Source organism: Bufo gargarizans, chromosome 9 (assembly GCF_014858855.1).
Source record: "Bufo gargarizans isolate SCDJY-AF-19 chromosome 9, ASM1485885v1, whole genome shotgun sequence".
Taxonomy (NCBI): Eukaryota; Metazoa; Chordata; class Amphibia; order Anura; family Bufonidae; genus Bufo; species Bufo gargarizans.
Window position 1 is genome coordinate 185,417,179 of NC_058088.1, and position 125,471 is coordinate 185,542,649.

General features: G+C 47.7%; 2 protein-coding genes across 5 annotated transcripts; both read left to right on the forward strand.

The window, feature by feature from the left end:
- The first annotated feature begins 6,001 nt into the window (after positions 1-6,001).
- LOC122946083 (transcription factor E3-like) lies at positions 6,002-19,587 on the forward strand. 4 transcript variants are annotated; one of them, XM_044305415.1, is made up of 10 exons: positions 6,127-6,363; positions 10,729-10,842; positions 12,132-12,354; positions 12,820-13,074; positions 13,423-13,515; positions 13,642-13,759; positions 13,865-13,921; positions 16,343-16,418; positions 17,550-17,697; positions 17,775-19,587. In XM_044305415.1, the coding sequence occupies exons 1-10, from the start codon at positions 6,260-6,262 to the stop codon at positions 18,141-18,143; spliced, it is 1,557 nt and encodes a 518-aa protein (XP_044161350.1). In that variant the 5' UTR covers positions 6,127-6,259; the 3' UTR covers positions 18,144-19,587. The 4 variants fall into 4 exon arrangements, with proteins under 4 accessions (XP_044161351.1, XP_044161350.1, XP_044161348.1 ...); XM_044305416.1 differs by lacking the exon at positions 6,127-6,363 and adding an exon at positions 6,002-6,092 and having other exon boundaries at positions 13,642-13,921; XM_044305413.1 differs by having other exon boundaries at positions 13,642-13,921.
- Positions 19,588-32,163: 12,576 nt separating this feature from the next.
- Positions 32,164-96,610, forward strand: LOC122946868 (GRIP1-associated protein 1-like). The gene is made up of 27 exons (XM_044306733.1): positions 32,164-32,234; positions 32,556-32,617; positions 33,260-33,286; positions 34,088-34,195; positions 34,273-34,417; positions 35,587-35,726; positions 35,807-35,855; positions 36,877-36,947; positions 37,389-37,424; positions 39,254-39,285; positions 39,987-40,034; positions 40,114-40,213; positions 42,475-42,552; positions 42,684-42,776; positions 43,064-43,198; positions 44,400-44,495; positions 44,569-44,781; positions 45,188-45,301; positions 46,467-46,544; positions 46,930-47,025; positions 47,755-47,811; positions 51,072-51,171; positions 80,645-80,772; positions 81,385-81,507; positions 82,684-82,777; positions 90,777-90,931; positions 95,122-96,610. Exons 4-27 carry the CDS (start codon positions 34,118-34,120, stop codon positions 95,209-95,211), a joined length of 2,349 nt encoding a protein of 782 aa, XP_044162668.1. The 5' UTR covers positions 32,164-32,234; positions 32,556-32,617; positions 33,260-33,286; positions 34,088-34,117; the 3' UTR covers positions 95,212-96,610.
- The last annotated feature ends 28,861 nt before the right edge of the window (positions 96,611-125,471 follow it).

Below are 125,471 nucleotides of genomic sequence, written 5' to 3' on the forward strand. Positions count from 1 at the left end.
GAGCAGTATATTAATATCAGACCCCCAGACCAGACTCCTATATAACGTCAGACCTCAGACCAGTATATATTAAATATCAGACCCCTGAATTAATAGACCCCAGTCCAGACCCATATATTAATATCAGACCCCAGACCAGACTCCTAAATTAATATCAGACCCCTGACCAGACCCCTAAATTAATTTCAGATCCCAGACCAGTATATTAATATCAGACTCCAGACCAGACCCCTGAATTAATATCAGACCCCAGACCAGACTCCTAAATTAATTTCAGACCCCTGACCAGAGCCCTATATTAATGTCAGACCTAAGACCAGACCCTTAACTTCATTTTAAACTCCAGACCAGCCCTGATACCCCCTTTATTAATATTAGACCCCAGACCAGACTCCTCACCCCCGGCTCTTGGTCAGCTGTGAGCACCCTGATGCTGACGGAGTCAAGACCCAGCAGGCACAGAGCTGAGGCTGAGGAGGGTCGGTATACAGTCCTCTGTCTATTGGATTCATCCGATAAATAATCATTCATAGTGGCTGCAGTTCTCTCACTCACACACTAGAGGGCATTACACTGTAGGATTAGCAATTACATAGAAAATAATAACTAATATGTCGAATCCGACCAAGGACAACATCTGCGTGGAGTTTGTATGTTCTCCCCGTGTTCGTGCGGGTTCCCTCCGGGTTCTCCGTTTTTCTCCCACACTCCAAAGACATACTGACAAGGACCTTAGATTGTGAGCTCCTTTGGGGACAGCGTGATGCTGATGGCACTATAGCGCTGTGGAATATGTCAGCGCTATACAAGTGCATAAAATAAATAAGTAATACCACGCGCTGTAAGGAGTCGCATTCACACACGAGCGGCTTTATTCTTGTCCGACAGCAACAGGTGGCGGTTCCCATCTGCCATGAAACAAAGGCTTAACAGCGGCGCCCTCTAGTGGCACGGAGCAAAGCCTGAACCTGTGACGCTCAAAGGGTTATGCAGCTTTCTGATATGATTTACAAGACCATTTTCAAGTTCTCTGCTTTCTGTCACTGAATGGAAACATTCCTGTTGGCATCCAGATTCTGAAAACCCCATACGGACCTCACGCTTCTCACACCTGAGGGTTTGATGCTGCTGCATCCAGTGCAGACAGGTGAGCGCAGCAGCGGCTCCTGATTGCTACAATGTATCGGTGCAGTCCCCAGGTCCTCACAGAGGATGCCCGAGACTGGATACAATTGTAGCAAGTCTTATGGATTCTCTTCCCATTCACTGACAGCAAGCAGGGATCCTGTGGCCTAGGAGCAACTTTTGCTTGTGCATTTTTTTATGGTCAATCTATACTGTTGGGTTAAAGGGGTTGTCAACCCTAGACACGTCATAGAGTGGTTTGGGGGGGGGGGGGGGGGGGTTCTACTTGGAACCCCCAAAATGGAGAAATGGGGGACGGGGCTTGACATTAGGCATAGTTGACCCAGGGGTCCGGCAACCCCATAGATGCTAGGGTCTCGATGTGTGGGCGGCTGTACCATAATCATTCACAAACATGTTACAGCACCCTGGAGAAATGCAGCACTCCCATCATCCTTATCACACCGCCGCCGGGTGTATGGGGTAACCTCCAGCAGTAAATATGGTTAAATATTTACTACAGAGCCGTAAGTATGTAGCTGAGGAAGCATCTAAGGATTATTTGCTAATGTCTTCACGCCCAAGGGAGCAATATCCATTCCATTCCTCTATTATTCCTGCTAGACGTTCTAAATGAATTGCCAACAGTTTGCAATGAAGGTCCAGCTGAGCGTTACCAGTTTGGGAGGGGGGGGGGGTGTCCCTGCACAGTCTAACGCTATTTAATCAGTGATGCCAGTGTCAGACTGTGCAGAGACGCAACCCCAAATGGTAACACCCAGCTGGACCATCGCTGCAGACGACTACAGAGCCATCAATATGTAGCCAGAATTAGCAGAGAAAGCCCCTAAGGATTGTTTGCTAATGTCTTCACACCCTGGAGATCAATATCAGTCATAAGGACCAGCACGGCGTTTCTTAGAGAAGACCCGACATCTCTCCTGCCATGTCGGTTTAGTAACTGCATGCATTCCCCATGTCATAGCAGCTTCTTATAGCTCTGGTGTGACGTTCCTGTATTATTCCTGCTAGAAGTTATGAATGAATTGGCAGCAGTTTGCAATGAAGGACCAGCTGGGTGTTACCATTTGAGGTGTGTCCCTGCACAATGTGACACTGGCAGCACTGATTGAATAGTGTCAGACTGTGCAGGGACACCCCCACAACTGGTAACATCCAGCTGGACCATCACTGCAATATGTAGCAAGAATTAGTGAAGGAAGTATCTAAGAATTGTCTGCGATTGTCTTCACGCCCCGGGGATAAATATCAGTCATAAGGACCAGAACCTCTGACCCAAAATAAATGCACGGTGCCTCCCCAGGCAAAAGCAATTCTGGAGCATCTATTCTTGTGACTCTATGTTGTGTCGTTCCTCTGTGATTCCTGCTAGAAATTAGGAATGAATTGCCAACAGTTTGCAATGAAGGTCCAGCTGGGTGTTACCAGTTGGGAATGTGTCCCTGCACAGTCTGACACTATCCAATCGGTGCTGCCATTGTCAGACTGCGCAGGGATGCAACCCCAACTGGTAACACCCAGCTGGACCTCCATTGCAAACTACTAGCAATCGATTCATAACTTTTAGGAGGAATAATACAGGAATGACACAACCTAGAGAGTCATAAGAATAGATGCTCCAGACTTGTTATTACATGGGGAATACGAATAGTCACTAATACAGGCATGTCAGGAGAGGCCACATGTCCTCCTTAAAGGGGTTGTTCACAATAGGATAGGCCAGGGAACTGCTTTGGCGCCGGAACTACACAGATGTGATTACCGCAATATTCACTTTGGTGGGGGTGCAGGGTGTCGGACCGATCAGACATCGATGGCCGATAGGACAACCCCTTTAAGCCATGCACATTAGATAAATGTCAGTCCTGTGTATGGGGGTCTCCCGACAACAGATACGAACAGGCTGTGGGATTTCAGCATGCCCGATCCTCTCTATCAGCTGCTTAGTGTTGGAGGTACCTGTGTGCCGGCATGTGTCACAGATGGGGACCGCCTAATGTATATGGGGGCGCCCCGACTCTTCCCTGACGGCAGATGTAAGAAGTATCGGGGATATCAGTGTTTAACAGTATAAGAGCGGTGTCATCCAATGGCATGGCATGCTGGGAGTTGTAGTTACACAGCAGCCATAGCACTGCTGATTATAGGCCCTCCGATAAATCGTATCGTCAGTATATATGCTGATAATCTGAGCGTCTGTGATAAGAAAGCGAGGAAGTCAGTTGTAGAGATGGATCTGGACAGATTATCAATAAGATAATCGGGCTGGGAAGTGCCACTTGAAGGCCCAAAGCCTGAGGCTGCACTACTGAGACAGCTGCCTTATGTCACTTGTTGCCATGGAGACCTTGCCTCCATCAGAATCAGCATCTCTCTCCCTCCTACATGGCTGCTATAGTGACACATGAGGAGATTTGGTGACTCGCATCCACTCTCATCATGCCCAGTAGTAACCCTTGCATAATAGGGGTTGTAGTTCCTCAACAGCTATAGCGGTCAAGGTTGAAGATTTCTGCTGTAAATGTCTGTAGTCCAGGGGTCTGCAACCTGTAGCACCTCAGATGTTACACATCTATCACTCTCATCATGCTGGCAAATTTCAAGGCATGGTGGGAGTTGTAGTTCCACAAGGGATGTAGAGGTATTAAGGTGGAAGACCTCTGTGGTGAATGTGCTATGAGAAGGTGGAGACCAGTAGTCTATAACCTGTGGATCCGCCGGTGTTACAGAACTACCACGCTCATCATGCCGGGAAATTTCAAGGTATTCTGGGAGCTGTAGTTCCACCATGGATGTAGCACAAAAAGATTGAAGATGGCTGCTGTAAGTCTGGGGTCTGCAGCTTGTAGCTCCCCAAATGTTACAAATCTACTACTCTCGTTATGTTCAGCACCCTGCAACATTCAATGCACGGTGGGAGTTGTAGTTCCACAAAGGATGTAGAGGTAAAGTTTAAATACCGCTACGGTGAATGTGCTATAAGAAGCTGGAGACCAGTAGTCTACAACCCGTGGATCCGCAGATATTACAGACCTACTACTCTCATCATGCCCACAAGTTTCAAGGCACGGTGAAAGTCATAGTTCCACAACGGATGTAGAGGTTACGTTTAACAATCGCTACGTTAAATGCGTTATGAGAAGCTGGAGACCAGTAGTCTGCAACCTGTGGATCCACAGATATTACAGACCTACTACTCTCATCATGCAGATTTCAAGACATGGTGGGAGTTGTAGTTTCACAACGGATTTTAGAGGCAATTTTAAAGACCGCTGCGGTAAACGTCCAGTAGTCTACAACTTGTGGATCCACAGATGTTGCAGACCTACCACTCTCATAATTTCAAAACGGTGGGAGTTGTAGTTCCACAACAGCAATAGTGCAATAAATGTTCTATTAAAAAAAAAAATAAAAATCGGAATACTAGCGCAATAGGGCTCGTTCAGGGCTCGTTCAGGGCTTGTTCACATGAACGTGTGAAACTGTGCCCGTGCTGTGGACCGCAAATTGCAGTCCGCAATGCACAGGCACTGTCTGTGGGGCAGGTGCATGGGGATCGCAGACCCATTCACTTGAATGGGTCTGCAATCCTTCCGTTCCGCAAAAAGATAGAGCAAGTTCTATCTTTTTGCGATGCGGAAGCATCCGTGATGCGGGATAGCCACGGGATAGCCACGGAACGGTGCCGTGTATTGCGGATCCGCAAATGCAGGGTGAGTCCTCACACCAACTTTTTTTTAGTTCCGTATACGGTCCGCATACAGAACCATTCATTTCAATGGTTCTGCAAAAAAAATTAACAAAAAAATTAATGTACTCCGTACCGTATGCATTCCGTTTCCGTTTTTCTGTTCCGTTCAAAGATAGAACATGTACTATTATTGCCCGCAAATCACGTTCCGTGGCTCCATTCAAGTCAATAGGTCTGCAAAAAAAACTGAACACATACGAATGTCTTTCGTATCCGTTCCATTTTTCCGGAACCATCTATTGAAAATCTTATGTCCATCCCAACTTTTTCTATGTGTTTTCATTGTAGGACCGCGCTGCTGTTTCAGATATGTTGGATTCTTCACTCTAGCACAGACCCGTCAGCATATTCGGACACAGAGAACCAAATCGCCCTCCACACACACGCCTGTTGGATATCGAGAGACCGCACCAGTAGTGAAGCGCTGATAGTTCCAGTCCGGTAAAAAGGTTTTATTATACTCACAAAGCCAATCACCGTCTCCTACTCCTGTCTGTGTGAACATTGCCCACTTCACATTTGGGACCAGCGACGCTGACAATACAGGCAACCTACCGAAGTGTTTCTTTTATTTATATCAATTTTTTCTATGTAATTACTGTATACTGTATATGCCATACGGAAAAACGGAACCGGAAACACTACTGAAACAAAAAACGGATCCGTTAAAAACTGCCCGCAAAACACTGAAAAAGCCATACCGGTCGTGTGAACGAGCCCATAGATTGAGAATCCGAGTCGTCCTGCGAGAATCTGATGCAGAACGTCGGAAAACTAAGTACGGCGGCTATTTTCCCCGTAAGCCTACGTCAGCCGGTGTTTACATGGCCTGCTTGCGGCAGCGCAGGGTTAACGGATGACGTCCCCCTCCTGCCGGCCATTCATTGGCTGCTCCATTGTCCCTATGTCAGCCCATGCTTGCTGCGGAATTTCCCTCGCCTATGAGTCACCCATTAACCCTTTGCACGCCGAAGGCCACCACCAGGCCATGGTAAGAGCTGCTCTGCAAGGAGACACCTGATCCAGGACAGCAAGGGTGCAAGTGGTGCGCTCAGCCCAGGGAGGAAGAGTAAAGAGGGAGGGGGCGGCTGAGGCTGCAGGGGAGGAGGGGGGCTTGTTTTGCTCTCTTCCAGTTATGGGAAGTACAGTATGAACTGAGGACCTAGTAGAGAAGAAGACGAAGCGGCGTTATTAGGTAATAGCCCCCGGAGCCCAAATTGACGCCACTTCATAAGAGACGAAGCGAGCAGCGGCGTCTGATAATCTGCACGCTAGTCCGAGGAAGCGGAGGACACCCGCCTAAAGAGGGGGCCTAAACCGTCGGAGTGACAGGGACCCCCCGAAGTCTGGAACGCCCCAGCGATGTCTCATGATATAGCGTGTGAGACCCCCAAAGTGCACGACAGCCCGCAGCACACAGTCTATGTCCTGGTGGGATCCAGCGCTGACAGCATCCAGCTGCTCAGGTAACGCGCGCTTGGGTCCAACTTTTTGCACCCACCCCGCTACTTGCGTGGTCGGAGTACGTACGTATGGGCAGCGGCCAGCGGGTGATGAGGATGTTGGGGTGCACATAAAAGCAGGATTTTTGGGTGGGCACAGCTCTACCCCACAAACCTATACATTGGCATCGCAGTCCATCGAAAATGCCCAGGATGGGGGGGCGGGTGGTTGGCGCTGGATATATTTTTTGGAGGGGTTATGTAGAAATAAGGGGCGTCTTGCAAAGGTGGGAGGAAAGCGGCGGGATGGAGCAATCCTCTGCTTATGCTTAGTCATTCAGAGACAGGCAGCGGAGGAAGACACATGGATCTATTAATACACGGCGGGCTGTACAGTAAGGGTTAAAGGGGGGCCCCAATTGGAGTGTCTTTGTGTCAAGAAAGGGTTAATTCTCATACCTAACCCCCTGTGGGGGTGAGAATGGCTGACATAAGCAGGACTCTGCCCCGCCGCCTGCTCTGCCTTGAAGTTGTGCAATGAGTAGAAAGTCAGGCAAAGTCTGTGTTGTCACAGTGTGGTGGCCCCCGGCACGCTGGAGAAGGGGCCCCGCTGTCGCCCTCTAGCCTAAAAGCCATGGCGCACACTTCATCCCTATGCAGATAGCCTGTTGTCAGATTTTTGTTGGCAGATCCCATTGATTACTATGGGATTCAGGAATAATCTAATGTGTATGGGGACTATTAAACTGCCCCCCCCCCCCAGAGAGGCGGCGTCAGGCAGCCACTTATCCCTCTGCTCTATTAATATACATGCCAATTAATGAGTTGGGGTTGGCTTTCCTGGACCCCCCAGACCAGTGATGTGCAACCAGCGGTATTGGTACTACTACCACCATGTCCTGACTTTTACAGACACCTACTAGGGGTTTTAGTTCCAAAACGACTAGAAAGCCACATGTTCCACACGACTACCCCAGGCTGGTACCAGTTTTATATGCAGATAACCCCCTGTTCAGACTTGTAGACTGTGGATGAGACATCGGTCCTTCTATAACCTGAGACTGAATGGTCGTGAGGCTGCTCTCAGTTGGCAGACCGACATTATAGTCTGGGGGCTGTTAAGTTGGTGCAACTAGTAGAAACTATATTGAGTGATGGCGAGTACCCAGCTATAGAACAGTGCCCTGCCATACAATAGTACTAGGCATAGGATAGTACCAGGCATAGGACATAACCCAACCATAGGACAGCGCCCTGTCATAGAATAGTACCCAGCCATAGGGTAGTACCAGGCATAGGACAGAACCCAACCATAGGACAGCGCCCTGTCATAGAATAGTACCCAGCCATAGGGTAGTACCAGGCATAGGACAGAACCCAACCATAGAACAGCGCCCTGTCATAGAATAGTACCCAGCCATAGGGTAGTACCAGGCATAGGACAGAACCCAACCATAGGACAGCGCCCTGTCATAGAATAGTACTCAGCCATAGGGTAGTACCAGGCATAGGACAGAACCAACCTAGGACAGCGCCCTGTCGTAGAATAGTACCCAGCCATAGGACATTGCCCAGCCATAGGACACACCGCCATAGGACAGTACACCACCATAGGGCAGTGCCCAGTCACAGGATAGTATGAGGCATAGGATAGTACCCAGCCACAGGACAGTAGCCAGCCATAGGATAGTACACAGCTATAAGACAATACACAGCCATAGGACTGTGCCCAGTCATAGGATAGTACCAGGCATGGTACAGTACCAAGCTACAAGACAGTACGCAACCATAGGACAGTAAACACCCATAGGACAGTACTAAGCCATAGGACAGTGGCCAGCCATAGAATAGTACCAGATGTAGGACAGTACCCATTGATAAGACATTAGCCAGCCATAGGACAGTACAAGGCATAGGACAGTATGCAGACATAGGACAGTGCCTAGTATGGGATAGTATATAACCATAGGATGGCGTGCAGCCACAGGACAGCACCCAGATAGTGTAGGGTATTACCAGCCATAGGACAGTGCCCACACTGCCCAGCCATTCTGCAACATTCAGTGCAGCTATATGAGGTCAGTAGAGATAGATGGGAGATTAATTTGCATTACAGCGTGGAAAGTCCATGAGAGAAGATGATAAGATGGATCCTGCAATGTACAATATTATTGCCGGGCTGTAAAGTCTTATGGCGGTAAGGTTAATGCACGGGCACATTCGTTTCTTAAAGCAACAGTTCCAGGAAATCTCCATTAAATCCTCCCTCATCCAAGGATGACCACATCAAAGAGCAAAAACTTAATTGGATCTGCTCAGTGAGAAGGCCATTAGACTATGCCTTCAATAACCTTTTCTAGATAAAAGTCCACTCCATTCACATCCAGAGCTGTAATCGAAAATACTTTCTTCAAGGATATTTCAGGACGCCAAACATGCAGAACATTTGGAAGCGATTTCCGAGCGTGACGAGTGAAATGCAAATTAAAAGTACATGTTTCATCTGGTATTGGTGGAAATGCAAACTGTAGATGCAGGCAAAATCCTAAGGTTCCTGGCGCCTGCGCAGCGACACTGACCCACTGGTACAGGCCTGCCATCAAATTGTTACTGGTAGGGGCCCAACTCCTAGGACCAGTCACCATTGCCAGGAACATGGAGACCCCAGTGCCTACGACTGGTAATATAGCTCCTAGAGTTACCACACACACTTTTATAGCGTCTCTCAGTCAATAATATGTTAGTGCATTGTCCCTTTAAGCCTGGACCAAGATGGCGGCACGCATCGCTTTCTATTATGCCACTTTGTTATGTCTGTTCCTGGAAAAGCTGAGTGACATAGATATAGGCTCCATGAAAGCTGCCCTAAAATCTGGTATTGCAATAGTTGGTGCTGCCCCCTGGAGGTGGTGAGGTAGTAGTCGCGTTGATTACCACCCAGGACTCCATTAAAGCCACGTGGTAATCAAAATGGCTACACCCCTCCCCCAGGGGTAGAACCTGCCATTGCCATATCAGTTTAAGGGCAGCTTTCATGGCAGCAATATCTGCTGTCACCCAGCTTTTCCAGGAACAGACATGTGGCTGAATGGAGAGTGGTGCATGCCGCCATCTTGTCCCAGGCTTAAAGGGACAGTCCACTAATATAATATAAGCTGAAATCCCATAAAAGTGTGTATTGCCTTTCTAAGGGATAGCGTTTATTACTAGTCGTATTTGTTTGTTCTTGGTACTTGTGGGGGTCCTAGAAGTTGGGCCCCCACCTTTTCACAAAGTGATGTCCCCTCCCTTCAGTTACTATGATATGTGGGGTACAACAGAAGGGCAGGAAAGCTGGGTCATACGCCAGACGCAGGCATTTCCCAAATTATTGTTGTGTGAACCAATGAAATGTTCTAGAAAGAGCTGGATGTCATGAAATTCTGGATAATGGGTCTCATGTATACAACTAGTGCATATAGAAAGTGGTCACCCATAGCGACCAATCAGATTCCAGCTCTTATTTTTTAAGACAAGTTGAAAAATGAAAGAAGCAATTTGATTGGTTGCTATGGATAAGTGTTCCACTAAGAAAGGAAACCAAGGACCCATTGCAACCAATCAGATTCCAGCTCTGATGTTTCTAAGCCAAGCTGGAAAATGAAAGAAGCCTTTTGATTGGTTGCTATGGGCAACTGTTCTACTTGCTGGGGTACAAAGAGAAAGTGAACCATAGCCACCAATCAGCTTTCAGCTTTCATTTAAAAAAGAGTCATTGGGCAATGAGACCTGTGATCTGATTGGTTGCTATGGGTGACCTCTTTCTCAACATGCCCTTCCCTCAGGAGATAAGCGGCTCCCAGAGGGAATGGTTTACCCCCTTCTGCTCATTAAAAACACATTGCCAATAGCTCCTTAAAGTGTATCGGCAGTTATATTCCCAGAGATGTTAAAATGATTTTTTAATATATGCAAATAAGCCTCTGGGAGCAACGGGGGCGTTGCTGTTACACCTAGAGGCTCTGCTCTCTCTGCAACTTCCGCACCCTCTGCACTTTGATAGACAGATCCAGGTGTGTTTTCACTGCCTGGTCCTGTGAAAGTGCAAGGGGAGAGGCAGTTGCAGAGAGAGCAGAGCCTCTAGGTGTAATGGTAACGCCCATGTTGTTCCCAGATGCTTATTTGCATATATTAAAACTTAATTTTTCTCAGCAATGCGGACACATATGAACATGGGACCAACACAGATGTCTTCAGCTGCCAAGCGCACATGTAACAGGTCAGCCATTGTCATAGGTACAAACCTGCTGACAGATGCCCCTTTAAGAAGCCGGCCATGTCTCATTGCGAGAGGCCTGTATCTTAGGAGGACTAATGTGTTTCAGTTTTCTTTTTTTCTCATCACAACAGTCTGAGCCCCATATTGCCCGAATCCGGCATCGTCGCCGACATTGACATAGAGACCGCCATAGAGCCGAGCGAGGAACAATTTTACCAGCTGAAGAGCCAGCCGATCCCTTCGAGGTGAGACACAGGATGGGTTCATCCCAGACACACACAGAAAGAATGCATGACATAGGCATAAATGTGACATCCAGCCCCCGCAGTCAACAGGAAAAAGGAGATAAGCGTCAGACATCCAGCAGAAAAACAGCCGCACTGATAATACCGGGCGTGCTACAAGATAAGCCGCCACACGCTCAGCATTTTCCAGTATAGCAGCGAAGCCAAAATATTCCTCAATAATAGAGAAAATTACAGGGGCCTTCCATGTTTGGATGAAACCCTCCAGACTAAATCTTATACACTTTCTTATGCCGAGGGGGCGGGGCATGACACAGGGATTCAAAGAACCCCATTTAGCGTCATGCTTTGCCCCCTCTGGCCCTGTATTAGGCATCACAAAGGGTACATATTTTAGCAGGAGTATTTCTTTTAAGGGCTCATGCACACGACCGTATGTATTTTGCGGTCCGCAAAAAACGGATCCGCCAAATATACGGATGACCCCTAATAGAACAGTACTATCCTTGTCCCTAATGCGTCCGGAAATACGGACATACGGAAACCGAATGCACACGAAGTAACTTCCGTTTTGTTGACACATTGAAGTGAATGGTTCCGCATACGGTCAGCAAAAATAAACAGAACGGACATGGAAAGATATTACGTTCGTGTGCATGAGCCCTAAGTGTTATGATGTCTCCGTTGGTTGTCACTCAAACACAGGCGGAGCCTGGCACACTTTGGGCAGCACCAGGTTACGGCAGTCCCATAGAGCTGAATGGAGTGGCAGCTTGCATGCATGGCTCTATTCACTTGGGGGACCCTTGTTCTCGTGATCAGTGGGGTCCCGGAGGTCGGACCCCCACTATCTTTAAGGGCCTAATGTCTTCAATGAGTCAACGATCTACAGGATGCTGTTAAAGATGCGGAGGCGCGGACCCGGAAGCCCACAGGTTCCTATGAATGCACCCTAAAGTGTATGGGAACCTGTAGTTTTTTGCAGGCCATGGATCTCGTGTCTCTGCCTTCTGCTCTCCCTATAGGGAATGTCACGCCGTTGTGTAATGCACTTTCAGGGAAGCCAAGTTTGCATAATTAACGTGATTGTGAAATTAGAGACAGCTCAACGTACATTTACATTTCTCAGAATGCAGACTATTGCCGGGTGATGATTTGGGAGTATGAAGTAGTCTGTAATCCACTTCTTGCCATAAGTTGCTGCCATCTCCTTCCCCTGTGCTTTATACTACAGCTCTGCTTGCACTGTAGGGACTCTGTTTTAACCCTTTTTTTTTCACCCCTAACAGTCAGACCCCATCGCAGTCCCCTCAGTCCTCTTTTCAGACCCCGAGCACAATGTCTTCGCGGATCCTGCTCCGGCAGCAGCTGATGAGGGCCCAGGCCCAGGAGCAGGAGAGACGAGAGCAAGAGCAGAATGCTGCCCAGATCGCCACGCCATCCACACCGGCCATCAGCGTTAGTAATGGTGGCCGACCCACCGCTGCACAGGTGCCCTTGGAGGTCTTAAAGGTAAGGGGGATGAATTACCCAAATTGTGTAGCACTGACATGTTCTATGTATAGCGGTATATATATATGGGCGCAGGTCAAAGTTTGGGCATGACTAGTGCCAGTCATGCCGGATCTTTGACCTTCACCCATATATACCAATATATATGCCGCTCAAATATGATTTCACCGTGTCAGATGAGATTCCGTCTATGTGAGCTCCTGTGATTTCACTGGCCCGGCCTGAATGGGAGGATGAAGGTAGTAGTCTGTTGTATTGTGTATTTACTGGCTGTATACTCCACTGTATCTTTACAATGGCCTCATTCCTGTCTAGAAGATGGAAGGTACTTTCCAAATTTCAATCTGCATTTGGCTTGTGCAGGTTTGGTGATGTCATCCTCCAGGAATGAGGTCATCGCCCACATCTGAACAGTTGTGTTTTACATGTACTGATCAGTCCCCATTTTGTGCCGTGTTTTTGCAGGTTCAGACCCATTTAGAAAATCCGACAAAGTATCACATCCAGCAGTCTCAGAGACAGCAGGTCAAGCAGTACCTGTCCTCTACCACCATGGGGGCCAAGATGCCCTTACACACCTCTGCCCCAACTACCACTACAATTAACCCTGCCTCTGCCAGAGCATCACCGCAGCCCGAACAGACCTTGCTCCCTACGGCCAGCAGCGCTCCTAACAGCCCCCTGGCAATGCTGAATATTGGCTCCAATTCTGAAAAGGAGGTAGGTACTTATGGAGGCGTCCATTCAGACATACTATACAGTTAGCCAGTGCTGCTAAAGGGGGGGGCGATCCCTTTCCTTATCGTCAGTGGGAACTTTTTCAAGGACTTCAATAGACACCATTATGTTAGCAAATGGGAATAGGGAATTGTCCCAAGGGTGACATGCATCCCACAAGCATCGTCAGGATGGTAGTACTGGGGGGAGCAGGCCCAAGTAGAGGCCTCCAATTGGTAGGTGGTTGGGACACTACACTTCTCAGCATACCTTGTGCCCGCTAGTACGTGGTTGAAGATCCACTCACCATGTATTTTTTTAAATTTAACATGCATGTTTCTGTCTTTTTAGATTGATGATGTCATCGATGAGATCATAAGCCTGGAGTCCAGCCTCAATGACGAATTCATGGGATTCGTGGAAAGAGGGAATCTACCCAGCACAGTAAGCGATATGCCATATTTCTCTTGTTATGATATTTGGTAATATTTCGGGGCAGTGACCCGTAGGGATTACATAAGACAACATCAATACCATAACTTGTATGTAACGCGTGTGATATCTTTTCAGCTTCCTGTGTCCGGTAACCTCTTGGACATGTATTGTGCTCCTGGAATGACCGCTCCGGCCATCACTGTGAGTAACTCCTGCCCGGCCGACCTGCCCAACATTAAGAATGAATACTTAGGTAAGTGGAGACGCTCATCGCTTCGTCTTTTTGGACATACTTGGCCTTGGCGTTGTGGATTAGTTAAAAAAAAGCTCAACTCCATTTCATTCTCCCCCCCCACAGAGCACGACACGAAACAAATGATGAAGGAGCGGCAGAAAAAAGACAATCACAATTTAAGTAAGTACGGTAGAGGAATGGAGGGATGTGAGACAAATGTATTCAGGTATTCCATTCTAGGCTGGTAATACATGTAGTATAGATCTGTCAGATGGCAATGGCCGCTGCCAGTTCTACCAGCTGTGGTCCAAATGCCATAACAATGACACTGTATTACCTGCACTTCTATGCCTGTATAGAAAACCTCCAGCAGGAGAGACACTGTATTACCTGCACTTCTATGCCTGGATAGAAAACCTCCAGCAGGAGAGACACTGTATTACCTGCACTTCTATGCCTGGATAGAAAACCTCCAGCAGGAGAGACACTGTATTACCTGCACTTCTATGCCTGGATAGAAAACCTCCAGCAGGAGAGACACTGTATTACCTGCACTTCTATGCCTGGATAGAAAACCTCCAGCAGGAGACACACTGTATTACCTGCACTTCTATGCCTGGATAGAAAACCTCCAGCAGGAGAGACACTGTATTACCTGCACTTCTATGCCTGTATAGAAAACCTCCAGCAGGAGAGACACTGTATTACCTGCACTTCTATGCCTGGACAGAAAACCTACAGCAGGAGAGACTTTGTATTTCTTGCACTTCTATGCCTGGATAGAAAATCCCCAGCAGAAGAGACATTTTTATACAATGTGTCTTCTGCTGGGGGGCTTTCTATCCAGGCATAGAAGTGCATGAAATACAAAGTATCTCCTGCTGGAGGTTTTCTGTACAGGTATAGAAGTGCAGGTAATACAGTGTCTCTCCTGCTGGAGGTTTTCTGTACAAGTATAGAAGTCACAGGAAATACAGTGTCTTTCCTGTCAGAGGTTTTTTAATACAACCTCTGACAGGAAAGACACTGTATTTCCTGCATTGTCATCATACCTGTATAGAAAACCTCCAGCAGGAGAGAGGTTGTATTTCCTGTACTTCTGTGCCTGTATAGAAAACCCCTAGCAGGAGTGATATTGTTGAATGCATTTGCAACTTTTCAAAGCTCCTTCGGCGGTCTGCGTGCCGGAATGAAATCTACAGCGGCTCGAAGTTGCCGGAGATTTCAGTCATTATTTAGGCCAGTCCAAACTCTGCTCTTGCAACAGCCCCTTTTAATAAAATTGACGGGGGTAACGTAAAATGGCAATTGTGAGTAGAAAAGCACAATATACACTGTAATTCCTGCACTTCTGCTCCTATGGAGAAAAAAAAATAGCTGCCAGCGGGAGAGACATTGTATTTCCTGCACTTCTACTACTTTACAGAAAACCTCCAGCAGGAGAGACACTGTATTTCCTGCACTTCTACCCCTTTACAGAAAACCTCCAGCAGGAGAGACACTGTATTTCCTGCACTTCTACTCCTTTACAGAAAACCTCCAGCAGGAGAGACACTGTATTTCCTGCACTTCTACTCCTTTACAGAAAACCTCCAGCAGGAGAGACATTATATTTCCTGCACTTCTACTCCTTTACAGAAAACCTCCAGCAGGAGAGACATTGTATTTCCTGCACGTCTACTCCTTTACATAAAACCTCCAGCAGGAGAGAGACTGTATTTCCTGCACTTCTACTCCTTTACAGAAAACCTCCAGCAGGAGAGACACTGTATTTCCTGCACTTCTACTCCTTTACATAAAACCTCCAGCAGGAGAGAGACTGTATTTTCTTGCACTTCTACTCCTTTACATAAAACCTCCAGCAGGAGAGAGACTGTATTTCCTGCACTTCTACTCCTTTACAGAAAACCTCCAGCAGGAGAGACACTGTATTTCCTGCACTTCTACCCCTTTACAGAAAACCTCCAGCAGGAGAGACACTGTATTTCCTGCACTTCTACTCCTTTTTCAGAAATCCTCCAACAGGAGAGACACTGTATTTCCTGCACCTCAACTTCTAGCAAACTTATAATTAATGAGAGGGCAGAAGAACTTTTTCGGACATGTTCACTACGTACACAACACCTACCCCCTACATTTTTTCACATGATCTTTACATTTTACATCATCGTCTGTCTGCTGGCGTTTCCTCAACAGAAATGTCTGCAAACACAAAGGGCTGGTGAGGTTGAGAGGTTGGCAGCAAAATCGAAAAAAAAACAACAAAGTGCATTGTCAACCGGAACAACACCCTAACTGGCCTGACTGGTTCTGTCGGCATTCCTGTAACATTAGGGAATATCTTCCAGGCCTGGAGGTGCAGCTGATCTGCTCATACACGCTCAGCAATGGCAACCATTTCCTAGGCACAGGAGGACGGCAGCGCAGTGCTCGCTTTTACGGCCACCCCTCCTCCCTGTTATACAATTAAACATCGCCTGCCCATAGGTTGCAACCAGTTCTAATAATATGGGTTCCTATGAGCGACACCGTCGTTTCCAGTCTCACCAGTTTTTAGCTATGTCACCCAGTGCGTTCTGATTGCATTTCTTCCCTTTGCAGTTGAACGTCGTCGAAGATTTAACATCAATGATAGAATCAAAGAACTGGGGACCCTCATCCCAAAATCCAGTGACCCGTAAGTCTGTACAGCAGTGTAATATCATATATCTACCTCTCATGGCTCTACAGTCCACTTGTCTTTATAGAACTGGATATGTAGGACCTCATGATATGGATGGACTATGTAATATATGGAACCATGCCCTAAGGATACATACGTCCAGATCTGGGTTGACCACCGATAAATATTGGCAGGTCGGGCACTGCCCTTGTCTATCTGCCCATTCATCTCCACCAGTTCTGGTCTATATCCTCTTCTCTTCTCACGCATATACTAGCATGCTCCTTTCCTACCATTCAGACTATGGGTACCGTGCCTTATTTGTAGCATATCCAGCAGGGTGGTCACCATCTGTTGCAATACCCAACCCATTAGGGCTACAGGACAACTTTGGTGGCACGAGATGAAGATCACCATGTCCCATTGCAACATCGCATCTGATGATTGTCAATGACGTCTGTGATGGCTAACCTCCGGCACTCCAGCTGTGGTAAAACTACAACTCCCAAGATGTACACTTGCTTGGCTGTTCTCAGAACTCCTTAGAAATGAATGGAGCATGCTGGGAGTCGTAGTTTCACCACAGCTGGAGTGTCGGAGGTTAGCCATCACTGGCCTAGCCGTATATCACAGGAAGATTGCTTTGTTGCCAATTACACGCGGGTCTATGAATTAGCCCCAAATGCTTTTTTACCCCACCGCCTTTTTTCATTTGAGTGCAGCCAATATCTCATCTCTAGTGACATGTCTTAAAGGGGTTATCCCCCGATTAATGTAAAAAAAATGAAAATCCAATATCACATAGAACATGGCAATCTCTTTCTAACCAAGCTAGAACCAGCCCTGTATTTTGCATGGATCCAGAGATCTCCCCATTCATTGCTCTGCTACATTTAGGTCAAGCTGTCAGCTTAGGGGGCGTGTCCTTTCGCAGAGGGCGTGTGCTCTCTGCTGCAGCATGTGCTTCCGTCAGGACAGCAGGTGGCGCTATACAGATGGATTTCAATGGATAACTCAGCGACTATACTAAATGTTTAATTACGTGTAATTACAAAAGTATTCCGATCCAAGCGCTGGTTTGAAAACTGTAGAATATTTTATGTGGGACAACCCCCTTTAAGTCTCCCATCTCCTTACCCCTGACAGGGAGCTGCGCTGGAACAAAGGCACCATCTTGAAGGCCTCGGTAGAGTACATCCGGAAGCTGCAGAAAGACCAGCAGCGCGTGCGCGAGCTGGAGGGCAGGCAGCGTAAGCTGGAGCACCTGAACCAGGGCCTGCTGCTGCGTATACAGGTAACGTATATAGGAAGTAGATTCCGATGCCAGCTGTATGGCAGTGCCCCGCTGATCCATCCTGGAATATCTTGCAGGAGCTGGAAATGCAGGCTCAGATACATGGCATTAGAAGCTTTCCGCCATCCACTATGTCAGCAGATGTCGTTCCCAAGGTAGAACCAATCTCCGAAATGGTGCCCAGATTTGACGCCCAGACCACGCAGCCCCTGGACCCCTCCACCCTGGATCTGGGCACGCTCCACTTCTCAGACCAGCTGAATGACTTAGTTCACGAGGGCCTGAACTATCATCTGAGCCTGACTGGGGACTCGGCCTTTGCAGACATTCTCATGGATGACGTGATCTCTCCACTCGGGGGGGATCCTCTTCTCTCTTCTGTCTCTCCCGGAGCGTCTAAGACCAGCAGCCGCCACAGCAGCTTTAGCATGGAGGAGGACTCTTGATCCGTGCGCAGAAGCTTTGACTTTAACAAATTGGACTCTCTTAGTATTTCTCACACCAGGAAATCCCAGACCTCCTCCTCCATTCCACCAGGCGTATTCTTCCTCAAAAAAATATATAAAAATCACTCCAGGAACCGAACTGAGCACCTGATATCACCCTGACGGGGGCGATACTGGGAAGAGGACCGGACACGGGCAAGCGGAGAGACTTGGTAGAGGAGAAGGTCATTCTTAAACCTTTCGGGAGCATGGTGGGTGATGGATCTAAATCATGGAGGCTGGTCATGTGATGGGCATGGAGAGATGGTCGTATGACGTCATAGAATACGTGGCACAGTACAATAGGTGGTGCCTGGCAGTGGGCAGAAGAATGACATACAGGGTGGTCTGATGATGAACGTTCAGCGTGGGTGCACAACATGGCATGAGATGGTGCTTGAGATGATAGAATGTCAAAGGGGATTATATAGCAGATGCCATCCTCAAACATGGACATGACGGCGCCTGGTAATAATCAGTGATACGACCCGCAATGCAGTGGAAACCCCTTGTTCCTTTGGGGTGCCCCATATATACAGTGCATAGAAACTACCCCCGTATAGAGCGTCGCTGCTTGCCTGGCAGTCTGGGTCCGTACCAAGTCGTCACCTTAGACAAAAGCACTAATATAGATAAAAAGTCGAATTTGGGTATAATTTGGCAGTATGGGTGTATTGTGGTTGCCGCCTAGATGGTCATTGTGCGGCTCCAGCCTTCAGACCATTGACCCTGACAACTCTGTGATCTTAGGCCGGCCATAGACATGAGATATTTGTTGTCACCTGGGCCACAGACAGTGAACATTGGCCTGATCTCACGTCTACGGTTAGATTGGTTCACACTCCATTACGCCGTTATAAAAGGGGGCGTCACACGGAGGACGAGCACATTATAGGGCGTGTGATGAGAGCAGCACTTATGTGTGTCGAGTGTTGGTGTGTGTGTGTGTCAGTGAGAGAGCGTGTGACAGGAGTGAGCGAGCGTCAGAGAAGTGAGCATGCTTCAGAGGAGTGAGCGTGCGACAGGAATGCGTGTGTGACAGAGGAGTGAGCGTGCGACAGGAATGCGTGTGTGACAGAGGAGTGAGCGTGCAACAGGAGTGAGCATTACAGGAGTGAGCGTGCAACAGGAGTGAGCGAGCTTCAGAGAAGTGTGCGACAGGGGTGAGTGTGTGACAGAGGAGTGAGCATGCATTACAGGAGTAAGAGTGCTTCAGAGGAGTGAGTGTGTGACAGAGGAGTGAGCATGCAACAGGAGTGAGCTTGTGACAGAGGAGTGAGCGTGCATTACAGGAGTGAGCGTGCTTCAGAGGAGTGAGTGTGCGACAGGAGTGAGCATGTGACAGAGGAGTGAGCATGCATTACAGGAGTGAGCGTGCTTCAGAGGAGTGAGTGTGCGACAGGAGTGAGCATGTGACAGAGGAGTGAGCATGCATTACAGGAGTAAGAGTGCTTCAGAGGAGTGAGTGTGTGACAGAGGAGTGAGCATGCAACAGGAGTGAGCTTGTGACAGAGGAGTGAGCGTGCATTACAGGAGTGAGCGTGCTTCAGAGGAGTGAGTGTGCGACAGGAGTGAGCATGTGACAGAGGAGTGAGCATGCATTACAGGAATGAGCATGCAACAGGAGTGAGCGTGCTTCAGAGAAGTAAGCGTGCCACAGAAGAGTGAGCGTGCCACAAAAGAGTGAGCGTGCATCACAGGAGTCAGTGTGCCTCATAGGAGTGAGCGTCCATCACAGAAGGAGTGAGCGTGCTTCAGAGGAGTGACCGTGCAAAAGGAGCGAGCGTGCATCAGAGGAGTGAGCGAGCATTACAGGATTGAGGAGTGAGCATATGTCACAGGAGTGAGCGTGTGACAGAGGACTGAGTGTGTGACAGGAGTGTGCGTGTGACAGAGGACTGAGTGTGTGACAGGAGTGTGCGTGTGACAGAGGAGTGAGTGTGTGACAGGAGTGTGCGTGTGACAGAGGAGTGAGCGTGTGACAGGAGTGTGCGTGTGACAGGAGTGTGCGTGTGACAGAGGACTGAGTGTGTGGCAGGAGTGTGCGTGTGACAGAGGAGTGAGTGTGTGACAGGAGTGAGTGTGTGGACAGAGGAGTGTGTGTGTGACAGAGGAGTGAGCATGTGACAGAGGAGTGAGCGTGTGACAGGAGTGTGCGTGTGACAGAGGAGTGAGCGTGTGACAGGAGTGTGAGTGTGACAGAGGACTGAGTGTGTGACAGGAGTGTGCGTGTGACAGAGGACTGAGTGTGTGACAGGAGTGTGCGTGTGACAGAGGAGTGTGCGTGTGACAGAGGAGTGAGCGTGTGACAGGAGTGTGCGTGTGACAGAGGAGTGAGCGTGTGACAGGAGTGTGCGTGTGACAGGAGTGTGCGTGTGACAGAGGAGTGTGCGTGTGACAGGAGTGTGCGTGTGACAGGAGTTTGCGTGTGACAGAGGACTGAGCGTGTGACAGAGGAATGAGCGTGTGACAGAGGAGTGAGTGTGTGACAGGAGTGTGCGTGTGACAGAGGAGTGAGCGTGTGACAGAGGAGTGTGTGTGTGACAGAGGAGTGAGCGTGTGACAGGAGTGTGCGTGTGACAGAGGACTGAGTGTGTGACAGGAGTGTGCGTGTGACAGAGGACTGAGTGTGTGACAGAGGAGTGTGCGTGTGACAGAGGAGTGGTGTGACAGATGAGTGTGCGTGTGACAGAGGAGTGTGCGTGTGACAGAGAAGTGTGCGTGTGACAGGAGTGTGCGTGTGACAGAGGAGTGTGCGTGTGACAGGAGTGTGCGTGTGACAGGAGTTTGCGTGTGACAGGAGTGTGCGTGTGACAGGAGTTTGCGTGTGACAGAGGACTGAGTGTGTGACAGAGGAGTGTGCGTGTGACAGAGGAGTGTGTGACAGAGGAGTGTGCGTGTGACAGAGGAGTGTGCGTGTGACAGAGAAGTGTGCGTGTGACAGGAGTGTGCGTGTGACAGAGGAGTGTGCGTGTGACAGGAGTGTGCGTGTGACAGGAGTTTGCGTGTGACAGGAGTGTGCGTGTGACAGGAGTTTGCGTGTGACAGAGGACTGAGCGTGTGACAGAGGAGTGAGCGTGTGACAGAGGAGTGAGTGTGTGACAGGAGTGAGTGTGTGACAGAGGAGTGTGTGTGTGACAGGAGTGTGCGTGTGACAGAGGAGTGAGTGTGTGACAGGAGTGTGCGTGTGACAGAGGAGTGAGCGTGTGACAGGAGTGTGCGTGTGACAGAGGACTGAGTGTGTGACAGGAGTGTGCGTGTGACAGAGGACTGAGTGTGTGACAGAGGAGTGTGCGTGTGACAGAGGAGTGTGTGTGTGACAGAGGAGTGTGCGTGTGACAGAGAAGTGTGCGTGTGACAGGAGTGTGCGTGTGACAGGAGTGTGCGTGTGACAGGAGTGTGCGTGTGACAGGAGTGTGCGTGTGACAGGAGTGAGTGTGTGACAGGACTGAGTGTGTGACAGGAGTGTGCGTGTGACAGAGGACTGAGTGTGTGACAGAGGAGTGTGCGTGTGACAGAGGAGTGTGCGTGTGACAGAGAAGTGTGCGTGTGACAGGAGTGTGCGTGTGACAGGAGTGTGCGTGTGACAGGAGTGTGCGTGTGACAGGAGTGAGTGTGTGACAGGACTGAGTGTGTGACAGGAGTGAGCGTGTGACAGGACTGAGTGTGTGACAGGACTGAGTGTGTGACAGGAGTGTGCGTGTGACAGGACTGAGCGTGTTGGCGGGTGTCTTTGGGGTGCAGACAGTGGACAGTGGGGATTGTGCGGGTGCAGGTTTCACCCGTTTCCTCGCTGAGAATGTGTTTCTAGAGAATTCTGTTCTGTCTTTTATATACTACAAGCTGATAAATGTTACTGTATTACTTTAAATAAAACCTTTTACACACTACGGCCGGCTCCGGACCGCCAGCTCTTACCCCATGCCGGGGCCCTCACGCCAAATGCTGTGCAGATTTAAAGGGTTAATGAGCAAAATGCGCTCAGATAAGGCTGCACATTCAGAGGGGCGGTGATAGGAGATCAGACGTAGCAGTCGCCTGAGGGGGGCCGATTAGTTGCTGTGGGGGACGTCGTCACTTTTTGGTCACATTGGTTTTTATGCAGAGGTCTTTATGGACATTGTCAGCTCAATGTGAATGACAGGACTCTGCATCGCCATCTAATGATCAAAACCGGTACTGCATGTGTTTTTTATTTTACTCATTATTTATTTATTTACTTTACATAATTTGACATATTCCGCAGCATTTTACAGACATTATCGTCACTCACTGTCCCAAAATGGGGGTCACAATATACGTTCCCTATCACTACGTCCATGGAGAGTGGGAGGAAACTGCATAATACAGATTATCAATCCCTGACACTGCGGACGTTATAGTCTATTTTTCCCCACCTATATACAGACCCCCCCAGACCAGACCCACCTATCTACAGACCCCAGACCAGACCCACCTACATACAGACCCCAGACCAGACCCACCTATATACAGACCCCAGACCAGACCCACCTATATACAGACCCCAGACCAGACCCACCTATATACAGACCCAGACCAGACCCACCTATATACAGACCCCAGACCAGACCCACCTATATACAGACCCCAGACCAGACTCACCTACATACAGACCCCAGACCAGACCCACCTATATACAGACCCCAGACCAGACCCACCTACATACAGACCCCAGACCAGACCCACCTATATACAGACCCCAGACCAGACCCACCTATATACAGACCCCAGACCAGACCCACCTACATACAGACCCCAGACCAGACCCACCTACATACAGACCCCAGACCAGACCCACCTATATACAGACCCCAGACCAGACCCACCTATATACAGACCCCAGACCAGACCCACCTATATACAGACCCAGACCAGACCCACCTATACAGACCAGCAGACCCACCTAATACAGACCCCAGACCAGACCCACCTACATACAGACCCCAGACCAGACCCACCTACATACAGACCCCAGACCAGACCCACCTATATACAGACCCCAGACCAGACCCACCTATATACAGACCCCAGACCAGACCCACCTATATACAGACCCCAGACCAGACCCACCTATATACAGACCCCAGACCAGACCCACCTATATACAGACCCCAGACCAGACCCACCTATATACAGACCCCAGACCAGACCCACCTATATACATACCCCAGACCAGACCCACCTATATACAGACCCCAGACCAGACCCACCTATATACAGACCCCAGACCAGACCCACCTATATACAGACCCCAGACCCACCTATATACAGACCCCAGACCAGACCCACCTACATACAGACCCCAGACCAAACCCACCTATATACAGACCCACCTACATACAGACCCCAGACCAGACCCACCTACATACAGACCCCAGACCAGACCCACCTACATACAGACCGCAGACCAAACCCACCTATATACAGACCCCCCCAGACCACACCCACCTATATACAGCCCCCCCAGACCACACCCACCTATATACAGACCCCAGACCAGACCCACCTAAATACAGACTCCAGACCAGACCCACCTACATACAGACCCCAGACCAGACCCACCTACATACAGACCCCAGACCAGACCCACCTACATACAGACCCCAGACTAGACCCACCTATATACAGACCCCAGACCAAACCCACCAATATACAGACCCCCCCAGACCACACCCACCTATATACAGACCCCCCCAGACCACACCCACCTATATACAGACCCCAGACCAGACCCACCTAAATGCAGACTCCAGACCAGACCCACCTATATACAGCCCGCAGCCCAGACCCACCCATAAACAGACACCCAGACCACACCCACCTATATACAGACCCCCCCAGACCACACACACACCTATATACAGACCCCCCAGACCACACCCACTTATATACAGGCCCCCCAGACCACACCCACTTATATACAGACCCCCCAGACCACACCCACCTATATACAGACCCCCCCAGACCACAAGCACCTATATACAGACCCCCCCCAGACCACACACACCTATATACAGACCCCCCCAGACCACACCCACCTATATACAGACCCCCCAGACCACACCCACCTATATACAGACCCCCCCAGACCACACCCACCTACATACAGACCCCAGACCAGACCCACCTACATACAGACCCCAGACCAGACCCACCTATATACAGACCCCAGACCAGACCCACCTACATACAGACCCCAGACCAAACCCACCTATATACAGACCCCCCAGACCACACCCACCTATATACAGACCCCCCCCCAGACCACACCCACCTATATACAGACCCCCCCAGACCACACCCACCTATATACAGACCCCCTCAGACCACACCCACCTATATACAGACCCCCCAGACCACACCCACCTATATACAGACCCCCCCAGACCACACCCACCTAAATGCAGACTCCAGACCAGACCCACCTATATACAGCCCGCAGCCCAGACCCACCCATATACAGACACCCAAACCACACCCACCTATATACAGACCCCCCCAGACCACACACACCTATATACAGACCCCCCAGACCACATCCACTTATATACAGGCCCCCCCAGACCACACACACTTATATACAGACCCCCAGACCACACCCACCTATAAACAGACCCTCCCAGACCACACCCACTTATATACAGACAGATAGACCAAACCAACCTATAGACAGACCCACCTATATACAGACCCCGACCAGACCAATCTATATACAGACCCCAGACCAGACCCACCGACATACAGACCCAAGACCAAACCCACCTATATACAGACCCCCCAGACCACAAGCACCTATATACAGACCCCCCCAGACCACAAGCACCTATATACAGACCCCCCCCCAGACCACACACACCTATATACAGACCCCCCAGACCACACACACCTATATACAGACCCCCCAGACCACACCCACCTATATACAGACCCCCCAGACCACACCCACCTATATACAGACCCCCCCAGACCAGACCCACCTACATACAGACCCCAGACCAGACCCACCTACATACAGACCCCAGACCAAACCCACCTACATACAGACCCCAGACCAGACCCACCTATATACAGACCCCAGACCAGACCCACCTACATACAGACCCCAGACCAAACCCACCTATATACAGACCCCCCAGACCACACCCACCTATATACAGACCCCCCCAGACCACACCCACCTATATACAGACCCCAGACCAGACCCACCTACATACAGACTCCAGACCAGACCCACCTATATACAGACCCCCAGATCACACCCACCTATATACAGCCCGCATTCCAGACCCACCTATATACAGACCCCCAGACCACACCCACCTATATACAGACCCCCAGACCACACGCACCTATATACAGACCCCCCAGACCACACCCACCTATATACAGACCCCCAGACCACACCCACTTATATACAGACCCCAGACCACACCCACCTATATACAGACCCTCCCAGACCACACCCACTTATATACAGACAGATAGACCAAACCAACCTATATACAGACCCACCAGTATACAGACCCCAGACCAGACCAATCTATATACAGACCCCAGACCAGACCTACCTATATACGGACCCACTGTGACACTTCGGTGTGGGAGGGAAACACCACACTGAGCATAGGAGGGAAGGGGGAACAGGGAATCAGGCCTGACAACTAGGGAAGGAAGATGGACACCTCCTAGGGAAACCCTAACCAAAATCCTGACTGACTACCAGTATGAACAGACCCCAGAGGTAAGTGAGTTCATACGCAGGAATACCTAGAGTCCTATCTAGCCCTATAGGACCCTGGTACTAATGGCAGGGACAAGACTACCTGTTCCTCCAAAAGGAAGGACGAACAGGAGTCTCCTTCAGGCCTAATACAAACAATAGGGAAATGCAACACACAGAACCCAAACAAAATACAAAAGGGAAAGGAAAGACTTAACTTCAACAAGGCTATGGAAGCACCAGGAACTCAGCCGAGATCCAGCCACAAACAATCCACAGGCACAGAAGCTGTAAACCGCACAGCATTGTGGGAGAAGCAACTATAAAAAAGGAAGGTGAAATGACAACATAAGCAACACCTGAGGCAAGCGGTGCGGCCATTACCAGAAACAACACAGACGCCTATTGATCCACAAGGAAAACCTGTCAGATCAAACCACGTGTTGCCAGTCTCACAGATCTCCTGCCACTTACTGTCGCCGGGACGTCCGTATGTCTCGGTACCTCTGTGACACCCACCTATATACAGACCCCCGACCACACCCACCTATATACAGACCCCAGACCAGACACGTCTATATACAGACCCCAGGCCACACTCAACTATACATAGACCCCCGACCACACCCACCTATATACAGACCCCAGACCAGAACCACCTATATACAGACACCAGACCAGACCCACCTATATACAGCCCCCAGACCAGACCCACCTATATACAGCCCCCAGACCAGACCCACCTATATACAGACACGAGACCAGACCCACCTATATACAGACCCCAGACCAGACCCACCTACATACAGACCCCAGACCAGACCCACCTATATGCAGACACCAGACCAGACCCACCTATATACAGACACGAGACCAGACCCACCTATATACAGACACCAGACCAGACCCACCTATATACAGCCCCCAGACCAAACCCCCTATATACAGACCCCAGACCAGAACCACCTATATACAGACCCCAGACCAGACACGTCTATATACAGACCCCAGGCCACACTCAACTATACATAGACCCCCGACCACACCCACCTATATACAGACCCCAGACCAGAACCACCTATATACAGACCCCAGACCAGACCCACCTATATACAGACCCCAGACCAGACCCACCTATATACAGACGCCAGCTATGGAAATCCCTATGCTTAGAGCTCCCTCTAGTGGCAGTGGCAGGCAGAATAAATTCTATGGGCAGTGCCAGCAGTGACAGCATCCAATAGGTGACATAAAACAGCCTCTATTCTACCCACATGTACAGTGTGGCGTTTTGACCCACACAGGGGTCTTCTCCAAGTGCCTCAATGGGTATTTACATGTTGCAGATTTGCTGCAGAAATTTAAACGGGGCCTGCAGAAATCCATGCACATCCTGCAGAAACAGCCCAATTCAGCTGTATAGTAATTAAAGGGTATTCTGGGGGGAATCACTTAAATTAAAAATGGGGTTGGATACATGGTATATATTATATATATTAATATAACAAACCATCCTTACTCATCGCACCGATCCCCCACCAGTGCCGTTCTGCCGCAGCTCCGGTCCCTGCTACCCTCCGCTTCCTAGTCTCTGACGTCGGAAATGGCTTGCAATTACTGGCCACAACGGGGACCCCTCAGCCACACTGCAACCCCCGGACCACCAGGTCTAATGTCTATCAATATTAACCTCTTCATCACCTTAGAATACCAGTCTGACTACCTACCGTCAGCTATTAAAGTGAGACTTCAGTAGTCAGAAATTATCCCCTGGATGGGGATGGCTGTTTGACTGATGGGGATCTGTCCACTGGGACCTCCACCAATCGCAAGAGCAGGGGTCCTCTCCTCCCCCTCCCCCGTATGAGCAGAGTGGTGATCGCACCCTCCATTCATCTCTACAGGATCGCCAAAAAAGCGCTTTGCTGTATGTATGGAAGAGATACAACCGCTAAACTACTCTAGACCACCAGGAGTATGGCAGAGATACAACCGCTAAACTACTCTAGACCACCAGGAGTATGGCAGAGATACAACCGCTAAACTACTCTAGACCACCAGGAGTATGGAAGAGATACAACCGCTAAACTACTCTAGACCACCAGGAGTATGGCAGAGATACAACCGCTAAACTACTCTAGACCACCAGGAGTATGGAAGAGATACAACCGCTAAACTACTCTAGACCACCAGGAGTATGGCAGAGATACAACCGCTAAACTACTCTAGACCACCAGGAGTATGGAAGAGATACAACCGCTAAACTACTCTAGAGCACCAGGAGTATGGAAGAGACACAACCGCTAAACTACTCTAGACCACCAGGAGTATGGCAGAGATACAACCGCTAAACTACTCTAGACCACCAGGAGTATGGCAGAGATACAACCGCTAAACTACTCTAGACCACCAGGAGTATGGCAGAGATACAACCGCTAAACTACTCTAGACCACCAGGAGTATGGTAGGGATATTACCGCTAAACTACTCTAGACCACCAGGAGTATGGAAGAGATACAACCGCTAAACTACTCTAGACCACCAGGAGTATGGAAGAGATACAACCGAGCTGCCACCGCTAAACTACTCTAGACCACCAGGAGTATGGAAGAGATACAACCGCTAAACTACTCTAGAGCACCAGGAGTATGGAAGAGACACAACCGCTAAACTACTCTAGACCACCAGGAGTATGGAAGAGATACAACCGCTAAACTACTCTAGACCACCAGGAGTATGGAAGAGACACAACCGCTAAACTACTCTAGACCACCAGGAGTATGGAAGAGACACAACCGCTAAACTACTCTAGAGCACCAGGAGTATGGAAGAGACACAACCGCTAAACTACTCTAGACCACCAGGAGTATGGAAGAGATACAACCGCTAAACTACTCTAGACCACCAGGAGTATGGCAGAGATACAACCGCTAAACTACTCTAGACCACCAGGAGTATGGAAGAGATACAACCGCTAAACTACGCTAGACCACCAGGAGTATGGAAGAGATACAACCGCTAAATTACTCTAGACCACCAGGAGTATGGAAGAGATACAACCGCTAAATTACTCTAGACCACCAGGAGTATGGAAGAGATACAACCGCTAAACTACTCTAGACCACCAGGAGTATGGAAGAGATACAACCGCTAAATTACTCTAGACCACCAGGAGTATGGCAGAGATACAACCGCTAAACTACTCTAGACCACCAGGAGTATGGAAGAGATACAACCGCTAAATTACTCTAGACCACCAGGAGTATGGCAGAGATACAACCGCTAAACTACTCTAGACCACCAGGAGTATGGCAGGGATATTACCACTAAACTACTCTAGACCACCAGGAGTATGGCAGGGATATTACCGCTAAACTACTCTATGTAAAGCATGTGATGTCATTGATATGGACAGTCAGCAAACACCACATAATCAGGGGAATTTTGCCCCCTCACTACTGCATTTGGAAGCTCTATGGGAACCACCACGGATTTTGCAGCGGATTACACGTGTGACACGCGGATTTCACTTCGGATTTCGCTCTTTGCCTGTCTGAGGGCGGCACAGACGTCAGAAATCCAGAGAACTGGAACTCACATTGTCCATCAATTTTCGGACAGTTTTCATACAGATTTTTTTCACGCAGCATGTGGATGAGATTGGGGGAACTCTCCGCATATATGTCCACATACCCGCCAAATACGCTGCCACAGAAATGAGATGTAAAGGGGTTCTCTGGGAGTACGATATTTTAGGTAACCAATATCTGATCGCTGGGGGTCCGGCTCCCAGCACCCCTGCTCATCAGCAGCGCCAGTGACGTCACGCTTATTGGCCTAGTCGCATTCAAGTGAATGAGGCTGAGCTGTAATACCAACCACATCCACTATCCAATGGAGGGCGCTGTGCTGGGTAAGCTTTGAGGAGAACAAAGCCCTCACTAGCGAGCTGCCGCCTCATCAGACAGCGGCGCGGAGGGGCTGCCGGGAGTCGGACCCCCACAGAGATAGATTTTGCGTAGGATTTGTGTGGATTTTCAGCACCAAAATATGTCGTGTGTGGGCAAACCTTTAGAAACCCCTAGGCACAGCAATGGGGGCTGCCAGGTGCTGGACAGCGAAGGGCCCATACCCAGGAGCCCCACTACTGCCTTTGGCTATATCGCTATCATATACATTGTGATCAGATATGGACCCTCTTGTCATGGAGACCACAGCTGTAATAGTCATGTATAAAATATGTGCATTCTGTGGAGCACTAGGTATAGGAATGGGAGACATTTCCAGCTACAATAATGTCGCACAAATGCAGCATAAGAAATAACGCATCATGCAATGTCATATATGGCCAGCAGGTGGCGAGCGTTCGCTTCTCTGTCTGTTTATCCCAGCCGCTGCAGCCTCCTTGGTAGAGCCCAGTTCCTGTCTGTTCTTGGGTTCTCTCTATGGTGCTGGGTGGACGATACCATTGAACAGGGAAGCGGGGGTGCACTGCCGGTGTCCACGGAGGGTGACAGGAAGATGGCGCAGGCTCTGTCTGAGGACGAGTTTTCAGCGGATGCAGGTAACGTTTTCGCTGAGGCCTGGGCAGGTGACGGCTGACGTGTGACGTCATGAGAAACAACACGGTGACGTCATGTTGGGGAGGTTGTAGTGCAGTGTTTCAGCCCATAATACTGTCGGTTTTCCTCTCGCAATGAAATGAATGGAGGATGAGCAGCCAGCTGTCCTGCTGCCAGTCATTGTCATCCAGTGGTGTGCAGTGCCCATCACCAGGCTGTGCAAGCTTCCAGTGATGTCATACCTGGCTGCCAGGTGTGCCAGTGATGTCATACATGGCTGCCAGGTGTGCCAGTGATGTCATACATGGCTGCCAGGTGTGCCAGTGATGTCATACATGGCTGCCAGGTGTGCCAGTGATGCCATAAGTGGCTGCCAGGTGTGCCAGCGATGCCATACGTGGCTGCCAGGTGTGCCAGCGATGCCATACGTGGCTGCCAGGTGTGCCAGCGATGTCATACATGGCTGCCAGGTGTGCCAGTGATGCCATAAGTGGCTGCCAGGTGTGCCAGCAGCAATGCCATACGTGGCTGCCAGGTGTGCCAGCGATGCCATACGTGAAATGAATGGAGGATGAGCAGCCAGCTGTCCTGCTACCAGTCATTGTCATCCAGTGGTGTGCAGTGTCCATCACCAGGCTGTGTAAGGTTTCTGTGATGTCATGTGTCAGCACCCTGCCAGTGATGTCAGACATGTCGTACAGATGTGTCAGTGATGTCAGGTCAGTGTAAAGCACCCGTCTGGACATAATGAGTAGAGCGATGGCTTTTGGAGGGGAGATGCCATGTCATTATGTGTAATGCTGTTTGCCAGTCACTGATGCCCTGTCGTCCTGGTGATGTGCCCCTAACACCCAGATGGCATTGTATGGTCCTGTCAGCAATATCATTTGTCGCCGTTAACTTATCCCCCAGTATTATAGGTGGTTACCTTGGATGATAGGGGGCCACCCGGGATGATAGGGGGCCATCCGGGATGATAGGGGGCCACCCGGGATGATAGGGGGCCACCCGGGATGATAGGGGGCCACTGAGGATCGTAGGGGGCCACTGAGGATCGTAGGGGGCCACTGAGGATCGTAGGGGGCCACTGAGGATCGTAGGGGGCCACTGAGGATCACCCAGGATTGTAGGGGGTCACCCAGGATTGTAGGGGATCACCCAGGATCGTAGGGGATCACCCAGGATCGTAGGGGATCACCCAGGATCGTAGGGGATCACCCAGGATCGTAGGGGATCACCCAGGATCGTAGGGGATCACCCAGGATTGTAGGGGGTCGCCCAGGATTGTAGGGGATCACCCAGGATTGTAGGGGATCACCCAGGATCGTAGGGGATCACCCAGGATTGTAGGGGATCACCCAGGATTGTAGGGGATCGCCCAGCTCTCCCTCGTACATTCTCTACATTCCTCCCGGCATCCCGCGGTGCAGGCCTGGTCACACGGTCATGCGATTAGTTCTGCCTCCATTGCTCGGCAGGGTCACTAGGTTTGCGTTTGACTGGAGCAGACGCCGTGCTCTGTATATGACGTCAGCGCCTTCTTAAAGGGACCACAAACCTAAAACCTGCATCTTGTGCTTTATTGCGCAGTTGAGTGCGGTCTGTTGTTCCCTGTTATCAGCCATTTCCACATGAGGAGAGGCTGAGTGTAACCCCCCAATCACATATATCATCTATCACAGGCTCAGCTCCTGGAGCTCCGGACCCAGAACTACCAGCTGTCTGACAACCTGCGCAAAAACAACCAGGGTGAGTGTATAACCCCCACCATCCCCGAATATCACCTCAGCTTCCATTTCCTTCTCCACTGCACTTTTCATCTCTCTTAAAGGGGTTTTCCACCTTCCTTTTTTATAAAAATCTGATTACTAACACGGGCCGGGTCCTGTCTGACAGATTGGTTGCTAAGGTGCACTTCCTGTAGTTGTCCCTAGCAACCATTGTCTTATTCCTTCCAGAGTTTCCACTGATATGATGTCAGAGAAGAAGTTAAATGTTCGTTTGGGTGGGGGGCCCCTTTACTGTCCCGGGTGGCTCTGTATAACGTGTATTATTATTTTTTTCTTACAGAGCTTGCATCTCTCCGTCAGAAACACGTGTCCCTGGAGAAAGATTTTCAGAAGGCGCAGAAGGTCAGTGCGGTAAATGTGGGTGCTGCACCCCGGGGGCGACAACGCGTGCAGTGGAATAAAACAATGGGGCAGCCGTCCATTGCAGCCTATCAGATTGTGGCTCTTAGAGAATGAAAGAACCAATCTGATTGGTCGATAAGCACTTGTTTTAGTATTGTGTTATACCCAGTGCAGGGGCGGAGCATGACACAGGGATTCTCTGTTGGTTGTCACGCTCCGCCCCCTCAGTCCCTTCATAACACAGTGTATCAGTGTCACCTGTCCTCCCAATATATAATCCTATCCACAGGTTAAGGTGTTAGTATCTCATGTTTGGGGGTCCAATTACTGGACATGTTCTATTTTTTTGCGGAGCCGCGGCCCGGAAGTTCGGGGCCGCACTACAGAAATGCGGATGCGGAGAGCACATAGTGTGCTCTCCGCATCCCGTTCTGCCCCATTAAGAATGAATGGGTCCGCACCCGTTCCCGATATTGCGTAACGGATGCGGACCCATTTGCGGACGTCTGAATGGAGCCTAAAGGAACAGCCCCTTGATCCATAGCACAGTGCAGGCTGGGTGTGACTGTCTTGTGTACGTCGCCAGTCTTGCTGTTTTGTCTCAGTTCACATTTGCTGCTGTTTTTTTCTTTTCTTTCACAGGCCCTCAGTAAAAGCAAGAAAGCCCAGGTACGGTGGGAGCTCCGAGAACCATGAATATGGCATTTCCTTCCTCTTGTTTGGGTGCTTGCAGCAATCTATGTGACAACTGTGGATCTCCATCATCCTGTGTCACGTAGACCTCCTCCAGGCCACCCTCTGTCCCCTGTGCATGATGTAAGACTAGTCGTTGATTAGCGCCTGCTCTAAGGGTGGCCATACATGATAGGTGAATGTCGACCGAACCCGCCGACCGTCTAGTGCGGGGCTAGGCAACCTCTGACACTCCAGCTGTTGTGAAACTACAACTCCCAGCATGCATACTTGCTCTGCTCTTCTAAGAACTGTCATAGAAATGAATGGAGCATGCTGGGAACTGTAGCTTCACAACAGCTGGAGCGCCGAAGGTTGCTGAACTCCGATCTAGTGTGTTTGGGGTGTCCTGACTCTTCCCCGATGGCAGTCGAAAGGAAGGTCGAGCAGTTGAATTTCAGCATGCCCAATCCTTTGTTCTTTCAGGAGCTGCTGCCAATGGAGTCTGTGAGCAGCTTATTCTCCTCCCCTTACTGAGAGCACGTGCATGCTTGGCTAAGCTGAGTGTGCATGTGTATGGAGGGAAGGGGACAGGAAGAAATAGCTGCTGACTGATCAGCGCCCATAGATATAAAATATGGGATGAGGTAAAAGGACTTGCGTGTGATGAAACACGTGAGAAGCTCGGGGGCCACAGGGCCCAGGCACAAGAATGGCACAAGGTGCCGAGGGTTTGCAGTTGGCAGCATGGCAGTCAGTGGTGGCCAAGTGTGACTTCTTTGCTTGCTGTTTCTGCAGGAGGTGGAAGCATTGCTGGGCGAGAATGAGATGCTCCAAGGAAAGCTCCACAGTCAGGAGGACGACTTCAGGCTGCAGAACAGCACGTTGATGCAGGAGCTATCCAAGGTACGCCGGAAGAGCAGAGGGTCCGGGGGGGGGGCTCCTCCTCTGTTCCCTCTGCTCACTCATGTCATTGTTCACAGCTGTGTTCCCAAATTGAGCAACTGGAAACCGAAAACGGGCAGCTGAAGGAAGGCGTTCCGTCTCAGGAGGGCGTCCCCGTGGCCGAGGAAGGCGAGCTGAGAAGACTTCAGGCTGAGAACACTGCACTTCAGAGGACTATTGGCTGTAAGTCCCTACACCTTCAGTAGATGTCCTCCCCATACACATGCACGCTCAGTTCGGCTGAGCGTGCATGTCTTCTCAATTGGGAGACAGAAGTAAACCACTGAAGGACATTGGATCGGTCATATTGAAATGCAGCATGCCCGATTCTATCTATCATAGGGGGAGAGCATATACTTTCCATATATTAGGCTGGGTTCACACCTGAGCGTTGCGCAAACGCGCGTTTTACGCGCGTTTTTGTCGCGCATTTTTATGCGCATTTTTTGTAATAGTAAACGCGCGTTTGACGCGCGTTTGTGTGATTGACTACAGTGTCCTATGGCCACAAACACGCGTCAAAACGCCCCAAAGTCGCTCATGTACTTTTTTGAGCGTCGGGCGTTTTACAGCGCGTTCGTACGCGCTGTAAAACGCCCAGGTGTGAACCATTCCCATAGGGAATCATTGGTTTCTCCTTGTTGAGCGTTTTACAGCGCGTGGGAACGCGCTGTAAAACGCTCAGGTGTGAACCCAGCCTTAGATGGATGGCCAGGTTCAGCCGGCATGTGTACGGTCCCGTTTAGTTATATCGTACATTGTTGTATATTTGGGGTCCAGTCTGTTACCCTCTTAGGCCTCATGCACGCAAAAACGGATCCGCAAAAAAAATACAGATGACATCCATGTGCATTCCGTATTTTGCGGAACGGAACAGCTGGCCCCTAGTAGAACAGTCCTATCCTTGTCCGTAATGCAGACAATAATAGGACATGCTCTATTTGTTTGCGGAACGGAAATACGGAAACGGAATGCACACGGAGTACCTCCCGTTTTTTTTTTTTTTTCTTTGCGGACCCATTGAAATGAATGGTTCCGTATACGGTCCGCAAAAAACCCGGAACGGACACGGAATGAAAATATGTTTGTGTGCATGAGGCCTTAGGTACTTGAGAGCTTCTATGGAGATTATCACCCAGCTTTCCCTGACTACTGAATAGTGACCCTACCTACTTATACTTTGCTACAGCCCCTTCCCCCATAGCAATGCTGAATAAGGTCACATTCACGTGTCTAGGGAAGGTGAATGGCCAAGCAGCCACATGGGATGACAGCCAGCTTTCCCACAAACATACAGAACCTGCCATGTCCTCTCCACTCGGTGGGTTCATGTGTCGATCTGTGCCTTTCAGCTCTTCAAGAACGACACGAGAAGGAAATAGCGTCGCTGAGGAGCCAAGAAACACAGGCCAGTAGTGTCCGCCCCTCACGTACAGGCCCAGAGAGCGAGGCCCAGGATGCACAGACAGATGGACAGGCCCTCGTACAGCAGGTGATCTACAGATAGCTGGTGTCAGTAATAGCGGCTTTTATATCTAGTCATTGCTCTAAGGCACCTGTCATCTCTTACAGGATGGCGAGCAGGCTGGGAGCTGGGAGCTGAGAGACGACAATCTGCAGGGTGAGTGGGCAGCATGAGTCAGCCCCGCAGTATACATGACACTGCAGCGGAGATCAGCAGCCTCCCGCGCTCCAGCTGTCGTCAAACTGCAACTCCCAGTATGCCAACTTGCTAAGCTGTCCTTAGAACTCACGTAGAAGTGAATAGAGCATGCTGGGAGTTGTACTTTTGCAAAAGCTGGAGTGCCCGAGGTGACCCCTGCGCTACAGGGTTATGTTTCTAGTATACAGAGGATAGCTTCCGGAATCTAATGTAATCCCCGTTATATTATTGGATAATGAAAGACAGCATCCCGTAGGTTTGGGTAAAATGATTGGTCACCACCCCACCCCAATGCACATGTATCTCATCTTGTCCAAGCGTGTGTGTTGTCGGGAGAGGGGAGACTCCTGGTGGCTGCTTATTTCCAGTGAGAATGAAGGATTGGGCATGTTGAAATCCAATTGCCCAATCCTTCATCACCACATACGTTAGATCAGGGATCAGCAACCTCCGGCACCCCAGCTGTTCTGAAACTACAACTCCCAGAATCCTCCTTTCACTTCTGTGGGAGTTACAAATACAAGTGTGCGTGCTGAGAGTTGTAGTTTCACAGGAGCTGGAGTGCCGAAGGTTGCTGATCCCTGCGTTAGATGGTTGGACGACATTCATCAAATGTGTATGTCCACCTTTATAGGGTTGTTTACCCCTGGGGACCTTTTCTACAGACCCGCTATAGTAATCATACTTACCTGATCCCTGCTGCTGGGTTCCAGCTCGATCGCAGCCCTGCTGCAGCCTATGCCTGGCTGCAGCGGTGACGTGTTACCTATGCGTCACGTGACCCGGACCCTGGCTGCAGCAGTCACGTTACCTGATGTCAAACTGGATGTTATTATTATTATTATTTATTATTAAAGCGCCATTCATTCCATAGTGCTGTACATATGATGGATGTTCATGGGAGACCCGGGACCTGCAGCGATGGAGCTGTTTATATCCAGCTCTTTTACTATTCTGTTTTTAACCTCTATTTCTTCAGGTGTAACGCTGAAACTGGCGACCCAGACGGAAGAGAACAAACTGCTGAGAGACAAGATAAACACCCTCCAGGTCAGTGCCAAGGCGCGGCGGTGCCATAGTAATTCTGGCTGCTTCTCAGAGAGGCTTTGATCATTCTTATTTGGGTGTCTCCCCTGCATATTATACCTGGTGACAATCCCTGCTGCATGCATGTAGCCCGTGCCCTAGAGTCAGAGACTGGCATCTGTCTTCTCCGGCAGTGGGTCTGCAGGGTGCACCACCAGCACTTTGGTACTCCATATGGTGAGTGCACTGGTCCTCCATAGAGTGTGGAGATCCATTGTGGTACTAGGCAGATGCATGAGGGCCTCTTAATTAAAATATAGGCCCTCGTGTATAAAAAGTTTCTGCAGTCAGTAAGTTAACCGATCTAGTTGGTAGCTACGGGCAGTGCCAACTCCTATGCACAGGACTTATGTTTTCTGTTGCTTGAATTTCATTTTCACTTTGGCATCTGATATTCCTATACAGGGGGAGATCTCCAGGCATCAAGAAGAAAACACCAAGGTATGAAGGTGGTTATGCAATCGCCGCAGATTAAAAGGTCTGCAGCTTTCTAATTTTAGGTTTCAGATTTCCACCATTTGCAGGATTTCTGCTTGCTGTCAGTGAATGGGAACAGTCTCATGACCCTTACAGACCTAGTACTTGCCACAGCGGAGGGGTTACTACTACTGTTGAATGCCAGACCTAGTCTAGACCCTCCAGTCTGGACTGCAGACTGACACATTTATACCTGCACTGATACATTGTAGCAAATTATCAGAAAATTGATATTTTTGTGCATCTGATTAGAGATGAGCGAATCGACTTCGGATGAAACATCGCTCCGTACAGTATTAGAATGTATTGGCTCAGATGAGCCGAAGTTATTACTTCGCGAGACTTCGCGTAATAACTTTTTTAATTGATTTCTACTGTAACAAAACATTTCCCGAACTCTGGTTCGGTTCCAAGTGGTACCTTCGGCTCATCGGAGCCAATACATTCTAATACTATACGGAGCTCCGTACAGTATTGAAACCAAATTTTTTTGCGAATCGACTTCGGATGTTTTATCCGAAGTGGATTCGCTCATCCCTACTTCTGCTGTATTTAGCTTGCAAAAGATAGATGTGCCGGGTGCAGTTGTAGCAAAGTCCCAGCTGTGAAAAGTGTCACTGGCTTGTCTTAAAGGGGTTTTCTGAGTGTTTAACACTGATCACCTGCGCTCACGATAGGTCATTAGTATCTGATTGGCGAGGGTCCGACACCCAGGACCCCCACTGGTCAGCTGTTTGAGAAGGCTGTGGTGCCCGCAGCGCCATACATTGTATAGTGGCTGTGCTTGGTATTGCAGCTCATCCACTTGAATGTAACTGAGCTGCGCCTAGGCCACGTGACTGATTAACATGACGTCACTGGCGTAGGACGAGGCCGCAGCACTCGCCGAAATCGGACCCCTTCTGATCAGATACTGATTACCTGTCCTGAGGATAAGCGATCAGTATCAAAATCTTGGAAAACCCCTTTGAAAGTTCCAGATTTTTGTTCATTATGCAATGACTAAGCTTTATTTACATAACTGGAAAATCCCTTTAATTCTGGGTGGTTACTACCTACCAAAAGTGATCGAAGAGCAATAAGTGATAGGGTCACAGTTGCCCAAAGTTCATTGAGGGCTCAGCCCGTCTGGTCCAGTCCGCCAATTACCGAGCAAGCTCCTGCTAGCGACGATAGGTGGCAGATCACATAGGACATGGCGGCTTGCTGTGTATGGGGCTGCAGACTGCACCCAACGCACCCATGCTGCCCCCTTGTGCAATGTGCTGGAAAAACAAGTCCGTTCCTTAGAGGCCACAGCTCACAACTTAATGCATCTGCTGCTTACGTCTTAGCATCAGATGCCTCAGGACACTTCTGAGATCTTGTGGAATTCATACCTTGACCGGTCAGAGCTGGTTTAGTGGCTGGAGGGGATCTACATCGTATTAGAAAGGTGGTTTTAAAGGGGTATTCCGACATAAAAACACTCATCTGTTCACCATGTCCCGTTTCCATTGCCCATATAAATACTGATGCGTTGTATGACTGCTGCGGCGTCACTGGTGACATGCGCATGAACAGCACATGGCCGCCGAGCGGTGCCATACCTCATAGTCTAGTATTCTCATCTGCACTGGTTTCCTCATTAGATTATGTGGTGCCATCTTCCTATTGTTTTGGGGGTCAGTGTGATAAACACATGCACAGCCAGTGGTTCAGCATTTCTGGCAGTCCGGTGCAGTAGTCCCAAATTATTGGAATTTTTTCTATTATCCTGTCCGCTAATCTTGATTTTAATTTTTCTGTGACAGATATCTGAAAAGTTAAAGAAGAAACATGACAGGTAAGTGACTGATGGGTGCAGGAGAAACTGTATAGCCATAGAGTGGGATATGTCGGGCAGAGGCCCTCTGTAAGCTATGAGGAAAAAAGACACCCTTGGCCTCCGCTGGGGTAATGGGGGCCAATGGCATATACAGGGCTCTTTCACCGAACGCCATCTTGCCCACCCTCCTCACCGAGAGTCAGGGCTGCAGGACGCTGCGATGTATGTAGACCGCGCAGTGCTGTTTACGGGGTATTCCCATCTCAGGACATAATGGCATATTACTAGACTTGTGTCATCAGTGCCTGATAGGTGAGGGTCCCACCTCTGGGATCTGTTCCTATCTCCAGAACGGGTCCCCAAAAGGAGAGAGCACTGCACATGCGCAGCATGCCCTTCATTCATAGCGGTGAATGGAGAGCGCACTGTGCATGCACGGCCACCTCTCCATTCTCCGCTATGGGACTGCTGGAAATAGCCGAGTCAGCGCTCATCAATTTTCATAACTCCCATAGTGGTAAATAGAGGGTGTCCGTGCTTCTGCTCACTTAGCTATTTTCGCCAGTCCCGTAGAATCGGATGAAGGGAGGCCATGTATACATGACTGCCGTAGTAAGGAGCAGGACCCAGAGGTGGGGCCCGCACCTATCTGACATTGATGGCATATCCTAAAGCTTAAAGGGGTATACATAAAACCTTTCCCCCCTCTTCCCGAACAGCTATCTACGTCTCCAAACAGACAAGGAAGCCCTGTACAACGACAGCAGGTAAGCCGATTATCCGCAGGTCGGGGCAGGGGAGGTTCTGATCATGTTCTGTGATGTAACGTTACTGTCTCCAACCCAGAACGAAAATAGAGGAAATCCAGCAGAGGAAAGAGGAAGAACTGAAAGCTTCCGCCTTACGGAACCAGAAGTTGCAGCAGGACCTGAATGCCGCTCAGCAGGTAAGCGAGGGCTGATCCTTCTCTAAGGGTCATTTTTGAAATTCTTGCATATTTCAGGAACATGAATATGTTCTGCCTCCGAGCATTTAACCAGTTCCAGTCCGGTCCATTTACCAGGTAAAGAGCAGGCGTAGTTCTGACGTATTAGCCTCAGTGACAGGGAATTGCAGCCTCTGTAGAGCTGATCTGCAGGGCCGGTGCAAGGATTTTTGCCAACACAAGCGAAGCTACATTTTGGTGCCCCCCCACCCCCCGTCGCAGCTCACCGGGCCATGATCCCGTCTGCAGCAGCTGGCTTCTCCTCTGTGTGGTCCTGGTATCTTCTCTCTGCTTCAGACAATCGCTGGTTTGAGGACCGTATTTTCCGCCCTATAAGACGCACCGGCCCATAAGACGCACCTAGGTTTTAGAGGAGGATAATAGGAAAAAACTATATTTTCCATTACACCTCAGGTCAGACCAGCAATCAGACCCCCAATGTTAATCAGACCTCAGATCAGACCCCCATGTCAGCCATCATGCCCCCATGTCAGCCATCATGCCCCCCATTTCACATTTCGCTCCCTCCATGTCAAATCACCCCCCTATGTCACATCAGCTCCCATGTCACATTTCTTCTCTCCCCCCCCCCCCCCATTTCACATTTCTCCCCCTCCATGGCACACATCACCCCCTCCTTTTTACATCACCCCCATGACCCCTATTGTGTCACATTTCTCCCTCTCCATGGCACTGCCACTGGCGGTCACCTACCACTCCAGTCGGCAGTCTGGCTGTGTGTGACTCACAGCATGAGTCACCACCAGCTCCCTCCAGTCCCTGCTGCTGCCCGCCGCCGCGAGCCACTCCAGTCACACCCCCTGACCCCGTGAACGGCCGTGCTCACTCGCGTGCTGCTCTGTGAGTGAGCTGCCGCTGGGGCCGCACACACGCACGGCCAGCGTTGCTGCAGTGAAGTGTTTTGATTTATTTAAAAAAAGGTTCAATATTTTCCGCCCACCCCTTCTCTGCGCTGGGTGCGCCCTAAGGCAGCCGCTTGGTCTGCCTTATGGTAGCGCCAGGCTTGCTGATCTGGGTCTACTGACAACTGCAGTCCCTTGGATTGCAGTATTGAGTGGCATTGCCACATGACCCATATACAAAGCGCTCGATGAGGAAGGCGAGGACAGTAAGAAACCATCTCTGCCTTCTCTGTGTATAATAGAGGTACTGAGTTGATAAAGCATGTTGTGACCACGTGTATGTAAGGAACATACATACCATAGAGAGAGTCCTTGAGGCTTCTATGGGGTTCATAGGAATAGAGGGTACCCCATGATGATGAGGTCCTGTGCCGGGCTCCTCTATGCCAGTAATGGCAAAGAAAGACGGAGGTGATCATAGGGTCAGTATGTCAAGTGATCGGGTTCCAAGGTGGGAAAGAATAATGCTCATCAGTTATTGTGCGAAATTACGCACGACTCTAGTAAAGGCAAACGGGAGTGCTGGAGTTGGTCCCCTCCACAAACACTAGGCAACCGGTAGGAGCAATAGAGAGTCACCAGGAGAGAACAGGAATTTGACCGGACTGGTCCGACCTGGCTCAGACGTCTGGTAGGCGCAGTGATATGACCAACGGAGTGATGATAACATTCCTGCGGCTGATAAAACTATTTGTCAACGCATTTTGGAGCTATGGGGCTCCTTTTTCAAGTCTGAAGGGGTTAAACTGGCCGTCTGGTTCCAGCATTATCCGGATTCACTGGTGACTTGTTCCATGCAGATCATAGCTGGAACCAGACAGCCTGTTTAACCCCTTCAGACTTGGTAAAACAGTTTGACAACGTGTTTCGGGGGTCAGGGGCACCTTTTTTCAAGTCTGAAGGGGTTAAACTGGCCGTCTGGTTCCAGCATTATCCGGATTCACTGGTGACTTGTTCCATGCAGATCATAGCTGGAACCAGACAGCCTGTTTAACCCCTTCAGACTTGAAAAAAGGTGCCCCTGACCCCCGAAACACGTTGTCAAACTGTTTTACCATCACTCCATTGGTCGTGTCACCGCATCCACCAGATGTCTGAGCCAGGTCGGACCAGTCTGGTTAAAGTCCTGTTCTTCCCTCGTCTCTGCGTTTTATACCATCCATATCTCCTGGAAGGAGGGGATCTACAACCTGTGGCTCTCCAGCTGCTAGGAAAGTACAACTCTCAATATTCCCAGTGGCTGCTGTGGGTTGCTTCCTAACATCTCGAAGAGTCTTCTATGGATGTGTGTCTCTACAGGTCTGTGCTGATCTGAAGGAGCAGATCCAGAGCTTGAAACAAGACCATGGGAAGTCCCTTCAAGGACTACAGGAGCAGGTACGTGGGGCACTGACTGGGTGATGCTGAGTGCCGACTTATGTTTCTGTCACTGAACTCTCCTCTTTCCTGCTCTTCTCCTGTCTTCTGCTTGCCTCTGCCTCCGTCTGCTGCTGCCTTCCTGGGTATAGGTAGCGTGGCAAAGTGCGGAGAGCCAGGAGCAGGTTGACAACATTTTGTCAGAGAACGATGCCCTGCGTACCAACCTAGCGGCCTTGGAGCAGGTATAACATCCTTCACTTTGTACCAGATCATCAGTCCGGTGGAGACCGACCCAAATCCTCTCAATCATGTCATGTCTGATGATCCCTCAGTTCAATCCCATGATTCTAATTAAATTGTTCACCTCCCCCCCACGTATCCTGCACCTAATCACCACCAGACCGTTTGCATGGGTGACCCTTGCACACCTTGCATGTGCCACGCACTCCTATGTTGCTTCTGCTTAAACGATCTCCCGAATATTAATGCTGTTGGAATCCATTGCAGACCTTTTCTTTTTACAATTTAGATTCAGACATCCAGAACCCAGGAGCTAAGTTTATTACGGGACCAAAGTGCGGCTCTGACGGCAGAACTTCAGCAGCTGCAGAATGAGAAGGAGGCTCTGCTGGCCCAGAGAGAAGACCTTAAAACTCAGCTGCAGGTGGGTATAGAAGATGGTGGTGGTAGTAGTTAAAGGATCTATATGTTGAGGCCAGGTCCTCACATGGGTAGCTGCATTATGCATCCATATTTCAGATGTGTAAACCAGCCTGACCGTGGGTTTAACTGAGCCAAATCACAGCGTCATAGATGCCTATGATATTATAAATTTTGATCCGTAAACTCACAGTCTACTCGTCCAAAATGCGCCCATAATACACCCGTGTGAACTTGGCTTAAGGGTGAGAACACACGGTCTGACTGCCGCACAAGGCCGCAATTCTGCCCACATGCAGTGGGCACCTGGTATAAATGGCTTATTACATTCAGCCATTGCCCACCACCTGTGGACAGAGTTTTGGCCGCATGGGGCAGGTGGACCATCTGTTCGTATCCTCAGAGCCCTTTATTTTCTATAGTGCCTGATCACAGAGGTCTGCCAATCAATCAAAAATGTATTAAGTTTTATAAGAGAATAAGCCTGGACCTGAGGCTGCACCACTGAGATAATACGACCACGCATTCAATATTTAATAATTACTGACTTTGTATCCCCCACAAGGATGCTGCACCTGACAGAGATCAGAAGAGGCCATGTCATCGAATCTCTCAGTAGTGCAGCCCCAGGCCTGCCACTGTAAAAGGGTAGTCTCACCTCAAACATTAGTAACATTAGTGTCATGTGCCACCAATGTCTGATTCCTAAAGAGAAGGAGGCCGCCCTCCATTCATTTCTAAGGAACTGACGGAACTAGCCGAGACATTTTCGGCAGAAATGAATGGAGGGCGGCCGCACATGCGCGGTTCACAGTTGTTCACTAGAGATAGGTGGGACCCCGACCTATCTGACATTAGTGGCATATCCTAGCGACATGCTACCAGTGTTTGAGGTGAGACAACCCCTTTAAGTGTTACAGTTACAGTTTCGACCCTTCCCTGAAGCCGGGGGGGGGGGGGGGGTCAAGAGACCCCTTCACTACATTAATGATCATACAGAGTGCTCTTGAATCGCTCTGCCTGATCATAGTAGGAGCCGTGCAACTGAGGGAGGAAACATGAAGTTACTGCTGGAGCCTGGACAGGTGAGTAACCACTGGACGCCAGGTATGTAACCTCAACCCCTCCACCAGCATCCCTATGTAAACACCTTTAGGTACATGTTATAAGTTTCCACCATTTCACCCTCTCTCTCTTTTCGGCAGGAGTCCAGCCGTGCGAATGGCCGCCTGCTGGAGCAGCTGCAGGAACAGAAACAGGAGATTCAGCAGCTGCAGCAGGATCTGGAAGAAGCCCGAAAGGTACCTGATGTTCTTGCGCCTTCCTTTACTGTTTTCTTCACACCTGGCAGGTGACACTTGCCGCTTCTTGCAGAGCGCTGATAAGCGAAAAGGCATGTTGGATGAGATGGCCATCGAAATGCAACAGGAGAAGGCACGGCACAAAGAAGAGGTGGGCAATATTAAGCTCCAGCATGAGAAGGAGGTCCTAAGCATCAGAGCCAAGTACGAGAAGGAACTGAGGGAGCTTCACGAAGAGAAGAACCGCGGCGAGGAAGATCTGAGAGGTCAGCTGAGGGATGAGAAGGTATGGCTGACTGCTGCCAACCATGAGATATGGACCTAGACCTCAGAGAAAGGAAGGCAGGTTTACCGATATAAGGAGCCACCATGGAATCAAATGTTTAGTTTTAAAGATTAGTTTGTGGGGTTGATCGTCTCACATCAGTAGTTGAACATTTTTGATACCGTCAGCGGTCAGGTTGGACGAATTCCTAAAAAAAAAAAGTTGTCCTGTTAGCCGGTTGGGGTTCACAGACGTAATGAGGGGTGAGGGATCGCCCTTTTTCTATCACCCAGAGAAGCGATAGAGCTGCTCTATGCAGAAGGCTGGCTCAGTATTCCCATGGACAGAGGAAGCCCCCAGTAGGCTAGTTAAATAGCTGGACGTATGTGCATCTATGTAATCGTTACAGAATATAATGTTTCTTCAGGCTCGAATTCGGGAGTTGGAAGGATTGCAGCAAACAACAGAAGAACTGCGCTTACAGATTCAGTCAATAGAAGGAACCAAAGGCTGGTTTGAGCGGCGACTAAAGGAGGCAGAAGTAAGTGTGGGGTCAGCGTGGTGGTCTGTCTATTTGTGTTATGGAAGCGGATGTAGATTTGCTGTGCCACTGAACAGATTTGACTTGGAACTACTCCCAAGCAGTCGTGGTCAGTTCGCAGTGTTTGCCAACAAACACATGCAGGCTGCCATCTTGACTCACCCGTCCGGCGATGCACAGGTAAGCCCTCACCTGTGTCGGGAGCCGGTCTGAAATCAAATGCAGTCACCGGGAGCAGGCAGTTCCGAGAACAGCCGCCGGAGGCCTTCATCGGGCTGTTCTCGGAACTGCCTGCTCCCGGTGACTGCATTTCATTTCAGACCGGCTCCTGTCACAGGTGAGGGCTTACCTGTGCATCGCCGGACGGGTGAGTCAAGATGGCAGCCTGCATGTGTTTGTTGGCGAACACTGCGAACTGACCATCACTGCTCCCAAGGTTGTTACCTAAGTGGCCCCTCTGCTCTTCACCCTTTAAACCCTATACAGAGATCTGGACTCTGTTGAACGGGGAACAACCACAACCCTACTGATTTCTGTAGTCTCTGTTAAGTGGCCTCTGACCCTCACGGGTCAAGAGAAAATGGTGCAAAACACAGAGGGTTCCGGCATAAACGTATGCAGGAAACAAGCCGAGGTCAGTGCAGGAGTAATGCGCTAAATGGTCAGGATGGGCAGAACAGGGTCAGTACCAGGAAGAAGTAGAGGCAGCTAAGGGTCAATTACACAGGCAAACGGATAGTCTTGCACCCCTCTGCAGGAATCTAGTGACTAAAACCTATTTCTCAGCCATCTGACCCTTTGGAAAGGCTGCCAAAGGGTGGGAGCAACGGAAGGTGTTCATGTGGTGTCCCTTTAAGAGGCCATTAAGAGCACGTGCTCCACTTAGAGAGACCAGGAGAGGCTGCATGTAGGACGTACAGGTCGGACAGGAACCCGGGCAGAGCACTGCAGCCCTCCGGACTCTGAAGCCAAGGGCAGAGGGGCTCCAGCGGGCATGGACCCAGGACATAACATCCAGCCCCATGTCTCACAGACTACATACAGACCATGCTCCCAATATAACATCCATACGAGCCAATATATTTGATGTTGGGGGGACGGTTGAGCTGCCATTTTGCAGATCTTTTATGTTTTTTCATATGTCTAATATGTATAATGTGTTTAGGAGACCATTGAAAAGAACCAGTTGAAACATGAAGAAGATTTGGCCAAACTGCGAAAGGAGCATTCTGCTGATCTTCAGGTACCTCTCTGGCCCTATGATGTGCTGGTTTATTAAAGGGGCCTCCAGACTTGGAGCAGTTGTGTGCTTTGACACATTTGTTATTTGTTGGAGGAGAAGAGGAGGCGGTGGACCATAAGGTTTAGTGCACCATGCTGCCTCACGGCGTATTGGTCATGCCCATGCTATATGATCAGGTGGGCTGCCCAGCACCTTCTAAGGGCCCCCCTTAACCCTTCCCCAACATTTCAAAACCAGGCTGCAGCCCGAAAAAATCATGACCATACAAAAATAATTGAATGATCTCCCATGTATACATGGGGAGGTAGGAATGCAACTCTCCTTGCTTTTTGGAAATGTGTCCCCTGAAGTCTTGCCGTTGATTTGGTCTTTCTTCCCTCCACAGGCGAAAGAACAGGAGCTGGAGACGCTGACGGAACAAATAACGTTTTCTGAGAAGGACAAAGAAAGTCTTAATGAAACAATAGAGCGGCTAAAGCAGGTAAGAACAGAGACAGCGGACAGTAGTCAGTGCTCCCCAGATTTAAAAAGTATCCCCCTATCATACAGGGGTCCAACCACTAGGGGGTCCTATGTCCCCCTGTATGAACATAGTGACAGTCGAGCCTGTGCGTAGCCGCTCCATTCATTCTCTACGGGACTGTCAGAGATAGCTGACCACTTGGCTATCTCCACCAGTCCCATAAAGATGGAGTAGCAGTGCACATGCTCGACCTCCACTCCATTCACGTTATGGAGTGGAGGTGGGGGGACCAAGCAGTCGAACCTCAGCGATCAGGTATTCATCTCTTATCTTGGGGATAAGTTTACATTTTGGGACAACCACTTTATGGTGACCACATTCCCGACCTCCAGTGCACACGCGTGCTCAGCAGTGTCAACCGTGTAGGAGTTCTTCATGGGAGGAGAGAAATAGAGCGCTGGCAGACATATCTGACAGCAGTGTATCCCCTGCGGGCATTTTGAATTCCAACATGCCTGATCCTTCTTTACCCCCAACATCTGCCATCGAGGGAGCTTTGGCACACCCTCCAGACACTGATGGTTGTCTCCCTCAGGATTCTCGTCTAATGCGTAAGGGCATCTTTTCTCTTGGCCCAAATCGTGAGTGATTTTCATGCAGAGGGAACCATGTGGTTCAGTGTTCCTTGGTGCAGAGGACTTGTCTCTGTCATGTTTATTGATTATTGATATGTGTTTTTATCATTAGGATGTAAAGGATACCGCTGATGGACAGAGAATCCTGGAGAAGAAGGGAAGTGCAGCTGTGAGTATACACGTATCTCCTTAAAGTGGTCATGGCTTGGCATGGGGCGAATGGACATCACAGAGAGGGGTTGCCTGCTGTATCCCTCAGCTTTAAAGGGATTTAGTTAGGTTTAGCTGACATCGCTAATGTCAGCTAGCTTAATAGGGTTAAATCTGGTGACAGAAGCCCTTTAAACCTAGCCGAGAGCCCCTAACCGCTCTGTCCGCCTATTACATTGTTGGCCATTCATTTCATTATAATTGTGGATGTGGGGGGGGGGGGGGGGGGGGCACTCTGATATCTCTGGCTGTATATATTAATCACAATACGTTTAAGTAGTTCAATATAACAATAAAAATGGATCTTGGTACAATATTAGTTTATTTGCTAGAATGCTGAATAAAAGGCGTCATACGCATCGTCAATAGGTCAACTGTAGTCGTTATAAAAATGTTGTTGTTATAAAAATTACTATAAAACATGCTGTAAAAATTGATTAAGTAAACCTATTTCTTTGAATGGAAAGCTTAAAATAAAAAAACTGAGATAATAACAAATAAAATATAGGAAAAATACTAGAAAAAGATAATAAAAAATAAAATATAGGAACAAATACTAGAAATATTGGAAAAATAAAAAAATTGTATTATTAATTTGTAAAAATAGTCAATTCCTAAAATATCCCCTTCGTAGGGATTTTTCCTTCTGTTGATATTTGCAGAGTGATGGTCTTTTCACTTGTGTCCAGTAGGTGGCGCTGTTGCTCTAGAATTGGAAAGCCGTGAAGCGATCGGGATAGAATGACATCTAATTGCAGCTATTAGTTTTTCTTCCTTAATTGTCTGGAAAAAAAAAAGTCCTTCCATATTGGTATAGTTGATGATCCTGATGTAGAATAGAGGGGTAAGGATTCAGCTGATCGCTGCTTGATGACAGAGAGGTGCGATTTGTTAAGGTGTATATATTGCATATATCGTTCAATATGTCCGATATTCCCACATCAACAGAGATGGCTCTGCCAGCATACGCAGTGTGTATTTCACTGCAGGGAAGACTTTAACGCTATATGTGTTATCTCGGCCCTTCCGGTCTTTGTGTTATGACATTACCCGTCCTGTCGTTGTTGAATGGATCCGGAGTCCTCAGCAACGATTCGGCCGGTCTTCTCCGCTGAGCTCACCAGCTCCTAGCGCGGCGTCGGCTTCAGCGGCGTCTTGTCCTCCGGGTGAGTACAGAGGTGCCGGGCTGTTCGTCTTCTTTGATGTGTTCAGTTCAAACAGATTGGATGTTGAACTGAACACATCAAAGAAAACTAACAGCCCGGCACCTCGGTACTCACCCGGAGAACAAGTGGGGACGTGGGACGCCGCGCTAGGAGCTGCTGAGCTCAGCGGAGAAGACCGGCCGAATCGTTGCTGAGGACTCCGGATCCGTTCAACAACTACAGGACGGGTAATGTCATAACACAAAGACCGGAAGGGCCGAGATAACACATATAGCGTTAAAGTCTTCCCTGTGGCTGTAATAGCTGCGTATGCTGGCAGATCCATCTCTGTTGGTGTGGGAATATCGGACATATTGATCGATAAAGACGATATATCCACCTAATCCCACTTAACAAATCAAGCAGCGATCAGCTGAATCCTTACCCCTCTATTCTACATCAGGATCATCAACTATAGCAATATGGAAGGACGACGAATACCTGCAATTAGATGTCATTCTTTCTAATTCTAAAGCAACAGCGCCACCTACTGGACACAAGTGAAAAGACAATCACCCTGCAAATCCCTATGAAGGGGATATTTTAGGAATTGACTCTTTTTACAAATTAATAATGTTTTATTTTTCCAATATTTCTAGTATTTTTTTTCCTATATTTTATTTTTTATTATCTTTTTGTTTGTTTTTATATTTTAAGGTTTCTATTCAAAGAAATGGGTTCAATTAATAAATTTTTGCAGCATTTTTTATAGTAATTTATATAACAACAAAATGTTTATAATAACTATAATTGTACCTATTGAGGATGCGCATGACGCCTTTTATTTAGCATTCTAGCAAATAAATTTATATTTTACCAAGATCCATTTTTATTGTTTTATATTGAGCTACTTTAACGTATTGTGATTAATATATACAGCCAGAGATATCAGAGTGCCCCCCCCCCCCCCCCCCCAGGATCCATTTTTGCCTAGCGACACTGGGGTGAGTCGCAGGGAGAGCACCGAAGCATAGTCTTCCAAATAGGTGCAGCCACTTACTGACCCATTCATTTCATTGCCTGCACTATTACACTTTCCCTGCAGCTGATAGCAGTGATCTCATATTAAAGGAGTGATGACGTCATGAGAGAACCCAAGGATATTATAATTCAGTGGAGCTGGTAGCTCTTTTATTCTGGTGATAGAAATATGAGGGCGTGTCCTCGGTGATTTATAGGTAGGGATTATTATCAGCCAGTGAGCACAGTCGTGACATGACCAATTTCTGGATTATAAGCGGCAAGATAAGAATTCCTCAGGTTTAGGGCTCATTCAGACGGCCGTATGTTGCTTTCCGGGTCTGATCCGCAATTTTGCGGATTAGATGCAGGCCCATTCACTTCTATGGGGCCCCAAAAGATGCTGACAGCACACGGTGAGCTGTCCGCATCTTTTCTTCCATCGCACGACCTCGCAAAACAAATAAAACATGTCCGTGAAAATGAGGACGTGAAGTCTGTGGATCTGCAAAAATGCGGAATGCAATCCGTTTTATTGCGGATGTGCTGAACTGTCCACAAAAAAACGTATCTGCATTTTTGCATACAGCAAAAAACATGGTCTGAATGAGCCCTTATATTGCGTATTTTACTTATCATATGAATACAAACCATTAGACTGCTGTATCGCCCATCTCACAATATCTATCCATCTATCTTATATCTATCTCATATCCATCTTATATCTATCTATCTATCCATCTCATATCTATCTATCTATCTCATATCTATCCATCTTATATCTATCTATCTATCTATCTATCTCATATCTATCTATCTATCTCATATCTATCCATCTTATATCTATCTATCTATCTATCTCATATCTATCCATCTTATATCTATCTATCTATCTATCTCATATCTATCCATCTTATATCTATCTATCTCCTATCTATCTATCTATCTATCTCATATCTATCTATCTATCTCATATCTATCATCTATCTATCTATCTATCTATCTCATATCTATCTATCTATCATAATCCTATTATGTTTACCTTTCCTTACAGCTTAAAGATCTGAAAAGACAGTTGCACCTGGAGAGAAAGAGGGCGGATAAACTGCAGGAACGTCTCCAAGAGATTCTCACCAATAGTAAAACCCGGACAGGTCAGTGTGTGGTCGCCCCCGGATCTGTTCTGGGGTCCACCAGTCTGTTTATTGATGACGAGCTGTGTCACCCTGACCAGGGGTGCAAAAAGTAATCATGGGGCCCCACAGCGTAACTCAGAATGGTTCTTAGGCCTCATGCACACGGCCGTGGCCGTATTGCGGCCCGCAAACGGCCGGCCGTGTGCACCGCTGCCTTCTCAAACGGCTGTTCGGCGGGGGTCCCGGGTGTCGGACCCCCGCCGATCAGAAGCTGATGATCTATCCAGAGGATAGATCATCAGTTAATTGAAAGTGCAGAACCCCTTTAATGTATTAAATTATTATTAATAATAAATTCTCAGTAATAGTCACCACGATAAACTCTAAACTGGTTTTATTAGGGTGAATCATGGGGACAGATGTTCTTTAAAAATGTATTATTTTATATTGACGTCCACATTATTTCTTAATACATTTTTAGAGGGTTCCGGGCTGAGTTTTATTTTTTTCACCAATTAAGCTCCAAATTTTTTCCTCCCCTCCCACAGTCATAGAGTTGCATGATATACCTCTGGCCACCACTAGGTGGAGCTCACTGCACACAGATTGATCTAACTCCCATTGAACTCAAGGTAGCTGTAAAAACTCTTAAACAATTCTTGTGTGTTTATTTCATTGGGGTTTACGTATTTCTGGAAGATTTCGATCATGGGTACCTGTCACATCCCGTACTGACGGCTGAGAAGGTTTTATTGCACCAGGCCGGTCTCTATGTATACTTCGGAGCAATGAGCAGCCGTAATGTCCTTGTCATACATCTTCACCCTCATATGAACATTTGGGTTGCAGAGATTTACTAATCTAGGTACTATTTGCACCAAAAACTGGTGCCCGTGTTTTGCTCTGCATATGTTGTGTGTGTTGGACCCTTTTTTTGCACCAAGATGCAACAAAATTCAGGAGCAAAATTTAGCTGCAAAGTAACCCAACCAATAGGTGCCACTTTGATAAATCTGCCGCATCTTCGCCTCCCTCTTCTAAATTTACTAGACAGGTTTATTATATTTGCCCCATCGTGTATTTGCATGCAAAAGCCCACAAGGGGGCAGCAGTGTTCATGATGTTCAGGCCTGTAGTAGTAGGGCCTCGTATAAAGAACCTGACACATAGATTTATCCCGCGTGTAGAAATGGAGCTGAGGTTGTCAGGCAGGACATTACTAGCAGGGATAATCCAGCCGCCAGCATGTATCCCCCGGATAGTTGCTGACTGCTGGCGCGCCCAGTGCTGGCCAGACCCGGTTTATTTTTCCTCCCCGCCAGATGACCGGTGATCCAGTATCCGCCCTACTGCTTCATTCAAAGCCTATAGCGCTGATAGAAACGGCCGAGCAGCGCTCCAGTCAGTTCTTCCTGCAGCTGGGAGGAAGGAGCGGCATCCCCATTCTGGATGATGTGGGGGTCCCCTAGCCAATCCAGTGGATCGTTCATAACTGCTTCTGGCCGGAATACCCCTTTAAAGGGGAAATGCCATATACAGAGAATCAGTCTCGCTTATAATGGAATCCATGCAATTTATTATTATTTTTTTCCTGCTTACCCTGAATATTAGGGAATTGCTATTCAAGCGCGAGGTGGAGATCAGTTTCATACGTATTCATGAATCTTAGCGATTATCATTTCTCACTATGAAGCCCTGGGCGCCTAATGAGCCGCTTATTAGTCCAGGGCCCGTCTCCCCGGCCCCCGCTTAATAACCGGCTATACAGAAAAAATGAAAAGCTTATTAACAGCACAAGATACAATTATAAAAGGACGCAGATTAATGGCGGCCGCCCCGCACAGCGCCGATCTGCAGCCACTCCTGAGCCTTCACCGCACGGAGGAGAACGGCCGCCCTGGGAATGTAGAAAGCGTCAAACTCCACACAGATGAACAGTTCGGCGATGGCGGGGCCCGGAACCACAGAAAAAACAGCAAACGCAGTAAAGTATAAGGCAACATAAAAATCCAATTATCCTAATGGCCGCGTTTCCATTAGTTTACAAATGGACGAAATGCAGGATTGATACGGCTGGAGAAAAAAAAAACACATGGCGGCTTTTTAATCCCTTTTCAGTGAGAAATTAAACTACCCAATGCAAGTGCGAGGCGAGGATAACTCATTACCGCTGCTCGAGAAAGTGGGGGCTGAGCTTAACCCTTGCTGTGCATTCAGACGTTTTTTTTGTTTTTTTTGGGAGTGGAATATTGATGGCCATGAATATATATTAGATGGTGGGGGGGGGGGGGGGGAGTCTGACAACCAGCACCGCCGGGCGAGCAGCGCGGCCTCTTTCTAGGCCAGTGACGTCGCGTTAACCGGTCACGTGGCCAGAGCGCAGCTCCATCCCATTCAAGTGAATGGGCCTGAGCTGTAGTACCAATCGCAGCCACTATACCGTGTATGGCGCCGTGAGGAGGCCGCACCTCTCACTGGAGCGCCACGGCCTTTTCTAACAGGTGATTGGCGGGTGTCCCGCCTCTTGCGGAAAGGTCCTCAATATTGTGCTTTTAAAGGAGTTCTCCACTTAAGACAATCGGCTTTAGGTTAGTAGCATTTCCTGAAAATAAGCAGAGGTTGTCCCGTTTCTATAACTCGTTATCTCCTGTTCAGTTTTCCTGCAGCGCCTCCGGAGGAGGAGTGAAGAATTGCACAATATACACTGAAATCAATGGGCTGCTTTATAGAAAAGGAACGGCTCCCCCGATCACCACATGGCGTGCTGCTCCTAACCCGGAAGAACGCGTTTTTTAGGCATTTAGATGCTGTGATCGTATCACAAGAAGGAGTCGCATCCTTCAAAAATTGTAGACACTCTTTGTAGCCGTTCTGGCTAATTGTCGAGGGGCCGGCATTACCTGATGGGTTCTCTAAACTCCTTAAAATAACTTTTCCCACTATAAACCATCAAGCTACTGGGTTTGGTTGGAGAAAAAAAAAGTTGGCTAAGATTTTTATTAACATTTAGTCATATCTGTTCCTGGGAAAGGCCATCAATATTTAAGTCCTGGAAATCCTCTTCAAGTAATGGCCGCCATTTTCAGTCACCGAGTCACTCAGGCTTCATAGAAACGCATAGCCCCTGCCGTCCCCTCAGCACTGAAACTCCAGGCGGTCGCTGTTTTATAAGGCAATCCTACACCTCTAAGTATGTGTGTGTGTGTGTGTGTATGTGTGTGTGTGTATGTGTATATATATATATATATATATATATATATATATATATATATATATATATATATATATATAATTTTTCTTTTCTTTTATTTTTTTTAATTTTATTTTATTTAGTATAGTTTAACCCCTAAAGTACCGGAGGATATTTGATTGTTTTTTTTTTTTTTGTTTTTTTTTTCATTTTTATTCCCTGTCTACCCAGAGCCATAACTTTTTTAATTTTCCGTTCACTTAACCTTACGAGGTCTTGCTTTTGCCAGACTAGTTGCACTTTCTAATGGCGCTGTTTAATATTGCATGAAATGAAGCAGGGAGATAATTCCAAATGGGGTGGAATTGGAAAAAAAAAAAAATATGCAGTTCCGCCACAGTTTTACGGGTGTTTGTCCCTACGGCATTTCCTCTGCAGTACAAATGGCCTGTGCCCTTCGTTCTCTGGGTCAGAACGATGACAACGATACCAGTTTTAATGCTGAAAAAAAAAATTAACTTTTTTTTTAATTATTATTAATATCGCCATTTTCTGATCCCCATAACTTTTTTATAGGTAGATCTAAAGAGCTGTGTGAGGGCTTATTTTTTGCAGGACGATCAGCCGTTTTTATTGATATCATTTTGGAGTGTGTCTGACTTTTTGATCACTTTTAAAAAAAAAATTGGGGGGGTAAGTGAAGCTATGAAAAAAAGGGTGCATCGGCCATTTTGAGTTTTTTTTTCCGTTACATCATTCACCATATGGGATAAATATTATTATATTTTAATAGTTCAGTCATTTTGGGACCCAGTGAAACCCATGATCATTATATGTTTTTTATTCTTTATGTTTATTTTAATTCTGGGGAAAATTTGGTTATTTTTAAATATTTATGTTTTTATATATTTTTTATTTTTTTACTTTAAAAAAACTTTTTTAGCCCACTTAGGAGGCTACAATATACAACATTCTGATTCATAAAAGCTTAGACTGTAGTTCAATAGAACTACAGTCTAAGCTCCAGTTATCCAGTGCAGGGTTAAATGCCTGCGATCGGCATTATTACCGGTCGCAGACATTATCCCCGGACCTCTGCTGTTTGAACAAGCAGATCGCTATGGCTTCCACTGCGCTCGAGAGTGGCGGCCATATTTCAAAAACCCCTTCTTCCGCCGTACACAGCGCTGGGACTCTGGTCATGGCAACCAGAATGAAGACCTCCATGCTTTACACCGCAGGCTCCACAGTACAAAACTGGAATAAGGTGTCATTTCTGACTAAACCACATCCTTGTGTCTTTCCCTTTGCATAATTGCTCTGCGGCCGGCGTACAGAGGGAGTTATCTTTACAAGCTGAAAGCAATCTATATGGCGGTAGCCGTTTGTGCGCTCTCGCCTCTCCTCCCGCCCAAAACCCCATTAGCTGCGGAAATCATTTTATTTCCTCTAAACTATGCAGGAGACTCCTAGCTGATTGATTTGCCGCATTCCTAGCAAATTACGCTAAACGCTGAATATAATTAACTCCGGACAGCTCATTAGACTGTGGCCCATACATTTTCTCCAGCATAGGTGCAGAGCCGGAATCGGGGTTGAATAGCATAGCCGATGCAGGGACAGAAGGACGGACTACTCAGTTTTTGGGAACTGAAGGTGCAGCGCAGGTTAGATGTAGCAGTGCGTTGTAAACTGGAATAGCCGGGTCATGGAGAGAAGCAGCGGAGGTAGAGAGTAGAGCAGAAGACAAGACCGCAGGCAGGGGGCGCTGTTCATTGCAGACTGCGACAGACCTGTGTTCACACCGACCAGGGCCGTCTCTAATACGGATTGGTGTAGATGTTCTCTTTCCTCACCTTCAGACCAGACACCGTTATTCAGCCATTTCTCATCTCTGCAGTTTGACAAACAAAATCTTAGTTTACTACTTTTCCATCATCCTCCCATCTTCTGGACAAATCATCCTACCGCCCCCCATACTGTGCCGCTGTGCTCCCCAATACTATACTGCGGAAACAGATAAACCCCCTGGTAATAGTAGTACCACGCAGATAGTGCCCCCTTCAATAGTTATCGGCACACAGTGCCCTAAAATAACTGCGCCCAGCAAAGATCCATTCACACGTCCGTAGTGCATAGCGGATCCGCAATACACCCGGCCGGCACCCCCCATAGAACTGCGGACAAGAATATAGGACATGTTCTATTTTTTTCCGGAGCCGTGGACCGGAAGATCGGGGGCGCGCTCCGAAAAATGCGGTTGCGGAGAGCAGTGGCGTCGCCAGGGGGGGGCCAGAGGGGGCCACGGCCCCCCCAACATCATGCTGGGCCCCCCCATGTGCCCCCCCAACTAAAATGCGCCCCCCCCTGCTGCCAGCAGCATTCACTTGACTGATCCGAGTTCAGCTCAGCTCAGTCACAGTCTCTCTCTCACCTCACGCTGCTGGCAGCAGGGACGCAGGGAGCCGAAGCCTGAGGGAGGGACGGGGAGGAGCGTAATGTGATCTCAGAGTGGAAGCTGGCTTCTGCCAGCCCCACCCCTCCCCGCCCACCAACCAATCACCGACCAGAGCTGAGGGGGCAAGGCAAGCACAGCACACCAGCAGCTCTCTGAATCGAGTCGTCTGAGTCACACAAGTAAGTACAGGGAGTCAGAATAGAAAGGAATCGAATGAGTCACAAGTTAAAAGAATCTAAAGATCCGACTTAGTTTGTGACTCATTCGATTCATTGAGTTAAAAGAGCAGCGAGTCAGAGGGTAGAACAGGTTAGGCTACTTTCACACTTGCGCTTGATCGGATCCGTTCTGAACGGATCCGCTCATATTAATGCAGACGGAGGCTCCGTTCAGTACGGATCCGTCTGCATTAATAACTTAGAAAAAATTCCGTTCAGACTTTCAATGTAAAGTCAATGGGGGACGGATCCGCTTGAAGATTGAGCCATATGGTGACCTCTTCAAGCGGATCCGTTCCCATTGACTTACATTAGGCTACTTTCACACTAGCGTTCGTCGGTCCGCTCGTGAGCTCCGTTTGAAGGGGCTCACGAGCGGACCCGAACGCTTCCGTCCAGCCCTGATGCAGTCTGAATGGAGCGGATCCGCTCAGACTGCATCAGTCTGGCGGCGTTCAGCCTCCGCTCTGCTCGCCTCCGCACGGACAGGCGGACAGCTGAACGCTGCTTGCAGCGTTCGGGTGTCCGCCTGGCCGTGCGGAGGCGTGCGGATCCGTCCAGACTTACAATGTTAGGCTACTTTCACACTAGCGTTCGGGCGGATCCGTTCTGAACGGATCCGCCCATAATAATGCAGACGGAGGCTCCGTTCAGTACGGATCCGTCTGCATTATTTTTAGCATAGAACAGCTAAGTGTGAAAATAGCCTGGGACGGATCCGTCCAGACTTTCAATGTAAAGTCAATGGGGGACGGATCCGCTTGAAGATTGAGCCACATTGTGGCATCTTCAAACGGATCCGTCCCCATTGACTTACATTGAAAGTCTGGACGGATCCGCACGGATCCGCACGCCTCCGAACGGCCATGCGGACACCCGAACGCTGCAAGCAGCGTTCAGCTGTCCGCCTGTCCGTGCGGAGGCGAGCGGAGCGGAGGCTGAACGCCGCCAGACTGATGCAGTCTGAGCGGATCCGCCTCCATTCAGACTGCATCAGGGCTGGACGGCTGCGTTCGGGTCCGCTCGTGAGCTCCTTCAAACGGAGCTCACGAACGGAAACCCGAACGCTAGTGTGAAAGTAGCCTAAGTCAATGGGGACGGATCCGTTTGAAGATGCCACAATATGGCTCAATCTTCAAGCGGATCCGTCCCCCATTGATTTTACATTGAAAGTCTGGACGGATCCGTACGAGGCTATTTTCACACTTAGCTTTTATATGCTAAAATAATGCAGACGGATCCGTACTGAACGGAGCCTCCGTCTGCATTATTATGAACGGATCCGATCAGAACGGATCCGATCGAACGCTAGTGTGAAAGTAGCCTAAGTCTGAACGGATCCGCACGGCCAGGCGGACAGCTGAGCGCTGCAAGCAGCGTTCAGCTGTCCGCCTGTCCGTGCGGAGGCGAGCGGAGGCTGAACGCCGCCAGACTGATGCAGTCTGAGCGGATCCGCTCCATTCAGACTGCATCAGGGCTGGACGGAAGCGTTCGGGTCCGCTCGTGAGCTCCTTCAAACGGAACTCACGAGCGGACCGACGAACGCTAGTGTGAAAGTAGCCTTACACTGAGGCTGAGGCTGCTTTTGTTGCAGCAGTGATAAGATTAAGGGACAGGAGAAGTGACAGATGACACAAGAGTTTAGATTACAGGTTGAATTAAATTAACCGTTTAGAATCAAATTGGCTTCTCAGGAGATATATATGTTAAAGGCATCTCATTCAGTAGCTATATAACTAAGGGCCCTTTCACATTTGCGTTGTCCGGATCCGGCGTGTACTCCACTTGCCGGAGGTACACGCCGGATCCGGAAAAACGCAAGTGTACTGAAAGCATTTGAAGACGGATCCGTCTTCAAAATGCTTTCAGTGTTACTATGGCAGCCAGGACGCTATTAAAGTCCTGGTTGCCATAGTAGTAGTGGGGAGCGGGGGAGCGGTATACTTACAGTCCGTGCGGCTCCCGGGCGCTCCAGAATGACGTCAGAGCGCCCCATGCGCATGGATGATGTGTACATGCGATCACGTCATCCATGCGCCTGGGGCGCCCTGACGTCACTCTGGAGCGCCCCGGGAGCCGCACGGACGGTAAGTATGCCGCTCCCCGCTGCACTTTACCATGGCTGCCAGGACTTTAGCGTCCCGGCAGCCATGGTAAGCATTCAGAAAAAGCTAAACGTCGTATCCGGCAATGCGCCGAAACGAGGTTTAGTTTAAGGCCGGATCCGGATCAATGCCTTTCAATGGGCATTCATTCCGGATCCGGCCTTGCGGCAAGTGTTCAGGATTTTTGGCCGGAGCAAAAAGTACTGCATGCTGCGGTATTTTCTCCAGCCAAAAAACGTTCCGTTCCGGAACTGAAGACATCCTGATGCATCCTGAACGGATTTCTCTCCATTCAGAATGCATGGGTATAATCCTGATCAGGATTCTTCCGGCATAGAGCCCCGACGACGGAACTCTATGCCGGATCCGGACAACGCGGGTGTGAAAGAGCCCTAAGGGTGGGTTCACATCACCTTTATGGATTGTACTGTCAGTGTCAGACTGTTGTCACTGTGGGTAACAATGCACAACAGACAACAATTCACATTGTACACCACAGTGACAGCTTCTGACTCCTGTCTGACTCCTGAGTCCTCCTGTCCGGCGTCAGCCTCAGCTTCCCTTTACTATAATAAATCACTCAATACTAGTAATCAGAGTTCAGAGAGAGCTGAAGAAGACGAGCCGACTGCACTGAGTCAGCAGCGCAGCAAGTAGTGAGTGAATCGAATGTATCAAGCATCTGCGCATGCGCACCGGCACCTAGAGTCTTCGGTTCACTTGCGAGTCAGCTCAGCAGTCTGACTCACCAAGTGAACCGAATATCCGATTCATGAATTGGTTCATTTGAATGAGCTGATTCAAATGAACCGATTCACCTAAAAGATCCGAACTTCCCATCACTAAGCGGCGGTGCAGGGGAGGGAGAGGCGTGTCCCTTCCCCTTGCTCTGATAGGCTGCAGGCACTAGACCGGCAGCCTATCAGAGGCCGGCGCAGGCGCGCGATGACGTCATCACGCCGCCTGAGCCATACAGCGTGGGACACAGGCCAGAAGAGGCCTGCATCGCATCGCTGACACTGAGGTAAGTATAATTATTTATTTATTTTTTACAATAGTGATACTTGGGGGGGGGGGGACTTACCTAATAATGGCACATGATGGGGGGGCTTACTTAATAATGGCACATTGGGGGGGACTTACTTAATAATGGCACATGAAGGGGGGGGGGTACTTACTTAATAATGGCACATGATGGGGGGGCCTTAATACTGGCACATGATGGGGGGGCTTAATACTGGCACATGATGGGGGGGACCTAATACTGGCACATGATGGGGGGACCTAATACTGGCACATGATGGGGGGCTTATTACTGGCACATGATGGGGGGCTTATTACTGGCACGTAATGTGGGTCTTATTACTGGTACGTGGAGTCATCTACGGGGGCACTAAGAAGGGGTAATTTATACTTGCAAAATTATGGGGGACATTGAGGGCATCTACTGGGGCATTTTATACTGGTACATTATGGGGGCACTAGGAGGAAGGGGGAGAGGAGCACTATGGGGCATTTACTGGGGGCACTATATAGGGGTATTTTATACTGGCACATTATGGGGGACATTAGCTCAACTGGGGGCATAAGGGGGTATTTTTTGCATTGTCACATTATAAGGAGAATTATTACTACCGGGGGGCATTATGGTGGGCGTTATTACTCCCCCATGGTATGACCCCTAGTAGCAGCACCAGCCTCTCCCTGCTCTGCTATTCCTCTGCCTCTTCTCCAAATCCTTATTATGAAATCTTTCTCATTAGGATAAAACACATCAGCTCCGCCGAGCCCCCGGCCAAAGTGTGGAAGTGGCGTCCGAGACCCCCAAGGGCCAAGCCAAGTAACTGTAAGTCTTCATGTCAAATATGTTTGTTATACACATATAGCCTACACTGTGCCCCACAATATACAGTATACCGCCACGCTGTGCCCCACAATATATAGTATACCGGTACACTGTGCAGTCTGTTCTATAAGCACCCTTGTTCTGTGGCGGTGGACAGAAATTAATCTGGAAGCGCCCCTTCCGAGACCAGGCTCTGGATCCGCCGCTGGTCTGGGCCGCTCCCAGGAGTGTACATTTCTTCTAAACTGTAATCCGTATGCTCTGACCTGCAGAAATCAGCACTCGCTCGATAAGAACTAACACGCAGTACCTGTAGGCTGTAGCCTGGCCCTGTTTCCGAAGCTAGCCGAGTGGTGTAAGGTTAAGGTACTAGTAGAGATGAGCGGCCGCTTAATCCTGATTTAAAGTTAAAGTTACTGCAGGATATGGATTACGGTTTAGAAATGTCAAATGTACACTCCTGTGAGTGGCGGGGAGGGGGATCTGTGGATGACACTGTTATAGGAAGGGGGATCTGTGGATGACACTGTTATAGGGAGGGGGATCTGTGGATGACACTGTTATAGGAAGGGGGATCTGTGGATGACACTGTTATAGGAAGGGGGATCTGTGGATGACACTGTTATAGGAAGGGGGATCTGTGGATGACACTGTTATAGGAAGGGGGATCTGTGGATGACACTGTTATAGGGAGGGGGATCTGTGGATGACACTGTTATAGGAAGGGGGATCTGTGGATGACACTGTTATAGGAAGGGGGATCTGTGGATGACACTGTTATAGGAAGGGGGATCTGTGGATGACACTGTTATAGGGAGGGGGATCTGTGGATGACACTGTTATAGGAAGGGGGATCTGTGGATGACACTGTTATAGGAAGGGGGATCTGTGGATGACACTGTTATAGGGAGGGGGATCTGTGGATGACACTGTTATAGGAAGGGGGATCTGTGGATGACACTGTTATAGGGAGGGGGATCTGTGGATGACACTGTTAAAAGGAGGGGGATCTGTGGATGACACTGTTAAAAGGAGGGGGATCTGTGGATGACACTGTTAAAAGGAGGGGGATCTGTGGATGACACTGTTAAAAGGAGGGGGATCTGTGGATGACACTGTTATGGAGGGGGAAATGGGGATGACACTGTCATGGGGTGGATCTGTGGATGACACATATAGCATAAGATGCTATACATTACACGGTATGTGGCATCCACAGATCCCCCCCCCCATAGCAGTGTCATCCACAGACAGCTGGACTTTTCTTCCCTGTTGCGGTTTTAGGTATTGGGTAAAGTATCGCAGCATTTCTAAGTGTACTTGTGTAAATGTATCGTTGTTATAGCTGCCCCCCCTACTTTTGTCCTGGCCCCCAGTGTGCCCCCCCAAAATTTGAAAGCTAGAGACGCCACTGGCGGAGAGCACATAGTGTGCTCTCCGCATCCATTCCGTCCCCATAGAGAATGAATGGGTCCGCACCTGTTCCCCAATTTGCGGAATGGATGCGGACCCATTCTACGGACATGTGAATGGAGCCTAATAGTGTAAATATAACGTCCCCCAAAAATAATTGTGGTAAGTGGATACTGTGCCAAGGTGCCCCCACAGTAATAGTGCTCCCAAAAGTCCCGCCAATAGGAATAATTCTCTGCTAGAGCACACATGGTAGTAATAGTGCTCCTACAGTGACCCCCAGAAGTAATAATGCTCCCATAGTGCCCATACTAGTAATCATGTTCCCCTAGACCCCCAGTAGTAATAAAGCCCATCATAATGCCCCCCCCAGTAGTAATAATTCTCCTTATAATGTGCCAGTGCAAAAAATACCCCCTTTTAATGCCCCCAGTAGAGCTAATGTCCCCATAGTGCCCCCATAATGTGCCAGTATAAAATACTGCTATATAGTGCCCCCAGTAAATGCCCCCCCCCCCCATAATTTACCAGTATAAAATGCCCCATATATAGTGCCCTTAGTTTCCCCCATAATTTGCAAGTATAAAATACCCCTTCTTAGTGCCCCCATAGATGAGCCCATAGTACTCCTCTCTCCCTTTCCCCATTGTACCCACCATAATGTGCCCCAGTATAAAATGACCCTCTACAGAGCCTCCCCCCCCATATAAAATACCCCTTCTTTGTGGCCTCAGTAGATGCCCCCAAAGTGCCAGCCAATAATGTGCCAGTAAGAAGTGCCCCCACAGTGCCCCCCAATAATGTCAGTAAGATGTGACCCCATAGATGCCCCCAATCATGTGCCAGTAACAAGTACCCCCATAGATGCCCCCCAATCATGTGCCAGTAACAGGTGCCCCCCATAGATGCACCCCAATCATGTGCCAGTAACAGGTGCCCCCCATAGATGCACCCCAATCATGTGCCAGTAACAGGTGCCCCCCATAGATGCACCCCAATCATGTCAGTAACAGGTGCCCCCCATAGATGCACCCCAATCATGTGCCAGTAACAGTTGCCCCCCATAGATGCACCCCAATCATGTGCCAGTAACAGGTGCCCCCCATAGATGCACCCCAATCATGTCAGTAACAGGTGCCCCCCATAGATGCACCCCAATCATGTGCCAGTAACGGGTGCCCCCATAGATGCCCCCCAATCATGCATCGGCCTAGTGCCTGTAGCCTATCAGAGGAACGGGCAAGGGAGACACCTCTCCCCTGCCCAGTTTATCTGTATCCCTGTCTTGAGGACGGCGATACAGATGACTATGGAGATGAGCACTTCCACAATAGAAGCGTTCATCTCCCTGTGCCCTGCTGCCGCCCCCCACTTGTCACCAGGGCTGCGCCGCCTGGGGCCATCGCCTTACTTTGCCTAATTGGCGGTACGGTCCTGTTAGCTCCCCCTGGAATTTTGCGCCCAGGGCAACGCCCCTCCCCCCACGCTACGCCACTGGCCAGCGGGGCTCAAGAGGCAACTGCCTTGGGCCCCCCAGGAGCAACTGGGCCCGGGACAGCTGCCCCTTTTGCCCCGCGTTAAAGACGGCCCTAACACTCACCTTTTGGTTTCTGGCAACCATAGTACCAGATTCATCCCATGAGAGACGCCAACTGTGCCCGAAAGACCCCAATGATTTATAAAGGGGGGCTGCCATGGTGTGCGTGGTCTTGATGGGGAGAATACCCTGTATGCTATTGTATTAATATATGCCATTCTTTCCATCAAATGAAAAGGAACTACGGGCAGACTCTGAGGGTAGTGTAAATGTAGCCAGGCAGCTTTGTGGTATTGTGAGCAATGTCTGATGCAGAATCCTTAAAGGGCACCTGTCAGTAGGATCAATCCCATTAAACCAAGCATGCTGCCTGATAGCGTTACTCCTGCTGGTTAAAATGATACCCGTCTTGTGAAAATCGGTTAAGGTGTTTCCCGAGAAAAAGAGCGTTTTATTCTGTATACCAATGATTGCTTCAGTACACCAAGGGGTGGGGCCAGCAGAGGAAAGCTAGACTCCGCCCCTCAGAGCACTGAAGCCCTTATTTGCATTAAAAATAAGTCTCTTTTCTCAGGAATCCTACAACCGATTTTCACAAGACAGGTGTCGTTTTAATCAGCTGGATTAACCCTACCAGCCCCTGTACCTAGTTTTAATAGAGGTGATCCTAAAATGTGCCCTTTAAGAACATAAGTGTATTCAGTGAGTGCGGCCTCTGTGCCAGGGCCCACCGTGGGAATATATTCTCCATTGTAATGAGGCAAAATTATACCTCCGATCTATATTTGTAGATTAAAACTGTTTGGTGATGCCATATTTCCGTGCCATATGGCTGCACTACTGTTGGACTCGGATGACAACATGTCGTTTTCGGATTTGTAAGGTGCGGTGTTGTCATGTAGACCTTGTGCAGATGCAAATCACAACCCGCGTTAATATTTACATCCTAACTGGTTAGAACAGTGTTGGACGTGTGTATGTGGCGACGTTCCTGGGGAGCGGTCCTCTACGTGTAACATGAATTCAAAAGATTTGAGAATGAATAAGCTTACGCAGGCTAAGTGAATAAATATATTTACTAAGTTTGATTAACTATGAATAATTAAAAGTAAATAAACATCTCTAGCCCCTCCTCCAGTGTGCATCGCGCATGTCTCTGGGATCACTCAGGAATGTGTTCTTATCAGCACAATGGGGGATGGGTACTATCCCTAACCCACTACATCACAGGGAAAACTTTACAGTACAGAGTATTGAACGTAATATAAAAGAGGACAGAATAAAATTTGGATAGTGCTTAAAAATACCCTTACAATACATTCCACCTATTCTATATACAGTATATTGCCTAGTCCAGGCATCCTCAAACTGCGGCCCTCCAGCTGTTGTAAAACTACAACTCCCACAATGCCCTGCTGTAGGCTGATACCTGTAGGCTGTTCGGGCATGCTGGGAGTTGTAGTTTTGCAACAGCTGGAGGGCCGCAGTTTGAGGATCCCTGGCCTAGTCATTAGACAGAAAACTACTTTGGAACACATGGCAACTGCACCTGACAGAAATCACCTTTTCAGAGTCTCTCGACTGTGTAGCCTGGAGGGTAGGATTGGGCATAGGAATTTGAACATGCCCGATCCTTTTGTTAGCTGCTGCCTCAGGATGCCGTATTGAGAACGTATGGATGTGTATTGGAGGGGGATAGCTGTTCAGTAATATAGTGATGGCTGGCCTGGCTGGGAGGAAAGTGCAGGAGTCCCTAATGGTATCTGGACTGCTGAATGTTTTATTACTGACAATAACGAGATAATTACTGGACCGAGATAATTTCCTCTCGCATTATAACGCTGCGGTCGTTCCTTTGAAAATGCTAAACAATCATTTCTGACCCTACTGATGACTTGCCACGGAGATCTCATTATATGTGCTCTCCATCATTAGCTGGGAAAGCTGCCCTTATAGCTCATGCGGTGTGTTATTATAGACTAGTACAGGATTATACACGCTGTGTTATTATAGACTAGTGCAGTATTATACACGGTACACGCTGTGTTATTATAGACTAGTGCAGGATTATACACGGTACACGCTGTGTTATTATAGACTAGTACAGAATTATACACGGTACACGCTGTGTTATTATAGACTAGTGCAGGATTATACACGCTGTGTTATTATAGACTAGTACAGGATTATACACGGTACACGCTGTGTTATTATAGACTAGTGCAGTATTATACACGGTACACGCTGTGTTATTATAGACTAGTGCAGGATTATACACGGTACACGCTGTGTTATTATAGACTAGCGCAGGATTATACACGGTACACGCTGTGTTATTATAGACTAGCGCAGGATTATACACGGTACACGCTGTGTTATTATAGACTAGTGCAGTATTATACACGGTACACGCTGTGTTATTATAGACTAGTGCAGGATTATACACGGTACACGCTGTGTTATTATAGACTAGCGCAGGATTATACACGGTACACGCTGTGTTATTATAGACTAGTGCAGGATTATACACGGTACACGCTGTGTTATTATAGACTAGTGCAGGATTATACACGGTACACGCTGTGTTATTATAGACTAGTACAGGATTATACACGGTACACGCTGTGTTATTATAGACTAGCGCAGGATTATACACGGTACACGCTGTGTTATTATAGACTAGTACAGGATTATACACGGTACACGCTGTGTTATTATAGACTAGTACAGGATTATACACTGTACACGCTGTGTTATTATAGACTAGTACAGGATTATACACTGTACACGCTGTGTTATTATAGACTAGCGCAGGATTATACACGGTACACGCTGTGTTATTATAGACTAGCGCAGGATTGTACACGGTACACGCTGTGTTATTATAGACTAGCGCAGGATTATACACGGTACACGCTGTGTTATTATAGACTAGTACAGGATTATACACGCTGTGTTATTATAGACTAGTGCAGGATTATACACGGTACACGCTGTGTTATTATAGACTAGTGCAGGATTATACACGGTACACGCTGTGTTATTATAGACTAGTGCAGGATTATACACGGTACACGCTGTGTTATTATAGACTAGTGCAGGATTATACACGGTACACGCTGTGTTATTATAGACTAGTGCAGGATTATACACGGTACACGCTGTGTTATTATAGACTAGCACAGGATTATACACGGTACACGCTGTGTTATTATAGACTAGCGCAGGATTATACACGGTACACGCTGTGTTATTATAGACTAGCGCAGGATTATACACGGTACACGCTGTGTTATTATAGACTAGCGCAGGATTATACACGGTACACGCTGTGTTATTATAGACTAGTACAGGATTATACACGGTACACGCTGTGTTATTATAGACTAGCGCAGGATTATACACGGTACACGCTGTGTTATTATAGACTAGCGCAGGATTATACACGGTACACGCTGTGTTATTATAGACTAGTACAGGATTATACACGGTACACGCTGTGTTATTATAGACTAGCGCAGGATTATACACGGTACACGCTGTGTTATTATAGACTAGTGCAGGATTATACACGGTACACGCTGTGTTATTATAGACTAGTGCAGGATTATACACGGTCCACGCTGTGTTATTATAGACTAGCGCAGGATTATACACGGTACACGCTGTGTTATTATAGACTAGCGCAGGATTATACACGGTACACGCTGTGTTATTATAGACTAGTGCAGGATTATACACGGTCCACGCTGTGTTATTATAGACTAGCGCAGGATTATACACGGTACACGCTGTGTTATTGTAGACTAGCGCAGGATTATACACGGTACACGCTGTGTTATTATAGACTAGCGCAGGATTATACACGGTACACGCTGTGTTATTATAGACTAGTGCAGGATTATACACGGTACACGCTGTGTTATTATAGACTAGTGCAGGATTATACACGGTACACGCTGTGTTATTATAGACTAGCGCAGGATTATACACGGTACACGCTGTGTTATTATAGACTAGCGCAGGATTATACACTGTACACGCTGTGTTATTATAGACTAGTGCAGGGATTATACACGGTACACGCTGTGTTATTATAGACTAGTGCAGGATTATACACGGTACACGCTGTGTTATTATAGACTAGTGCAGGATTATACACGGTACACGCTGTGTTATTATAGACTAGTGCAGGATTATACACGGTACAAGCTGTGTTATTATAGACTAGCGCAGGATTATACACTGTACACGCTGTGTTATTATAGACTAGTGCAGGATTATACACGGTACACGCTGTGTTATTATAGACTAGCGCAGGATTATACACTGTACACGCTGTGTTATTATAGACTAGTGCAGGATTATACACTGTACACGCTGTGTTATTATAGACTAGTGCAGGATTATACACGGTACAAGCTGTGTTATTATAGGCTAGTGCAGGATTATACACGGTATACGCTGTGTTATTATAGACTAGTGCAGGATTATACACGGTACACGCTGTGTTATTAATAGACTAGGCAGGATTATACACGCTGTGTTATTATAGACTAGCGCAGGATATACACGGTTACACGCTGTGTTATTATAGACTAGTACAGGATATACACGGTACACGCTGTGTTATTATAGACTAGCGCAGGATTATACATGGTACACGCTGTGTTATTATAGACTAGCGCAGGATTATACACGGTGCACGCTGTGTTATTATAGACTAGCTACAGGATTATACACGGTACACGCTGTGTTATTATAGACTAGCACAGGATTATACACGGTACACGCTGTGTTATTATAGACTAGTGCAGGATTATACACGGTACACGCTGTGTTATTATAGACTAGTACAGGATTATACACTGTACACGCTGTGTTATTATAGACTAGTACAGGATTATACACTGTACACGCTGTGTTATTATAGACTAGTACAGGATTATACACGGTACACGCTGTGTTATTATAGACTAGTGCAGGATTATACACGGTACACGCTGTGTTATTATAGACTAGCGCAGGATTATACACGCTGTGTTATTATAGACTAGTGCAGGATTATACACGGTACACGCTGTGTTATTATAGGCTAGTACAGGATTATACACGGTACACGCTGTGTTATTATAGACTAGCGCAGGATTATACACGGTACACGCTGTGTTATTATAGACTAGTGCAGGAATATACACGGTACACGCTGTGTTATTATAGACTAGCGCAGGATTATACACGGTGCACGCTGTGTTATTATAGACTAGTACAGGATTATACACGCTGTGTTATTATAGACTAGCGCAGGATTATACACTGTACACGCTGTGTTATTATAGACTAGTGCAGGATTATACACGGTGCACGCTGTGTTATTATAGACTAGTGCAGGATTATACACGGTACACGCTGTGTTATTATAGACTAGTACAGGATTATACACGGTACACGCTGTGTTATTATAGACTAGTACAGGATTATACACGGTACACGCTGTGTTATTATAGACTAGTACAGGATTATACACGGTACACGCTGTGTTATTATAGACTAGTACAGGATTATACACGGTACACGCTGTGTTATTATAGACTAGTACAGGATTATACACGGTACACGCTGTGTTATTATAGACTAGTACAGGATTATACACGGTACACGCTGTGTTATTATAGACTAGTGCAGGATTATACACGTTGTGTTATAGACTAGCGCAGGATTATACACGTTGTGTTATTATAGACTAGTACAGGATTATACACGGTGCGCGCTGTGTTATTATAGACTAGTGCAGGATTATACACGGTACACGCTGTGTTATTATAGACTAGCGCAGGATTATACACGGTACACGCTGTGTTATTATAGACTAGTGCAGGATTATACACGGTACACGCTGTGTTATTATAGACTAGTGCAGGATTATACACGGTACACGCTGTGTTATTATAGACTAGTGCAGGATTATACACGGTACACGCTGTGTTATTATAGACTAGTGCAGGATTATACACGCTGTGTTATTATAGACTAGTGCAGGATTATACACGGTACACGCTGTGTTATTATAGACTAGTGCAGGATTATACACGGTACACGCTGTGTTATTATAGACTAGTACAGGATTATACACGCTGTGTTATTATAGACTAGTGCAGGATTATACACGGTACACGCTGTGTTATTATAGACTAGCGCAGGATTGTACACGGTACACGCTGTGTTATTATAGACTAGCGCAGGATTATACACGGTACACGCTGTGTTATTATAGACTAGCGCAGGATTATACACGCTGTGTTATTATAGACTAGTGCAGGATTATACACGCTGTGTTATTATAGACTAGCGCAGGATTATACACGGTACACGCTGTGTTATTATAGACTAGTACAGGATTATACACGGTACACGCTGTGTTATTATAGACTAGCGCAGGATTATACATGGTACACGCTGTGTTATTATAGACTAGCGCAGGATTATACACGGTACACGCTGTGTTATTATAGACTAGCACAGGATTATACACGGTACACGCTGTGTTATTATAGACTAGCGCAGGATTATACACGGTACACGCTGTGTTATTATAGACTAGTGCAGGATTATACACGGTACACGCTGTGTTATTATAGACTAGTGCAGGATTATACACGTTGTGTTATTATAGACTAGTGCAGGATTATACACGGTGCACGCTGTGTTATTATAGACTAGTGCAGGATTATACACGGTGCACGCTGTGTTATTATAGACTAGTGCAGGATTATACACGGTACACGCTGTGTTATTATAGACTAGTGCAGGATTATACACGGTACACGCTGTGTTATTATAGACTAGTACAGGATTATACACTGTACACGCTGTGTTATTATAGACTAGTACAGGATTATACACGGTACACGCTGTGTTATTATAGACTAGTACAGGATTATACACGGTACACGCTGTGTTATTATAGACTAGTACAGGATTATACACGGTACACGCTGTGTTATTATAGACTAGTGCAGGATTATACACGTTGTGTTATTATAGACTAGTACAGGATTATACACGGTGCGCGCTGTGTTATTATAGACTAGCGCAGGATTATACACGCTGTGTTATTATAGACTAGTGCAGGATTATACACGGTACACGCTGTGTTATTATAGGCTAGTACAGGATTATACACGGTACACGCTGTGTTATTATAGACTAGCGCAGGATTATACACGGTACACGCTGTGTTATTATAGACTAGTGCAGGAATATACACGGTACACGCTGTATTATTATAGACTAGCGCAGGATTATACACGGTGCACGCTGTGTTATTATAGACTAGTACAGGATTATACACGGTACACGCTGTGTTATTATAGACTAGCGCAGGATTATACACTGTACACGCTGTGTTATTATAGACTAGTGCAGGATTATACACGGTGCACGCTGTGTTATTATAGACTAGTGCAGGATTATACGCTGTGTTATTATAGACTAGCGCAGGATTATACACGGTACACGCTGTGTTATTATAGACTAGTGCAGGAATATACACGGTACACGCTGTATTATTATAGACTAGCGCAGGATTATACACGGTGCACGCTGTGTTATTATAGACTAGTACAGGATTATACACGGTACACGCTGTGTTATTATAGACTAGCGCAGGATTATACACTGTACACGCTGTGTTATTATAGACTAGTGCAGGATTATACACGGTACACGCTGTGTTATTATAGACTAGTGCAGGATTATACACTGTGCACGCTGTGTTATTATAGACTAGTACAGGATTATACACGGTACACGCTGTGTTATTATAGACTAGTACAGGATTATACACGGTACACGCTGTGTTATTATAGACTAGTGCAGGATTATACACGGTACACGCTGTGTTATTATAGACTAGTACAGGATTATACACGGTACACGCTGTGTTATTATAGACTAGTACAGGATTATACACGGTACACGCTGTGTTATTATAGACTAGTACAGGATTATACACGGTACACGCTGTGTTATTATAGACTAGTACAGGATTATACACGGTACACGCTGTGTTATTATAGACTAGTGCAGTATTATACACGGTACACGCTGTGTTATTATAGACTAGTACAGGATTATACACGGTACACGCTGTGTTATTATAGACTAGTACAGGATTATACACGGTACACGCTGTGTTATTATAGACTAGTGCAGGATTATACACGTTGTGTTATAGACTAGCGCAGGATTATACACGTTGTGTTATTATAGACTAGTACAGGATTATACACGGTGCGCGCTGTGTTATTATAGACTAGCGCAGGATTATACACGGTACACGCTGTGTTATTATAGACTAGTGCAGGATTATACACGGTACACGCTGTGTTATTATAGACTAGTGCAGGATTATACACGGTACACGCTGTGTTATTATAGACTAGTGCAGGATTATACACGGTACACGCTGTGTTATTATAGACTAGTGCAGGATTATACACGGTACACGCTGTGTTTATTATAGACTAGTGCAGGATTATACACGGTACACGCTGTGTTATTATAGACTAGTGCAGGATTATACACGGTACAAGCTGTGTTATTATAGACTAGCGCAGGATTATACACGGTACAAGCTGTGTTATTATAGGCTAGTGCAGGATTATACACGGTACAAGCTGTGTTATTATAGGCTAGTGCAGGATTATACACGGTATACGCTGTGTTATTATAGACTAGTGCAGGATTATACACGGTACACGCTGTGTTATTATAGACTAGTACAGGATTATACACGGTACACGCTGTGTTATTATAGACTAGCGCAGGATTATACACAGTACACGCTGTGTTATTATAGACTAGCGCAGGATTATACACGGTTCACGCTGTGTTATTATAGACTAGTTCAGGATTATACACGGTACACGCTGTGTTATTATAGACTAGCGCAGGATTATACACGGTACACGCTGTGTTATTATAGACTAGTACAGGATTATACACGGTACACGCTGTGTTATTATAGACTAGTACAGGATTATACACTGTACACGCTGTGTTATTATAGACTAGTACAGGATTATACACTGTACACGCTGTGTTATTATAGACTAGTGCAGGATTATACACGGTACACGCTGTGTTATTATAGACTAGCGCAGGATTATACACTGTACACGCTGTGTTATTATAGACTAGTGCAGGATTATACACGGTACACGCTGTGTTATTATAGACTAGTGCAGGATTATACACGGTACACGCTGTGTTATTATAGACTAGTGCAGGATTATACACGGTACACGCTGTGTTATTATAGACTAGCGCAGGATTATACACAGTACACGCTGTGTTATTATAGACTAGTGCAGGATTATACACGGTACACGCTGTGTTATTATAGACTAGCGCAGGATTATACACGCTGTGTTATTATAGACTAGTGCAGGATTATACACGGTACACGCTGTTATTATAGACTAGCGCAGGATTATACACGGTACAAGCTGTGTTATTATAGACTAGCGCAGGATTATACACGGTACACGCTGTGTTATTATAGACTAGTGCAGGATTATACACGGTACACGCTGTGTTATTATAGACTAGTGCAGGATTATACACGGTGCACGCTGTGTTATTATAGACTAGTGCAGGATTATACACGGTACACGCTGTGTTATTATAGACTAGTGCAGGATTATACACGCTGTGTTATTATAGACTAGCGCAGGATTATACACGGTACACGCTGTGTTATTATAGGCTAGTACAGGATTATACACGGTACACGCTGTGTTATTATAGACTAGCGCAGGATTATACACGGTGCACGCTGTGTTATTATAGGCTAGTACAGGATTATACACGGTACACGCTGTGTTATTATAGACTAGCACAGGATTATACACGGTGCACGCTGTGTTATTATAGACTAGTACAGGATTATACACTGTACACGCTGTGTTATTATAGACTAGCGCAGGATTATACACGGTGCACGCTGTGTTATTATAGGCTAGTACAGGATTATACACGGTACACGCTGTGTTATTATAGACTAGCACAGGATTATACACGGTGCACGCTGTGTTATTATAGACTAGTGCAGGATTATACACGGTACACGCTGTGTTATTATAGACTAGCGCAGGATTATACACGGTGCACGCTGTGTTATTATAGACTAGTGCAGGATTATACACGGTGCACGCTGTGTTATTATAGACTAGTGCAGGATTATACACGGTACACGCTGTGTTATTATAGACTAGCGCAGGATTATACACGGTGCACGCTGTGTTATTATAGACTAGTGCAGGATTATACACGGTACACGCTGTGTTATTATAGACTAGTGCAGGATTATACACGGTACACGCTGTGTTATTATAGACTAGCGCAGGATTATACACGGTGCACGCTGTGTTATTATAGACTAGTGCAGGATTATACACGGTACACGCTGTGTTATTATAGACTAGTACAGGATTATACACGGTACACGCTGTGTTATTATAGACTAGTGCAGGATTATACACGGTACACGCTGTGTTATTATAGACTAGTACAGGGTTATACACGGTCCACGCTGTGTTATTATAGACTAGTACAGGATTATACACGGTACACGCTGTGTTATTATAGACTAGCGCAGGATTATACACGGTACACGCTGTGTTATTATAGACTAGTGCAGGATTATACACGTACACGCTGTGTTATTATAGACTAGCGCAGGATTATACACGGTACACGCTGTGTTATTATAGACTAGTGCAGGATTATACACGGTACACGCTGTGTTATTATAGACTAGTGCAGGATTATACACGGTACACGCTGTGTTATTTTGGGGGGCTGCGGACTCCTCCTGTAGCGAGATGCCAGGCGCGGTGCATACGTGCCTCTCGCTTCGCCCTCCTCCAGGCTCTGCAGTGAGCGGCTCGGTCTCCAGAGACGTCTCGTTATCTCCACATCATTGCCAATCCTCGGCTGCCCGGTTATAAATGGAGCTGTCAGGGCTTTTGTTTTCCTCCTTTATTCCTGACACAGAATCTCCGATACTTGGACGCGCTGCAGTGGAGCCGCGCGCTGTAAAGTGATCCTGCTGCAGCACCGAGCCTCTGCCTCCAAGTCAATGAGAGCGTCTGGGGTCAGGAGTGCCTCGTCGCTGTCTCGTCACCCCAGGCTCCACGTCCTCTCTCTCTGCGCCCTCCCTAGGCACGGGCGCTCAAAGGGCAAAACTTATGCCAGCCAAGGGGGTAGGTAGCCAGGTCCCTAACATGGGTGACGCCCCCCCATGGGAGCTTTCATAGCGTTAATATGGGTTGTCACCCAGCTATAATAGAAAGTTGTCTCTATAGAGCAGGGGTCACAGCTGGTGTGAAACTACAACCCCCAGCATGCTCCATTCATTTCAATGCTAGCTCCAAGAACAGCCAAAGAAGTGTGCCTGCTGGGGGTTGCCTGTTGCTGACCCTCTGGTATTGAGCGTGCTCGGTGGGAGTTGTCACTCCGCTTCCCAGTGGACGGAGGTCTTTTAGACCGCGCGTACTGTTTACACCTACTTTTTGCTTAATTTAATCTGGCATAGACAGGATTATTATATATTCTGGATCATCGGATGGGCAGAGCGGAGCAATCTGAATGCAGCGGTAATCTAAAAAATCCTTGACAAGTGTGCATGCTGGGAGTTGTAGTTTAACACCAGCCTGGGTGCCGCCGGCTTCATGCCCCCTGGTATTGAGCATGCTCATTGGGGTTGTCACCCCGCTTCAAAAGGGGCGGAGATCTTCTACTTTTTGCTTCCCTTAATCTGGCATAGACAGGATTTAATGTTCTGGATCATCAGACGGGCAGGGCAGAACACTCTGAATCCTGCATGCTGGGAGTTGTAGTTTAACAAGAGCCGTGGGGTGCCACTGGTTGCTGATCCCTGGTCACTGTGCATCACAGGGGCGGAGGTCTTCTAGACCGGCCTATGCATACCTTCTACACATACTTTTTGCTTCCCTTAATCTGGCATAGACAGGATTTAATATTCTGGATCATCGGACGGGCAGGGCGGAGCACTCTGAATACAGCAGTAATGTTAAAAATCCTTGTTACGTGTGCATGCTGGGAGTTGTAGTTTAACAAGAGCTAACCCCTGGTCACTCTGCACCTAGACCTGCCTATGCGTACTTTTTACACTTACTTTTTCCTTCCTTTAATCCGGCATAGACAAAATTCTTATATATTCTGGATCATCAAACGGGCAGAGCGGAGCAGTCCGTATATAGTATATTGCGGTATTCTAAAAAAAAAATCCTTGAAGTGTCAGGCCGGGAGAATTTCTGGACTAATGAATGTCGGATTAAAGGAATTTTCACTGTATAAGGGTGCTTTCACACTAGCGTTAAAGTTTTCCGGTAGTGAGTTCTGTCATAGTGGTTCAATACCAGAAAAAAAAAACGAACGGAGCAACATGTCTTCAGTTCAGTCCCTCTTACGGTATTTGGCCACTGCGGTATTTTCTCCGGCCAAAATTCCGGAACACTTGACGGAATTACGGATGCGGCATTCATTTCCATTAAAATGTATTAATGCCGGATCCGGTACCAAGTCCTCCGGTGAAAACAGGCCTTTGAAAATGTGAAAAAAAATACCGGATCCGTTTTTTCCAGATGACACCAAAGAGACGTATCCGGTATTTCAATGCATTTGTCAGAGGGATCCGCAAACAAATGGTATCCCGATTTCCGGATCCGGCAGGCAGTTCATCTAACGCTAGTGTGAAAGTAGCCTAAATTTGGTATTCTCCTGTGAAGGATCCTGATAAGGTAGAAGCGGCCACTAGGGGCGCTGTCCCATTGGAATTGCCTGTGCATGCGCGGCTCCACTGACTGCGCACGCTCTTTATATTCTAGGGGACATTTCTAGAGAAATCATTCTCTAGAGATTCGTCCAGTCGGTAGGAGACACTGCCGCGTCCTGACGTCTGGTGATTGATTGTACATTGACCCAGTGCTCCGAAAATAGTCCTCAGGTCATCCTCCTGGCAGAGCTCACATTTAAAGGGACACTACGGGCAAAAGATGGAATTTTAGTCATTGGCCGCATTAGAGGTGCTCCATCCACCCCCAAAATTTTACTTTCAAGGTCCGGGCTGTATCGGCAGGCCCAGGCAGTGGGTTTCATGGCCAGCTTTGGCGCCTTCACTATTTGCAGCTCGGAGTATCTGGGAAAGCTGGGTGGATAGCAGCCATATTGGTTGTCACCCAGCTTTCCCAGGGACAGAAACAGCCCGGGCTGTAAAGAAACTGCTGAATAATTTAAGAGCCCATTGGAAGGATGTGGAAAGCATGAGGTTTCCGCTGCGCGTCCGTCGTCTACATGTATGCGGAGCCCCCATAAATATTACAGTGGATTCCCGCAGTAATGCGCCGACCGCCCGGCTCCTGCTTCTGAAATGGACTTTCCAGTTTTACGTAAAGGAGGCGGAAGAATCGTTAGCTAATGAGAAGCCCAGCCGCTTCGGAATAAACTGTGGATTTCAGTTTCATGTCACTTTCAAGATCTCTGCTTGCTGCTAGTGAATGTACTTTACATTTAGAGGTTGCGAAAAACGTTCCTGATCATGAGGGCCCAAGTACAGTCAGCAAGCCGCGCAGCAAACGCTCAGGACAGTTTTCTATCCACTGACAGCAAGCACAGCTCTGACTGGTGAGGAATTAAAGAGAACGTTTTACGTCAATAGACTTTGTGCTTAAACTGAAAAACCTTCCCGAGTACAGTCAGCATGTCGTGCAGCACACCATCAGGACAGCTTTTGAGCCTCTGTGGCGTGTTTCCATTCACTGACAGCAAGGACATATCTGATGAATGAGAAATTAAAGAGAGTGTTTCGCACAAGTAGACTTTATGAGGGCCCCTTACAAGAGAGGGCCGGAGTAAAGCCAGCATGCAGCACAATGACACATTTTGAGCCTCTAGGGTGTGTTTCCATTCACTGAGAGCAAACCGTTCTGAATGATGAGAAATTAAAGAGAGCGTTGGACATACAGACCTACTGTACATGTCAGTTCTGCCAACCCCCCCCCCACACACACACACACACACACATACACACATCTGGGCGGGGCCTGTACCACCTTTCATCCAGGGCCTCCTGGTTCATGAATATAATGCTAGAATTGAAGACAATACTGAAACTTCGACAGGCAGAGCGGTGGGAAAGCACGCAGCAGGTGACAAGCATATGCCGGCTTTGTCAGTTCTCACTTTTACCCAGTATGCGGGCAACAGGGGTATATGAGGGTGTGATTGGCACCGAACGGGCTCCTTATATGAGGGTGTGATTGGCACCGGACGGGCTCCTTCTCTCTGCATACAGACGAGGATGCTCTAAAGCCCACCCGCGCCTGTTCATGGATGCATGTGAGCAGCCGGTCTCCCACCCCTCTGCCGCTGTAGTGCAGGCCGCCCCACCGCTCCCTCCTTCCCCGTAATCCCACTAGAAGCATTAAGACTTTCAGCAGAGCATTAATATTTCATTGCTGTGATGAGTCAGGAGGAGGGAGGCAGCGAGAGGCGAACCCAAAATCAGGGTGGAAAGTGCTGAGCCCAAGGAATGCTGGAAGTGAGGGCTGCACCAGGAGGATGAGGATGGAGCGTCACTGCGTATAGTGCAGGGGGTGACCGGTCCTGTACACCGTATAGTGCAGGGGTGACCGGTCCTGTACACCGTATAGTGCAGGGGGTGACCGGTCCTGTACACCGTATAGTGCAGGGGGTGACCGGTCCTGTACACCGTATAGTGCAGGGGGTGACCGGTCCTGTATACCGTATAGTGCAGGGAGTGACCGGTCCTGTATACCGCGTATAGTGCAGGGGTGACCGGTCCTGTACACTGCGTATAGTGCAGGGGGTGACTGGTCCTGTACACCGTGTATAGTGCAGGGGGTGACCGGTCCTGTACACCGTATAGTGCAGGGGGTGACCGGTCCTGTACACCGTATAGTGCAGGGGGTGACCGGTCCTGTACACCGTATAGTGCAGGGGGTGACCGGTCCTGTATACCGTATAGTGCAGGGAGTGACCGGTCCTGTATACCGCGTATAGTGCAGGGGTGACTGGTCCTGTACACTGCGTATAGTGCAGGGGGTGACTGGTCCTGTACACTGTGTGTATAGTGCAGGGGGTGACTGGTCCTGTACACTGCGTATAGTGTAGGGGGTGACCGGTCCTGTACACCGTATAGTGCAGGGGGTGACCGGTCCTGTACACCGCGTATAGTGCACGGGGTGACCGGTCCTGTACACCGTGTATAGTGCAGGGGGTGACCGGTCCTGTACACTGTATAGTGCAGGGGGTGACTGGTCCTGTACACCGTATAGTGCAGGGGGTGACTGGTCCTGTACACCGTATATAGTGCAGGGGTTGACCGGTCCTGTACACCGTATAGTGCAGGGGGTGACTGGTCCTGTACACCGTGTATAGTGCAGGGGGTGACTGGTCCTGTACACCGTATAGTGCAGGGGGTGACTGGTCCTGTACACCGTGTATAGTGCAGGGGGTGACTGGTCCTGTACACCGTGTATAGTGCAGGGGGTGACTGGTCCTGTACACCGTGTATAGTGCAGGGGGTGACCGGTCCTGTACACCGTGTATAGTGCAGCGGGTGACCGGTCCTGTACACCGTATAGTGCAGGGGGTGACCAGTCCTGTACACCGTATAGTGCAGGGGGTGACCGGTCCTGTACACCGTGTATAGTGCAGGGGGTGACCAGTCCTGTACACCGTATAGTGCAGGGGGTGACTGGTCCTGTACACCGTGTATAGTGCAGGGGGTGACCGGTCCTGTACACCGTGTATAGTGCAGCGGGTGACCGGTCCTGTACACCGTATAGTGCAGGGGGTGACCGGTCCTGTACACCGTATAGTGCAGGGGGTGACTGGTCCTGTACACCGTGTATAGTGCAGGGGGTGACCGGTCCTGTATACCGTATAGTGCAGGGAGTGACCGGTCCTGTACACCGTATAGTGCAGGGGTGACTGGTCCTGTACACCACGTATAGTGCAGGGGGGGACCGGTCCTGTACACCGCGTATAGTGCAGGGGGTGACCGGTCCTGTACACTGCGTATAGTGCAGGGGGTGACCGCTCCTGTACACCGCGTATAGTGCAGGGGGTGACCGGTCCTGTACACTGCGTATAGTGCAGGGGGTGACCGGTCCTGTACACTGCGTATAGTGCAGGGGGTGACCGGTCCTGTACACTGCGTATAGTGCAGGGGGTGACCGGTCCTGTACACTGCGTATAGTGCAGGGGGTGACCGGTCCTGTACACTGCGTATAGTGCAGGGGGTGACCGGTCCTGTACACTGCGTATAGTGCAGGGGGTGACCGGTCCTGTACACCGCGTATAGTGCAGGGGGTGACCGGTCCTGTACACTGCGTATAGTGCAGGGGGTGACCGGTCCTGTACACCGTATAGTGTAGGGGGTGACCGGTCCTGTACACTGCGTATAGTGCAGGGGGTGACTGGTCCTGTACACTGCGTATAGTGCAGGGGGTGACCGGTCCTGTACACCACGTATAGTGCAGGGGGTGACTAGATGACTATGGTCTCTGTCGTGGCTCATGGTGGCCTTGGTTTCACCTCACATCTGACCAGCCATGTGAGCTTGTGTCTTTTCTCCATGTTCCGCAGCTAACAACCCCCATTCTCCTCTTTAGGTTTGGAGGACTTGGTACTGGCCGAAATTAGCTCTCCCAGCCGGACCCAGACGGGCGATAGCAGCAGCGTCTCCTCCTTCAGCTACCGAGAGATCATGAAGGAGAACGCCACCCCCAGCAGCAATAAGGTAATGGTGTACTGTCGGGGCATGCTGAGAGTTGTAGTCTAGCAGCCGCTGGTGGTGGAGACCACTGCTCCAGATCACCGCCATCTTGGATACAACTTTTAATCGCCATCCTTCTGACATTGGACTCTCCTTGCGTAAATCGTTCGCGTCATCGGCCCTCGCTCTAGATGTGTCAAGTCTGGGCCTCCTCAGATCTTCAGTCATGGAGGAGAAGATAGGACTTTGTGATGTGGCGGAGATCTGTCCGGGCGTCTTCCGATCTCTCGGGCGGCTTTTCTCCAGACGTCTCAGGAGGTTAATTGGCTGGTAGGATCTTTGCTCCTGGGTTCATCTGGATGAATTCTTCCTCCTTGGAACACAATGGGATAGAAGATGAATGGCTGATGATAGGGATGTTCTGTAGATGCCACCCAGGGGTCTCCTCGTGGTCTGGCCTCGGCTCAGTCCTCAGTACATTAAGGGTGGCGGGTGAGATCGGAAATAAGGGTTGTGCGCCAACGAAAAGTATTTGAGAGAGCAGCTCTGAAGGCTTGGATTATGGAGGGGTTTAGGTTGGGGTGTAATGTGGAAGTGTGTTCATGCTGGGTCCTATATAACAATTCTCCCCTCTAGTCTAACAGCGGAAGCCCCCAGTCCCAGCCGCAGAGACCGGCCGAGCTGTCAGATGATGAGATGTCCGACCTGTTCCAGAGATTAGCCGAAATCCAGCAGGAAAAATGGTTGCTGGAAGAAAAGGTAACCTGCCCTTGTCCCGTCTTAAAGGGGCTGTGCCAAGTTTTGAGGTTAACCCCTATCCACATAACTGATCTGTGGGGGTCCTCCGACCACTCCCGAGATCCCCCAATCTAATGCGTCATGCTGCTCCATTTATTCTCTAAGAGACCGCCGGAAATAGCAGAGTGCAGCCCTCGATGTCCCATAGAGAATGAATGGAGAGGCATGGTCCATTAATATCTGATCCTCTGCACAGACTTGTCTACCTGCTGCCACCACTAGAGGGAGCTCCCTGTATACTGGTTCTGGATTGAACTCCATAATAACAGTATGCAGTGAGCTCCCTCTAGTGGCGGCTGCAGGTAGTCATCCTATAATTATTTGTCAGTGCAAGTCTTAAACTGGCCGTACACATTCAGTACCTATTCCTCCTGAACCCCCCCCCCCATCGCTCGCTTCATACACATGCATGCTCAGTTTGGTTGAGCATGCGTGTGTTCTTGATGAGTTGGGAGTAAGCCGTGGCCATAAACCCTCGTGAAATTGAGCATGCCCTATCCTCTCCAAGTGAATGGGATTGATCTGCAGTACCAAGCACAGCCACTTTACAATGTACGGCGCTGTGCTTGGTGTACTGTGAAGTGCTCGTGCTAGAGGTCAGACCCCCCACTGATTTGATATTGATGCCCTCTCCTGAGGGCTCTTGTCCATGGGCTGCATCTGGTATTACGTCTCAGCCCCAGTCTCCCAGCTGCAATACCGGACAACGCCCGTTGGCAGGCGTGGCGCTATATCTCCACATCCTGCTTTCGTATCTCTGTCAGCTGCTCCTAATTTGCCCATCTGTGCCATGAAGCTGATGGTGATATGATAAATCTTGACCCCTTGACGCCCAGTGTATTAAAGCAGTTGCCCAGGATTAGAAAAAGATGGCTGCTTTGCTGCAACAACAGCGCCACACCTGCCATAGGTTGCATGTGGTATTGCAGCTCAGTCCCATTCACTTCGGTAGAGCTGAGCTGCAGTACTAGGACCAACCCGTGGACAGGCGTGAAGGAAGCAGCCATGTTTTTGTAATCCTGGGCATCCCCCTTTAAGGCTTTCTGAAGCCGGTTCGTCCGGACGGATCATCCGCCGTTTTCATCTCTTACCAGCGCCGATTGTGGACTTAATTAGAGTTTTGTGTCTCTGCCGCAGGTGAAGCACTTAGAAGTGAGCAGCGCGTCTATGGCCGAGGATCTGTGCAAGAAGAGCGCCATCATTGAGGCATACGTCATGGACAGCAGGATCGGTGAGTGCCCCCTTAGGCCGGGCGGTTCAGAATACGGATGCGCTTCAGTCGCCCTTACTCTCTGGTTTCATCCACCGTGATTGACAGCCGTCGTTTTTTGTTACTGACACCTTTTCCTTGTCATTTTGAAATGAGCCAGAATGTTAAAATAGCATCAGGCTGGGAGAAAAGGGGTCCGAAGTCAAACCTAGGGGACCCACCACAGCCCTATTCACACCTGACATTGGATTACACTCACTTTATATACAGGGATATGTCTGCGTCTGGACCTGTTCCACCAGAGATAAGCGGTGCCACATATATTAGGTGGCCACTTATCTTATCTTATGTTGTCTCCCTGTTAAAAGTAACTGGCAAATTCTTCTGAACCACGTGCAAGGTCAAGATGGAGTCAAGTCTGAGAGCTACTGGCCAAATGACCTGTGATATATCTACAGGCAGCTTACAGGGGTTGTCCAGGATTTTAATATTGATGGTCCATTAATATCTGATCCTCTGCACAGACTTGTCTACCTGCTGCCACCACTAGAGGGAGCTCACTGCATACTGGTTCTGCATTGAGCTCAGTCATAACACTATGCAGTGAGCTCCCTCTAGTGGCGGCTGCAAGCAGTCATCCTATAATTCTTTGTCAGTGCAGGATAGGCCATCAATATCTGCACCCCCACTGATCAGATGTTTCAGAGTAGCTGCAGTGGCGGAACTACACAGCTCCGTCCATTTGCAGTGGACAGGGATGGTTACTGCAGCATTAACTTCAGCGGGAGGAGCATGGTTGTTACTAGCTCTGTCCACTACACGTTGGATGGAGCTGTGTAGTTCCAGCGCCGGAGCTACTCTAAAACGGCTAATCTAATGTTGATAGATCCCTGCCAATCTAGCACTGATATACAGTTATAGGATGACTACCTGCAGCCACCACTAGAGGGAGCTCACTGCATACAGTGTTATTATTGAGTTCAATGGAGAACCAGTACGCAGTGCGCTCCTTCTAGTGGTGGCTGCAATGTAGACATGTCAGTTTATAAAGCTTGTCCAATCCGATATTGGTGGCCTATCCTGAAGTTAACTGTTAACATCCTGAACAACCCCCTTAAAGTGAATCCTAAATATTCAACAATGTGTCATTTGTAAGTACTAAGTTCTGTTGTAGTTAATTCCTCAGTATAGCGATTTGAGCTGTTTTTCTGATACAGAGCTCCAAACCCTTTGCCTAGATATAGAATTACAGGAGGACATGTGTTCTACCTGCAGCCACCACTAGAGGGAGCTCACTGCATACTGGCTCTCTATTTAACTCCATAATAACACTGTATGCAGTGAGCTCCCTCTAGTGGTGGCTGCAGGTAGAACACATGTCCTGTAATTCTATATCTAGGCAGAGGACTTGGAGCTCTGTATCAGACGCTTGGACTACTATACTGAGGAATTAATCAGAACTTAGGACCTACAAATGATACAGGTAGTCCGGGATTTTAACAATTGATGATCTATCTTCAGGATAGGCCATCAGTATCGGATTAGACAAAACTTTAAATGCTGTCATGTCTACTTTGTAGCCACCACTAGAGGGAGCTCACTGCATGCAGTGTTATTATTGAGTTCAATGCAGAACCAGTATGCCGCGAGCTCCCTCTAGTGGTGGCCGCAGGTACACATCTCTTTTTTTTATATAAAGTCTGTGCAGAGGATTTGGCGCTCTGTATCAGAAAATCGGTTCTCTGACTGCTATAAAGATGTATTGAGAACGTAATTGGCACAGAATGTTGTGCCAATCTAGCTAAAAAATAAACAAAAACGGAATTTCGCTCCTTTTCTCTCCCCTCGGTGTCCACCTATATCTTATATGGATGCACACCATGATATTACCTGCCTAGAAGGCGTCCTGGTAAGTGCTGCAATACGTTTTCCTGCATCTGTGTAAGGTAATCGTATAAATCATCCTCATTCGTTCACTTAGGCATCATTAGCGCTTTACTCCGGTTAATGCATCTTAAGTACATGGCTCTCCTGGACGGCAGGGGCTGCATGTGTCTCCAGGAACGCAGCATGGGTGTAACCGCCGCCAATAATAACCCATTTTCTTCCCTCTCCCTGCGGTTATTTACTCGTGAGCGATCTCTCGCTGTCATGAAATAAACACTTCCCTGTAGAGGTTTGCCCATTGCCAGGCGCTGTGGGTGTTTGAGCGGATGTGGCTGAGATGCCAGCGCTGCCATTCCTCCCACCACCTGTTTGCCAGTCTGCGTTGGCATCCATGCCTCCATCCTCTCCCCCCCCCCTCCTCCTTCCCCGACTTGTGTTGGCTCACCTCTCTCTGTCCTTGGATTGTCACCGGATCTCGTTACCTCTTCTCTCCACTTGCGTCGCCTTAAAAAAAGTGACCTACAAAGTTATCAAAGACAGTTCTTCTCCTCCACAGGGTCCTCCTGCCCTATGCCAAGGTACAGCCCCTGGGTCATTGTGGTCATGATGTATCCCATGGAGGAGCGACCTATCGAAATGATAATCACGACCTCTCGATCGGATCTAATGAGTGGCCATAAATTATTACAGATTTAGTGTTGAATATAAAACCGGAGAAAAATCATTTTGGGCTTTGGGGTGAAGAGTATCTGAGTTGGTTACTTGCAAAATGTAATGGTGCCAGCCCTAGATCCTAACATCCACCTTAAATGGAAGGACCAGGTTCTTTAGGATGTCCATCTTCTCCACTAGGGTATAAGGCATTGTCTTAAAGGGGTTTTATGGGAGTTTTACACTGATGACCTATCTGCTGGATCTGATCGGTGGGGGTCTGACACCCGGGACCCCTGCCAATCAGCTGTTTGAGAAGGCACTGGTTGCTTCCAGTAGTGCTGCGGCCTTCTCTCAGCTTTTCCTAGGCCAGTGACGACACTTTCATCAGTCACGAGGCCTAGGCGCAGCTCAGCCCCATAGAAGAGAATGGGGCTGAGTGTGATACCAAGCACGACCACTATACAGTGTACGGCGCTGTGCTTGGTGAGCTGAGAGCAGGCCGCGGCGCTCACAGGAGCAGCAGTGCCTTCTCAAACAGCTGATCTGTGAGTGTCGGACCCCAACCAATCAAATACTGACGACCGGTCCAGAAAAACTCCCGGAAAATTATTTTAACCCGTAAAAAAGCGGCGGCCCAGCCTAAGACCCCCTAAGTGGCGCCCACCGCATGTAAAGTGCTGACAGAGGGAGCGGACTCCCTCTGTCTACCATCGGCACCCTGCAAATGCGATCGCAGGGTGCCAATGTGTGTGAATGCTGCATGGGGTCTGATGTGGGCCCCAGACCAGCCTTGAGTAATTTCAAGCAGCCTGCTGGTCAATGTCAGAATAGCACTGATATTAAAATGCAATGCACTATAGCAGGGGTGCACAACCTTTTCTAGTGAAATACTCTATTTATGACATATTGAACATACAGTATATATTCTAAATGTCTAGTTACACTTCTAGTACTCCCATCTAATGGGACAATACATGAAAGATTCACGTAAGCAGCCACAAGACACAGACATACATGTCTGCTACCAGATGGCTGGGGCCGCATAGAATTGTATTGAGGGCCGCATGTGGCCACCGGGCCGCAGGTTGTGCACCCCCGCACTATAGGGATAATGCATTGCATTTTAAAATCAATCAGAATGTTGTCTGTTATAGTCCCCTTGTGGGACTATTAAAGGGAACCTGTCACCTGGATTTTGTGCATAGAGCTGGGGACATGGGCTGCTAGATGGCCGCTAGCACATCCGCAATACCCAGTCCCCATAGCTCTGTGTGCTTTTATTGTGTTAAGAAACAGTTTTGATAGATATGCAAATGAACCTGATATGTGTCCTGTATCCAGAGATGAGTCCAGCGGAAAGGAGCCCAGCACCGCCCCGCGTCCTCCGAATCTCCTCCTTGCTGGCTGACGTCACAGAGCTGGAGCGCCGAAATTTCGCGATGCTCGAGTTAGCGCATGCGCAGTGTCGGCATCATGTTCATTCCCTGTGCTGGCATCAGCACAGGGAACGAACTACGCATGCGCTAGCTCGCGCATCGCGAGATTTCGGCGCTCCAGCTCTGTGACGCCAGCAAGGAGGAGATTCGGAGGACGCGGGGCGGTGCTGGGCTCCTATCCGCTGGACTCCTCTCCGGATACAGGACACATGAGGTTCATTTGCATATGGATCAAAACGATTTTTTAACACAATAAAAGCACACAGAGCTATGGGGACAGGGTATTGCAGATGTGCTGGCGGCCATCTAGCAGCCCATGTCCCCAGCTCTATGGGCAAAATCCTGGTGACAGGTTCCCTTTAAGTGGTAAAAAAAAAGTTAAAAAAAACACATGTATTCAATAAAAAAATCCTATATAAAAAAATTGCAAAAAAAAAAATCTCCCCCATATGTTTGGAATTGCCGCGTCCGTAACGACCCGGACTACATAAATATCATGTGAATTATACCCTATGGTGAACGCCGTAAAAATAAAAGACAGAATTGCTAATTTATTCTTAGTTGCCACAAAAAAAACGTAATCAACAAGCGATCAAAAAAGGGTAATTTACTCCAAAATTATACCAATGAAAAATACAAGTAGTCCCGCAAAAATCAAGCCCTCACACAAATCCATAGAACGAAAAATAAAAAAGTTATGGGTCTTGGGAATCGGCAAAGCAAAAACATTTTTTTCTTAAAAAAAAAAAATGGGTTTTATTGCAAAAAAGTTGTCAAATGGAAAAAAAAAAATATATGTATTTGGTATCACTGTAATCGTAGTGGCCCAGAGAATAAAGATATTATGTTATTTATACCGAAAAATAAACGCCATAAAATTTATAACGTAAAAACGCAGTGGCAGTATTGCTGTTTTTCCCATCTCCCTCCCAGAAAGAGTTAATAAAAGTTAATCAGGAAATGTATGTGTACCCCAAAATGGCGCCATTAAAAACTACAACTTGTCCCGCAAAAAACAAGCCCTCGTAAAGCTATATAGACGGAAAAATAAAAAAGTTATAGCTCTTGGAAAGTGACGACGAAAAATGGAAGAAAAACGCTTGGTCAGTAAGGCCCAAAACAGGCTGGTCACTAAGGGGTTAAACAGACAACACTTTTTACACTCTGGTTTTCGAAAACCACCAATAGGGGGAGCTCAGGCGTTCCATGTGTAAACAGAATGCAGTAAGCTCCCCCTAGTGGTGACTGTAGACAGACCATTGTATCAGAAGGACGGGCCGTAATGTTCTGCAGATGTCGCTAAGATCTGCAGATGAGGAAATTTTGAAGCACCTAGCTCCAATCTGTGGCACGTGGGAGGGGCATAAAAGCCAGATTGAAAGCAAAGTTTTTAAAACCAGAAAAATTGGATCAAGTCGTGTGGGGTGATTGTTCACGGCCTCCTGTTCGGCCATGTGCCGGACAGAATCCTTGAACTGAGAGAGCAAAAATTGCAGAGAGGAGAAGGCCTGCCCGGATGGATCGCCTGATTAGAAGAATGGCGCATAGTCATCTATTCTGTACTGCAAGTGCCAAACCTAGGGCGGCAAACAGCGTCTACCCAAACCATCAGAAGGCGTCTGCACAACATTGGGCTACGAGCAAGACGTCCAGTTACAGAGTCTAAGCTCTACTGGGTACAGGGACTGGTGAGCTGATGGCAGTCTATGTACCGCACTATGGAATATGTTGGCGCTGCATAAACCATGTTATACCCTGCAGTCAAATCTGGCAAACTGATAAAAGGAAGAAAAGAAAAGGAAGCCGGCGCGCGCTCCCCATAATCCCTCCAGAAATTAACACTTTAGGGTACTTTCGTGTTAGCGGCAGGGGAGTCCGGCAGGTGAACAGCCTGTTGGATCCGTCCTGCTGCTAGTTCACGTGTGCCCCCGGATGATGTCATCATGTGACATCACCCGGATTCTTGTTCCATACCACCCAGTATAAGGCATTATTGATTGAATCACAAGGGACACCCAAATCTATAAATGTAGGAGAGAGAGAATCGGTTAGATTTGGGTTTCCCTTGTGGACATGTATCGATATGTGCCTTACCTAGTTATGCGGGAATCCGCGTATCTTCAAGTAGGCCCCATGCAATTGAGAATGTCAACCAAACCAGAGACTCTTCCGTAAAGAAGCCCGCTGTCTCATCCAGCCCACCAGCACCCTGCTCTGTCCTGACCGACACAGCTGTCTACATGTGGGTCACTCCTCATTTTGGAGAAGTCTCTGGTGTGGCTGATGTAAGGTAGTTCCCACTGATGTGAAGGCAGCAGTGGCTACGCTTGCGCAGTGCGTTCTCCATTCATTTCTATGGGACTGATGAAAACAGGCCACACTCGCTCAGCTATTTTCGGAAATTCACGGAGAGCGCGCCGCGTAATGGAAACACCGGAGAGAGCCGATCCCGGTCTCCACCATGTCTGGCAGTCCCATAGAAATGAATGGAGAGAAAGCCATACATGCGCAGTGTGCCCTCCTTTACTTTCGGGGGCCCGTTCTGAAGAAAGGTGCGGGCCCCAGAGGCCCGTCCTCTTCGTAGCGATGGGCCATCAAAATTCCAGATGACACAACCCTATTTAATATGGATGACCTCTCCTCAGGGTAGGTCATCAATATCTGATCGATTTGGGGTCTGGCTACCAGGTCCGTTATCGATCAGCTGTTGGAAGGGACAGCGGCACCCGGGCACGCGTTACGGCCTGTATCTCAGCCCGTGATGTCACGTCCATCGGTCACGTGACCATACTGTAGCCCAGTCCCGTTCAACTGAATGGAATTGTGCTGCAGTACCAAGCACTGCCACTACACAATGGACGGCGCTGTGCTTGGTATAGTATGAAGAGGCCGCAGAGCTCAGCCCTTCTAACAACCGATTGAGTGCCGGGAGTCGGACCCACTACTGATATGATGTTGATGAGCCATGCCCTGAGAGGGCATTGCAGCTCAGTACTGCCTCTGGAAGACGAGGGGTTAAATAGCACTGTACTATGCCCATCTGAGGCTCGCAGTGATGGCGGATGATTATGTAATGAGCTCTGGAAAGAAAGGAGTTAAACTTTGCTGCGGAGAGGAGATCAGGGCAAACGAGGGTTAAACGCTGCCCATAACGTGCACAGGAGGTGGATTTCACCAGGGATTGGAGGCCATCTAGCGCAGATTAGGTGACCCAATGATTTTATCATGCGTCTGGATGCCCGGCGGTCGCGCCGCCACCGTACTTGTAATTCGTACCATGCCAATCTGACATGTGTTACCGCCGGAGCCTGGCGCGATTCTGGGAGGACAGCATTGTGATGATTTTAATCGTGAGCTGACATGCCCATGTCTTCTTCACATTCTTTACCCCCCCACCGCCCTTCCCCTTGCCCGACACTTGCCACCTCTGCCTCGACGAGACCGATCACTCTTTAAGTATAGCGTGGCATCAGGGGACCCTGCCTAATGCAGTGGCAGGCTTCCCCTCCAATCATATATGGCACGGTGATGCCAAGGCCTCGACCCCATCCTCCCGACGTGAGACTAACCGGACCTGACACGCATTGTGGATTTTGAGGCCGTCAGCAAGTAGGGGGGCTGCAAGGTGTGAATAATTTAGCTGCAGGAAGATTGGCTGATGTTTTATTTACTAAGGCAGAAAATGGAGAGGTGAGGGGTGCGCCGCCGCCGAGGAGGGAGCGGGCAGACCAGCGCGGGCAAATTCAGCGTCTGAGAATGTGGATGGAGATGATAAGACCCTAAATTATTTAAATTACGATCAAAACACCGTTGTATGATTCCCGTCTAACAGAGCGAGCCGCCCTCTGCCGGGGGATGAGATCTTTCAGCCTCCCAAGTCCTCCTTTCCTGCAGATCCAGACTCTTAAATCCTCCATGTCTCGGAGGCAGAACACTAGTGGATCCTGCCATGTGGGCCATGACGTTGTATCTTCTCCAAGGCCTTCTCTTTCCTGTAAGGCAGCAGGTTCCTCATTCCTTCAGGTCTTTTCTCTTTCCTGCAGATGTGTCGGCCATCCACGGGCAGGTAGATCGCAGCAGCCTCAGCAGCGTCCTCAGAGATCTGGTCAAACCGGGCGACGAGAACCTGAGGGAGATGAACAAGAAGCTGCAGAACATGCTGGAGGAGCAGCTCACCAAGAACATGCACCTGCAGAAGGTGAGCGCGTGATGCCACTCCACGTTCTTCAAGTGGCACTGTGCTTTCAGGAAACTTTTTTGATATGTCAGAGGGACATATCAAAAGTTTAGATTATTGGGGGTCTGAGCGTTGAGACCCCACTGATCTCTGGAAGGAAGGGGGAGAAGCGCTCGCTTATTGCGGCCCTCTCTCCTAGCTGCACAAGATGGGAACCAGATGGGCCCATAGACTTTCTGTTGAGCTTGTCTCCCTTCCTGTCCTGCAGCGAGGATAGCGCCCTATCCGAACACTTCTCTCGCCTCGTTCTAGAGATTGGTGGGGCATCAGCGCTCAGACCCCCAACGATCTAAGATATGTCCCTATGACATATCAAACGTTTCCTAAAAGTACAGTGACCCTTTAAGGTGGCCATACACCAGGCATCCTCAAACGGCGGCCCTCCAGCTGTTGTAAGACTACAACTCCTACAATGCCCTGCTGTAGGCTGTTCGGGCATGCTGGGAGTTGTAGTTTGCTGGAGGGCCGCCGTTTGAGGAAGCCTGCCAGGGGGACCGGTCAACCATCTTTTTCCCTACAGCAGATGTTAAATCACCTGTTGAGACTGCAGCTGATTAGGAGAGACTTGGTACCCCAGAAGAGACAGCATGACGGTAGAGAGAGACTAAGGGCTGTTTCAGAGGAGCGTGGGATTCCCCGTTATGGACACTGCTCGTTTCGCAGGAGCACACGGCATTACACTGATTTATAATGCTGTGTGTCTCTACATGACCTGTATCTATAGAATTGGGCTCGTGCACACGAACGTGGGGGACCTGTTGCTGTGCTGTGGACCGCAAATTGCAGTATGCGTTTGTGGATGTGGACCCATTCACTTGAATGGATCCACGATCCACAATATTCTGTCCGCACCGCAATTTTTCTTTAACATGTTCTATATATTTTTTTTTGCGGTGCGGAAGCACTGACCGAAATCCCATGGAAGAGCTCTGTGCCTCCGCTCCGTATATTGCGGACCCATTCAAGTGAGCGCGCACAGCCGGTGCCCATATATTGCAGACCCGCTATTTGCCTCACATGTTTGTGTGCATGAGCCCTTATAGGATGCGGGAATCTCTGAGCGGCACCAAAGGGGTCCGAGCTCCCGGTAGACTATCAGTCGTACTTATCTATGACGTATCAAAGCATCAGCATTCTCCTTTAAGGCTTCTATAGGATGGATACATAAATGCTGTCGAAATGTATCCTCACTCCAAGCCCTGAGATAAGGAAAATAATTGCACTTGACAGTCGTCTCCATTCATTCAGCATGTAATCGACTGGAGGCTTTACCCCACAGAGGGGGACGCATGTTCTCCCCCCCAGTAGCTGGCACCTCAGGGATATTTCTTTTGACGTAGCGGAGGTCGCTGGATGTTGCTGAGGCAGGTAATGGGCTCAGTGGGAAATGAGCCACGAGGCAATATCACAGTATCAGCCTTATCATTTTGCAAGACTTTTAATCAATACTCGGTAATGGCCGTGTTAGCAATGTGCTGATACAGGAGCACTCAGGGGCTGTCCTCACGCCAGTGCTGGCTGCTTGGACAGGGATAGAGAAGATAAGGGTAGTAGTAGAGAAAGTGTCGATAATATTGGCAGCGAGGATAGTTTGTATAAAGATGCCGAGTCTCATAGCGATGGGTCAGGTCCCCCGTTACTGCAGATAGAAGGTATCAGTGGCAGATCTTAGTAAAGCCGTTCTGAGGTCAGAATGATGAAGCATCGCGGCCGAATCACAGTGTCCTAGCTCAGCACTGGTCCGGGTACACAGTCCCTCAGAAGAGTCTGTCATGTACTGGAAATGGTTTACCCCGTGGCTAGTCTTCCTGCACACACGGCCCGTCCCCTCCGGTCACTACACAAACAGTCTGTCCCCACTGGTCATTACACAAAAGGCTCATCCACTCCATGTCCAGTCACTACACACGGCCCGTCCTCTCCGGTCACTACACACGGCCCGTCCTCTCCGGTCACTACACACGGCCCGTCCTCTCCGGTCACTACACACGGCCCGTCCTCTCCGGTCACTACACACGGCCCGTCCTCTCCGGTCACTACACACGGCCCGTCCTCTCCGTCACTACACACGGCCCGTCCTCTCCGGTCACTACACACGGCCCGTCCTCTCCGGTCACTACACACGGCCCGTCCTCTCCGGTCACTACACACGGCCCGTCCTCTCGGTCACTACACACGGCCCGTCCTCTCCGGTCACTACACACGGCCCGTCCTCTCCGGTCACTACACACGGCCCGTCCTCTCCGGTCACTACACACGGCCCGTCCTATCCGGTCACTACACACGGCCCGTCCTCTCCGGTCACTACACACGGCCCGTCCTCTCCGGTCACTACACACGGCCCGTCCTCTCCATGTCCGGTCCCCACACACGGCCCGTCCTCTCCATGTCCGGTCCCCACGCACACGGCCCGTCCTCTCCATGTCCGGTCCCCACGCACACGGCCCGTCCTCTCCATGTCCGGTCCCCACGCACACGGCCCGTCCTCTCCGGTCCCCACGCACACGGCCCGTCCTCTCCGGTCCCCACGCACACGGCCCGTCCTCTCCGGTCCCCACGCACACGGCCCGTCCTCTCCGGTCCCCACGCACACGGCCCGTCCTCTCCGGTCCCCCACGCACACGGCCCGTCCTCTCCGGTCCCCACGCACACCGGCCCGTCCTCTCCGGTCCCCACGCACACGGCCCGTCCTCTCCGGTCCCCACGCACACGGCCCGTCCTCTCCGGTCCCCACGCACACGGCCCGTCCTCTCCGGTCCCCACGCACACGGCCCGTCCTCTCCATGTCCGGTCCCCACGCACACGCCCGTCCTCTCCATGTCCGGTCCCCACGCACACGGCCCGTCCTCTCCATGTCCGGTCCCCACGCACACGGCCCGTCCTCTCCATGTCCGGTCCCACGCACACGGCCCGTCCTCTCCATGTCCGGTCCCCACGCACACGGCCCGTCTCTCCATGTCCGGTCCCCACGCACACGGCCCGTCCTCTCCATGTCCGGTCCCCACGCACACGGCCCGTCCTCTCCATGTCCGGTCCCCACGCACACGGCCCGTCCTCTCCATGTCCGGTCCCCACGCACACGGCCCGTCCTCTCCATGTCCGGTCCCCACGCACACGGCCCGTCCTCTCCATGTCCGGTCCCCACGCACACGGCCCGTCCTCTCCATGTCCGGTCCCCACGCACACGGCCCGTCCTCTCCATGTCCGGTCCCCACGCACACGGCCCGTCCTCTCCATGTCTGGTCCCCACGCACACGGCCCGTCCTCTCCATGTCCGGTCCCCACGCACACGGCCTCCTCTCCATGTCCGGTCCCCACGCACACGGCCCGTCCTCTCCATGTCCGGTCCCCACGCACACGGCCCGTCCTCTCCATGTCCGGTCCCCACGCACACGGCCCGTCCTCTCCATGTCCGGTCCCCACGCACACGGCCCGTCCTCTCCATGTCCGGTCCCCACGCACACGGCCCGTCCTCTCCATGTCCGGTCCCCACGCACACGGCCCGTCCTCTCCATGTCCGGTCCCCACGCACACGGCCCGTCCTCTCCATGTCCGGTCCCCCGCACACGGCCCGTCCTCTCCATGTCCGGTCCCCGCACACGGCCCGTCCTCTCCAGGTCCCCACGCACACGGCCCGTCCTCTCCGGTCCCCACGCACACGGCCCATCCTCTCCGGTCCCCACGCACACGGCCCGTCCTCTTGCTGGCTATTTCTTGCGGGTTGTACTATCTTGTGTGCAGGGAGGACATGAGAAGGTCAGATCTCGGCTGCCACTGTGCAAGGAATCCATTCCATTGATTTTCCGATTGCATAGAACCTGCAGCCTGGGAATAGCAATATGAAAAGCCTCTTCCTACTGCTGGGAGAAGCAGATTTCTTAAGTGTCGCCTTAACCTTCATGTACCAAGAAGGGGGCGCCACGTGACAGACATGATCACAGAGCACCGGGGGACGGCACGGTCAGCGGACATGAAAGTGATAGGACAAGTGGCGGTCTGTCCCTATAGACGGAGTCTGTGGAGTTCTTCTGGCCAAATATTACTAGTTCCCTGTAATTACCTCAGAAGATATCCCGTGTGTTAGTGGCGCTGTTTCCTAATCCTGGACAACCCCTTTAAGGCCTCTAATTCTTTCTCCTTCTCTCACGCAGGACCTTGAAGCTCTGTCCCAGGAGATTGTCCGACTAAGCAAAGAATGTGTGCCTGCACATGGGAGCCCCCAGACCCCCTCCAAAAGCTGAAACCAGGACTGCGGCTTTATTTCGACCATCTCAGACGTCCCCCCAGTATAGTCGTCCCTCTATGATTTAACTGAACTGTATCCCCCCCCATAATTTTGCTCTTACATTCCCCCTAGGCTGGTGCATTCCACGTGTGCGTCCATTTTATGTCTTTTGCCTCTTATAATGTTGGGGGGGGGGGGCAGCAAGTGATGAAGATAAGGGCACGCCCGCCTCGCAGTTTCCTTAGGGTTCCTCTCACTGGCATGTCCACCTTCATCTACTGTGGGAGGTCTAACCTCTCTCGCCCCTCACATCTCCAGATCCCACCCATGTACACCATTCATCTTTCAGACATACAATGATCCTTCCTGCCTGCAGCAGCCACTAGGGGGAGCTCACTGTATACTGTTTTACTATGGAGCTCAATGTATAAACTGTATGCAGTGAGCTCCCTCTAGTGGTGGTCACAGGCAGCCAGAATTTTATCATCAGTTTAAGAGAAAACTAACTAAACTAAGCTCCGACTAACACACCGCGTTAAAACTCAAAGTTCCCAAGTCCCCTGTGCGAGTGGAGCAGCACCTCTCCATTGACTCCTATGGGACTGCTGGAGATAGCTGAGCGCTGCACTTGGCAGTCCTACAGGATTTAATGGGCGAAGTGGTCTCTACTGGGACCCCAGTTCTACTGATCACAGTGTTCCCACCATTGATTATACTGATAGGAGAACCCCTTTAAGGAAACTCTAGTCAAGGGTCGAGTTGCTCCTTCAAGGGGTATTCGTGCCTGAAGCATTTCTCACCTATCCAGTGGAGTCCCCCTTTAAGCCCGGGAGGTCTAGGCAGGTCCGCTCACTTATAGATGCCAGTAAGTGTTATTTATTTTTGGGCCTGAGCACAGTAGATAAAAAAAAAAATATCTGGTGTATTCTTAACTTCATACCTGTTCCCTACACACAGTAGAGGCGGCCATCTTTTAAAGGGGTTATCCCGTGTTTAATGTAAAAAAATGTAAATCCAATATCACATAGTAACAAACTTAGAACCAGCCCTGTACCTCACATAGATCCATTAATTTCTAAAATTGCTCTTTACATTTATTTCAAGCTGTCAGTTCAAGGTGTGTCCTTTCTGCTGCAGCTCACGGGTTGGGGCCGTCCTCAGGGGGAGCGTGCAGCGTTTTTGCAGCAGCTGGTAACATTTGAAGGATGGAACTGAGCATGTGCGTCCACCTTAGTGAGCTGGACAAAGAATTTAGAAAATGAGCAACCAGCAGGTGGCGCTATACAGATAGATTTCAGTGAATAACTCAGCGGGTATGCAAAATTTTTAATGACATGCAATTACAAAAGTGTTCAGATCCAGGTGCTGGTTTGAAATATGTAGAATATTTTTTTATAGGTCAAACCCCTTTAAGCTAGTCCATTATTTACGTGCATTGCATTGTGATGGCTAGCTTATGACAAAATGGCCGCCTCCTGTGCGCACAACAGGCCAGTGATGGAGACTTCGCTTTTTCTTGCACCCAGGAGGTTGATATACTGTATATAATGTCATGTGCTCCGCTTTCTATACATATATGTATTTAATGACCTGTATATATATCTATCATTGTGCGTGAGATTGCGCGTCCGTCCAGGAGCGAGGACTGGGCGTGGACCTTGTTACACTGGAGGCACGTTGGTCGCCCGTGGCAGTGACCGACGTCTTTTAACGACTTGTGTTTTTTTTTTTTCGTCTGGACATTTTAGTTTCTTAATAATAAGGCGGGAGCGGTGCCAGCCGCGGAGCTCGAGGACGCCCAAACAGCCATGTTCTAATGTCGCGCATGCCGCCTGCCAGCACAGGACTGCAACATGTACGTGACTGGAAAATAAAGTGTTAAAACTTTCACACTGGTGGTGTTTGATTGGCGCCTGATGCTTGTCGATAAAGTTGGCGGGCTACACACGCCAACCGTAATTTATTCAAGCTTCACGTGGAGGTCTGAGGGCCACCTCTGGTCTTCAGCTTCATCCCGACGGACATGGGACCGATTGATCCGTGTTCTTTACGGAGTGCGTCGCCTTAAAGGGGATCTGCCATGATTGATCTAAAGACACCATGAGCGCATGCGACCACCACAGTCAGGTGGTCAAAAAAAATAACAAACAGGAGGTGGCGCTATACAGATACGTTTTATTGAATAACTCAGTGGCTATGGAAAATTTTTAATTACATGCAATTACAAAAGTATTCAGATCCAGGTGCTGGTTTGAAAAATGTTAAATCTTTTTCATAGCACGACCCCCTTTAAGCGTCCGCAGCAGTGTTTCTATTGCAAAGACTTAGTGGGTACAGCCATTTTGAATATATTAAAGAAGCATTGTACTTAAAATGTAGGTCAACGGTCCCTTCCTTGTTGTGTTTCTCCTTGTGAAGTTGTAAGTATGGCGCTTGCTCTGGGGTTGCCATGGCAATAGCCCAGAATAAATTCCTGTCACGTGATCTCCACTCATGTCCGGATGTCCATGTGGAGGTAGTGTGTTGAAGCTACCCACCGAGAGCGAGCGCGAGGGGAAGAAATGCAGAACGCTTTTACCATTGGACTGATACTGTTTATAGCGGAGGCGCTTGCTCTGGCTTTGCCATGGTAACAGCTACTGACTATTTCTGCATGGCCTTCCTGTCATGTGACCTGCATTCATAAGAGTGAAAGTCACATGACAGGATGTCCTTGTGGAGTTAGTCTGCTAATGCTACCACGGCAACCCTAGAGCGAGCATGACGTTACCGTGACCGGTAGAAGAAATACAGAACCCCTTGCCTACTGGACTGACACAGAGGTGCCACTCTTCCCACAAGCTGTGCCTGGCATTGCAGCTTAGCCTCTTAAAGGATTTTTCCACAGATAAGTTTCTGATCCCCAGGGGTCTGACCACTGGGACCCCCATAGTTCACAAGAACGGAGGTCCGCTCAGCTTTCCCATCATCAGTCCCTTAGAAGTGATTGGGGTAATAGTCACAAAGAAGCCATACGGCTCCATTTCCATGGGGACCTCCAGTCTTGTAATTAGGCCTCATGCACACGAACATATTTTCTTTCCGTGTCTGTTCCGTTTTTTTGCGGACCGTTTACGGAACCATTCATTTCAATGGGTCTGCAAAAAAAACTTAAGTTACTCCACGTGCATTTTTTTCCGTATGTCCGTTTTCCCGTTCTACAAAAAAATAGAACATGTACTATTATTGTCCACATTACGGACAAGGATAGGACTGTTCTATTAGGGGCCAGCTGTTCCGTTCCGCAAAATACGGAATGCACACGGACATCATCCGTATTTTTTGCGGACCGCCCGGTGCATGAGGCTATCCCGCATACAAAGAGAATAAGTGTTCTTTGTGGGAAAAACCCTTTAAGCTGCAATACCAGACACAGCCTGCGGCCAAGAGTGGCGCTAGGAACAACAGTAGGGCGAAACAGAAATTTGTATATGTATAGTAGTAAGTAAAGTAGTGTCAGCGGTTTCCCATGGCAACCAATCCACTCGGATTCAACCGTTTTCCTACAATATGGCGGCTGGGATTCGGTTACTATGGGTGACATCCTGATAGTAAGGCTTTGTAAGGTGTTCTGTCCTGCAGGTCGCCCTTGGAGACAGACAGCGACTAAGCTCCGCCTTGTTGTCAGACACCCGAGCTCCCACAATGCACTTCTCTCTACCAAAAGGAACCCAAAAGAGGTCGGAGTTCTGCTTTAGTCGCGGACGGAGACGTCCTGTAGCTCAGTAAGATAAGTAAAGCGTTTGTAGAGTTCCCCAGGGTGTTATGTAGATGTCTGCAGCAGGTGCTGTTCTGTTAATTAAAGGGGTTCTCCGCTTTGCCAAACCCTTTGTCTAGATCTTAGGGGATCTAGAGTTGGACCTCCATCATGCGGGTCTTGTTCTGGAGGACCCCGCCTGCGTGCGTTACACGGACAATCCAATGATTTCATTATGAATGTGTAATGCTTGTTTTGTCCTGCGGGGGCACTGCAGGGAAACTGAACATTTGAAGATGGTTTCTTTCAAAGCTCGGAGATCCTGCAGATCTTCATATGTGAGACATCAATCCCTGAAGGAAGTGGCAATTTCTTAGCGATAATCGCTGCGCTTTACGATAAGATGGTGTCTCTTAGGGTCCATTCACACGTCCGTGGTGTATTGCGGATCTGCAATACACCCGGCTGGCACCCCCCCCCCCATAGAACTGACTATTCTCTCCTCTTATACCTCCTTCCTAAAATGTCCTCTGATATCCCATAATAACGACCTGGACAATATGAGGAGCTTCTCATACTGTAGAGCTATGTTAGGCAAAAGTATGCTGGGAGTTGTAGTCCTCTTATACCTTCTCCCTGAAATGTCCTCTGATATCCTATAATACCTGCCTGGACATGCTGGGAGGTATAGTTCTCTCCTCTTATACCTCATTCCTGTAAGGTCCTCTGATATCCCATAATAATGACCTGAACATGCTGAGAGTTGTAGTACTCTGAACTTTATACCTCCTCTCTGAAATGTCCTCTGATGTGGCTTCTGGGGGTTCTGAAAGTGGTCACCCTACTAGAGCTGTCTCCGGTCACAGGCAGAGCTAAAACCGCTCTAGGGTAGAGGAACCTTGCAAACAGCTCCTCAGGTCTCAGCTTCCAAGATCCCTGTACTAGGAAGGGGGGTGGGGGGCAGATATTTATATTAATACGAAGTTGTGACATCCTGCAGTTTTTACTGTGGCCACAAATCCTAATAATAAACTGACACTTCCTGTTTTGTAGTGATCACTTCCAGCAGTTATCTCATTATCATCACAGACAGGATTACAATGACAGGTAACACACCTATTTAAATACAACCAGATCTATCATTTGCAATAGGTCATATATATTACTGCACATTCCCTCCTCCTCCTCTCTGCACAGGTCCCAGAGCATGCCCACAACTGTCTCCTATCAAAGTCAATGAGTCATCTCCACTCTACAGGTTTCTGTAGTCCATGTGACTGCTGTAAATCATGTGTCTTAGGCCTCATGCACACGACCGTATGCATTTTGCGGTCCGCAAAAAATACGGATGACGTCTGTGTGCACTCCATATTTTGCAGAACGGAACAGCTGGCCCCTAGTAGAACAGTCCTATCATTGTCCGTAATGTGGACAATAATAGGACATGTTCGATTTTTTTGTGAAACGGAATGCACACGGAGTAACTTCAGTTTTTTTTGCGGACCCATTGAAATTAATGGTTCTGTATACGGTCCGCAAAAAAAAAACCAGAACAGACACGGAAAGAAAATACGTTCTTGTGCATGAGACCTTAAAGGGAGTCTGTCAGCAGTCCTGACCATGCTAAACTACTGACAGCACCAAGTAGGGGCTGGCGGGGGGCAGTACAAACATACCTTTTTATGAAGCTTTTTATCATCAGAAGTAGTGTCAGTATGAAGTTTTATTCTGCCAGATTTTGCTCTCTCAAGTACCCAGGAGGCGGAGCTTCACTGTGACGTGCCCTCTTCAGTGACATGATTCACGGCCCCTCCCCTCTGACAGCTCTAGCATCCAACCATGAGACCACTACAGCTGTCACTAAGTGGTGAGGGAGTATAAAGCAGCTCAATAAAGAGAGCAGAAGGCACTTCATAATGAGGCTCCTCCTGGTCACTTGCAGGAGCGGAACCTGGCAGAATAAGGCTAGATCTACAATATGACATTTGTTGCACCAATGTCGCGCGGCAATTTTTATAACGGCAGTCTATGGTGTCGCACTGCAACATGCTGCGACTGTGACGCAACAGTCGCAAAAAATCCATTCGAGGTGTCGCAGCATGTCGTATGTTGCAGTGCGACACCATAGACTGCCGTTATAAAAATTGTCGCGCGACATTGGTGCGACAAATGTTTCAGTGTAGTTGTGCCCTATCTGTCGCGCGACAAATGTCGTTGTGTAGACCTAGCCTAAAACTTCATATTCACACTACTCCTGATGATATAACTCTCCTCAAAAGAAACCTATCTGCTGCTCTCCCAAGCCTATCTGGTGCTGTCAGCAGTTTAGCATGGTCACTGCTGCTGACAGACTCTCTTTAATGCTGTTAACAACAGCTCAAGCAAGATGGCCAACCCCATTGTTATGTACAAAAATAGGATTACATTTTTTTTAGAAAATTGAATAATACAGACAGACAGATTACAAAGAATATCAGAATCTGGGTTTAATTAGTAAAATATATAGGTGATACATTCCTTTAAGCATTGACTGTGATTCCCCTATAAAGTGACTACTGAAATATATGTATATGTGGATTTGGAGGGTGGTCCTCACCTCCCGAGAACCCTTGATTGACCCCACCATGTACAGGGGCTTTCACAGAATGTATGCATTCTTTGTCAGTTTAGTCTTTTTATTACATTGAGTTGTTTTTTGTTCTCCTCCATCCCGTACCCCGGTGACTGCTTCTGTTCTTCCTGCAATGGCACAGGGCGCAGAGTACAGCAGGGTCCGTCAGAGGAAGGGGAGGAGACTGATCTCATCAGAGGTAATCAGCATCATCAGCGCAACAGATTTCCATCTTAGGGCTCATTCACACAAAAAAAATTTGCGTTCCGTATACGGGCCGTTTTTTTGCGTTCCATATACGGAACCATTCATTGCATTGCAGTCCGCAAAAAAAAAAAAAAACTGATGACTTCCGTATGCCATCCGTTTTTTTTGCGGATCCATTGTAACAATGCCTAAAACGGACAAGAATAGGACATGTTCTATTATTTTTTTTTTGCGGGGCTACGGAACGGACAGACTGATGCGGACAGCACACTGACTTCAATTGGGCTGAGCTGCGCCGAGGCCACGTGACCGATGAACGGGACGTCACATGGCCTAGGAAAAGCTGAGAGAAGGCTGCGGCGCTTCTGCAAGTGTCGGTGCCTTCTTAAACAGCTGATCGGCGGGGGTCCTGGGGGTCGGACCCCCCACTGATCAGATACTGATGACCAATCCAGAGGATAGGCCATCAGTAAAATGTCCCTCAGCTTTTCCTGGAATGTTCCTTTAGGTGCAGAGCATTGCACCGCGTTGCAGACGTCTCCTGTCGCATATTTCGCTCCCAGCTCAATCGCTCCGCACTAATTAAAGTTCTCATTTATGTAATTATTTTGGCGAATGTATAAGCCGCGCGTTCATCGTCCACTCCAGGGTGGAAAAAAAAAATAATCTGCCGTTTTACAATTTTTCTGTTTTTCTTGATAAATGTCCACGTTCCCTCTTCTTGCTGGAGGCTGACATTACCCAGCCATGTAATTTGCTGTAAAAAATAAAAATAAAAAAAATGTCCAAGTTACTGCAGCTGTTGGCAGCGTCGGGGAACGGCTCCTCTGTGGGTCACAAAAATCCCAAAATGAGGCTTCAATCAAGGACAAAAGCTGCCGAGAACTTCTGACGCCAAAAATGGAGCCTTAGAAATACATGGCCGCTTCTTTCTGAAACAGCGCCGCCCTTGTCCTCAGGTGGAGTGTGGTATTGCAGCTCCTTTCTTTTCAGCGGAGAGATGCAACCAATAGGGCCTCGTGCACACGACCATATTTTTAGTCTGTGTCCCATCCGCATTTTTTCGAATCGAACATGGACCCCGTTGTTCCTATGGGTCGCCATAGTCATCCATGTGCTGTCCGCAGCCAGGCGGCAAATCATAGAACCTGTCCTATTCTTGTCTGTTTTGCGGACAAGAATAGGCTTTATTACAGTGGGTCACGGGAAAATCCGTATTTTGTGGATCCCAGATCTTTCGCTGGAATCGGCTGTCTCTCCCCTGACGACAGATGTTGGGGAAGAAGATGAGATCAGACAGTTGGTTTTCAACATGCCCGATCCTTGTGCAATGCGGGAGAAAAGCCACCGCCATAAGTGTCTGGCAGCGCCTTTCTCCTCTCTCCTATCACAGCACATGCTTGCCAAGGATGCATGTGTATGACGGAATCGGAACGAGCCTATGGTTATCTTTACCCACTAAAATCATTGGTTGTTATGGGCAATCAATCAGAGGCAAATATCCTAGCGCCCTATATGCAAATAGCATAGCCCGCGCCATGTTGGCATGTTAAACAGAGATCCGTGGAGCTGCCCCATAGCGGTAATCGCGTGACACCCCACGACCCTTTGAATTGGCTTTCTGGATGGCGGGGTGCCTCGTTAACATATAGCGCCTCTGGGGTATGTAGGGCATGGCATGATTTAAAGGGCCGCGTTTTGTGATACCGCACATCGTCATACGAAGGTTTCACGCGTCGGGACGTAGTAAGGATTTGTAATTAACGTCATTACACCAGTGGAGCCCCGGCATTACCTGCACATTTGCAATCCAGAGCAAATCAGGCCGTCACGCAAAACAGGACAAAGACGCAGACAAGACACAATTACATGGGCCTGCGCGTGGCGAGACAGGAAATCGGTGCATCACCGAAGGACGGAGAGAGAACTCCTGGCATTACATTACAGATAAGTACCATGATAGATGGCGACACGTGTACACGGCTGACTCCACATGTCTTTACCAACAAAATGTGACCTAGACTATTTATAGCCACTGTAATTATATACAGATGCCCAGGTTATACCGGCTGTACATATATAATTATATATAGGATATCCCCAGGTTATAGCAGCTGTGCATATATAATTATATATAGGATATCCCCATGTTATACCGGCTGTGCATATATAATTATATATAGGATATCCCCAGGTTATACCGGCTGTGCATATAGAATTATATATAGGATATCCCCAGGTTATACCGGCTGTACATATAGAATTATATATAGGATATCCCCAGGTTATACCGGCTGTGCATATATAATTATATATAGGATATCCCCATGTTATACCGGCTGTACATATATAATTATATATAGGATATCCCCATGTTATACCGGCTGTACATATATAATTATATATAGGATATTCCCATGTTATACCGGCTGTACATATATAATTATATATAGGATATCCCCAGGTTATACCGGCTGTACATATAGAATTATATATAGGATATCCCCAGGTTATACCGGCTGTACATATATAATTATATATAGGATATCCCCAGGTTATACCGGCTGTGCATATATAATTATATATATGATATCCCCATGTTATACCGGCTGTGCATATATAATTATATATAGGATATCCCCATGTTATACCGGCTGTGCATATATAATTATATATAGGATATCCCCAGGTTATACCGGCTGTGCATATATAATTATATATAGGATATCCCCAGGTTATACCGGCTGTGCATATATAATTATATATAGGATATCCCCAGGTTATACCGGCTGTGCATATATAATTATATATAGGATATCCCCATGTTATATCGGCTGTACATATAGAATTATATATAGGATATCCCCATGTTATACCGGCTGTACATATAGAATTATATATAGGATATCCCCAAGGTTATACCAGCTGTACATATAGAATTATATATAGGATATCCCCATGTTATACCGGCTGTACATATAGAATTATATATAGGATATCCCCAGGTTATACCGGCTGTACATATAGAATTATATATAGGATATCCCCAGGTTATACCGGCTGTGCATATATAATTATATATAGGATATCCCCATGTTATACCGGCTGTACATATATAATTATATATAGGATATCCCCATGTTATACCGGCTGTACATATATAATTATATATAGGATATTCCCAGGTTATACCGGCTGTACATATAGAATTATATATAGGATATCCCCATGTTATACTGGCTGTACATATATAATTATATATAGGATATCCCCATGTTATACCGGCTGTACATATATTATTATATATAGGATATCCCCATGTTATACCGGCTGTACATATATAATTATATATAGGATATCCCCATGTTATACCGGCTGTACATATAGAATTATATATAGGATATCCCCAAGGTTATACCAGCTGTACATATAGAATTATATATAGGATATCCCCAGGTTATACCGGCTGTGCATATAGAATTATATATAGGATATCCCCAGGTTATACCGGCTGTGCATGTATAATTATATATAGGATATCCCCAGGTTATACCGGCTGTACATATAGAATTATATATAGGATATCCCCAGGTTATACCGGCTGTACATATAGAATTATATATAGGATATCCCCAGGTTATACCGGCTGTGCATATATAATTATATATAGGATATCCCCAGGTTATACCGGCTGTGCATATAGAATTATATATAGGATATCCCCATGTTATACCGGCTGTAGATATAGAATTATATATAGGATATCCCCAGGTTATACCGGCTGTAGATATAGAATTATATATAGGATATCCCCAGGTTATACCGGCTGTACATATAGAATTATATATAGGATATCCCCAGGTTATAGCGGCTGTACATATAGAATTATATATAGGATATCCCCAGGTTATAGCGGCTGTACATATAGAATTATATATAGGATATCCCCAGGTTATAGCGGCTGTACATATAGAATTATATATAGGATATCCCCAGGTTATAGCGGCTGTACATATAGAATTATATATAGGATATCCCCAGGTTATAGCGGCTGTACATATAGAATTATATATAGGATATCCCCAGGTTATACCGGCTGTACATATAGAATTATATATAGGATATCCCCAGGTTATACCGGCTGTACATATAGAATTATATATAGGATATCCCCAGGTTATACCGGCTGTACATATAGAATTATATATAGGATATCCCCAGGTTATACCGGCTGTACATATAGAATTATATATAGGATAACACCAGGTTATACCGGCTGTACATATAGAATTATTTATCGGATATCCCCAGGTTATACCGGCTGTACATATAGAATTATATATAGGATATCCCCAGGTTATACCGGCTGTACATATAGAATTATATATAGGATATCCCCAGGTTATACCGGCTGTACATATAGAATTATATATAGGATATCCCCAGGTTATACCGGCTGTGCATATATAATTATATTTAGGATATCCCCAGGTTATACCGGCTGTGCATATAGAATTATATATAGGATATCCCCAGGTTATACCGGCTGTACATATATAATTATATATAGGATATCCCCATGTTATACCGGCTGTACATATAGAATTATATATAGGATATCCCCAGGTTATACCGGCTGTGCATATATAATTATATATAGGATATCCCCATGTTATACCGGCTGTACATATAGAATTATATATAGGATATCCCCAGGTAATACCAGCATGCTCCATATCACTATATACAAGCAGATAGTAACATAGTTTATAAGGCCGCTGATGGCGCCGGACGCATATTTTGCTAGCTCCGCACCAGACATCCAAAAGCGGCTCACATAGGATATCCAAGTGAAACTTTAGAGACCCCCGAGAGACCCTCCTGAGATGGGCAAGCGAAGGAAAAGGCCGGCGCCGAAGAAACTCACGGAGTTCTTTGTCAGACCAGCGACTGCCAGTCCGGGTAACACCGGATCACCGCCCTCGGTTCATTCGGCTGCAGTCTCCCCTGCTTTTATGCCGGAGACTTCCCCGGACGTAGTGGATCCTTTACCATCGGGGGTCACCCTCCCTTCCGCTAACATTAGGCGCCATGCGCTCCATGTTGGAATCACTACGCTCCTCCCTCGAGGATGACATCATGGGTCTCCTGAAGGAATTTAGGCGCGAACTCCAGAGTCTGGGCGAACGCACCTCACATGTGGAAGGGAAGATGGCGGAGTTCGCCACATCCCACAACGCATTGATTGATGCTCATGAGGCACTTGAAGATGACCTGGTAGCTCTCAAGAGCAAGATATGGAAGATCGTCTCAGGCGAAACGTGAGAGACTACGTTGAGTTCCAGAGTCAGTTGAATCTGAGGTTTTGGAGCCGCTCCTTAAAGGTCTACTTACAGAAGCTATGCCTAATGTGTCCGAAATGGATCTAATTTTTGGTCGCATACCAAAAACCGAAAGGATTGGATCTCTCGCTGCCACAAATCCACTTCTATCAAGTCAAGGAGATGTTCCTCAGGCTGAACCCTACTCCTACAGCTTTATTTAAAGGCATTTCTGTAGTCCCCGACCTGTCTGCAGCCACTTTGGCCAAAAGAAGGGAATTTGCTCAAGTCACTATAATACTACGTGATCGACACATCCGATACCGCTGGGGTTTCAACGTCAAGCTCCCGATTATGCACAAAGGAAAACAACATGTCTGCATCTCCCCTCAAGAGGCGGCACACAGTCTGCACAACCGGGGACTGCTCCCTAATCTACCCAAGCCTGACAGGATCACCCCGGAATGGGAGACCTATGTTGGTCTTTGACCGTTACAATTTTGCACAACGAGATAATTTTCTGTTTCTCGTCAGTTTTGGTCTTTTTTTTTTGTTCTATTGTCTTCACAGGTGTTCTTGGGTCTCAAAGTTCAGAGCATCGCACCGTAATGCTCTACATGTTTACAAATGCTTATACAGTTGTGTTCAAAATAATAGCAGTCAGACATCACTAAGTGTTTTTGGTAGAAATTATATTTCTAAGTGGCAAATAATTTACTAGCAGGTGTAGTGGAGTAATAGAAACCCAACAGACATGACATGCATGCTGCTGATTCCGTCTAATTCAATAACTTGTTCAAAATAATAGCAGTGTGGAGTTCAATGAGTGAGGTCATTCATTCTTTGAAAAACAGGTGGCAATTATTTCCCTTATTTAAGGAAGGAAGGAAGGCAGCAAATGCTGTACATGCTGGTTACAGTGCATTTCTCTCTGAAATTCTGAGGAAAATGGGTCCTTTCAGACATTGTTCAGAAGAACAGCGTACCTTGATTAAAAAGTTGATTAGAGAAGGGAAAACATATAAAGAAGTGCAGAAAATGATAGGCTGCTCAGCTAAAATAATCGCAAATGCTTTAAAATGGCAACCAAAACCTGAAAGACGTGGAAGAAAGCTGAAAAACTACCATTCGAATGGATAGAAGAATAGCCAAAATGGCAAGGACTCAGCCAACAATCAGCTCCAGGAAGATGAAAGAAGGTGTAAAGTTCCCTGTGAGTCCTGTTACACTGAGCAGACGCCGATGTGAGGCCGAGCGATCTGCAGGAAGCCCCCGCAAAGTCCCACTGCTGGAAACAAGACTTGTGCTGAAGAGCTTACAATCTGCCAAAGAGCCCATTGACGGCCTAAAGAGACATTCTGTGGACTGATGGAAGTGAGATGGTTCTTTTTGGGTCTAGTGGCCGGAGACAGTTTGTCAGACGACCCCCAAACATTGAATTCAAGCCGCAGTGCACTGTGAGGACAGTGAAGCATGGTGGACAAGCATCATGATACGGGGATGTGTCTCGTACTACAGTGTGGGGCCTATTTATCGCAGACCAGGGATCATGGATCAGTCTGAATCCATCAGAATACTGGAAGAGGTCATGCTGCCTTATGCTGAAGAGGAAATGCCCTTGAAATGGGTGTCCAACAAGACAACGACCCCAAACACACCAGTAAACGGGCAACATCTTGGTTCCAGACCAACAAGACTGACGTTATGGAGCGGCCGGCCCGATCCCCGGATCTTAATCCAATAGAAAACTTGTGGGTGACATCAAAAATGCAGTTTCTGAGGCAAAACCAAGAAATAGAGAAGAACTGTGGAATGTTGTCCGATCCTCCGGGGCTGGAGAACCTGGTCACAGGGGCAGAAGGTGGTGACTCCGAGCAGCACAGACGTCCAGCAGGTCTCAGAGACAGCGGTATACAACTGAGTATCAGTGACGGGATTCAGAGGAAAGGAAATCCTCAGACATTTCTCAGTTTATATAGTGAATGTTTGAGTTTGTAAAGAAGAAGACAAACACTGCTATTATTTTGAACAGTCTAATATTCACTTTTCTTCCATTTTTTTAGAGGAACACAAATTTGATATATTTTTCTTAATGTTTTGATTTGGAACAGAATGTGTAGTGTTCCCAATGCATCTGTGTGGATGGAAAAAGAAGCTATTAGAAGGATTTGGAGCTTTATTCACTTTTTGAAACACACTGCTATTATTTTGAACACAACTGTATATAAAAAGTTCCCTAATCTCTCAGTATGGGGTTAAAGGTCTACTCTACCCTAATAATGTGAGAGGTCTGAATTCACCGTTCAGGCGCTCTCAGCTCTGGTCTGACGTACTAAAGTCCAGATGCGACGTGGCCCCGATTCAGGAATCTCCTCTATTGGAATCCGATCAGCATCGGTGCGCACATTGTCGTTTTCCATTTATCTTTCACTCTCCATCTGTTAAGAAGAGGAAAGCTGGGACATTCATCTGTATTAGATCCTCCGCGGCATCACACGTTCTGCAGGTCGTTATGTTATCTTGTTATGCTCAGTGCACCATTGAGTCTGTGTGTGCACCGAATGTCCGATAAAAGACCTTGCTTCACAAGCTCTTTAGGAAAACTCAGTGGGTGGCAAAAGGGGGCTGTAGTGGTGGGTGGCGATTTTAATATTACAATAAATGCAGAATGAGATTGCTACACCACTGCTAGCTCCCGCCGCGAGGATTTACAAAATTCTCTTGAAGATGCATCATTACATGACATCTGGAGATATCAGCATGGCGGTGAACGTGATTTTACACATATCTCATCATCTCACTCATCGCAGTCCCGCATCGACTATTTTCTAGTTTCGAGAGGCCTATTGCACAAGGTGGTCAGGTCGGACATTGAGTGAGCTACCTGGTCTGACCCTGCGCCTAGATCACTTGAAATTGATATTGGTCTCCCTAACCACTTACCTCCACAGTGGAGGCTTAACCCAAGAGAGTGGAGGAATATCGTGCCCACCTGCGGGAATTCTTCAGCTTCGATGATGCATCGGAGGTATCTATCTGGCGCCTGAGGCTTGCACACAAGGCGTATATGAGAGGGATCTTGTTAGAAGAAAAATAGAGAGCGACGGTTATCGGAAGCTTGAAGAGGCAAACAGCCTTTATAAGTCCTATCCTTCCCCCTCACAACTAGCAGAACGCCAGCGTCTACGGTTACATTTAGGATCCCTTCTCCTGTAGTCGATTGAAGACATCCTTTTATCATATGGGAGATAGAGCAGGGGCACTACTTGCAAGGAGACTTAGGGTACTTTTACACTTGCGTTACAGTTTTAGGGTATTGAGTTCCATCCTCGGGGCTCAATACCGGAAAAAAACTGATCAGTTTTATCCTAATGCATTCTGAATGGAGAGCAATCCGTTCAGGATGCATCAGTTCAGTCCCTCTTACGTTTTTTGGACGGAGAAAATACCGCAGCATGCTGCAGTTTTCTCTCCGGCCAAAAATACTGATCACATGCCGGATCTGGCATTAATTTACATTGAAGTGTATTGGTGCCGGTTCCAGCATTAAGTGTTCCGGCAAAACGGACCCGGCTTTCCGGTCTGCGCATGCTCAGACCTTTAAAAATGCAAAAATATTTAATACCGGATCAGTTTTTCCGAATGACACCTGAGATACGGATCTGGTATTGCAATGCATTTGTGAGACAGATCCACATCCGGATCCATCTCACAAATGCATCCGCTTACGTCTGGATTGCCGGATCCGGCAGGCAGTTCCGGCGACGGAACTGCCTTCCGGAATCCTCTGCCGCAAGTGTAAAAGTAGCCTTAAGCTCAGGGCAGCAGAAACTAGAATAGAGAGACTCCACTATAATGGCTTAGTGATTACACATCCACAATAGATTGCAAACGCATTTGCCTCCTATTATGCGCGCCTGTATAATCTTCGAGATGATGCCTTCACTCCTCAATCCACTCAGGAAAAGATAGGATCCTTCTTGGATCCACTCACTCTCCCCTCCCTTACTGGTGATCAGTTATTGTTACTAAACAATCCGATATCTGAAGGAGAGATCCTTTTAGCACTCAAAGCCACCCCATTAGGTAAATCACCAGGCCCAGACGGCTTCATCTCCAATTATAATAAAACTTTCCAAGCACAATTGGTTCCTTACTTGACCAAACTGTACATTGGCTTCCTTTCCACAGGTACCATTCCCTCAGACATGTTAATGGCTAATGTCACACTTCCAAAACCAGGTAAATCCCCTGATGACCCCACAAACTTTCGTCCTATATCTCTATTAAATGTGGATTTAAAGCTAGATGCTAAAATTCTGGCCTGCTATATTAACACTATCCTACCCTCTCTAGTAGACTCAGACCAAGTTGGATTTGTTCCTGGGAGAGAGTGCAGAGATGGTACTAGGCGCATGGTCGACCTTATTCAGCTAGCGGACAGATCCAGGATCCCCGCAATGTTCGCTTCTCTTGACGCTGAAAAAGTTTGGCTTTCACGGCCCCATACTTTCAGCCATCATGGTTTTACATACCGAACCATCTGCTAAAGTGCTGGCCTCTGTCTATCCGACCTCTTCCAAATTTCAAACGTCACCCGGCAGGGTTGCCCGTTGTCACCTTTAATCTTTGCACTGGTCATGGAGCCTTTAGCGGCAACGATCAAGAAATGCCCACAGATCACAGGAATATCAATAGGTGATGTCCCATGTCATTGGATTATATGCCGATGATGTAATCCTCGTCCTGACCAATCCTGAGGAACACTTAGCTGCCGTGACTCACATTCTCAGCTCATGTTCACACTGTTCCAACTATAAGCTGAATGTTAAAAAAACAAACAAGGTTCTAGCCTTCCATGTGCCGGAAGATATCAGAAATGTCTTTTTCAATATGCTGAGTCTTCCATAACCTACTTAGGAGTGGAGCTGGCCCACTCTGTGGTGGAGACCATGTCCATAAATAGGAGTAATTTAAGGTCGGAATTAAAGCGGGATTATGCCAAAATGGCTCAAGTCCACCTATCCTGGATAGCTCGCATCAATGCAGATAAAATGTTATCCCTTCCTAAAATACTGTATTTTTTTTGATGTCCTCCACTTCAAATATCTAAAAAGCTAATTGCACCGCTTCAGTCAGATCTGACGAGCTTTATATAATAACCGTCCTAGAGTATCAAAATTGGCTTTATACCCTCCAATAAGATCTGGGGGACTGGGAGTTCCTGATATAAATATTATCTGGCAGAACAGGCACTAGAATGGTGGTCCCTGTCCACCTCGCAGAGGTGGCTTCAAATTGAGGAGACGTATGTCAGGGGGCAGTCTCTGATAGCGGTGCTGGCTGCATATATTATAAAGCGTTTTCAGCATAACCTGCCATTGCTAACCATGCAGGCCACAATGTTTATCTGGGCTCACCTTGTAGACTCCCAAAAAACGTTGTCCCATTTCACTAGTCAAATTCCCTTTTTATCATATTCCTACCATATCCCTCGCAGTATGGGTAACGCAGGGTATCCATTCCATTGGGTGCCTATATGATAAATCCTCTCTAGTAGATTTTGCAACACTCCATAATAAGTACCTAGTCCCAAATAAACTGTTCTATCAATATCTCCAGATACGGCATTTATGGGATTAAGTTCCCTGCCGTCACCGCCTATATGTCAGGAGAATAAACCTCTCAAAGCCTTCCTTGATAACCGCAAGGTCCCACGTCCCAAATGATCTACCCTCTACCCCAGTATATTATCTTCTGACACAGAGAGTAAGCAAAAGAAATTGGGTCAGGAGCAGCACAGCAGACGGCTTGTGAAGGGCGATCTAGTGGTCTTGCAATAGCTGGGCAAGGGGTCACAGATCCAACGTGATCCAAAGGTATATAGAAAAGGTAGGAGGCCACAGCAGCATATCCACGAAATCCTCTTTATTCAAACGAGCGCCTCACGACAAGGCATAAAATTGACAGCGACGTTTCAGCTATGACTAGCCTTTATCAAACATGTATCACAATTAAAATCACTGCATATAAATACCCATATTAGATACGCCCACAATACTGCTCAACCAGTAAAATCTAGAATCTGTAGGTAACACCCACCCATCCATAGATGTCATCAAAATTATTCACATAGATCAGCTGACTAGAATCCCATATTCACCTGTGGGGAATTATGTCATCTATTTCTCCTAACAGGTGATGGCGTTACGCCGTTCCTAATGCGCATGCTGTCAATCTCCATCGCATCATCAAACCGCGTCAACTGCAGAGCGCCGTCAAGCAACCACGTGATGTGTGCGTCAGAGGGCAACTCTCCGCTCCGCCTATCCGCATTGATGAGCGTCATCAAACGGCGGCCCGCTTGCGTCATCGGAAGCGGCCGGCTATGCATCATCAATACGGGCGGCTGAAAAGACGTCATCAAGCGGCGCCATGCTTATGAACTATAGTCGCGTCGCATAGCGGTGTGAAAAACAGACATGCGCATAAATGAGCAGCGAAACAACAAATGAGCAAGGTTCATATGTCAAAATAAATCATGTATGGAGTGACAAATTTAGAGACACATAACCCCATACATTCTGACAAGTAATACAATAGATAAGGTCAATACTGTGAAAGTAAAGGTCAGGGATGAGTGGCATGTGGGCCCAATGGTTATGGGGCCCCCATGCCAACCAGGCCGTCACTTAAGGAAGACAAATAGGTGGGTGTATTGGGCAATCAATTATATGGTAATGCAGTTAAAAAATATACAACATTAAAATACAAAGCAATACAACACAAGAGAGATCAACGTATGCCTGCCACATTGAATTCTAAATTCAACCCAAAGGGGTGTAAAGACTTCAATGTGTAGATCCACTTGAGCTCCTTCTTCCTTAATATTGCGTCCTTATCTCCTCCTCTCCGCAAAGGTCCCACACTATCTATAACTCGAAAGCGAAGTTGGTTGACCGAATGCCCTGCATCAACAAAGTGCTTTGCGACAGGTTTATCCATGTTTTTGTTACGTATGGTGCTCTTGTGCTTATTAATACGCTCCCTAACCTCCATGGTGGTCTCACCCACGTAGGTGAGGCTGCAAGGACACTGGATGGCATATATCACATCCCGTGACCTACACGTATAATAACCATTGATTTTATATTTCTTGCCACTATATGGATGGAAAAAATGGTCCCCCTTGAGAACATTCCCACAATTGCAGCATGATAGACATGGATACGTCCCGTTTTTGCGGGGAGCAAGTAATTTTTGTTTCACTGTCACATCACATATATCTGTTTTAACCAGCCTATCACGTAGGCTAGGATTCCGCCTGTATGCCATCATCGGTTGGGAATTGAATTCTTTTATCTCTGGCAACCCCCGCTGGAGTATATGCCATTCCTTTCTAAGGACGTGGGCAATATCGCCACTATCCCGACCGAAGACGGACACAAACGGAATCCTAGCCTCGGATGGAGTCCTCACTGTTTTCTGTAGTGCAGTGCGTCTGTCAACCAACTTCGCCTTCTTTTTAGTCCTATCTAGTAAAGATTTAGGATAACCCCGTTCCATAAATCGTGTGCACATAGCATCCACTTTTTGTGTGCACACCTCCTCATCAGAGACAATTCTTCTCACACGTAGAAGTTGGCTCCATGGAATGGAGTCAAGCATTTTCCGTGGATGATAGCTATCATGCATCAGAAGGGTGTTCCTGTCAGTGGGCTTCTGATAGAGATCAGTAGCCAACCGACCACCGGTCACGTACACCCTTACATCAAGGAACTGCAACTCGCTAGTCGAAGAGGTGACTGTGAATTGTAATCCAGGGACTCCCGCATTCAAGTGGACATGAAAAGAATCCAATTCATCCACTGTACCTGTCCAAATCATAAAGATGTCGTCGATGTAGCGCCACCAACATAGGACCCTCCCAAAAAAAGGGGAACGGTAAACCAGTCTGTCCTCCACCTCGGCCATAAAGATGTTAGCATAAGTTGGGGCCACATTCGACCCCATGGCCACACCCCGCTGTTGTTGGTAGAAGGTGTCCCCGAAGAGGAAGTAACTCCTCCTCAGGACCAACTCCAAGAGGTGGAGGACAAACCGGCACACCCCAGGGGAGAGCCCCATGTCGGCCAGGGCCACATCGACGACACCCAATCCATAAGCATGGTCAATCGAGGTGTATAATGATACAATATCAAAGCTGACCAATAGATACTGGGCGGGTAATTCCAAATCCTGTAGTTTCGATAAAAAGTGGCCAGTATCCTTGATATAGGATGGGGCGGAGGTCGCCCGGACCTGCAGCAGTCTGTCGAGAAAGACAGACAATGGATCCCAATGGGCCCACATGCCACTCATCCCTGACCTTTACTTTCACAGTATTGACCTTATCTATTGTATTACTTGTCAGAATGTATGGGGTTATGTGTCTCTAAATTTGTCACTCCATACATGATTTATTTTGACATATGAACCTTGCTCATTTGTTGTTTCGCTGCTCATTTATGCGCATGTCTGTTTTTCACACCGCTATGCGACGCGACTATAGTTCATAAGCATGGCGCCGCTTGATGACGTCTTTTCAGCCGCCCGTATTGATGATGCATAGCCGGCCGCTTCCGATGACGCAAGCGGGCCGCCGTTTGATGACGCTCATCAATGCGGATAGGCGGAGCAGAGAGTTGCCCTCTGACGCACACATCACGTGGTTGCTTGACGGCGCTCTGCAGTTGACGCGGTTTGATGATGCGATGGAGATTGACAGCATGCGCATTAGGAACGGCGTAACGCCATCACCTGTTAGGAGAAATAGATGATATAATTCCCCACAGGTGAATATGGGATTCTAGTCAGCTGATCTATGTGAATAATTTTGATGACATCTATGGATGGGTGGGTGTTACCTACAGACTCTAGATTTTACTGGTTGAGCAGTATTGTGGGCGTATCTAATATGGGTATTTATATGCAGTGATTTTAATTGTGATACATGTTTGATAAAGGCTAGTCATAGCTGAAACGTCGCTGTCAATTTTATGCCTTGTCGTGAGGCGCTCGTTTGAATAAAGAGGATTTTGTGGATATGCTGCTGTGGCCTCCTACCTTTTCTATATACCTTTGGATCACGTTGGATCTGTGACCCCTTGCCCAGCTATTGCAAGACCACTAGATCGCCCTTCACAAGCCGTCTGCTGTGCTGCTCCTGACCCAATTTCTTTCACTACTTGATCCGGGGAGCGTGCACCGGGGAGTATACCTACTTTTAATACATTGTTTGTGATCATGGATCTACTCCCAGGCTCCGATAGGAGCACTGAGACGCCGAACGACTTGGCATATTTGTACACAGAGGATGAGATTAACAGATTGATCGGCACAGATCCCACTGATGTCTCCTTCCTTAGCACTCCCTCCATTGATTTATTGAAGCGTAAGTGCGAACAGGAGTCGAAAAGACTGACTACTATGGAGCTACATTTGAGCACTTTACGTGAATACTACAGGAATCGACGCATTCCAAGAGGGTTGCGGTCCCATCTACGACCAAACCTCTTTCCGAATGACACGGATTTTTGTAGCAAATTCGAAGCGGTGAGTAATAAATACTCTTTTGAACTGATTTTGCTTAACATAGATTATCTATGTAAAGAGGTGGATAACATCAAAAAAATGATTGTTGATTTAAATACACAAATCCAGGCTCTGTCTAATGTTGATGAATTTACGGCATATAGTGATAAGATCACACAACAGGTCCAACGCCATAAAAGCGAAACAGAACGTGTCAAAAGAGAAAAATGGCACAGAGACTTGGAAGATTATCAGGCCGGCAAAGTCTACAATTGGCGTAACCAACAGCCGCAAGGCAGACCTAGGAGGAGATACAATAGAAGGTTTGACCGTAGCCATTTTGGCTTTTCCACACTTTCTGATTCCACCGATGAGCCCTCCACGTCAGCACCTTTTTTAGGTCGGCAAGGCGACAGGGATGTCGCCGAGGTGGAAGGAAACACCAACGGGCATACAAAAGAGAAACTACCGCCGCATCAAGCTCAGTCTGCGAGATCGACCAGACGCAACCCAAGGAGATAATACAACTGGTTGTGAACATTTCCTCCATAGTACTCACTCCTGAACAAGTTCAAGTACTTAGTCGTGGACTCAGTTTTTCTCCCACCATCGAGAGGGACTGGTTTTCTTTGGAGCTTGATCTACAGCGCTTCTTTAGAACTTTGCGTTTGAAGGGTTTCTTTGCCTCCAAAAAATTGGAAAATAAAGTATCTACAATTAACAAAATACCTGATGCATTGTTAACATGTAATGAGTTAGCACTTAAGAAACCCAGTGTCTTTTCACCACCGCATTCCAATCATGTGGTTGAATCATATATCCACATAGTCCACAGGCAGATCGAATCCCTTAAATCGACCAGCCTTGGACGTAGTAATATTTCCAAGGCTGAGCGACAAGCTATCTCTTCTTTGGAACGTGACACCCGCATTACTATCAAACCTGCCGATAAGGGTGGGGCGGTGGTCGTCATGGACACTGCTAGGTATGTTTGCGAGATTGACAGACAATTAAGCGAAGTTGAAGTATATAAGCGATTACCTGGGGACCCTAAATGGGATATCATGCGTGACGTCGGGGTGATATTGGGTGAGGCGCTACAGGATTCAGTCATCGATGATGGACTGTATCAATATCTTGTGGTGCCTCACCCTGTCACCCCGATGTTATACATGCTACCCAAAATTCACAAAAGGTTGAATGACCCACCGGGCCGACCAATAGTCTCCGGTAGGGGCTCGGTTTTCAATCCATTGTCTGTCTTTCTCGACAGACTGCTGCAGGTCCGGGCGACCTCCGCCCCATCCTATATCAAGGATACTGGCCACTTTTTATCGAAACTACAGGATTTGGAATTACCCGCCCAGTATCTATTGGTCAGCTTTGATATTGTATCATTATACACCTCGATTGACCATGCTTATGGATTGGGTGTCGTCGATGTGGCCCTGGCCGACATGGGGCTCTCCCCTGGGGTGTGCCGGTTTGTCCTCCACCTCTTGGAGTTGGTCCTGAGGAGGAGTTACTTCCTCTTCGGGGACACCTTCTACCAACAACAGCGGGGTGTGGCCATGGGGTCGAATGTGGCCCCAACTTATGCTAACATCTTTATGGCCGAGGTGGAGGACAGACTGGTTTACCGTTCCCCTTTTTTTGGGAGGGTCCTATGTTGGTGGCGCTACATCGACGACATCTTTATGATTTGGACAGGTACAGTGGATGAATTGGATTCTTTTCATGTCCACTTGAATGCGGGAGTCCCTGGATTACAATTCACAGTCACCTCTTCGACTAGCGAGTTGCAGTTCCTTGATGTAAGGGTGTACGTGACCGGTGGTCGGTTGGCTACTGATCTCTATCAGAAGCCCACTGACAGGAACACCCTTCTGATGCATGATAGCTATCATCCACGGAAAATGCTTGACTCCATTCCATGGAGCCAACTTCTACGTGTGAGAAGAATTGTCTCTGATGAGGAGGTGTGCACACAAAAAGTGGATGCTATGTGCACACGATTTATGGAACGGGGTTATCCTAAATCTTTACTAGATAGGACTAAAAAGAAGGCGAAGTTGGTTGACAGACGCACTGCACTACAGAAAACAGTGAGGACTCCATCCGAGGCTAGGATTCCGTTTGTGTCCGTCTTCGGTCGGGATAGTGGCGATATTGCCCACGTCCTTAGAAAGGAATGGCATATACTCCAGCGGGGGTTGCCAGAGATAAAAGAATTCAATTCCCAACCGATGATGGCATACAGGCGGAATCCTAGCCTACGTGATAGGCTGGTTAAAACAGATATATGTGATGTGACAGTGAAACAAAAATTACTTGCTCCCCGCAAAAACGGGACGTATCCATGTCTATCATGCTGCAATTGTGGGAATGTTCTCAAGGGGGACCATTTTTTCCATCCATATAGTGGCAAGAAATATAAAATCAATGGTTATTATACGTGTAGGTCACGGGATGTGATATATGCCATCCAGTGTCCTTGCAGCCTCACCTACGTGGGTGAGACCACCATGGAGGTTAGGGAGCGTATTAATAAGCACAAGAGCACCATACGTAACAAAAACATGGATAAACCTGTCGCAAAGCACTTTGTTGATGCAGGGCATTCGGTCAACCAACTTCGCTTTCGAGTCATAGATAGTGTGGGACCTTTGCGGAGAGGAGGAGATAAGGACGCAATATTAAGGAAGAAGGAGCTCAAGTGGATCTACACATTGAAGTCTTTACACCCCTTTGGGTTGAATTTAGAATTCAATGTGGCAGGCATACGTTGATCTCTCTTGTGTTGTATTGCTTTGTATTTTAATGTTGTATATTTTTTAACTGCATTACCATATAATTGATTGCCCAATACACCCACCTATTTGTCTTCCTTAAGTGACGGCCTGGTTGGCATGGGGGCCCCATAACCATTGGGCCCACATGCCACTCATCCCTGACCTTTACTTTCACAGTATTGACCTTATCTATTGTATTACTTGTCAGAATGTATGGGGTTATGTGTCTCTAAATTTGTCACTCCATACATGATTTATTTTGACATATGAACCTTGCTCATTTGTTGTTTCGCTGCTCATTTATGCGCATGTCTGTTTTTCACACCGCTATGCGACGCGACTATAGTTCATAAGCATGGCGCCGCTTGATGACGTCTTTTCAGCCGCCCGTATTGATGATGCATAGCCGGCCGCTTCCGATGACGCAAGCGGGCCGCCGTTTGATGACGCTCATCAATGCGGATAGGCGGAGCGGAGAGTTGCCCTCTGACGCACACATCACGTGGTTGCTTGACGGCGCTCTGCAGTTGACGCGGTTTGATGATGCGATGGAGATTGACAGCATGCGCATTAGGAACGGCGTAACGCCATCACCTGTTAGGAGAAATAGATGACATAATTCCCCACAGGTGAATATGGGATTCTAGTCAGCTGATCTATGTGAATAATTTTGATGACATCTATGGATGGGTGGGTGTTACCTACAGATTCTAGATTTTACTGGTTGAGCAGTATTGTGGGCGTATCTAATATGGGTATTTATATGCAGTGATTTTAATTGTGATACATGTTTGATAAAGGCTAGTCATAGCTGAAACGTCGCTGTCAATTTTATGCCTTGTCGTGAGGCGCTCGTTTGAATAAAGAGGATTTCGTGGATATGCTGCTGTGGCCTCCTACCTTTTCTACAGAGAGTAAGCAGTCATTCATGTTCAGATGGGAACAGAAAATTGGGAAGTCCTTCTCTGTTTCTCAATGGTGGAAGGCCGTCTATTGGTCCTTTGAAGGGAACCCGTCATCAACTTTATGCTGCCCATACTAACGGCAGCATAAAGTAGAGACCGGTGAGTTGATTTCAGCGGTCTGTCATTTAATAGCTAAAAGTAAGTGGTTGCCGAGAACCAACATCACAAACATTGCAGACTGGGCCTGGAAAAGAGTCCTGGCCACCTGAGAAGAGTCCTGGTTACTCATGAAGTCCTGTTCTCCTGCCCACCTGCTGATGACTGACAGTCTTCTACCTAGTTTTCTCCCTTTCTCTCTAGGAGAGAACTGCCAGTCATCAGCAGACGGGCGAGAGAGCAGGAGATTATGAATAACCAGGACTCTTCTCAGGTAGACTGGACTCTTTTCCAGGCCTGGGCTGCAATGATTATGATGCTGGTTCTCGGCAACCACTTACTTTTAGCTTATGAGTGACACAGCGCTGACATCAGCATTTCTGTCACTACTTTATGCTTTCCTCAGTGGGGTTAGCATAAAGTTGATGACGGGTTCTCTTTAAATGCTCCAAATGTGTCAATCATTTAGAACAAGCGAGGAAAATCCAGTTGCGCTAGTACCTGACCCCTAATAGACTGGGCCATCTGGTTCCCAACTATTATCCATTATGCTGGAGGAGATGTGGTGAGATAGGAACCCCACTTCATATGTGGTGGTCATCTTCACCAGTTAGCACCTTTTGGGCTGAAATTACTGATATTATTAAAGAGGTCACAGCAGAAAACCTTATTCTCTCCTCGGAACTAGCTATTCTAGGCATTGGATTGACAGATATCTCTACTAAATCCCGGTGGTCTGTTGCTCACATCCTAAGTGCGGCCCGCAATATTTTTGCCCGTCAGTGGAAGTTGGCACAAAGCCCTTCAGCTGTTGAGGTTGTGCAATTGGTTAATTCGCACATGCATTGTGAGATGGTTTTTGCCCCCACCTTAAGCTCCAGGATAGGTGCTCACAATCAGTGGATTCCTTGGCTTTTGCAGTCGCTTTGCCGCTGCTCTGTCTGATTGTATCATGTAACTTACACCCTGTATGTTCTTACATCCGTATTCTATTTGCATTTGTATCATACTGCACCTGTATCTTATTGTCATGTCATCTCAGTATGCCTCACTTCATGATGTACTACATTGCGGCCGCTGATTTATGCTCAAGAACAATGTAGTCCTGCTTTACTTTGCTTGTATTTCTTGTTTGTAACTCTTTTCTTTATTGAAAACTTTAATAAAAAACTATTGAACCATATAAGACCTAAAAAAGCCGTCCGCCCGTCCAGGTAGAAGCCAATTTTCCCCACTTAAGGGGAAAAATAATTCCTTCCCGACTCCAATCAGGCATCAGAATAACTCCCTGGATCCCCGACCCCTCTCTAGTAGCTATAGCCTGTAATATTATTACGCTCCAGAAATACATCCAGGCCCCTCTTGAATTCCCTTATTGTACTCCCCATCACCACCTCCTCAGGCAGAGCGCTCCATAGTCTCACTGCTCTCACCGTAAAGAATCCTCTTCTATGTTTGTGTATAAACCTTCTTTCCTCCAGACGCAGAGGATGTCCCCTCGTCACAGTCACCGTCCTGGGAATGAATAGATGATGGGAGTGATCTCTGTACTGACCCCTGATATATTTATACATAGTAATTAGATCTCCCCTCAGTCGTCTTTTTTCTAAAGGGAATGACCCTAATTTTGATAATCTTCCAGGGTACTGTAGTTGCCCCATTCCAGTTATTACTTTAGTTGCCCTCCTCTGGACCCTCTCCAGCTCTGCTATGTCTGCCTTGTTCACAGGAGCCCAGAACTGTACACAGTACTCCATGTGTGGTCTGACTAGTGATGTGTAAAGTGGTAGGACTATGTTCTCATCACGGGCATCTATGCCCCTTTTGATGCAACCCATTATCTTATTGGCCTTGGCGGCAGCTGCCTGACACTGGTTTCTACAGCTTAGTTTGCTGTTTACTAAAATTCCTAGGTCCTTTTCCATGTCAGCGTTACCGAGTGTTTTACCATTTAGTATGTACGGGTGACTTGCATTATTTCTTCCCATGTGCATAACCTTACATTTGTAAGTGTTAAACCTCATCTGCCACTTATCCGCCCAAGCCTCCAATCTATCCAGATCCCTCTGTAGCAGTATACTGTCCTCTGTAGTGTATATATACAGTATACTGTCCTCTGTAGTATATACAAAGTATACTGTCCTCTGTAGTGTATATATACAGTATACTGTCCTCTGTAGTATATACAAAGTATACTGTTGTCACAACCAGACAGCTGAGAAGCTCTGACAGAGGCCTTTCAGAACCTCCTCCTTGAGTTTCTGTGTTGTGGTATTCAGCTCCTCCTCTCGTCAGCCTCTCTCAGCTGTCATGTGTTAATTGCTTCCCTTTAAATTCTTCCCCAGAAGGCTTTTCTGAGCGGCTTATATTACTTCCTGGAGTGTGTGTGCACGCTGATCTGTCCTCCTGTTTGCTTCAAAGCTAAGTGTACCTTTATCTGTTAATATCTGTTTGCTGGATCCCAGGTGACCCTGACTCCCTCCGTATCTTGTGTAGGGAGCCGGTGGTCGTGTCCCCTCACTATTGTAGGGTGCTCAGGGCTTTATAGTCAAGGTTCGTGGATATGCAAACCTCCACCATTCGGATCTTTGCATAGGCTGAGCAGCCAGGGAAAGTGCCAGGTCTTCTGCAGGGGTCTCCCTTGGTTCCTTAGTTTTTGGATCCAGCGAGTCGTTTATACATGTTGCTTTGCCTTATTTCCTGTACACCGTCCATGACAACTGTCCTCTGTAGTGTATATATACAGTATACTGTCCTCTGTAGTATATACAAAGTATACTGTCCTCTGTAGTGTATATATACAGTATACTGTCCTCTGTAGTATATACACAGTATACTGTCCTCTGTAGTATATATACAGTATACTGTCCTCTATAGTATATATAGAATATACTGTCCTCTGTAGTATATATATACAGTATACTGTCCTCTGTAGTATATATAGAGTATACTGTCCTCTGTAGTAGATATACAGTATACTGTCCTCTGTAGTATATATACAGTATACTGTCCTCTTCCGTGTCAATAACTTTACACAGTTTAGGGTCATCTACAATTTTTTTTATTTTACTGTGCAAGCCTTCTACAATTAATAAATATATTGCAGAGAATAGGGCGCAATACTGACCCCTGAGGTACTCCACTAATGGCAGTGACTCCTCCAATACTGACCCCTGAGGTACCCCATTAGTAACAGTGACCCAATCTGAGTGTGTACTATTAATAACCACCCTCTGTTTTCTATCACTGAGCCAGTTACTTACCCACATACAGACATTTTCTCCCAGTCCGAGCATTCTCATTTTATATACTAACCTTTTATGTGGTACAGTGTCAAATGCTTTGGAGAAATCCAGATACACGACATCCATTGATTTGCCGCTGTCAAGTCTAGAACTTACCTCCTCATAGAAACGGGATAAATTAGTTTGACATGACCGATCCCTCATGAAACCATGCTGATATGGCGTTATTTGCTTATTTTCATTGACGTACTCCAAGATAGCATCTCTTAGAAAACCTTCAAACAGTTTACCCATGACAGATGTTAAACTTACCGGTCTATAGTTTCCAGGCATTGTTTTTGGCCCCTTTTTGAATATTGGCACCACCTTTGCTATGCGCCAATCCTGTGGAACACTCCCTGTCAGTATAGAGCCTGCAAATATCATAAATAAGGGTCTTGCTATGACATTACTTAATTCTCTTGGGATACGGGGGGTATGCCATCTGGTCCCGGTGATTTGTCTATTTTAATCTTTTTTTAGACTTCACTGTATTTCTTCCTGGGTCAGACAGTGCAGTTTTAATGGGGAAGATGTATAACTTATACCAGCTGTACATATATAATTACATACAGGAGATACCTAGGTTATATCAGCATGGTCCATATCACCATATACAAGAAGATGTATAACTTTTACCAGATGTACATATATAATTTTATACAGGAGATACCCAGGTTATACCAGCGTGATCCATATCACTATATACAAGAAGATGTATAACTTATACCAGCTGTACATATATAATTATATACAGGAGACACCCAGGTTATACCAGCTGTACATATATAATTATACATAGGAGATACCCAGGTTATACCAGCATGGTCCATATCACTATATACAAGAAGATGTATAACTTATACCAGCTGTACATATATAATTATATACAGGAGATACCCAGGTTATACCAGCATGCTCCATATCATCATATACAAGAAGATGTATAACTTATACCAGCTGTACATATATAATTATATACAGGAGATACCCAGGTTATATCAGCATGGTCCATATCACTATATACAAGAAGATGTATCATTTCTACCAGCTGTACATATATAATTATATACAGGAGATACCCAGGTTATACCAGCTGTACATATCTAATTATATACAGGAGATACCCAGGTTATACCAGCTGTACATATATAAATATATATAGGAGATACCCAGGTTATATCATCATGCTTCATATCATCATATACAAGAAGAGCTATAACTTATACCAGCTGTACATATATAATTATATACAGGAGACACCCAGGTTATACCAGCTGTACATATATAAATATATATAGGAGATACCCAGGTTATACCAGCATGGTCCATATCATCATAAACAAGAAGATGTATAACTTATACCAGCTGTACATATATAATTATATATAGGAGATGCCCAGGTTATACCAACATGGTCCATATCATCATAAACAAGAAGATGTATAACTTATACCAGCTGTACATATATAATTATATACAGGAGATGCCCAGGTTATACCAGCATGGTCCATATCACTATATACAAGAAGATGTATAACTCATACCAGCTGTACATATATAATTATATACAGGAGATACCCAGGTTATACCAGCTGTACATATATAATTATATACAGGAGACCCTATCTCATCACCTTTATCTGGCTCCAGTTTTGCAGTGCAAGTATTACTCCTCCCATTTTGCTTTG

Excerpts from the sequence above, each read along its gene's own strand:
- LOC122946868 (XM_044306733.1), top strand. The coding sequence starts at position 34,118 with ATGCTCCAAGGAAAGCTCCACAGTCAGGAGGACGACTTCAGGCTGCAG. Across the intron at positions 40,035-40,113 it reads GCCCTGTACAACGACAGCAG|AACGAAAATAGAGGAAATCC; the intron begins GTAAGCCGATTA and ends TCTCCAACCCAG. Across the intron at positions 90,932-95,121 it reads AGAACATGCACCTGCAGAAG|GACCTTGAAGCTCTGTCCCA; the intron begins GTGAGCGCGTGA and ends TCTCTCACGCAG.
- LOC122946083 (XM_044305413.1), top strand. The coding sequence starts at position 6,260 with ATGTCTCATGATATAGCGTGTGAGACCCCCAAAGTGCACGACAGCCCG. Across the intron at positions 6,364-10,728 it reads GACAGCATCCAGCTGCTCAG|TCTGAGCCCCATATTGCCCG; the intron begins GTAACGCGCGCT and ends TCATCACAACAG. Across the intron at positions 17,698-17,774 it reads GCCTGCTGCTGCGTATACAG|GAGCTGGAAATGCAGGCTCA; the intron begins GTAACGTATATA and ends AATATCTTGCAG.